Source organism: Mixophyes fleayi, chromosome 1 (genome assembly GCF_038048845.1).
Source record: "Mixophyes fleayi isolate aMixFle1 chromosome 1, aMixFle1.hap1, whole genome shotgun sequence".
In the NCBI taxonomy this organism is placed as follows: Eukaryota; Metazoa; Chordata; class Amphibia; order Anura; family Limnodynastidae; genus Mixophyes; species Mixophyes fleayi.
Window position 1 is genome coordinate 66,424,399 of NC_134402.1, and position 113,403 is coordinate 66,537,801.

Below are 113,403 nucleotides of genomic sequence, written 5' to 3' on the forward strand. Positions count from 1 at the left end.
CCGTTCTCTTACAATGGAGTTTTATTAGGCCATCCACTTCTCCAGCTGGAACCGGATTCTTCTTTGTGAAAAAAAAGATGGTATTCTGCGCCCTTGCATTGACTATAGAGGTCTAAATTCCATCACCATTAAAAACTGCTATCCCATTCCACTAATAACCGAGTTGTTTGATCGTATTAAAGGTGTCCAAATTTTCACCAAATTGGACCTTCGTGGGACCTACAACCTCATCAGAATACAAGACGGGGATGAGTGGAAGACAGCACTCCTCGGCACTCCCACTCATTAGTGGCTATCTAGTGGCTACTTTCTTCTATGTACTCGGTTCTCTATCACTGCTCACTGGGAACTCCCCTATAGGGCCGCGACCTACAGGGTGGAAGCTGCAAAGCCCAAATTTCCTTGCAGAAAACCTGGTGAAAACCTTCCGCTTTGTTAAATTCCGCGCCTCTGGGTGGAGTACCGCCAATCCCAGCTAAGACCAGAAGGATCCCACTTATCCTAGTGAATCCTGACAGCTATGGCACAGTACAATGTGACTGCAGATTTAGAACAAGACTGCCAGCCCTATTATTTCTATTTCAGCAATGACAATTAGCAATGGAGCTCTTCTGTTTCTGTGTGAGCTATAACTCAGTAGAATGTCACTGGAGACTTTGAAGAACACTGCAACCCCTCCTATTTCTTTTCTAGCTATGACACTGTCCAACTGCACTAGATACTGCCAAGAACCGTGCTTCCCCTTCTGTGTCCCTCTGTGAAATGGCGCTGGATCGCCGCGGAGGGCAGTATTTATAGAATCCAAAACTCGCAAGATCCGAAGACGTAACAATGATGTTTTGCCTTGTTTTCAATTCCGAGGGCGCGCGAAAGTACCAAGCCGAGCCGGATCTATGAAGTTCGGGTGGATTCGGTTCTTGAGGAATCGAGCCTGAGCATCTCTATTCAATATCAGTCTGACCTAGCCATTCTCATTTGGTGAAAGCCCCCTTGCAGATGTGGAAGCTCCCTTTTCAAGGCAATGTTGGCCCTCTGCAGTGTTCTGGTCTTGGCTGATTCTCTTTGTTTATCTTGTAACTGATTGGGGCTACTCTTCCTTTTCCTTATTGGTGCTTCTCTAAACTGACAATTTATTTTTAGCTTTGAAGAGCCTGGCTGCGAATGCTTCCATATTGTCTGCTATGCTTGGAAGCCGACAATGGTATAGTGATGAGTCACTTCTGATTAATAAAAACTTTCAAATATATAAAGGCTTTAAACAAGGTACAGGAGGGAAACATTCTTCAAAGATAGAGAAGTACTAGAACACGAGGACAGGCACTGACACTGGAGGGAAGTAGATTCAGAGAAAATTTGAGGAAAAACTACTTCACATAAAGGGTAATGGATAAGTGGAATAGCCTCCCATCAGAGGTGGTAGAGGCTAATACAGTAGAGCAGTTTAAATATGCTTGGGATAAACATAAGAATATCCTTATATGGAATAAGGGATCAAATAAGGTTTAAGGTTATCATAAGTTAATAAAACTATGGGCAGACTAGAAGTGCCAAGCGGTTCTAATCTGCCATCAAATTCTATGTTTCAATGTAACTGCAGTTAGCTAGTTCCCCTTCATATGCAGGCCTTGACCACTAGAGGGCAAAAAGGTCCTTTCAGCGAAGGGGAACTAGCCTGCTTATTCTGGAGTTAGCTAGTACCCCTTTATCTAAAGGACGGCGAAAGAGAACTAGTAATTTCTTTAACACTTGATCACGTGAGCATGCGTACTTCAATTAAGTTAGTTCACTCTAAACGCTAGTGAGATAATCTATACTACTTTTTCTTCCCCCAGTTAGTAAGCCATTTTATAGTAGCCGATGCCATAAATATTAACGTGTCTTTGTCTTCGGCAAAATGGCGATCAGTCAGGAACATTTCCTATGTAATCTGTAGCAGTGAGAACTCCTCTGCATATTCGTCGTTTCCTCTCCAGCCTACTTCTCAGTGTCTCTGACCAATCAGCGGGGCGGAGGTTGATGTCGTCACCTAAGTGAAAGCGGGAGGGGGGTTCTTCCCAGCTGACGATGGCAGAGGGGCGGGCGCTGTAAGCTCAGCGCTGACACTAGAACCGGTAGGACGGGAGTGAGACAGGGAATATCGCCCCCCGCAAGCTGCAGTGTTACCCCTCACTCCCTCCGGCCCCCCACACCAACCGGTTCCATGGAGATCCCACCGGCCCCCCGCCGCCTCACTGTGTCCATCCTGCTGATCCTCCTCTGTGCGCTGCAGCTCCCCGGCCTGGTCCGGGCGGCACAGGAGGATGATGGGACACACCGCAACAGGGAGCCGCCGCTGCCGCAGAGACCAGAGCTGGTGGCCCGGGCAGAGGTAAGACCCCCAATACCCCACTACCACCCACCCCCAATAACCCACTACCACCACCCACCTCCAATACCCCACTACCACCACCCACCTCCAATACCCCACTACCACCACCCACCTCCAATACCCCACTACCACCACCCACCTCCAATACAACACTACCACCCACCCCCAATACCCCACTACTACTACTACCACCCACCCCCAATACCCCACTACTACTACTACCACCCACCCCCAATACCCCACTACTACTACTACCACACCCCCCCAATACCCCACTACTACTACTACCACACCCCCCCCCAATACCCCACTACTACTACTACCACACCCCCCCCCAATACCCCACTACTACTACTACCACACCCCCCCCCAATACCCCACTACTACTACTACCACCCACCCCCAATACCCCACTACTACTACCACCCACCCCCAATACCCCACTACTACTACCACCCACCCCCAATACCCCACTACTACTACCACCCACCCCCAATACCCCACTACTACCACCCACCCCCAATAACCCACTACTACTACCACCACCCACCCCCAATAACCCACTACTACTACTACCACTACCACCCACCCCCAATACCCCACTACTACTACTACCACCCACCCCCAATACCCCACTACTACTACTACCACCCACCCCCAATAACCCACTACTACTACTACTACCACCCACCCCCAATAACCCACTACTACTACTACTACTACCACCCACCCCCAATAACCCACTACTACTACCACCCACCCCCAATAACCCACTACTACTACCACCCACCCCCAATAACCCACTACTACTACCACCCACCCCCAATAACCCACTACTACTACTACTACCACCCACCCCCAATAACCCACTACTACTACTACCACCCACCCCCAATAACCCACTACTACCACCACCCACCCCCAATAACCCACTACTACTACTACTACTACCACCCACCCCCAATACCCCACTACTACTACTACTACTACTACCACCCACCCCCAATACCCCACTACTACTACTACCACCCACCCCCAATACCCCACACTAGTAGACTGCTGGCTATATCCAGCCATACGAGGTGGTCAGATGTGAAACCCTCCATACAACGCACTATCTTGGTGACTATATTTTGGCTTATATGGGAGAGGTAAGATACACCAGTCCCCAAATACACCACATAACATACCCTGTACGCCTGTTATTATATGAGCTAAACAGACAGGCAGAGATAAAGATCCCCCATGACCAAAGTACCCTTTATGACTATATCTGGCAACATTAAAGGGTTAAGATGATCACATTAACTGTTCCAAGATGGACATTAGCTCTAGTATTCTGGTATGAGAGTACAATGATTGACAGACAACAATAATTGTAAAAAGGATAATACAAATGTTTACTATAAAACCTAAATATGAAATCAATCAGTACTTAGCTGCGGCATACAATTTGATTGTTGATGACATGAAACATGACCGTTGGAGCGATAATGCGATATCGGACCTAAAGGTCGTTTATTGTGTGATTGACCCTAAGAGCTAGATGGAAAGACCTCAGGGTCTCTAGTACACTTTAGCATAGTGGAGGCCCCTGGAGTATATTAATGACTATATTTGACCATGCCGAAGGGAAAAAGGTAAGACACAAATCCTTAATATACTCTGGAAAGGTATCCAGTTATTGCAGGGTTTGAATTGTTGTCCTTTGTTCACCTGACAGGTGTCCTATTCACTCTGTCTGGATAGCAGATTGTGAACGAGAGCATCTGGGGCTTCATTCTTAAAGTCATTGACAGTCCTCTGCATTTAAGCTATCATATGACTATCAGCAGTGTTAGGCTGAATCATGTTATAAAGTATGAGACTCTAGTTAGTGGTTTGTGGCACAATCCCAATAAGGTTCTTTCTTTTAAATTACTAGTGGGTTTACTTCCTCATTCTTTTGTTATTTAATTTTCTAGTACTCTGTTGGCACAGCTCTTTGTTCGATGAAATGTTCCTGTAATGCCCGGCACACAACTGTGTGTTGTGTTTTTCATGCTTAACAACTAACTCCTTTATTAGCATTATATGTCCACAAGAGATGCTGATGGTTACCTGAAGGGTTTTCTATTCACCATAATGTCTTCTGTACAATAAGCACTTAAAGGTCCCTATAAACTAAAATGCAAGTTGCTTCATATAAAAGAACTACCAATGATGATCACAAACCATGTAAATATTTCAGGAGCATAAGGAGTTGTTTAGATGCACTGAAATGGAGCAAAGAACTTTTAAAATCCACATAAAATGCAAATGTCTTTGGTTTCATTTGCTACAACGATTTTGATTTTCACCTCCATTTACTTGTTAACTTGTGTTCATTAAAAAATGCATGTTAAACACACAAGTTTAATACTAGCAGGAATGCAGCCTTACCCAGCAGGCTGTTTCAGTAATCTATTGCAGGATGCCATAGGCAGCCACTTAGCCGCACAAAGGCCAACAGTTAAAACAGTCAGTAAATGTAAATAAAATATCCGATTATGTCAAATTGCAGAATGTTACCATACATTAAAGATTTGCAAAAATGATTTGTTTTACATAAGACATCTTGGAGTATATTTACTAAACTGCGGGTTTGAAAAAGTGGAGATGTTGCCTATAGCAACCAATCAGATTCTAGCTGTCATTTGTTTAGTACATTGTACAAAGTGACAGCTAGAATTTGATTGGTTGCTATAGGCAACATCTCCACTTCTTCAAACACACAGTTTAGTAAATCTAGCCTTTTGTGGCTCAGGTTTAGTGGTCTATTAAATAGCAAACACATTCGCTATTGGACTCCAAAGGATTTTTCCACCCACCAAGTCCATTTTTAGTATCAAACCTTCTCCTCCCAACTAGCAGAACGGTGGGATCTTCGTGCTATAGGGACTCCCACAATTTGGTGTAACTTACCCCTAGCAGTGCGGCCCTGGGTTTTTTATCTTTGCATAGACAAACAACATTAGTTTCTAGCACTAAATGCACTCCTATATGAATAATCCTGTTGGGGACATTAGTGAGCACTGAAACCCACCCTAATCCACAGATGTAAAGTATGAAGCCTGCACACCAGGCTTTTTATGCAGATATAGATTATGTTGCATCAATGTTTTGGTGGGGATCTCCCAAAAATATGGTGATGTGAAGCAATAATAAATATTTGCAGAAAAAGAAGACTGATGGCTGTTTCTCTTATTTACTGACTTTGCAGAGAGGCTAACGCAGCTCAGCTTTGTTTGGATTTTAAATCTCTCAAGCTCTTAATGCGGAAAGATCTAGGTGGGGATAAGTACTCTTGAAATGCGAGGGTCTTTGGCATTCGGTATCAGTGTACTAAAAGCATATATGGCTTTGTAAAATCTAAAATTCTGACCCAAGTCAGCCTGTGGTGTCAAGTATATCTGGAAGCGCTTCAATCAGCTGGAGAGAATTGACACAGACCAAGTTCTGTATGCAAGGAATATTCTCTAGTTTATTGATACAAAGATACAGGTTTTTATAGGCTACTGAATAAATGAATCCTACGTCATATGCATACAATAGTTTATACCACTAGTTTATGAGAAGCGCTACTGATTAACTTTCTCACGTATTCTTGAGGTGTTTACTTTTCTCCCCCTTCTAAGGACAGATGAGCCTATTATCTCTTATCTCAAGGGGAGTTGGAGATATGCTATGTGCAACACCATGGATACAGTTCCCATACTACCAGCTGGATATGAAGCTCATTATTGTTTTCATAACTGGTTACATTCTTCAGGTGTTCCCTATTAGTTCAACTTCAAGGCCATAGGCTCACATATTGCAAAACTGCAAGTTAACAGAAAAATGAATAATCTCTTCTAGCAAATAATATTTCTATACAAGTTACAATAAAATGGCTGAACAAAGGCCTTATGAGGCCTTAACAAAAAATCATATTTAACATTTCCCATCTTTTATTCAATTTTCGACCCTTTCTCCTCCTACCTACCTAATCCTATCTATAGAACCACATTCTTAATAAGCAGGTACTTATACACATGTAGGAGGCCACATGCATAGAGTTGGTCCCCTTAGGAATCTGTCAACTCATCCCCCACTAATAAGCCTGTGATCCTCCCTGTCCTAACTTGATTTATGAGGAGATGCATTTTGGCAAATGTCCATGTCTAGAAAAGATGGTTTCTTAGAAGATGGTTTCTTAAAAGATGGTTTCTTAAAAGATAGTTAATGAGTCTATAGTAGTTCTGCAGGCCTTGCATGTCCTTTGTTCAATCTTTAGTAGTTTCTTGTTGCAAACTCTGCAGTTCTTTGGCTTTGCTAGTCCAAATAATTCATGACACTCATAGTCTGGTCAGGTTTCAGAAGTAATTTCTGTGATCATCAGAGGTTCGGGATTTTCAGTGGTTCCCTTTTTGGAGAGACAACAATCAAGTGTCAGTAACTTCTTAATCAGCCATATATTTAGTTTCATTATCACCTATACGATCAACAGGATTGCTAAACCATTTGCTACTAATGCCAATATTTCCAATATCCAACATGAATCATTACTGACAACTTTACCAATGAGGTTATGCATCTGCACAAAGACATTTTCAGAGTTTATTCTACTATGAGTGCAAATTGTTGAGCACTCCTTCCCATATGTTTCTCACAGTGGCATAGGCAATATGTCACTTAACTGTCTGTTTCATACTGGGTTAGGGAGGCCTTAATCCCTACTTCAGTCACAATTATTCTGGCAAGACATATCAATACAATGAGACAGTCATTTCTATTTATCAGAACAAGACTCCCCTGATTTGAAGACTTTGCAGTGTTATGCGTGAATCCAGGTGTCTCTTTCCTGTACTTTCACTGCCATGGGAGTCGTCAACAGGACTTGATAAGGACCCTTGTATCTGGGTTCAAGACTTCTCCTGATGTGCTTTCTCACGACCACCCAGCCCCCCAGGGTGCAGTTTATGGGTACCTGTATCAAAATTAGGGTTTGCAATGGAGGACAATATTTGACCATGTATTTCAGTTAGTTGTTTCTATAATAAGGCAACATAATTCAACAAATCACTATATACATGGTGTAGTTGCTATGGAAAATAACAGCCTGTTCTGTTTGCTGTGCCAAACAATATCTCATATGGTGTTAAACCTGTGTCTTTCCTAGCAGTATTTTTTTACTGAGTGCAGGTAAACATGAGATCCATGGCAGACCTGTTTCAGCCATTATTTTCTGCATTTTCAATTTCAGTGTACCATTAAGGCGCTCCATACATCCTGAACTTTGGGATCTGTAGGGGGTGTGATAGTTTCTGGAATCCTTGCCCCGTAAAGTGTATCCCTCTGTCACTTACAATGACCTCTGGTACACCATATCATCAGATTACCTCATTCGCAATTTTCTTGGCTAATGCTTTAGCATTTGCTTTTCTATACAGCCATGTCTCCAGCCAGTGACTAAAGAAGTTGACACAGACAAGCACATTCTCAAAGCCCGAGCATTTGGGAAGTTATAAAGTCTATCTGTATCCTCTTATAGGGATATTATGTCTGGGGTGTGCTTTTCCATAGGACAGACTTACTCGGGTTACTTTGTGCACAGACTAGGCATTCTGCCACTAACGACTGTGCTGCTTGGGCGAACCCTGGTACTATCCATAAGCTGCTAGTGAGTACAACCATAGCATCTTTTCCCAGATGCACTTTCTCGTGTGCTATATTGGCCATAATGGGATAAACTACTTTTGGCAGACACAAACGCTGACCTTTACACCAGTGCCGTAACTAGACATTTCGGTGCCCTGGGCGAGACAGGGCACCGGCGCCCCCCTTCGAAGTGGGAGTGACATTTGCCAAGTGGGTGTGGCCAACCTAATGTGGGGGTGTGGCTAGAACTTTACTGAAAGAATTCTGTTACACATATTTGCAAATGCATGATATATATATCTATCAGAGCCAGATTTACACCTCATGGGGCCCTAGGCAAGATATTGGTTTGGGCCTCCCCCTTCACACACACAGTGGCCCCTCACATACACATAATACACACACACACAGTGGCCCCTCACATACAGAGCTGGATTAAGGCTTTAGGGGGCCCGGGGCACTTAAGGCAGGGGGGCTCCTATGATGTAGCATGGTCATCATTTTAGACAAATAAACAGGCAATACAGTGTGCACTACTGTTAGGTGCACAGTTCTGCCTTCACGAGCAGTACACGGTGAAGCGGGACATACCTCCCAACTGTTCTAAGCGAGACAGTCATCCAAATTTGGGACTGTCCCACCAGATGCAGGACAGTTGGAAGACTGTCCTGCTCTCTCCTACCTGTTCTTGTCACTGTCACCACTTGTGGCTGCTGGTGTCTTTAGCTCATTTGCTGGTTGTCTGCATTCCAATTACTCCATCTTAAATTCATAGGACCCACTATTAAATTAAATAGCCCCACCATCACCCCACAAATAAAATAGCACCCAATAATTAGCCGCCACGTGCACTCCACAATTAAATTAATAGCCTACCTACATTATATTAAGACCCCCCTCCCTCCCTCACTACATTCATAGAAGTGTTTATACTTTATACAGAGTTAAACAAATCAGTTATGTGAAAGTAGAGATTTTAAAAAAAACTAGCTGTTGCCATTGCTTAATTACTAATTTATGCAGAATGGTCTTAATATTTTGACATTTTATCAACTAGATTAGTCTGTAATTCTAATCTGCTTGTAATTTGGCTGGTGTTTGGGCACAAAATACTGGCCCATAATTGAATCAATTCATCTTTTTTGGTTCAGAAATATAAACATTTACATTTTCTCTATTATCATTTACAAAAGCCCTTTGTAAATGGGAAAAATATATTTTCCTACTGGAATCAGCAAACGGCCCAAAGAAGCATGAAGTACTGCTACGTGTATAATTCTTCATACTTTAAAAAAATTGTAACACTGGCGTATGCAATGAATCATCACAAATGATCTGATCCTATGTGTGAGCTCACTAGTTCTGCAGTACATGTATTTCCATGGGAGGTACACGTTGAAACACACACACTAATAACACTCACCATTCATCCGCGCCGAGCGCTCTCTGCAGCCCATGGGTCATGTGTCATGTGTCAGCCAGCTACCACACTAGCCCCTCCCCCCTCTCGCGGCATCCGACCTCCCCCCCCCCCCCCCGACTCGCGGGGGGGGGGGGGGTGCCGCGAGTCGGGGGAGGGGCCACAAATTATTATTATTTTTTTTAATTTATTTTTTTTTTAATTTATTTTTTACTCTGTGCCAGAAGGTAAGGTAGCGGGCGGCTGCTGCGCCCCCCCTCGGGCTTGCGCCCTGGGCGACGGCACCGCCCGCACCACCCTAGTTACGGCTCTGCTTTACACCACTCCTTGCACTTCTAGTGCTCCATGTATTGCCCAAGTCTTTTTCTTATTTTCTGTTGCTTGTCTTTCCATAAGTTGGAGTGTGCTCTGGTCAAACAGGGGTCAGGGGGTCACCATGTAATAGACTCCCCTTGGGGTACTGGGGCTATGGCGGCTTCTCGTGCGGCCTGGTCTATTTCACTTAGCTTCGGGGGTAGTATCTCTGTGTGTGTCTTCATCTTCATCACTGTTTGGAGGACAGCTGGAATGCAGTGAACAATGCCCTGGTATGTTCATCATATTGACTGGTTTGCTTGCTGAACCCATAAGGTCCCTACTTTTCCATACAGGGCCATAATCATGCGCAATTACAAATGCATAACTTGAATCAGTGTAAATATTTACTCTTTGTCCTTTTGCATATATGCATGCAAGTGTCAGGGCCTTTAGTTCAGCTTCTTGTGCTGACATGTGACTCGGTAGAGTCTGTTGAATCACTATTTCTGTGTGTGTGGTTACAGCACACCCTGTATACGGGACAGGATCTATGTGATAGTGTGAACCATCTACAAAAAGAGTGATGTCTGCATCTGGTAATGGTTTATCTTTAATGTGAGATAAAACCAAAGATTCTTGTTTCATTAGTTCTATGCAATCATGTTCAGAAAAATTTTGTTTGCATTTTTTTTTTTCTTTCTTTCTGTTCAAGCTGGAATGGAATTCCCCCAAATCCCTAGGGTAACCCCAATATATACAGGTACTTCTCCCATCTTTTGAAACTTGCTGCAATAAGGCAGCAGGATTCAACATTGTGCACTGCTTAAGTGTAACGTTACTGGGAGTAAGCAGTGCTACTTCATTAGGATAGGCTTCAGTAAGGAGCATGTGGAATCCAAGGAAAAGGTTCTTGGTTTCTGAGTTCCACAAAGTTTACACTCATTAGATGGAGTGTACAGTACAACGGTTAAGACAGATGTGGTAACTTTAATTCTTCTGGAAGAGAAACACTTAGCTTAAATAACCTGTTAATAAGCCACATCATCAGTTCTATTAGTGTATATAATAATGTGTTGGGCCACAATACTCACAAACGCATTCCTGCATTGGGTGTAAACCCCTGTAGTCATGGGTTGCTCTTTTCTTTATTTGGTTGGGTTAAACTTTCATATTAGAATTTTCTAATTATGTATAATGATCTATACATTACTATGGGCCTGAGTCTGGTTCTTCCAAACTTGGCTTTCCTTTCTAGTCTAGTACACATCTACAGCGCACAGCAAAGGAAAATAACGTGCAATCTATATTCCTCCTGCTAATATCAATGAACTCCCCTCTCTGGTCTCCCTTGGACCTTTAAAAAACTTAAAATACAGTTTACTCAGATTCCCCTTGTCTGAAGGTCTTAACATATATCTGTGAACATGAGAGGCTCTGGGGCCTTTTGTGCTTCCTTTTTTTTTTTTTCTAATTAAAAAAGGAAAGGGAGGAAGAAAATACACAGTGCGCTCGGCAAGTGTTATATGTCACTCATTTCACAATAGGAGGGAATGTCCTTTGTGCTGTATATCTTCATACTTAGTAAATCTGGCCGGTAACAAATGTTTTGCTTGTGCTTGGTTTCTGTCACAACGTACGATACCGTTAAGGTAACTGGGTGTCCTAGCACAATATCTATACTCTTTTCAAGCACTAAAGCAGAGTAGTATGCAAGTGACCTTAGCTTGCGACCATGTATTTGTGTCAGTACTCCTTGTACATGTGCACTGACTTCATAACAAAATAATGTGAAAGGCTTGTCATAATCTGGCAAAGCCAGTGCTGGCGCTGAAGTTATTTCAGCTTAAAATTGGTTAAACATTTGGTTCTGCTCAGAGGAGAGTATAAATGGCTTGCTATGATCCAGAAGTGCTAATGCAGGAGCACATACAATTGCTCTTAAAGTCTTAAATCTTTTTCATTTCTGTAAAAATATAGAATTCCCATCAATGCATTACCATACCCACAATAAAAAGAATTATTTACAGTATATGACAATTATAGCACAGTAAATAAGGGCAGTAAATGTCTTTACAAACACTGATTTACTCAAAACTGTAATGAGGATACAAATAAAAACCTTTTGCTTTCTGCACATACAGAAAAACCACCTAGTTCATGCATTTGCTATGCGAATAGCACATAAACTCTAATATCTCTTTCCAAAACAAGGTAATCATTACTCAGAACAGTTTACGTTATTTAAATCCTTCATTAGTTTATACTTATGTTTGTTGTGGTGCAAAGATGGTGCATTGGAAGTTAAATCAATGCAATCTGGATTGCCTAATGGGTCTTTGCAGCTGGAGACCTGTGAATAAAAAAACTTTTGCATAGAGATTAACATTTATTTACTAGGAATTACTGTAACTGTAACATGCGTGTATACTGTTATCAGGTAACCAGTGAACAGCTGCTAAAAGCTTAACTGTGACGCTATGCGTTCCATGCCTTGATTTCCTCAAAGGGGCAGTCCCTAATTTCACAAATAGAGAATGTCAAAGTGACGAGACCTGGGCGAGTGTTCAAAGCCACTCCTTTCTTATCATCTCTTAGTACAGCCCTTTTAAATGACACTAATTAAATTTCCGGGTTTAGAAACATTCAATCTGGAATCTTGGTTCCAAGTATTCAACCATTTTAAAAGCAGCACTGTCTCATAAATCAGAGTACTCTCGTTAGACACAATACATTGTGTCTGTAAATCATTCAACATTTTCTCAACAAAATCTCTCTCCCGTGACCAAATATTCACACATATTTCTAGATTCTGTGATTTTCGTGTTCAAAGTAAAAATATATTCACTTAAGTCTCGCTCACAGACAACATTTTATCTCGTAACATTTCTTTAAAGGCATAACAAACCCTCCTGATTTCTGAGAACATTCATCAGCGCCATTTTAACACAGATAAAAACAGCATGTAAGCTCACTCCCACAATTCTCAACTTCATTAAAGAGAAAGCTATATTTCTGAACTTCAGAAACAAAATTATTTTGTTCAAATACAGAAACGGCTTGTTGGATCCCAGCCAGCTTTGTTCTGACACTAGTACTTATAGTGATAATGTACATTATTTACAATCTTGTCCGTGCAATCGGACCAAACATTTTAAAACTTCTTTTGTATTTTTTTAAAAGCTTATCATTAAGCAATGAATGTACAACTTTTTCAACCTTGAAACATGTCTCTTGTAAAAAACGGACAAGACAGACAAACATTGTGATTTAAAGTAAATCAAACATCTCCCTTATAGAGCACTAAGACAGAGAACAAACAATGTGAATTATCACGGATCTCTCTCACACGCAGTAAGACGGAGACAAAACTCACATACAGAGAAAGAAAACTTAACTGACATCTTCCAGCCTACTGCTGTGGAACTACAAGTCCCAGCATTACACTAAATACAAGTTAGCTTCAACATGTTATCATCAATCAGCACTCCGGACACATTTTTTCAATTTTACATACATTTATAATATACAACCTACTTGATTCATTATTCAGCTTCCGATGCATTTAGCATATCCACATATATTTCGACTTTTCAGATCTCTTAACTTTCCTGTGCCACCTCAAACAATCTCTTGGGGTTTGATCTCAATACCCCTTTGTTCTTGTCACATTACCACTTGCAACACCTTTGTTTCTCCATCCACACATATCTTTGGCTATCCCCGCTTTCTTGAAAAATTCCCTGCAGACCTTCTACTCCCCCATTTCCTTAAGTCTTTGTGCATCATATCTATGAGGGAGCTGCTGTCATTTGTTTACTATCTATATTACTCATATTGACAGTATTCTGTTGAGTCCAAATCGGGACTCTTATCTAGTTTCTGTGGGTTGTCCTTGCACTGGACGTCCCGTTCTGTGGACTCCTTGTACTGGATGTCCGTGCTAAATAGCTTCTTTGACAGTATCTGGGACGAAGGTCTTTTGGAAATCTCTCTTACACAATTTGGGCAGATTACAGAATCTCCCTTCTTTGATATACCTCTGGGGATGGTGTCTAAAATGTTCACTCAATGTTCAAAACAATAACTCTCTAAATCCCTCTATTCCATTACATGCTTCTTTGATCAATGTCTTATGTGACTTTTATGCTTTATACATCATACATAGGTACAAACACATGCACTCAAAATTCAATCATCTTTCAAAAATCTAATCAACAATACAATTACAGTAAACAAATTGGGTTAATACTGTATTATATTAATCAGATGATACTTGAGACTCACAAATTCGCGTGTCAGGTGCCTCAGACAGACATGAGGTGACCCAGACTAGGAAGACCAACGAGTAGAAATCTACTGACCGCGGATGTTGGGGTTCAATGTGCTGGGAAACCTCCGTTGTCTGTCTTGTAGCCTGCTGGACAGCGAATCTCTGTGGCGACCTCCAAGTTGTAAAATCTAAAATTCTGACCCAAGTCAGCCTGTGGTGTCAAGTATATCTGGAAGCGCTTCAATCAGCTGGAGAGAATTGACACAGACCAAGTTCTGTATGCAAGGAATATTCTCTAGTTTATTGATACAAAGATACAGGTTTTTATAGGCTACTGAATAAATGAATCCTACGTCATATGCATACAATAGTTTATACCACTAGTTTATGAGAAGCGCTACTGATTAACTTTCTCACGTATTCTTGAGGTGTTTACTTTTCTCCCCCTTCTAAGGACAGATGAGCCTATTATCTCTTATCTCAAGGGGAGTTGGAGATATGCTATGTGCAACACCATGGATACAGTTCCCATACTACCAGCTGGATATGAAGCTCATTATTGTTTTCATAACTGGTTACATTCTTCAGGTGTTCCCTATTAGTTCAACTTCAAGGCCATAGGCTCACATATTGCAAAACTGCAAGTTAACAGAAAAATGAATAATCTCTTCTAGCAAATAATATTTCTATACAAGTTACAATAAAATGGCTGAACAAAGGCCTTATGAGGCCTTAACAAAAAATCATATTTAACAGCTTTATATTAGTGTACACTCTCCTCATCATGTAGTATTCTCATTTAAATAATATGATTGCTGTTTGTTTCAAAACTTCTTTTTATACTTTACCCTGCTTCCAGTAAACAGACATTATCACCCAACTTCCCTGTTCTGCAGTGTAGATATCTCTGACCATACATTCTTGCCAGACTGTAGTAGAGGAATGCTGCAGGACTGGGAGGCAGATCAACTCTGCAATCACTGTGCTGCCTGCTTGTGGCCTTTGCCTGTTCTCTACAGTTGTCTGATAATTGCAGGTAGTTCACTTCCTGTAAAAGTATTAGCCATGAGTCTATCTGTAAATAAATGCTCCCTATATTGGACAGGTTCTTGGTATTACTGCTATATTTTATGTTAACAATTGCATATTTTCTTTAGAAGGGTGTAACTGATATATGCACGTTCATAGACTATACTTATTGACTCAAGATGACAAGTAATATTTTTAACATTTTTCACTTGATATCAGTATATTTTGCTTGGCAATAATAGAACTGCTGGTCAGTTGATGGGTACATTAAGAACTAGTAGGTCCACTTTAGACTCTAGAAGGGTCTAACCTTCCCCTATCTAAATGCTATAGTTGATGATTAGATACACTAGACAACATAATGTATCTGTTGTGTATATATTTAAACAGCCTATGCCCGCTGCATTATCTGAATGATTTCTTAAACAAAAGTACAAATATTTTCTCTATGTTGAGCACTAAAGGATACATATTTGTTGCATTACAGCTCTACTTTTATCCCTGTTTGTTTAAAACCTATTAATCTCATATGGCATCAGCCAATTAAAAACTAGCAAAATGAACCTAAAAATCTAGTAGTAAATGATTAATAACTTTCCTCTGTGCACCTCTTTAAATATTTTCTATGAATGTGATTCCTATAGTTTATTCAATACACCACTAATTGTTAGGATCAGGGTAATAGAGTATTGCATTCAGTTATTATAGTCCATTCCTTGCAATGTTTGAATCCATTCATTTAATTTATATCTCGCTTGTGATTGAAACTCTGCTATTCTTTACTCGTAGCCGTTTGCTATTGTAACAAACAGGTTAGCGTGGTTCACTTGTAATCTTAATTTTGAATTTAAATTTTCTCTCAAAGGAGCTGCATAATATGGTGATGCTATATAAATAATTTAAAATCTGTAATAGGTTGAAGTTGCTGCTAATTTATTAGGGATTAGTCAGTATACAATCTTACTATATCTGGCAAATCAATCCAGTCACAGATTCCTTGTGGATTTCTCCCACACCTTGTTATTAATAGGTAGGTTGTTGGCAGTGAAGTAAGTTCCTAAAATAGAGTGATTTGAATACCTGTCTCGCATTAATTGTGCCTTCTCGGTCACACCTAATGACCTCTATCCTTGTTATCGTCATTATGGTTTATATAACATCACTAATTGCTCAGCACTGAACAGAGAATATTTGTCATTCACATCAGTCCCAGCCCAATTCTATTGGTACTTATATTCTAAATTCCCTAACACACAGACACACACACACATTCATTGTGGCATCGGCTAATTAAACAACAAAACATACTGGTAGCTTTCTTTCTCTTTTTTTTTTCTTTTTTTTTTTTTTTCTCTCTTTTTAAAGTTCTTACAATTATCTTAACACTTATTGTTGGCACTACAGCCAGCAGTGTGTGTTAGACCACTGACCACCAGTCTGGCCAGTCCTGGCAGGTGTGTGCAATAACCTCCAAAATGTTTCCAATATTATTGCAAAGTATTACACTGCCCCACACATCTGCTTCACAGTGCCATCTGGCTGGCAAAATTTTCTGGGGAGAACTCGAGTTAACGATTGAGTACATTTTCCCATATATCATATTATGCATCCCGGGTATACAGCAGAAACGCCAATTGATGCCCCTTTTCGCTGTACTATGCTTGGTCAATGCAGAAGCCTGTTTGGAGACCTGGTGTTTTTAAATTTGGTCCTTGACAGACAATACCAGATCAAATAGCTTGTAAACACTTATCTTCTACTTTTTATTACACCATTTCTTCCTTTAAGTTTAATTGGTTTTAAAATGTATCTTGCAGTAATAAATGAATTCTTGTATTTTAAGTGGTAACCACTGTTTTTTCCTCTGTATGCACAAGTATAGCAGCTAGACTGTAACTAAATAGGCTTTGGATGTACTTGAATAAAAGTCTTTCAAATGAAGAAATTATTTCAATACACATTCTAGGAAAGCTGCAGTAGATAAGTGGGATAAGCCAATACGGTGGAGTGTACATTTAAGCAGTAATATCCTTTAATGTAGTAAAGGCTTGTGAGGACTATAAATATGTAGAAGTGCTCTGTGTATGCTGAGATATAAATACTTGTGAGTAGAATAATAGCAATGATGAAAGTAGGATTTGAGGATTTTCTTTGGTCCAGAGGACAAACGTGTCCGTTTCTAGTGTATTCTAGTACGTGTCATGGCCCCTTGCTGAATGACCCAGGTCATCCTAACCGTTTAGCTGACTGATATTACCTAATCGGCAGTAATCATGCCAATCTTGATATTGATTACAGCCTTCTGCTGTTTACTATAGTCTATGTATATATGGCTTCAGTTAAACATAAAAAGACAACTTTTGTTTAGATGCAAAAATGCTTCTCTGCATTTACGCTGTATTTTGACTTGCACATATCTTAATATACATGGAGCTTTAAATCTAGTGTATAAACCGACCCATGCACAAAATGCGGCCTTTATCATCAAATGTGCACCAAACCTGTGCACATAGATACGCTAGTCTCATTTGAACATGGAGCAAATTGACTTGCATTCATCTTCAAATCAGGCTCTTAGTCTTTTTTGTTTTAGGATTTAGTTCTCTGGGTCCAATGTATTTTCTTTTTAGCAAACCCTGTTCCAAGTTTTCATGAAACATCTTGGAGTAATGTCAATTATACGGGCACTACACTTCAAATAACGGACATATATAGAACCATTGGCGCCACCTTCATAGGCAAAAATGTATATAACAAAGAGTCTCACTAAATGGAACAAAATCGGTTCATGAAATCCATTTGTCTAATATTTTCGCACCCTTCTTTATCTTCCAAAATGGTGTGCGCTACACTTCAAATGGATCAGTTGCTCTAACACTAACTCCTCCACCCAACTATTGTAAGGGCATTAAAATATCAGCGTCATAGGTGAGCGAGGAGTGACAGTGGTCTTGGGGGAGGGGGGGATATGGTGAGCAATTGGGGGCACGGGCAAGACTCTGCCCTGCCCATCATTCATGACAATAAAGGCACTTATTTGACAAGTATGGTGCCCATATAATGAGTACCCCGGCTGCATATATTTAAAACAAAAACAACACTGACATGGTAATATTGTGTATATTGTTAGGCCTTGACATATTTTTGTGCCCGTAACAATTTGTGCATGATATAAACATTTTTGGGTTGGGTGGCAAGTATTGCACCTAACAATGGACAGAACATAATTGCCGCAAATATTATACATCACCACACCTACTACTAGCCTATTCTCTAATGTCTGGCTGCAGTGCATGTTCTGTACCAGTAGATTACAGTTTGCAGACACAGCGTTTCATGGGTTTACTAATGGATACACTACTGACTTACAATACTGCCTATCAGATCTAACCTTTGCACTGAAGAGCAGACTGTTAATTGTAAGGGAGGGCATGCTGGAGTCATTTGGACACAATTCTTAGACACCATGGTAAGCAGTGTTTGTCCCGTTTTGGATATTGGAGACATAGGGGGCTATTCAATTGTTCGTCCAGACCGCTGAAAAACTCGCGCTCTATTCAATTGTTGCCGTTAACACTCTCAAACGAGCGCTCTAAAAATATTAGCGTTAATACGGTAATTACTCGCTAAATTTCATCTCGCAGCGGAGCTGCGAGATGAAATTCAGCGAGTAAACTACCGTATTAACGGTATTTACGCGCATATTGCCGTATAAACTAATATTTTTTGAGCGCTCGTTTTTTTTTTGTTTTAGCGCGTTAAAAGCAACAATTGAATACCCTCCTCTAACTATTACCGTTAATACGGTAATCACTCGCTGAATTTCATCTCGCAGCTCCCTGAGCTGCGAGCTGAAATTCAGCGAGTAAATTACCGTATGCATGGTTTTTACGCGCAATATTACCGTATTAGTATATTACCGTAACGGTAATAGTTTTGAACAATTGAATACCCCCCATAGAGTGCTAGAGAAAATAATTAACAAAGTAATAACATAATAAAGGAGTTGGTTATGAAAGGTCCACGTCCAAAGGTTGTATTTGGTAAGAATAGAATAGTCAGACCATCTGTAATCCATTTATAGCCTCTGTGCACCTGGATGATGTTTATAGTTACCACAGGACTGCTGCTGTTGGGACTTTTTGTATAGAAACAGCTTTAAGCCCATCGTGTATTACTTACTGTAAATGCCAGGGATATAATGTAAAGTACTGACCATGTTTGTGTTGTGTACCCAGAGGTGTTAACAGGGCCTTTAAATCTTAATGTGGACTCTCAAAGTAACAGATGTGGTACTGATGGAACACCAGGTTTGGGAAACAAGTATACTTGGCCGAATTAAAAAAAAAAATGTTTTTAAAAAATATATATATGTATGCTATATTATATATTGCCACACACTGATTAGCCACAACATTAAAACCACTGACACGTAAAATGAATAACATTGATTATCTCATTACAATGGCACCTGATATATTGGGCAGAAAGTGAAGTCAGTATTTGAATTTAATATTTTGTTATCGGGAAATATGGGACAGCGTAAACATCTGAGTGACTTTGACAAGGGCCAGATTGGGATGGCTAGATGACTGGGTCATAGCATCTCCAAAACAGCAGGTCTTGTTGGCTGTTCCTAATACACAGTTGTTAGTACCTACCAAAAGTAGTCCAGCGACAGGGCCATGGGTGCCCAAGGCTCATTAATGCACATGGGGAGTGAAGGCTAGCACATCCGGTCCAATCCCACAGAAGAGCTACTGTAGCACAAAGTGCTAAAAATAGTTAATGCTGGTTATGATAGAAAGGTGTTGGTGCACAGTTGTATAACTGCAGACTGATCAGAGTGTCCATGCTGACCCCTGTCCACAGACAGTGTGCACGTGAGTGCCAAAACTGGATTATGTAGCAATGGAAGAAGCATGGTCTGATGGATCATGTTTTCTTTTACATCATGTGGATGGCCGGGTGCATATGCATTGTTTACGTGGGGAAGAGATGGCACCGGCCGGGGTGCACTATGGGAAGAAAGCAAAGTGAGGCAGTGTGATGCTCTGGGCAATGTTCTGCTGGAAAACCCTGGGTCCTGGCCTTCCTGTGAATGTTACTTTCACACTTGCCACCTACCTAAAGATTGTTGCAGACCAATTATACCCCTTCATGGCAGTTGTAGGCAGTGGCCTCTTTCGGTAGGATAATGGGCCTTGCCACACTGCAAAAATTGCTGAACAAGCATATAGTGACTGACAGCATTGCATAAATACACTGCATGGATTGGATGAGGCACAAACAGGGATATAGAGTGATTTCACAGCAACTTGGCCTCAGATTTATGACCTTTATCTGATCCTTTACTCTTTAACAGAGTTGAAGTGGAACATGAGGTTAACACTGAGCATTAAGGTCACGTCCAATGCCCTTGCTGTACTTTTCAGTAATCTACATTTTCCTGCCTGCTATTTTTAGCCGCTGTATCACACTTTGGTTCTTTTGCTGTTTTCTCTTGCTTTAATATGACTGCACTTATCATGTACAATCATGGCCAAAAGTTTTGAGAATGGCACAAGTATTGATTTTCACAAAGTTTGCTGCTGCTTCAGTGTTATTTAGACCTTTTTGTCAGATGTTGCTATGGTATACTGAAGTCAAATTACAAGCATTTCATAAGTGTCAAAGGCTTTTATTCACAATTGCATTTTATTCACAAAGAGTCAATATTTGCAGGGTTGACCCCTCTTTTTGAAGACCTCTGCAATTCTCCCTGGCATGCTGTCAATCAACTTCTGTGCTACGTACTGACAGCCGCCCATTCTTACCTAATCAATGCTTGGAGTTTGTCAGAATTTGTGGGTTTTTGTTTGTCCATCTGTCTCTTGAGGATTGACCACAAGTTCTCAATGGGATGAAGGTCTGGGGAGTTTCCAGGCCATGTATCCAAAATTTTGATGCTTTGATCCCCGGGCCACTTAATGATCACTTTTGCCTTATGGCAAGGTGCTCCATCATACTGGAAAAGGCATTGTTTGTAGCCAAACTGTTCTTGGATGGTTGGGAGAAGTTGCTCTTGGAGGATGTTTTGGTACCATTCTTTATTCATGGTTGTGTTCTTAGGCAAAATTGTGAGTGAGCCCACTCCCTTGGCCGAGAAGCAACCCCACACATGAATTGTCCCTAGGATGCTTTGAAAGGGGATTCATCAGAAAAATGACTTTACCCCAGTCCTCAGCAGTTCAATCACTGTACCTTTTGCAGAATATCAGTCTGTACCTGATGTTTTTCCTGGAGAGAAGCGGCTTCTTGCTGGCCTTCTTGACACCAGGCCATGCTCTGAAAGTCTTCACCTCACTGTACTTGTAGAAGCACTCACACCTGCCTACTGCTATTCCTGAGCAAGCTCTGCACTGGTGGTTGTTCTCACCAGCACCTATTTCCTGGGTACTCCACCTGGCTATATTTACTTGACATCTGGATATTGGAGCCCATCAGAGTCCTATTATAACAGGAGAAACAATGTTTTATTCTATTATAACAGGCACTATGTGAGCACTACAGCCAGCAGTGTGTTACACCACTGACTACCAGTCTGACCAGTCCTGGCAGGTGTGGGCAATAACCTCTAACACTCTTCAGTATTATTGCAAAGTATTACTCTGCCCACACTTCTTAATGCCGCCAGGCTGGCAAAATTATCTGGGGCTAACGATGGTCTATGATAACGTATTGGCTTATATGATTACAAAAATGTCAATGTAAAAGAACATGGAAGGGCAAAAAATGAAATGCACACTTGGAGTCACTAGGCTTGTACTCTACTTGGAGCTATTTAATGGTCCTGATGTTTTATCTCCATGTATTGTTTGTAGAGCTGACCATTTAAACGCTAGACAGGACAACTCCCAGAGAGCATGAGCAGCAGAGTCACTATTAACATCCACTGAGAGAAGCTGAAGCTGCTGCCGTGACCAATAAGACTTTTTCTTCTTCCCTCTACCAATCTGCTCCACCATATTGAGTGCTTCCACAATACAGGGAACATGGTAAAGTGGCTAAGGAGCACAGGGGGGTGGTAGGACAAAAGTCCTGTAACTCCTATCATTCGAGATTAGTGCTGGAATCCATGATGTATCTAAGGTTTGAGTTAGATGTCCTTTTAAAGTTTGAATTTTTTAGTATTTTTTAGTATTGAAAACTGTTCAATTTGCTTAAACTACACTAGCGAGTTCAACATGAACTCCACAAGTTTGAATACATCCTGCTCTAGGGTCTTCCAGCAAAGTTCTTTACAGATAATCTTGTTTTGGTGGAAGAGAAATTTGATGTCAAACAGCTGTTCCCTAGCATCCTCACTGATTAACTTGGAGTGACACCGGTGCCAGGGAATTCAGGCCTAAACATGCTTATCAAACCATTCTTGCGCAAGGCTAGGTACATACTGGAGCATTTTTGTCCAATAATCTAGCAAATCAGATGTCGTGTGAGTGTGTATTACTACACGATGATCTAAAGTTGTCCCAAAGTGACCATCATCGTTTCATTTGGTTAGTTGTACTGTTTAATCACCTTCTGATCCTGCAGTATGTATGCACTTACATGACTGTCTCCCAGTGTGACAGGTCTCACTTCAGTATGTGTCCGCTGTCATCTCCCTGCAACTGTTACATCCTGTCTGCACTGTTCCTACCCGAGAAATACTCTCATTACAAACTGATTTCCTGAGGGACCAGAGTTAGGACTTAACCCCTTCCAGAGCTTCCATCAGTAGCACCTCATAGTCCTTACTGTAAAGAAATACTGATGACAGCACTTAAACCACCTAACAGAGCAGTGTAATTCTTCTGTTTGCAGCGTCTTTTATCATCTAATACACTGACAGCACAGGACCCCCGCCCCTGTACACTGACAGCACAGGACCCCCGCCCCTGTACACTGACAGTACTCCGACAACACAGCTGTCATAGACCCCCTGCTGACAGCACAGATATGGCAGCACTCGGACACACTGACGTACCTCAAACAGCTCAGCTCACTTGCCGACAAGTGTCATCAAAGGACAGATAATGAGCATATATCGTGTACATGGGAATCGGCATGCTGATCGGGACTAATTGGTTTTTTTTTTTGGGGTTTTTTTCTCCGTTGCTAAAATTGGTGAAACTATCTCATTGGGAGAATTTTGTTGCAGTGTGTACCTAGCCTGATTCTGGAGCTTTGACTATAAAATAGTGATGTCTCCCGATTAAAATGTGGGATTCATCTAAGGAGGTTGCTTGCTCAACAACGCTAAAATTAGATCAAATCCGATGTCAGCAGAACATACCGTGTCCCCAGTGTTAACTGAAAAGTAACATGTTTTATGACCTCTTTCAGAAATAAGGTGTGACCGGATGGGCTTATTTCGCCATCCGGTCCGTTGGTTGAAGAGGGATGAAGGGATTTCTTCTTATACAGTTTAGCTGGGATTTTTCTCACTGTTACTGACTACTCCTACTGGTGCCCCCTTGACACTTGCCGACTGCAAATGCCAACTGCAGAATAGTTGTAGGAGAATCTCGCTGCCACCACTAGGCTCCTTCACAGCGCTTAGAACCACTTATTTCTGGCACAGCTGGTATAGCTACTGCAGTGCAGACTTTGCTGTGGGTTGGCTGGAACCTCCTGACTGCTTACTGTGGATCAGGGCTGCTGGGTAGCAAGTCAGAGCGTTCACACACTGGTTCAACGCAGGACAGCTGGGAAAATGATTAGTGTCGGCTCTTATCTGTTGGTCACAGAGGAAATAGGCGTCGGGCAAAATTTTCAAGCGGAACAAAATGAAAAGAGCGCTAAGCTAAACTTTACTTATTTAATCTAAAAAATGTATATTAAAGACATGTAAAAAACAGCAAAATCGCATATAGAAAAATATCTAGGCGTTTGGACCATGGGTGTGACCCAATTAGTGGTAATAGTTCCCAGGAGTAGGCTCTTAGTTTGAAGAGGTAATCAAACCTTATGTTGAATTCCAATCATTACTGGTATTACGCGATAACGAATCCTGTGTGCTCCTTGGGCTAATTTGACAGCTCACCACAGCTATGTGCGGAGAAGTAATCAGATGACAAAACAATGGCAGAAGCAGGTTAAGAAGAAGCTCCAAATTGCAGGTAGTAAATAGCCCGTGTTACAGCCTTTTTCTCCACCAATGTCAAGCAGTGATTTTTATTTGCTTATGGGGTCCTTACAAGGACCATTACACACTAATTGGAGGTACTAGTGATCATCCATAAGTACAGATGGCATGATACAGTTAAAATACAAAATACAGCTTATATACTGTGTCTGACAAACATGTTGGCGCCGGGTAGCCCAGCCCTCTGATCTTAGCTGGCACCAGAGATATTACATCCAGTGTTTACCATCAGGATGTTATATGTTCTCTAACCTTGGATTTAACAAACTTCACATCAATCAGTGATTTTCTAAATTACTTGATGGTTCCATTATTCTGCAGTTCGTCTATCTTTTTAACAACACCGGGTAAAAGGTAACAACCACCTGCTGTGTATTCAGTCTAAAAAAGTGTTTTTTACTCTGAAGAAAGGAAATCCCATGCTAGTTTAGCTCTTTTCATCTGACAGTTGCAGGGACAAATTTCATTTAACACAGCATTAGTACATTTCTAATACAAAACTCAGTTCACTTGCAATGATAAACATTGGTGCACTGCGTCAGTAAGTGAAATACATTTTATATATACGTTATTTCTAAGCGCTCCAGCCGCATTAAAGATTTTCAGAAAAGCCTTTGTTAAGCTAAATGTTTTATGGTTCAAATGTTTCCTTTAGCAAGGCAATATTTGTTGGGTTTGAATGCAGCATGCTCTGTTTCTTGTTAGTACGGTAACTGAGCAGATAAGCTGCCCCGAGGCAGAATGTAAGCCTGTTCTGCTAGTTTTTGTGACGAGAAATGGCCCTGGGTATAGTTTCAAGCCTGAGTGATTTGTTGATCATGCACCATTATTTTTTATTATGAAAAATACACCGTAGAGTGTGTGCTATGTAGTTGAATGTTATGAAATATTTGCCGTGATGTATATTAAGCTTTTCTACTCCCAAACTGAATGACATAAAATATTTGCATAAAAAAAAGGAAACCTTGCTGGTGCCAAAGTTAACAAACATGCTTACTTATCATGCTGACCAATATTACTGCCTTGTTAATGTTATGTAATTGAAGCTCTTGTTCTCATGTGTAATATACTGATTGATTTGTTTAATTCCACAGAAGATGCCCAGTCAACTTCCTGCCGTGCATGCTGAGAACATAGACTTCTCCAATGCTAACCTGGGATTCATCCATGCTTTTGTAGCTGCTATATCTGTGATCATTGTGTCAGAGCTTGGAGATAAGACCTTCTTCATAGCTGCCATAATGGCAATGCGGTATAACCGCCTGACTGTCCTGGCCGGAGCAATGCTTGCCTTAGGGCTGATGACTTGTTTATCAGGTGAGTAGTAATCACTTGCTTCATTTCACAAACAAACTGACATTTTTAAGGATACCTCTTGCCCACAGCCATTGTATTGGGTGGTGTCTGCAGGGCAACCAACCTATTAGTATGTATTGCTTTTAATCTTGGAGCAATAATTCTGCATGATGATCCACTTTAGTGTCGTTTGGTAAGTGTTCTCAGAGAGTTCCATGAAAAGGTGACACAGAAGTAACCTACGGCTGTTAAATGTTTGCTGCGTGGGTTAAAGGTGCCAAAAACTATATTTGTGTAAAATATAATGGCAATTAAAATGAGTGGTTCTAAATAGGTAACAAAGTACTGCTGGTGGCCTGAACCTTTTAGAAAGAAACTTGAATGCAGATGTACTCAAAAGATACTATATTATTAATTCTTATTATTGATGTCCTGTTGTGTGGATGCTATATGTAAGGGGTGGATTGGATGTAACAATTTTGTGGCAGTCCCCAGGTGGATGGCCCCCTCCATCTCAAAATTTACTTGGATGAAACTAATCTTTCCAGCAATAACTGATCTTGGAATCACTGTTAGTCAGTATGTAAATCCTACTCCCAAATCTGCTCTATGGGATTTCATTAAGTATTCAATCTCCTTTCACGTTACATAATAACTTGCTAAACTCACATGTTCTTCTGTAATAAGACAACATACAATTGGTCAATATGTAAAGCTACTGTGCAGACCAAGAAACTTCCATTGATCAAACCGCGTGTCTTGCGCAGCACAGTGGACCGTATTGCCGTTGCATTGATCACCACATTTTGTTGTGTGTACTGTTAATCAGAAGATGTAATTTTATCTATATACAATGACTTTTAAAACCGTTTGCATTGATGATCCTCTCTGTAGGAGCACTGCCCATGAATGTAATAACCTGTTACCCTACTACATGGTGTTTCCTCTTATGTTCCTCAGTGTTGTTTGGCTATGCCACCACAGTCATTCCCAGAGTGTATACCTATTATGTATCTACCGCGCTGTTTGCCATATTCGGCATTAGGATGTTACGGGAGGGGTTAAAGATGAGCGTGGATGAAGGTCAGGAGGAGCTGGAGGAAGTTCAAGCTGAAATCAAAAGAAAAGATGAAGAAGTAGGTTTCGTTATCGTCATTGTTTCCCTTTCAGCTGGACTATGCAATGTGTTCTATTAATGAGAAATAGATGCCTGCTTTCATACTTTATTTGTCCATTGTTGCATATTACCATACTGCCCAAATGATTATAGTCATGGTCTAAGGACAGGGGAGGTCAGACTCTACCGCGGCCCACAGACATACTTGCAGCATTCCACACTTGCATACAGGCCACTGGTTACAGAATGCTGTAACACAACTTTCCCAGAGTAGAATACAAACTTTCAACTTATGCAGATTTTTTTTTTCATGCAGTTGTAAATTTGTATAAAGCATATGTATGTTTACAAAATGTATACATCTAGATACCTTTTTAGTGTTTGTTTTACTGAATCAAACATTGTATTAAGAAGTGAGATATTAAGGATGTATATCTAAATAAAAAGGAAAAAAAACAAAAAAAAAAACAGATCCGAGATTGAATGTTCATTGTGACCAATATTTGTTACAATACATATGCTGGTATTGAAGGTAACTATGCTCTGCTTTCTTTTCCCAGCTTCAGAGAACCAAGCTCATAAATGGATCTGGGGATGTGGAAAGTGGAGCGGGGCCCTCTCTGCCCAAGAAAAGATGGATGCAGTTCATCTCGCCTATATTTGTCCAAGCGTTCACCTTGACGTTCTTAGCCGAGTGGGGGGATCGCTCACAACTAACAACAATTGTGTTGGCAGCCAGAGAGGTTAATATTTTGTTGTTCTTGCAGTTCCTTTGGATGTATATATTTTTAAGCATGGGTTTGTGTATAAAACTTGTATGCATTGATGTTTGAGTATGTGACAGTGACCTAGCAAATGATTAGAGATACATGAGCCCACAACATTATTTAAGCACTAACCCATTTAATAGACCTTTTAAGTACCCAACATATCTGTTAATAAGTGACTTAATAAGCCACTTTTTGTATGTGAAACCTCTTCCAAGGTATGATTACCATCTCGTCCTATAGGTATTGTCTAATGCATCTGTGTGGCCCAGTCAAGGGTAGTGGAAACCTGATTAACGCAAGGATTTAATTGGTGTGTGTTGCCGTTTACAGGATCCTTTTGGTGTTGCTGTTGGTGGTACTATAGGCCATTGTCTGTGCACTGGGTTAGCGGTTATTGGAGGAAGAATGATTGCACAAAAAATTTCAGTTCGAACTGGTAAGTAAATGTCACAGGAAAAATCCTCAAAATAGAAAATAGCTGAAAACTTTTATAATTTTGATAAAATGTATCTCCTACCTGAATGATTGTGGAAACTAATGAGATTTCCACAAACCGCTGGAGTTGTGGGCATGGATAAATGAAGATTAACTGCAGTTCCCCTTTAAAAGGTGTAAAAAAACAAACAAAAAACCATCACTAAAATATTATAATGCAGCTTGGTTAGTGGACTTATTTGGCTAAAGGATGTTGTCCCAGGATTGGATGCGACTGTCAAGTGATTGGCTCACATCCAACCCTGGAATGACCTCTTTGGTCAGGTATGTTGCTATCCAGGCCTCCGGTTGCGTTTAGAGAACTGTGATGCTGACCGTGGTTTCGCACCCTTTCACAGTAAGAGTTGGATATTTGACACATGATAATGGGCTGTTACCAGCTTACTGTGTCTCAGTGACAGTAAGTTATTTTAATTTATGTTTGAGTATTCCACTACATTTTGAGTATATTTGCAAAGCCTAGAGGCAAAACTGTTTCTAGAACTGTCACTCAGTGATGCTAACTTGTCTTTTTTTGTTTTTTGTTTTTCAGTGACAATCATTGGTGGAATTGTTTTTCTGGCCTTCGCTTTCTCTGCGTTATTTATAAGCCCAGACTCTGGTTTTTAGAATTTTTTTTTCTTTTTCCTTTTAAGAACTCATTGTGGAAAGAGACTCCTTTTTTTTGTACTGTAGTTCTGTATATAATGTACAAATTGTAGCTCTGAGGAGATGTCCACTGTATAGAATCATTCAATCCAATTGACTATTTTTATGATCGATATGAAGTATTAAATGTTTTAGGGTCTTTTGTTTTGTTTGCCAACAGCTTTACAGCCTTATGGCTACCTCCACCCTTAATGTTCTTGTGCAAAAAGAGTATTTTAAGCTACAAAGAATGCTGTGTATTAAGGGGGGGGAGTTGGCCTCTTGGATATTAGTTTACATCCATCCCCACCAATCTCCTTATTACTATTGTGCAGTGAATGTGCACAGTACTCAGTAGATGCGTTGTCAATATTTGACATTAGGCCTATTCCAGCTGGGTGATGGTGGGAGCCGATTTGTTTCTGTATGTAAAATAATTTCACTTCAGCTTAGGAATAAATATATCTGAGAAAAGTAGTTTGTTTTGAAATTGTCCAAGCCAGCATGTTTGTGAACCCAACAATGTTTTATTTCACTGTATAGCAGAGCAATCTTTTTATTGTTAGCTTTCTCATTATGGAAGAGGCTACGGCTGAATTTAAACGGTTTTATTTTGACTTCGCTTTCCCCATAAGTTAAACTGTTATGTCAAGTCCACTGCACAGTGTACAGATACACAGAGGCGCTTCTTAGGAGCATGATTTTTGGTTATAGAGCAATACTCAATCTAAAAGCCCTAGTACATTACATAAACCATTGCTATAATATAGTATGTCACATTTATTTACAATATTTTACATGGTCCTATTGCTGCAGAAAAGGAGAACTGCCTTTAACACCCCTGGCCTTCCTGTTGTAGTACTGTGGGCTGTCTAAACAGACCGGTTTGTATTTAAGCTCCTCGAGGCTCTTACAGGATTCATGCTTATTCCCACACTGCAGGGATGGTGGTGTAGATCCTCAAAAATCTTACTGTTCTAATTTAAACACCAAGTAATAGAAAGGTGCAAGAATCAGACTTTATGAATTGAGGTGTAAACATAGAATCCCTTTTTTGTAATTTTATTTTGAAATAAAATATTTGTCACTAAAGTATTAAGTGCAAGTCAACACAGAGAAGTTCGTAGCAGCTCTAATCCTTTATTTGGCAAAGTTGATTTCACATAACATAGAAGTAATACGAAATTCATAACATTTAAATTTGTATCCTTTGTTTATCAGAGGTGCTCTCAAGCAACATCTGAATGAGTTTACAGCAGTCAATTGTTTCAGATGTTCTAGTAGTGATCACTAGATGGTGTATAAATACAGTGCTACAAAAGAATGTTTTCCTTAATTTTCAATGCTTGTAAATAAAGGGTTGAATACACAGTTGTTGAGGCTGTTTCCCAGCATGCACCAGTTGCATGGGAATAGTGTGACCCTCCACTGTAGGAGGTGACAGGTTTTGAAAAGGAAACATTGATTTGCTGTAGACTGTTTTAAAATGTATTGGTGTAACCAATCAGGTGTAATTTAAAGCCTAAGTAACATTTTGTATATGCAGAAAGCTGCTTTGCTTCCCAAGATGATCCATGGGTAACACGATCATACAGTATGATGTGTAGCACTCCACAATCCTGGATGGATATTTTTTTAGTTTAGTAAGCAATTTGTGAAAATAAACCTATGAATAAAAATGTCACAATATTCATGTGAAAGTTTTCAGACTGACACTTATTTCCTTCATTGCTATAATAATCATCCATTCCTTCAATTTTGCCCTGCTCCTTTATACAGTGTGTGGTGGAGCAGATGGCTGCAAGGTTCTCCACCAACCTGTCTATGGCACAAATGAAATGTGGATTGATGAAAATGTTTGCAAGCTGTAAATTATTAAAATATTTTGTGATACTTTGTGTCAAGTTTTAAAATCTTTCATTTGGTGTGAGCAGAACCTCTTCCTAGCGGTGGTGATTTCTTTTTGAACAGCGCTTGTGTGGTATACTCTTGTTGGTGTGTTCCGTACAGAATAACCCCACACATCCCCCTTCACTGATTGATGTAATGTTTTACCTGTCTGTGTTTTTCACACGTGTCATCCATAAAATAAGTCATTCGAAAAAAAAAAAAAAGATTCTTATACTTCTGATAAATCCATTTCTCGGATTCCATCTGGGGGACACTGCTACCATGGGGTTATAGGAGAGTAGCATGGAGTTAGCACTTAGCTAGTTAACTTGTTGCTTACTGACAAACCCCTCCCCTGTAGCTCAAATCTAATTCTAAAGCCCCAAGGAAGGAAAATCAACCAACCAAAGAATAAACAGCAGAAGGGAAGGCAGTGTCCTCCAGCAAAACGGATTTATCGTAAGTATGAAATTCTCTTTTCTCTTTCATCTAATCTGAGGGACACTGCTACCATGGGGACATACAAAAGCAGCTCTCAAGGGAGGGACCACTCTAACAGCCCAGCATGTAAAGACATTAAATTGGACAAATTTGGTAAATGTGTGGACTGAGGAGCAGGTGGCTGGTCCACAGAGGCTGCATTTTGCGCAGCCCAAGAGGCCCCCACCAAGCGGGTGGAATGGGCGGCCATGTGAGATGGCACAGGCTGGTTCACACTTATGTAAGCATGCTCAATTGTAGCAGTAAGCCATCTGGTTATGGACTGCTTAGAGGCAGCCCAGCCCCACTTATGGGAAACAAAAATAAAAAGGGAGTTGGTACGTCGAAAACATGAAGTCCGCTGGACATACATACGTAGAGCCTTGACCACATCAAGGTATTTCGAAGGGGCAGGAGCGGAGGATGAAGATTCCTGCAACACCAGAACCATGATTTCTTGGTTTAAGTGAAAACCCAAAACCATCTTCGGTTGGAAGGAGGGCATCCTGTCATCATGGAAGATTAGGTATGGTTCTCTGCTGGAAAGGGCCCGTAGCTCCAATATGCTACAGGTTGAAGCAATGGCCAGCAGAAACATGACTTTCTGTGTTAGAAACTTTAGGCCTGGCTGTCTGTAAGAGTTCAAGAGGGGAGGGGGGGGGGGGGTTCTGAGGCATGCTGAGAACCAAACTCAGATCCCAGGGTGCTGTGAGCTGGCTATAGGGGGGCTGAATGTGTAGAACCACCTGCAAAAAAAAGTATGTCTGGCATACACATATGAAGTGGATTGAGAGCGCTGAGACTTGATCCTTCAGCGAACATAGGTGAATCCCCACATCCAGACCACGCTGGAGAAAGCCAGCAATTGGGGCAGGTGAAAGGCAGCTGTGTGGCACGCCCAATGTTCACACCACATAATATACATGCACCAGATTCTGTGATGAATATAAGTCAAAACTACTGACTTCTGAACTCGCCTAGGTGAGAAATTCCTAGACCGCCAGTGATTGGCTTCAATAGCCACATTGAGGCAGGTGCTGATGACGAAAGGGGACCTGAAGAAAAAGATTGTCTCGAAGGGGAGCCGCAGCTTCTGACCTACGGCCAAGAACCTACCAGTTGTCCCTCAGCACCATGAGGTCAGGGAGGCCTTATCTCTGGACCAGCATTTGAAAGCCTTCCAGATTGAGTGACCACTCCCCTGGCATTGCATGAATACTTACACTCCCTAGTGTCAAACTCTTCCAAGCCTCCTTGTACCCGCAGGAATATCAACGCTATTGATTTTCAACAGTTTTCTACCTCTCTCCAACACCTTCTCTCCCCAATTTCTACATTCTCCTCCCCTGATCGGGCAGTACCCCATTTTCATTAAACCCTAGCAACTGCCCTGCCTGGATCTAGTGGCTCCAGCGACACTACATACTTTGCGTAGAATTCGTTACCAACCATGGCACACTACAGTAACACAAACTACAAAAACTCTCGTAAAGCAGAACGTCACTGGCGTAAATCTTGTGCCTCTAATGATTTCATCACATATACTGATATCTACCACTCCTACAGAAATGCTCTGGACACTGCTAAACAAGCATACTACCGACCTCTCATCTATGCTCAGGCTGCTAACCCCAAACGCCTCTTTAACACATTTAACTCTCTTCTGTATCCTCCTGCCCCAAATCCTCCAACTAACATCTGTGCACAGGATCTTGCTTCCTATTTCAAGGACAAAATTGATAAGATCAGGCTTGAAATGGTATCTCCCTTGACAAGCAATCTGCTCAATTCCTTTGTAGCACCCTCTGACACTCTCTTCATTTGATCCCACAAATGAAGAGGAAGTTTCTACTCTCTTCTCATCTTCCTACTCTACCTCCTGTCCTCTTGATCCCATTCCCTCACAAATGGGTATGTCCCTGTCTCCTGTGCTCATTCCCCCTCTAGCTAAAATCTGTAATCTATCTCTTTCTACTGGTATTTTTCCATTTATATTCAAGCATGCAGTGATTACTCCCATTTTAAAAAAACAGAATTCTGACCCTAACTCTCTCATAAATTACCGCCCCATCTCCCATGCCCCTCCAAGCTTCTCGAGAGAATTGCCTACACACGCCTCACACACTTTCTTACAGCAAACAACCTATTGGATCCTCTTCAGTCAGGCTTTCGCTCTCAACACTCTACAGAGACCGCTGACCAAAGTTGTCAATGATTTGATCACTGCAAAAAATAACCAATAATCTCTTCTAATTCTCCTGGATCTCTCTGCTGCATTTGACACTATTGACCACTCTCTCCTCATACAAACGCTACAATCCCTAGGTCTTGAAGGCACTGTCCTATCCTGGTTCTCATCCTACCTATCTAATTGCTCTTTCAGTGTTAATTTCTCTGGATCCACCTCTGCTCCGCTTCCTTTATCAGTTGAGTTCCACAAGGCTCAGTCCTAGGTCCTCTGCTATTCTCTATCTACACCACTTCTCTTGGAAAACTAATAAGCTCCTTTGGATTTCAGTATCATCTCTATGCGGATGATACACAAATTTATCTATCCTCCTGATCTTTCACCATCTGTGTTGTCTCGCGTTACAGACGGTTTTTCTGCCATTTCATCTTGGATGTCTTCTTGCCAACTCAAACTCAATCTTTCAAAAACTGAATTAATAATATTCCCACCCAAAAACAGAAGCTTCCTGCCTGACATTTCTATTTCTGTCGATAACATGACCATAAATCCCACCCCGCAAGCTCGTTGCCTAGGTGTAATCCTTGATTCACAACTGTAATTTATTCCCCACATCAACTCTATATCTAAATCATGTTACATACACCTAAAGAACATTTCCAGAATACGCACATATCTGACACAAGACACCGCAAAACATTAATTCATGCACTCATCATCTCCCGCATCGACTATTGCAATTCCCTCCTTACTGGTCTTTCCAAAGTCAGACTTGAACCCCTACAATCTATTTTGCACACAGCGGCTAGACTGATTTTCCTTACAAACCGTTATTCATCTGCTGTGCCACTCTGTCAGTCTCTACATTGGCTGCCTGTATTTCAACTAATCCAATATAAAATTCTTCTACTAACATACAAGGCCATCAACAAAATTGCACCGACATACATTTCCTCACTTGTCTCAAAATATCTCCCTACTCGACACCTCCATTCTGCACAAGATCTACGTCTCTCCTCCACTCTCATCACTTCATCCCATTCTCGGTTACAGGATTTTTTTTCCGGGCTGCACCTACTTTGTGGAATTCCCTCCCACGCACAGTAAGACTTTCCTCTAGTCTTCAAACCTTCAAGCGTTCACTGAAAACCCACCTCTTCAGACAAGGTTATGATATTCCTCAACCACCATCTTAATTTCCCTAGATTACCCTATTACCATCCTCTACACTGCTAACGCAAGGCAACAACCTTCTGACCAACATTGCAACACACACAGCCCACTCAGTACTTTTACCTTTGCAGTCTGGCTGGCCCATTGTGCAATATGATGTAGCACATGCCCTTGCGTTTCTAACTCCCATTGTCCAATAGATTGTAAGCTTTCGAGCAGGGTTCTCTTACCTCTCTCTGTATGTATTACCCAGTATTGTCTTATTAATGTTTGTTCCCAATTGTAAAGCGCTACCGAATTTGCTGGCGCTATATAAATAAATGTTGATGATACTTAGACTCCTGGTTTTGTACGCTGGCGATAAAACACTGCCGCGAGAGGGGCAAACTGTTTGGCCCACCTCAAGATCTGAGTGGCTACTTGAATTGCTCTGGCACTCTTTGTTCCTCCTTGCTTGTTGACATATGCCATGGTCGTGGAGACGGGACAGTTGATCCCTGACAGAGTCGGGGCCCCTTGCAGAGATATTAGCATGGCCTTCAATTCTTGGACCATCCACCACTGAAGGGGAGAGAACCTGATAGATTGGGATTCCAAGTGGAGGGACGAGTCTGACCAGTTATTTTTAGTAAATCCCACTGGAAGCATCGAGAGTGAAACCTGCAATAAGGGATTGTCTTGAAAGTCACTAAACCATTTTCCTCAGGAGCTTCTTGCAAAGTAGCATGAAAGGCCTGTGGATTGTCAGTACCCGGCTCACTGTGTCCTGTACCAATCGAACCTAGTCCTCTGGAAGGAAGATTTTCTGTAAGCTGGTGTCCATGATGAGACCTAGGAAACGTATCCTCTGGCTTGGAAATAACTGATTTCTGCAGATTTACAATCCAGCCATGTAACTTCAAAACCTTGCATGTGAGATGTAGGTGTTGACGGAGGTGTTCTGAGAGGACCGTGATTCAGCAGGTCATCCAGGTAGGGCACTATCCTCACACCCATGAAATGAAGGCAAGCAGCCATGACTACTAATTTTTTGTGAACACCCTCGGTGCCGTTGCCAGGCCCAATGGAGGGCCCTGAATTGATAATGGGCAGCTCCCACTGTGCATCGGAGTAATGCTGATGTCCTTCCCATATGGGGGATGGGAATGTAGGCGTCCTGATTATCAATGCCAGAAACTCTCCTGCTTCCAACCAGTTTATTACTGAGCAAAAGGACCATGCGAAATTTGTTCACCCTCAAGTGCAGATCTAGGGTCTTGAGGTTCAAAATGGGTTGGAAGGAGCCATCCTGCTTGGGAACCAAGAACAGGTTGTATTAAAACCCTAGACGTCTGAATCGCTGGGACCAGGCCAATGACTACTGCCAAAAGAAGAAAATCTACATAGTGAAACATAGCCTGTCGTGTCTGGTCGAGGGGCAGGGATGTTGCGGAAAAACAACTGGAGAGATCTATCCTATAGTCCTTTGGCTTGATCACATGTGTAGTGAACAGGCTCAGGCGTCAACCCCCCCCCCCCCCCCCCCTGCGGAAAGGAGGGTGACAGGTGTCTGCTTCTCTGGAAGCTTGGGTGCGCCTTGTCGAGAGGAGGACCTACCTCTGTGGGAATGTCCTCTGGAACCAAATGACCTGCCCCTGCATGTCTGACCTCTGGAGGACTCCCCGAAAGGTCTGGCCGAAGGAACTGAATCTCAGGGCCCATGGTTTTGGTACATTAGGTGGAAAGAATGTACTCCCAACAGTAGCCTGGCAAATAATGTTGTCCAGTTTCAACCCGAACATTGAAGGACATTCAGGCAACATTTGGATTTAGCATCAGCTTCCCAGGATTTAAGCCAGAAAACATTGGATGCTGCAGAAGACATTGAAGCTGCATTTTGAGCAGCCTCATCCAAGTATCCTGAAGCCTCCTTCAAAGGCAAGGGGAAGCAGATCAGAGTCCTGCAACCCCGTTGCCAACTGGTCAGCCCTTGCTACCCATGCTGAGAGTATTGGTCTAAAAGAGGCTCCCGCCGCCACGTAGATAGATTTTAAGAACCCTTCTACTTTGAAGTCTGTGCCATCCTGTAGGGGGGCCAAACCTGGTACTGAGAGAGTTGTGTGACGTGCCACCAGTGTATTCACCTTTTGGCATCTGTTCCCAACACTTTAGGTCATCCACCTGTAATGGGTATAAAGTAGTGAATCTCCTTGGTACTACAACCTTATGGTCTATTTGCTTCCAGGCAGCATACCACACGCATCTATTGGTCTTAGAAGAGCTCAGAGCGGTAGACCAAGGTTTCTTTACTATGTCCAGGAGGTATCAGGAGAGAAATGGTGAAAGAAATCACCTTAAGAGATTGTTGATTGAGGCACTCCAGTCCCTTGGAAAATATTTATTTAAGAACAAACTTTATTGAAAATTTATTAAAAATTGATGTGCCAGATAACATCATAGTCGGCGAATATTAAAATAGAGAGGTGATGGAAAATAAAGATAAGTGATAGAAATAATTAAAAATACCCTTCCGGGAAGCCGGTGGTCACAAAATTGTGACACTTATGATTTATTGGGAAAGATGCCCATAATTATGGACATTGTATCAGTGAGATTCAAAATAAACCAATTTATTGGGATTCAATTATATTCCCTATGTTCATCGATACATTATATGTCACATTTAGCCAGCAGGTGTGTCCACTCTAAATTAAGTAATTGTAGTGTAAGAATGCACTTGTAGGGTTTATAATTTATCAAAAAAACACTCAAGTTCCTTTGTATGTCTATGTCAGACTACTATACCTAAGTAAAAGTATATAGTTCCAAGGACTCAGGATTGGTACTCTAATCTAGTACCCTCTCATACAATGTGTAAGAGAGGGATTAACTAGGACATGACCACAGAGGATTCCTTTCTAACACATATCTGCTACATAGGAGATTAAGTCAGTTCTACCTATAATGATATTGCTGGTAAAGATCTGACTAGCGATATGAAGGAACCTCAAATCTCCTCTTGTTTGTCAGACAAAATTGCCCTGGTGTTAAAGCCCTAAACAAAGCGCACTGCTAGGTTCAAAATTGTAACATTAATTAGAGTGTGACACGATCCCGGCTAACTCCGCTGACCGGCTTCACACTTCCGGGTGTGTGACGTCCCGCGTCACACGTGACCCGACGTACGTTTCGCCGTAATCGGCTTAGTCATGGGAAATTTCCCATTTTCCCATTGTGACCACCGGCTTCCCGGAAGGGTATTTTTTAATTATTTCTATCACTTATCTTTATTTTCCATCACCTCTCTATTTTAATATTCGCCGACTATGATGTTATCTGGCACATCAATTTTTAATAAATTTTCAATAAAGTTTGTTCTTAAATAAATATTTTCCAAGGGACTGGAGTGCCTCAATCAACAATCTCTTAAGGTGATTTCTTTCACCATTTCTCTCCTGATAGTTACTCTGGTTGTGAGAGCACCCCCTCATTTTGAATTTTATAAATAACTCTTAGATATAAATGATGAGGAAGTCCTAACCTTAGAGCGAGATGGATTTGCTTTTCTCTATGTCCAGGAGGTGTAAGGTGCGCTAACTGCCAGGAAAAGATCTTCAATTCCCTGGTTTCTGGGAGAGTCGTTCAGATCCGTAATCATTGGGGAGTAAGAATCCTCTACGACTTCTCCCTCCCCTTCACATTCAGAGCCTGAAAGAAGAGGATGGGCACTCCTATGCCATTTTTCTTTTAGAGAGGGGTGGGGTAGGTGAGTCTAAAAACCAGTTTAACCTGTCTATGTTCCTGACCAAGTCTATGGATCATGACAGTTCTCCTAGAGGAGGATCTAGGGGGGGGCAAGAGAGGATTAAGAACAAGGCAGTCCCAACTCTGTGCTTACAGTTGCCACCGGTAACAACCGTGGCTGGGAGGCCATTAGCTGGGTAGAGGAGGAATTTGCAGCAAGCGCTGGAATCTCTGCTGGCCTGCAAGAAGTTTTGCTAGTATCACAAGCCACTGTGCTAGGGCCACTGCCCACAGAGATTCCTCCACTAGCAGTGAAGGACCAGCATGGGTCTGCACCTCCCAGTCCACACAAAGTGCGGCTGGGTCCTGCTGTCCAGTAGATAATTTAATTTTACATTTGAAACAAGTAAAGTATTTTGTATGGGGTGCTTTTCCTTTATCAGACATTTTGTGAAAGAAATTGCACTGCTGAATAGTAAGCAAAGAAAAAAAGGTTTATCATTTATTTATATAGCGCCACTAATTCCACAGCGCTGTACAGAAAACTCACGAGTCCCTGCCCCCTTCGAGCTTACAGTCTAAAAGCCCTAACATAAATACCCACAAATTAACCTACTAGTATGTTTTCGGATTGTGGGAGGAAACCCACGCAAAGATGGGGAGATCATACAAACTCCTCACATTTAAGGCCATGGTTGGGAATGGAACTCACAACACCAGTGCTGTGAGGCAGCAGTGCTAACCAATAAGCCACCTTACACTGCATGGGAAATGGCACATTCCCTGTGAGCCAGCTAAATCCCCTTCACTGAATGTGAATTAAGTAGAAGGGGATTTAGGCAGCTCAGAGGGGGACTACTATTTATTTACCTAGACTCACTTTCTACATTTCTACTGTACCAATGTACAGACTGCTGACATAAACACCCCATTAGCCACACATGCGCCCCCTGCTCACCAGCACCCATAGCCACACACGCACTTCTTCTGCTCACCAGCACCCTTGGCCACACACGCACTTCTGCCCACCAGCACCCTTGGCCACACGCCCCTCTGCCCTGCAGCTTCGGCCACACACGCCCCTCCCCTCTGCCCTGCAGCTTCGGCCACACATGCCCTCCTATCCCAGAGCAAATTCAATCACATGCCCCCCCCCCCCCTCTGCACTGCTGCTTCAATCACACGTTTGACTTACAAACACTAGCTCCCCTTTTTCTATATGAGTGACTCCAGGAACAGAAAGAAATGCTGCAGCTCCTGCACTACCATAGAATTCCAGCAGCCCGCCAACACTGTGTACCGGTGTGACCCTGTGATGTCAGTGACGTGTGAAGGTACCTAAACTGGTGGGGATTTAGCCGCTACCCTAGAGGGACCGGTGCTCTATGCCAGGTAATGGTAGCACCGGGCTTCAGGGATCCTATATCGTGACCGCTGCTTAACTAAGCCACCTGTCGGCACTGACTTGCAGGCGCCGTCCGGCTCTCACACAGTGACAGATGAACTGCCTGCCAAGTATCCCTTCTTAGAAAGCGCTGCATGTCTGCACATGAAATAGCGGGCTTTGAGGAAGCAGTTTTACGAATTTCTTTTCCTTTTTAGATAAAGGCAAACAAAAAATCTACACTTTTTCTTCACACCAATGAAAGTAAGCCCAACTCCTTGGGCACTTAAGCTACACTGTGGGGGTTGCAGAGGGGAGGGATCTGTCAGCAAGTTACAATTAACAAGTTAACTAGTTAAATGCCATGCTCCCCTCCTACAATCCCATGGTAGGAGTGGTATTTCCTTCTCTTCCATTTCCATGGCAGCATACACTATGAGGTTAATCCCCCGACTTGCACAGGAATTCACAGGAGTCAGGACAGGCAAGAAGACACACCTGGAGGGAATATAGGGCCATGTCTCCTTCCTTTTTGTGTCTTCTTTCCTGTCCTTGTAGTAGGGTTAGGCAGTGGAGGTTTATTATTTCCTGTGCTTACCTACTTCTATTTTTGCAAGGAGAGAGCTCCTCCTGAAAGTCAGGCAGTTGCATTCATCTGAGTGTTAACAGAGAATAGGTGGTGGGACCAGGCTACTCACGGAGCAGTGCTCTCATTATAGGGGCCTGTATCCTCCAGCAGCTGTGAGAACTTCATAATATGAGGCACCTTGCCTACACGGGTGATACTTATGCCGTTGGTGCATCCTCCCACAGCAATGGTATGCACTTTTCATACCATAGGGGAGTAGTAAGAAAGTCTGCTTGTTAAACACTCTAGAATTTGGCAGGGGTTTGAGAATGACTGGCAAGGGGCCAAGGTAAGAAAGTCTGCAAGCTTTATTGTCCAAAGCAGCGAGATGGGGATGCAGCAGATGAAGTTGCGAATTCCCATTACCTTGTAAACAGATTCACCCTCCCCAGTGTTGACAAGATCTAGTGTGACTTATTTTACTATAGGAGAGCTATGTGAGGAAATTGCAACACTGATCAACATAGGAAATAAGGGCAAGACCCACATGGATATTAGATAGATACTGCAGCCTGATGATATTGGACTGGTGGGACTCGCAGAAGAAATAATGACAAGCCATACATGGTGATAAAGTAAAGTGAAAGGTATTAGAGCTAAATGCAAGGAGACAGTTGAGTTACTGCTCAGCTGTCATGCAACTTCACCCCTGACCAAAGTCTACACAAATGAGCTGGTTGTTATTCTTGTCACTGATTTGTAAGGTGCCCTGTTGCTGTGCACAACAAGACACTGGATATAGCAACATGCAACATATAACACACACACACACACACGTTAGCCAAAATCAATGCAGACGTGAACATAAAGGGTAGGAAGAGCCTTGCTTAAAGATTATAAACTGAACAGCGTTCTATTTCTACTAAACCTGCACAGCAGCAGGTAGATCTTCAGTACCAAAATGGTAAGAAAAGATGTTGGGACTGTTTCTCTTAATCAAAAATAGGCTCATAACATACTTCCATTATCTGCTATATAACTGCTATTTTGGAGCCTGTAACAGTACAAGACAAAATTGGAAATGATCTATTTAAACAAAGACTAGTGACATATGTATGCAGCACTGAAGTATACCTGGCCAGTACTAACCCAAATGAGCTGCATTGTGTCTCCTTTTCCCACATTGTTTAACATAAACCACAATAAAAAAAACCTGAATTGTAAAAACTGTGTTTGTTATAAAATTAAACATTTAATTTTCTAGGAACAAAAATAATACAACAGAGATCTAAAAACAACAAAGTGAAATAAACAAGTTGGACATAGTTGTACGACATTAAGTGAGCTTCCCAAAACACTTCTTTGGTTCCGATTCTTCACCACATGTGCACCCTCCGCAACACGGCCCATGCTAAACTAGCAATAATATTCATAGGAACGGGATTCTTATTACAATTTGGCATGTATATATCCCCTTCTACGTCATACAGCAGTGTTTTCACTATCCGCACACCAGAAAAATACAATTTACAGGCCAAGCATTGCACATAATATATATTACATCAGTCTTTTAACCATGTTCTACAGAAATGTAATAGATGGAGTATGATCTCCCACGAGCAGAAGAAAAGCATCACATATAAAAAGTTATGGTTACTCAGGACATACAAAAAAAAGACAATATAGAGCCCCTCAGGTGAAGGTCTTCTCACATGGTCTTACTGCTCCTGAAGCCCCAATCTTACAAACAATACGTGTTTTACAGTTCAGACGCATGGGTCTAGCAATTACAGATTACACATACAGCAATGAGTCAATGTGATGGATTCTGTTACAAGCACTGTAATCATGTCCTGTTCAAATACAATTACTTTGTGTGGAATAATGTTTCATCTGGGTGTGGATCAGAGAGGAAAGAAAATAAATTGCATTATTTTAGGTCTTGATGGGCCTTTAATGTTACATGCTCTCCTTGACCTGCCCATGGGCAGGTATGGTACCCAACTGGCACAATAGGAAAATGTGCATTGCTTGGGTTTATCTGCTCATGTGTCCGTCTCACCAGCAACAGGCTTTATACAGAGACTGACAGACGTACGGTCTAAATATTAATACTCTGCACTATAGTAAAAATTGGTTTTACCACGCAGTTAGTTTAAATAATTGACTTATGTCCACAATATACTGGCTCTTGATCAATAGAATGTAAATGTACTCTAGTACACAGATTAAATGACACCCCCCTCTGCACTATATGGGGAATTTTCCCCCCGCCCCCTACAATGCTGCACAAGGATTTCTTGTAGAGGGATTTGTTAATAATTTATGTGAGGGGAGTTATTATTGGATTATGTTACTGTTATTTTCCACCTAGATTGGAGATTGGGGTAAATTCAGACCGAGCACCAATGTGAAGTGTGTGTAAGTGCAGCATTAAAAAGATCTATTTTTTTGTTTTAAACAAATGTCTCTACCCTAGCTAGCTGGGACTGAGTTAGAATCTCTTTTAGGGTACCTCATATCTAGCTTCCAGTACTAGCAATCATAATGCTGAGCCCCATGTATTCAGCAGGCCCAAGGTGAAAGTTACTGCCTGGTTCCTCCCACTAGACACAACTTATCTTTACCCAAAAACAAGCACAATTTGTATAAATAATGTGCATGTTTGCTTTATCATCATCTGACAATGATGGGTATTGTGGCTTACCATGCCTGTTCTAAAATATTATGTGTCCTTTGGCATAACACAAACATATACCTCAGTTCAAGAATGATCACAGAGGACAGGACAAAATGGCTGACTGCCAGCAACAATACCAAAAAGACAGTAGTTTTGCACAAAATAATGTAATTCTAAGGGGTTAATTCCACTAGTAAAAGAAACTAGTTTAAGTTTCCTGTTTAGTAAGAATAGGTATCCTGATTCTGCAAACTACAGGTCATGTTTTTAAATAAATGTTATTATTTCCAGTGCAGTGCATTGTAAGTTGTAGGTTTTACATGAAAAATACCATTCCCATTTACAAGACTTAAGGCGTACTTGTCATAGTCAACCTTTCTTCCTACGGTTGACCTGGTCAGCACAAAGGACAGGTCAACAGTACTGCCGAGTATCTAGGTTGCGAGGACTGTATATTTACACCTTCATGAAGTAGACAGCCCTAAAATGGATGCCATTTCCACAAAACAAAAATAAATTTCTGTCAAAACCTTAATCAATTCGTACAAATTACCAGGCATTAAAAGGAAAGAAAGGCCTTATAAATATTTTTACATATTTAAAAATGGCTTTTGGAAGTGTACAAGAGTCAGCCATTTTATGTCAACATTTATGAAACGAAGGCCAATAATTTTCTAGGTATCAGTAAAATCACTGAAGAATGAAATGCCTTCCAAATGATTTGATTGGCTGCATTCTCCTGAGTGATGGTTGAGAACACAAATGGCTGCTTCTGCCACTGTGCCTCACTGATGTCTCTGGTCCTAGTGAACTGCTAGGTATTTCTCAGTACACAGAACGCCTGCCTCCACTGTGTGTATATGTGACAAGTGCACTCTAAGAGGTATATTTACTAAACTGCGGGTTTGAAAAAGTGGAGATGTTGCCTATAGCAACCAACCAGATTCTAGTTAGCATTTTGTAGAATGTACTAAATAAATAACTAGAATCTGAGTGCTTGCTATAGGCAACATCTCCACTTTTTCAAACCAGCAGTTTAGTAAATATACCTCAAAGTCTTTGTATTCTTGTATTCCTAAAATGCCAACAATGGCAAGAAAGGAGAACAGTCAACAAAAACCGATCACAAAATAACAAGCCCATCATGATAGAAGTACTGTTTTTATGAGCTATAGAACCGGAAAACATTAATGTATGATGTTTCAACGGATGTCCTCTATAATGCTTGTGTCCTCAAAATACATTCGTTCTTAAAGTGGCCAGCAAGGATTCTAAGCTCCTTGTGTTATAAGTACAATAATACACACATACAAACTGAACAAATTCTCAGCCATTGTGATAAACAATCAAATCTCCATTGAAAATCATGGTAATTTGGTCATTTACCGGGGTTATCCTACGTTACCTTCTTTCATAAAGGTTTACCATGATACTATTTCTGGGCTTTTAACAATCTGTAAATTAAATTATTAGTAAGATTCAAATCATGGTCCTCAAAGTTGGTACACACATGAACTTAAAACATGATACATGTCCCATCAGTAATTCAGTTTAGAATGGTATGACAGGCAGAAAATAATAATAACTCTAATATAACCTGAATAAAGTATATCAAGGCACTGCGTATAATTACCCTTAGTAATGATTTGGATAATAGCCCTCAATAGTATTTAAATAGTGCAGGGCTGATTTTTACAGAGAAACTGAGAAATATATTTTTTCACCTATCCAAAAATATATTGTACATGTATAGAATTTTGTGCAAATCACTCCTAGAACGGAACTGCCAATAAGAATTCTCTTAAAGTTTTCTGTTTAAAATATTTTTCTTTCCAAATACACAAAAATAGCTTCTAAAGAGGTAAAATTCTTCCCAAAATCAGGAAAAAGTGCAAAATTTTACATATTAAAACAAGAAAAAGCATACAAGGAACAGGGAATACAACTAAAAACTTTGATGGACATGACATATTTCTGTAACTTTGATATAATTATAAATTACCCCCAAAGCAAAAAAAAAATAATAAAAAAAATGAAACAAAAACACTCAGCTAATCTCACTTCACCAACTTGTCAAAGACATTTTTACCACACAATATAATGCACGCACACAAAAAATAAAAATAAACTATTAAAAGTAACTGTAAACAAAAACCAAACAAGAGAGGGCAGAGTGGCACCAGAAAGACATTAAAATCTCTGGCCATGCATCATATAAAATGCACTAGCTTTATATTATCCATATATATATTTATATGTAGGTATTTACAGAATATTTTACACCATCTGTACAACACAAAATCTGATTTCAAAACATCCTCAAAATAGTGTTATGCAGTATACAAAAAATAGTGATAATTGTGATTTCTTATGTTTTCAAATGCAGGATTAACAAACAGACAGATCTGTACTTTCATCCACCTACTTCTTAATATTTAGACTTCCTTTGGTGCCAGAGATGCCTGCAATGCAATGGTCTTTAGCATTATAAAAACAAACTAAAAAACTAAGTGCGCACCTCAAAAACAAGCTATAGAAAGTGTAGAGCAAATGAAGCTCTTGAAAATGTATCTTCTTTTAGAGGAGTTTGGACCTGTTTTAATAATCCTCAGCTTTAAAAACAGGATGAACGGAATTTCAAATACAAACTGCAGAGCCTGGTAATAGGACAGCTGTTCACCCATTTAGCAGATAGTGAAAATAAACTGCATACGGGGGTCCGAACTTTTCGCTTTGCATCTCCTACTCTCTGGAATTCACTGCCTCTCACAATCGGAGAGGCCTTATCTCTTCAAAAGACTGACTCAATGCACCTCTACTTTCATAATACCCAGTGCTTAGATCTCTTTCCAGCATTCTGGTAATCTTTTAAAGGTTTATTTTTATCATGTGTTTTAATTCTACAAATGTAAAGTGCTTTCGAGTCCAATTTGGATAAAAGTGCTATATAAATAAAATGATTATATGCTCCTGTTAAGTTCTCAGTGAAAGCTGCAGTTCGGCTGTGTGAATGAGATCTCTTTGGTTGCATTCTATAAATGAACACAGAGATGTTGCTGTATAGAGATCCATTGAGCTCTGACCTGTCCTGTGTATGTCATTGCTGTACATCACAGTACTCATGGCACAGCAGATGGATCAATGTGTTTATCATTTCTACTATTTACGCTGTGGATTGCTAGCATTGTGTTCTGATGAAATGCAACACAGAACAATTTGTGAACACACCCTATAATTCAGATAACCATATAATTGTATACCAAAATAAGCTTTAACTTTATTGTTATTAACCTAAAATACTAGTTTAAATCAGTATGAAAAAGACGACTTGGGTAATTTTAATGATAAATAGGGCTAATGGCAGGTCCACTACGATCAGGTGTAGACATAGTTGTACCCAGCAACACTGCTCAAGACCAGCAGACAAACCCACAGCTATTTACAGAAAATTATCCTAACAGTAAAACGGTCTTTTGAGGGAAGGGAATCGTCATAACTCAGTACTGAAATGCAACAACCATTTTTGACTAGCGAGTCACTGATCCCATACAGAAGTCAGGACTCTCACTTGTGGAATCAGGGAGCTCAGTGTGAGATGCAAGCTTGGAGAGATGGTGTTATATATAGCGTTCTCCCCAGCACCTGTTTCCTGGGTGCTCCACTCGGCTATTTTTACTAGCTCCCCGGCTCTTGGAGCACTATGTAAGCACTACAGCCAGCAGTGTGTGTGTTAGACCACTGACCACCAGCCTGACCAGTCCTGGCAGCTGTGGGTACCAAACTTCAACATTTTTCATTATTATTGCAAAGTATTACAACTGCCCCCACCCGGCTGCTTCTTAATGCCACCCGGCTTGGCCAACTTTTCTGGGGAGAACCCAGTACACTATAATGAATGTGGACACACATGGATTCAGCTACTAAGCGCACAGCATTAATATGGCATTCAATGCAGAATGAGAATTTTATTGCTAGGCAGATACAAACCAGGTAGGATGTGATGTTATTACCCAGCACTGCAGTGTAGGTGAATGATGTTCTCAACTATGGCCTGATTTGCATAAATACGATATAATTACGGATTCCGTAAGGGTGGACACTGCACTTACTTGAATGCATTTCTGTTTTTATGGGATGCCGCAGGGCTTAGCAGCACAGATTAACCTGAAACTTACCCAATACTTTTACCTAAAGCCATTGCTACTTCTTGGTGCAAATAATGCACAGTGTGCATAGTTAGATGCATGCAAACTGAAGTACTAATATAAATAACTAGTCCTTTGCTTTCAGGAATTCTATGAAACATAAATGATAGTCACATATAAATGAATTAGGTATCAGAGTGGATGCGATAGTAGGAGGGGTTAGAAAACTTTTCACCTGTAAAAACCCTACAATGATGGTGCATATTGATTACGAAAACTTACAGATGTGCTTCGAAGCATAAAATCAGGTTTCATGGGGAAAATGGTCCATGCTAACCAAACGTTATATATTCTGCTAAAACATGGAGAACTTAATGTAATACAGGAGCCAATCTGATTTCCCTTTAAAAATACATCTTGTCTCCTAAAATCTACAACTTTGATAAAAAATTTAAAAATAAAAGGAAATATTTTAGCAGCCACTTGCACACAGCAAAGTATCTATACATAGTGGACGGGAGCTTGCAAGCACCTATAGGACCAAAGGATTCCAATAAATAAAGTTTGCCTTGACACACTGATGTGCAATAGAAAAATAAAACACTGCCGATAAGTGCTGGTTCCACATGATGTGTATGAGCGCTGTCGTCTCGTACCAAACATTCAGTGTGCTGCATTGATAGCGATTATCAATTCTCAATACTGCCAAGTAAGTCCGTTCATGCCCTTTAGAGAAGTCCACCAAAAGTCACTCCTACAGTTGCTGGACTTTAGAAGAATCGCTCATACTGTCAGTCCTATGACGAGCCAACTGTTGCTGGTGTGATGAAGCAAAAGTGCCTTGTTGTACAGGAAATGAGGATAGGATGAGCTGAGCCGACTGATTTCCATGAACTAACCTGGAGGCCTGGGGAAACAGACACAATAGAATAAAGCACTACAAGAAAGTCAAAAACAACCCATATTATATTGGTATGCGAGCCTGTTGCTTTTCCCCATGCGTCTGTGTGTAAGCCAGTCTGAAGCGCACAGGATAAGAGCCAACCTGCAGCCATCAGAGCTAGCTAAATGGTTAGGTGTTCAAAAGAGGAGCAGAGAAGGGAAAAGGGGGTCATGATAGAAACTTTCAACTATATCAAAAGGTACATGGGGGAAAATTCTTCAATGGCAGAGAAGTCTTAGAATACAAGGACATGCACTGACACTGGAGGGAAGTAGGTGCAGAGGAAATCTGAGGAAAAACTACTTCACGATAGACATAAGGATATCCTTACAAAGAAATAAGGATCAAATAAGGTTTAAGGTTACCAAAGGTTAATAAAACAATGGGCAGACTAGATGGGCCAAGCGGTTCTTATCTGCCGTCCAACTCTACGAGGAGCAAGCAGTAGTGTGTTGCTATACACTCTTACGCCCAGTTTCAAATACAGTCCCAGAGCCACCTCAAACATTCCCGTGTAAGTCAGTAGAAGTGCTAATAAAGCCTCTATACCATCCGGTAGTCGTATTACCTGCAAGAACTGCTGTGGCTGCTGGCCCAGATGTGCCTGAGCTTGCTGCTGTTGCTGCACAGAAGGCAGCTGCTGCTGGTCTTGTTGGCTTTGTTGCTGCTGGGTAATGGAAATGGTCTGTGGTTGCTGCTGCTGTGTAGCAAACGTCGGGTATGCAGTTACTACTGGACCCATAAACATTGTACTTGGGACCATAACCGCTCCGCAAGCCACCGGCGTGGTCACCAGTTTAGTCACTATTTGTTGAGCTTGTGAAAATCTGTAAAAATATATCTGATGTTTAAATGCTATATAATTACATTAACATAAAATAGTCAAGATGCCGTACTCATACTAGTGCAAGCACAGTTGTCCTTTACATGCTGTACGGCTTAAGGTGGCTCTACTTTACCATGACTGAAATCTACTACTACTGTTCTTTCTATAACCCAGATACAGCAGCTGTTTTTGTTGTCCATAGTGAATACATCTGTAGTCAATATACAGAGCATAGTTGATCTATGTTGTATCCAAGGGTGAAGAATATAAACAACTCTGCATGCGAGCCATAAAAGGCCTACGAGAAGCAGAAGGGTTTCCTCAGCCAGAACTACACTGTACTGTGGGAGCAAATGGTTTTTACCCTTTCACAGACAATTGGACAATAACACATTAATCTTATACTTTTACTTACCTGATTTGTCTGTCCTGTGAAAAGGTGGTAACAGCAGCTCCCTGGTTACTTTGCTGCATGTTGGATGGCATCTGTACCATGTTAGCAGACGACGGCTGAGAGATCACCATAGTGTTGTAGAGTGGAGCAGTGAGAGTCCCCGATGTCTGGCTGGACACGGATGTCTGCTGCCCGTGCCCTCCGTGCATTTTCTGTTGGCCCTGCTGTAAGACATGTTTGTGTTTAGCGGGAGAGCCATAGTCATTATCACAATAACACTACTCTGTATGGACTGCTTACTATGTACTTCACATTTAAAAATGAAATTCAGGCACTAGGAAAAATAAACCAACTAAATTAGATTAGACAAGTAATGCCAGCTCTCATGACCAGGGCCCTGTCTCCTCCTTGTGCCCGCAGTAATACAGAACTATGAAAAATGACTGGCACATTATTAAGATCTATTAATATCATTGTGATTATATACAAATTTTGAACTTCCTAAATATTAGAAATACAGGACAGCGAACTTTAACCCTTTGGGAAAAATCTATTGTTGAGATGTTTTTTGTGTGAAAATGCAAGATGTACACTACCCCACATACGTACCGGGGTCAGCCCAGTCCCCCCACATACGTACCGGGGTCAGCCCAGTCCCCCCACATACGTACCGGGGTCAGCCCAGTCCCCCCACATAGGTACCGGGGTCAGCCCAGTCCCCCCACATAGGTACAGGGGTCAGCCCAGTCCCCCCACATAGGTACAGGGGTCAGCCCAGTCCCCCCACATAGGTACAGGGGTCAGCCCAGTCCCCCCACATAGGTACAGGGGTCAGCCCAGTCCCCCCACATAGGTACAGGGGTCAGCCCAGTCACCCCACATAGGTACAGGGGTCAGCCCAGTCACCCCACATAGGTATCGGGGTCAGCCCAGTCACCCCACATAGGTATCGGGGTCAGCCCAGTCACCCCACATAGGTATCGGGGTCAGCCCAGTCACCCCACATAGGTATCGGGGTCAGCCCAGTCACCCCACATAGGTACCGGGGTCAGCCCAGTCACCACACATACGTACCGGGGTCAGCCCAGTCACCACACATACGTACCGGGGTCAGCCCAGTCACCACACATACGTACCGGGGTCAGCCCAGTCACCACACATACGTACCGGGGTCAGCCCAGTCACCACACATACGTACCGGGGTCAGCCCAGTCACCACACATACCTATCGGGGTCAGCCCAGTCATCACACATACATATAAGTAGTGTTCGCCCCAGAAAAATTTGCCTGCCGGGTGAGGGCAGTTGTAATACTTTGCAATAAAAATGAAAAATGTTGGAGGTTATTGCCCACACCTGCCAGGACTGGTCAGACTGGTGGTCAGTGGTCTAACACACACTGGGGGCTGTAGTGCTCACATAGTGCCTGTTCTAATAGGAGAAACAATGATTTATTCTATTATAATAGGACTCTGGTGGGCTCCAAGAGTCGGGTGGAAAATAAAAGCAGCCGGGTGGAGCACATGGGAAATAGAGCACTATATAAGGGTCAGCTCAGTCATCACACATACATATAAGGGACAGCTCAATCATCACACATACTACCTGGCTGGTATTTTGTATTGGCTGCTGTTGAAGTATATGCGGAGCCCCCAGGTGGCCAGTGTTCATGCCCCCCTGTAGCTGGTTTGTCTGAACCACTTGGCCCTGCATGGTGAGCTGGGGAAGTTGCTGCATGTTTGAGCCGTTTCCAGAAGAGACCTGCACTGGTCCAAAGTTTAGGCTGGGTGTGGGTTGCTGCAAAAACATCTGAAAGAAAACAAAAAGATACACACTATGTACTGATCGTTATATAAAAAGTAATTAAATAATTAAGGATCTAATAAGTGTAAGGATTACTGCCTGACTGCTCACAGTTCCAACAGTATAATATAGAATAAATTCACCCCATTGAGATGTTTCACAAAATGTATTTTCTTACAAAACAAAAAATCAATGCCTTGAAGAAGCCAAGACTGATCTCAATCCCACTGAATGAAATTAGAAAAGTTTCTGTTCTCCAATAGTCCCAATCCAGCTTTATGGAACTCGAGCAATATTGCAAAGACTCGTACCTGGAAGCCCTGTCCGTGGACCATGTGCAGCTGTTCTTGAATCTTACGCAGCTCTTCCTGCTGGCGGTGAATATTCTCCTCAATGATCCGTGTTCTTTGCTCCAGCTGGTCCTTTAGGTGCTTCATGGCTCCAAACTGTGCCGTAAACTGAAATATGGGCTGGAAATCATTAAGAAAACTGCTAAAAAAATTCCAATATGAACTCACTATCTATATTTCATGAATTTATTTATTTATTTTCAAAAGAAGGTGGCAAGGGCACCAAAAGGACAGAGAAGGCAACTAATCTATGAATAGAAGCATTTGGAAGGACAGGGTTATAGAAACACAAGAGGCACATTTTGATTATTGGCACTTCAAAATAAAGATCCAATGGTACCTCTTGCTTTATTTGACCTGCTAGCACTAGCATAGAAGACCAGCGAGGATAAGAATATGGAAGTACAAACAACAAGCATGCTCACCTGCGTCATTCCAGGCTGTAGGTGGACGGCAGCAGTTGGCTGCTTCTGAACCGGCTGTGACAACGACTGGTTAAGAGACTGGGAGCTCATTGTCTGGAAGGACAAAGCACTTTAGTGAACATACTTGTGATTCACAGGGACAATCAAATACTTCTATGAGAAAACAATACAAGTACATTATTAATTCCACACAGCTTATAAAGTCAAGAAATGTAATATACTTCATAGGTATGTGGCTATTAGCAGAGGGATTGCTGTACCTGGCTGCTGACTGATGATCGTCTCTTGTCCAAACCAGACAGAGTTTGTCGTGGAGGGGTGCTGGTGTCTGTTGGAATCTTGGTAGGGGTAGCTGGAGAAATATAAGTTAATATGACATTAATATAAAGGGTAAGCACTTTGTAGTCCTATGTATTGCCATATACAGCTGTGAAGTCAATTAACTGTTCCCACCCTTTTGGTTACTGCCTCAGTCTAGGTACTGCCTCAGATTACAGTGGGATTATGGTAGTGTAACTGCATCTTTCACCCAGCCCCAATGATATAAATGTACTAAATAATAAATCACTAAGCAGCGACACTGACAATGCAACTGGAAATGCAGACTAATGTAAAGTGCAGAGACTTAATTGGATGCTCTTCATAGATAAACTAAGGTTCTGGAAACATGCTCATTGTAAGCTTATTGTAAAAGGCTTGGTCTTTGAAAGAAACCTCAGTCTCCTCTAAGCAACCATGGTACAGGTACTAAAACATTAAAGGTATTTGACCAATATGCAATCAAACAAAATAATATTATAAAAGGAATTGCCTTTTATTTATAAAACTCCAACATATTACACAGCGCTGTACAATGAGAGGACCATGATACAAATAAATAACATACAATGACATGAACAATAGGTAAAGCGACATCTGCTCAAACAAGCTTACAGTGAAAGGTGTATGGGCAACAACTGATACATAGTGGAATAACGTTTGCATCTGGTGGTGGTGGGGATAGTGTGTGCGGCTACTGTAAGGTAGAAGCATTACCAGCCATGGGTGATTGGGATTTCTGTGCAGCTATCTATGGTGTGGTACAACTAGAATCAGGACAGTGGAAGGTGGAGACATGAGACAAGAACTAGTCATTATAGAAATCCTAAAGACAGTCAGCTGGTGGCAACCATGACTGTCCTTCACTATTTATCTTACCTGAACCTCATTCCTCTTCATTTGGAGAAGGTTATGGCTTTTGTGCTGCTATAGATACTTGCAACCATCCCCAAAAAAACAATGACAACTATTTGTAAAGATGACCCAGATGTTCTTTGGTCAAGATTTTCATCAATTATGACCAAAACCAGACATTTTGTGGTTGAATCATAATCCATGAAAATGAAGACTGTCAAAACACTAGAAAATCAACAACTTCAATGAGATCTGAGGCATAAGTTTATTTTAAATTCACAACATGTTAGGGGTCATGCGATGGAAGGCTAGGAGACTGTCACATACTGCAAGTGCTAGAGGTCTGGTAAAGCTTCTTAGCTCAAGGCTTAGCTCATCAATATTATGATCCTTGACCTACCTGAAACAATAGAGGACAATGACCCCAAGGTGTTTTGAGAGAATTGGGTTCCTAAAGTTCTGGACAATTCCTTGCTATCGGCTCAGATGGCTGTTGAGAATGGCCACCATTTCCCAAATCTCTTGACCTCTCCCAGGAGGTCTCTACTTGCCTAGATCCTCAACAATATTGGGACACAATTCTGAGAGCCGCAAGGAAAGCTGGCAAATTTACAATGAATCAAAATCTCCTATCCAGATTATTGCACGGCCTTACAGAAGGGATGTGATACATATATTCGACAGTCGCACGATCAACATTTATATTCAACATATTATTGTCGACTTTCCAACCCTGTCTACAATATAAATATTGACATTATTATTAGGTCAACAATAATATCCCTAAGCCTAACACTATAAGAGTTTCAAAATGCCAATTGTCAACCTAATGATACGGTCGCCATGCCAATTGTCAACCGCATTCCTACAGAAGCAAAGGAGCATCTTTCTAGACATAAAAATGCAAATGTGAAGTCGCTTATGCAATAAATTACCTTCATGGCACCAGGTACAGTATAAAAGGTAAAACTGTCTCCCCACAAACACACCTACCTATGCAGGCCCAATCCCTACAAGAGCACAATAATCCTTTGGCTATTTCTAATGACGCCATATAAAGGACAACACCACAAAGTTCAATTCCAAGCAAATGTTCTTTTTTGAAAGCTCCGTCATCATTTAGCATCTATCAGCAAATCAAAAACAGTGCTTAAGAGTACTATACACTGGAATCCTTTTGAATCACTGGGACATAGTACATTAGCATTTGTCTTCAACATTTGTGATAATATTGGTCTTGTGCCTCCTTTGGTTTTGGGCATAAAGGCGATTTAAAACCACCTAGTTCAGAGTAGTGGTGGGTAAGGCATTACAAGTTGCAGAACTGTTATGTCCTTTATGATAATTCTATTTCTTTCTAAAAAGCGTTTTCAAATCAAGAGCAAACTTGGCAAAATATATTATAGTCGAAAGGCAGTTAGTCAATGCCAAATGTTATTAATATTAAAATAGAAAAAGAGGGAGTTTGGGCGGAGATTGTGGAAGGGGATGAGGAATTGGGTACGGTGGAGAAAGGAAGATTGAACCAAGGGTGGGATGAGCTCTAGTACTCTCATAGTAACTTAAAAGTAATAAAAAGTAGGATATGGCACGCACCCATGCCATCTAAGCTTTATACGTTTTCTCCATAGGTATATCCACAACGCAATATTCATTTTTTATATTTACATCCCTCCCCAGTATTTTGTGGCAGTAGCTCCTGGTTTTCCACCGATATGTATTGGTGACTTCAAAGCAATGATAGACCCCTCTCACTGGATAAACTCCATTCAGAAACTGACAAGCCACTAACCCCTTTATTCCCTTATGTCAGCGCTACAATTCATAGATATTTAGAGAGCTAAGAAGCCCACTGCATGGGTATACTCCATTTACTCTGCAACTCATCAGTCATTCTCACGTATTGATCTCACTCCCATTTCTTCTGTGGTAAACCCCTACATTTACTATTACCTTATTCATGATATGTCAGACATCTCCCCTCTACATATTAAACTATACTTTCATACCCTTACCCCTCTTAGAAGATGTTGCATAGTTCTAGTACAGCTCAGACACTTATTATTTGGGACACTGAGAAGTCCTGTATGCATGGATCTTACACTGCTGCTACTGGCACTAATAAGAAAGATGACAATGAAATTTAATTCCTGGCAGCAGCAAATACCGCTTTGTACCTCCCCTGTATCAATCAATGACAAAATTCAGAAATTGTATAACCAACTATAAAGCTCCACCGGTGAAGCGGGATCAGACTCCATTAATAAGTATCTTTTAGAAATGGATGTTACGAAGCTATCTGCTGTGGGTAGGTATAGTCCTAATGCCCCAATTTGGTCGGAGAAAATAAAAAATGATTCCCTTTGGCCAATGCCACAGGACAAGATTGCAGTCCAACTGATCAATACAAAAAGGTATGTTGAATTCATCTGACAATTTACTACACATCATTCACAAAAAGATTAAACCCCAGCGTCACAACACCTCAATAAATATCCGTTGTCTCCTTATCCACCGACAACTACACTTTCTCCTGCCCAATTTGCTATCATACTACAGCACTTGAGAATAGTTTTTAAGAATGAGGACTCAATTACCAGACATCACTTTGGCACCACAGTAAAAAACTAAAAAAAATAAACACACACACAAATCGCTCTTTATGCCAATGACACCTTACTTTCCGTAGTGCTTCCCATACTTTAGTGCTAGCAGTCCTTCAGACTTCAGGACATTCTCTGAGCTAAAAATGAATAAGGTTACTCCCCTAGAAATTCTGCCAGAAACCACTCTGCCCCCGCAGTTCCCCATGATTTTGGCATCCAACCTTTAAGTACCTGGGTATCACCATCTCCAAAGACTGGCAGAATTGTGTCAATATAAACCAGTGACGGGCCAGTTCAAAAGCAAGGCTAAGCGCTGGCAGTCTCTTCTGCTAAATGCCCCCAGATAGAATTAGCATAATTATATTCTTGCCCTGGCTACAGTGTGTTATATGCCACTCCCCTCACTGGCTGCCACAACTACCCTTTAGCCAAATACCCCCTTCATTTACATGGTCCACAGCCATCCTAGGCTGGCACGGACTACAATTCAGCGCCTCAAAACAAATGTTGGCCTGGGAGTCCTTAATGTACAACTACTAATTACCTGCCTAACTTCAGCACTTCCTGTCCTGGACAGGGGTTGGTGGGAGGGATCTAGAGGAGGCTCTAGATTTAGCCTACTGGGGATGAACAGTAAACAGTTCCTGGCTAATTTTTAGGTGTAGTCAAAGGGGGGTATCAATTGCAGCATGCCATTCCAGTATTACCATTTCATAAAGCCTGTTTCCTCCAACTTTACTTATGCACTCATGTTTTAAGCACTAATTCCAGCTCTATAAATCTAAACAGGATGGGCAACATTTTTCAATAGATTCTGCACATGCCACCATGCCTACTCCCTTTTGGGCACAAAGTTAAGACATATTGGACACCATGCTGGAAATGCCCAGTCCTCTTCCCCTTTATTATGTTTCGTGGTGAAGTAGATGACCCAACAACACATTTTCTAACAGACAATGCATCCAGGGAGCCTAGATGTCGCCCAATCCAGTGTTCTCCCAAGGACCCATTTTCCGGCTGTTTGTACTTGCCACCCGGCTATTGGAGCCAACAGAGTCCTATTGTAATAAAATAAACCATTGTTTCTCCTATTAGAACGGGCACTATGTGAGCACTACAGCCAGCAGTGTGTGTTAGATCACTGACCACCAGTCTGACCAGTCCTGGCAGGTGTGGCCAATAACCTTTAACATTGTTTTCGCAATATTATTGCCAAGTATTACAACTGCCCCCACCCTGCTACTTCTTAATGCCATGCGGCTGGCAAAATTTTCTCAGGACAACACTGCAATCATTCCACATTGCAAACGTTGATCGAAAACATTCTCCATCACCGTAAGTATGTGCATACTCGGAGGCACTACATTTATATTTGAGGTGACATGGGGATGACTGGATTACCTTTTGCTGGTCTACACACATTTTGATTATCGTAACTATCCACTGTACCTGTAGTGTAAACCATGATATTGTATTACATTGTTCTGTGATTTGCTATATAAGGCACTAACCCTTCCCTCCCCGTGTCCCCTTCTGTCTTCCTCTACTAGTACGTTTTAAGGCTTGTTTGTACCTTGACATCATGTGAAAAAACCTCAAACACAATTTATTATAAAATGTTGAAAAATATATATTTAAAAAAAACACTTATTGTGCAAAAAACTCCAAATGCACTTGCACCTCTCTCACAGGGAAGATGGTCGGGGAAGGATAATGGTTAGAGTGTAGGGACTAAAGCTCAGTGCATTAGTTGTCAGTAGGGGATATTGGCGCAACACTACACCTGAGATGAAGATCTTTTCAAAGGTTCCTGCCTTATAAAATATACTAAATAATTTCTTTATATATGATTTATACGTAGGCTATCACATGAAAAAAAATCAATATAATTTATGTACTTAATGAACCAAAGTTCATGCGCTCATACTCACATGATGGATCAGACACGGCCGTATGAGAAGACGACTTGATGGAACTCTTGGACGATGGTGAAGGTGTTCTGCTGTCATCAAACCTTTCCAAAGCATCTTTCAGGCTCTCTTTACTTATATGATTGTCCGAAACAGAGTCTTGATTCTGAAAGTACATCATTTACAGATTACCGGACTTATATGTATCACAGACCGCAGAGAATCCAGATACAGAAACAAAAACAACAAAACACAGCATAAAATGATGGTTAAATTTGATCTTTTTACAAGACTTGGAAGTCAAACGCTTATTAGACAATGTTCTTTTGTGACATGGACATCAATACTAAAATTGTACATTTCTTGTGTAAGAATGATTAATTATTCTCTGTAAACCACTGTATATGATAGTGGCACAAAAACAGGCTCCTCTTCCCTACGACCCTCTACTTATCCTCAGTTTACCACTAGTCAAGTAAAGACACAAAAGGAGAACAGAACCTCAGGTGCATGGGTGCGCACATAGAGCCCATAACCCCAAAGAAGAGGAAGGTGGGAAAAACGGACCATAGATTGAGCAAGGAATCGGGGGTGCGGCTTGGGATTGCAGGTAGGAAAGGGGTCACCAGTTTGTCCAGCAGGCAATTTGGTCTTGCATTTTGCTCAGATGTAGACTACTTATATGGCAAAGGGGAGTTCACTCTAGGGATGGGTTCAGCACATAGAAAATTCAAAAAAAAATTCAGGTTATTTTACACTACAGTCTGAGCCACAACTTGACACCCGCTGCTACTGCAGGAGCAACATGTTGCAGCTGAGAACTCCTATCGGCCTGCTAATGTCAGCAAGAGTCTCCAAGTGTATTCTCCTTGGGAGCCCGCAAAGCAGCACAATCCATAGAGGGAAGGGGTACACGTGCACACATCCTGTGCAGTGAATTGGAATAAAGAAGATTTTTATACTTACAATAAATTTGTTTCTCTGATTCCATCTGGGGGACACTGCTATGGGTTGTATGAGGGGAGCGAGGAGTTGGCACTTAACTAGTTAACTTGTTAAATTAATCACTGATGACAGGCCCCAAGGAAGAAAGGCCAAAGAAACCAAAATCATACAGCAGAAGAGCAGAAGGAATGGAGGGAACGCAGTGTTCCCCACATGGAATCAGAGAAACAAACTGGCGTCCGTGGACACAAAGACATTGAATACATCAAATTTGGTGAAAGTATGGACCGAGGACCTTGTGGCTGCTCTGCAAAGCTGGTCTGCTGAGGCTCCATTCCGCGCTGCCCAACGCGCCCCTACCAAGCGAGTGGAATAGCCAGCTATTCGGTCTGGCACAGGTCGATTTACACTGACATAAACCTGCTTAATGGTTGATTTAATCCATCTGTCAATGGCCTGCATTGAGGCTGACCAAACTCGTTTATGGGAATCAAACAAAATAAATAGAGAATCTGTACGTCGAATGTCGGCGGTCCTCCATACATAATTCCGGAAAGCCCTGACCATATGCAGGTAATTCCATAGAATTCGGTCCGGATGATGTCCCTTCTTTGAATACTGAAAAAAATACAGAAAGGGCAGAGACTTGTACTTTAACGAGCCAAGACGAAGACCTGCATCCAGGCCATCCTGGAGAAATGTCAGGAAACGAGGAAGCTGAATAGAAGCCGTATGGCAGGAACTATTTTCGCACTATCTAATGAATGGTTCTTGGAGAAGGAGGTCATCTCGGAGTGGTAGACGAATCCCTTGACCCACCGCAATCAAGAGAATGTCCGCATACGAAATCCGAGGCGGCCAGGTGGGGGCCACCAGAATCACTGGTAGTCCCCCTTGCCAGACTCATCTGAGAACGCGATGAATCATGGTAATTGGAGGGGAACAGATACTCCAACCTGAAGTCCCAGGGCATTGTCATGACGTCGACGGCCGGCGCCAGGGGGTCCCTTGCGCAGAATCTGGGAACCGTCTAGGTGTGTCTCGACGCCATTAGGTCCAAGTCCGTAAGACCCCATCTTAGGACCAGCGACTGGAAGACCTCTGGATTGAGCGACCATTCCCTCGACATTACAGCATGTCGGCTCAGACAGTCTGCCTCCCAGTTCTGGATGCCTGGGATGAACACTGCAGATTGAGGGAACGTGGAGGTCTGTCCAGGTCAATATCTGCATTGCTACTGCAATTGCTCCTGCACTTCTGGGTTCACTTTGTCTGTTTACATATGTCACTGCCGTGGTATTGCTGGACTGTAATCCAACTGGGGATCCCTGAAGGATGGTCTGGACGCCCTGAAGGGCCATTAGCATGGGCTTCAATTCCAGAATGTTGATTGATATAGAAGACTCCTGAATCGATCAAAGACCCTTAAGTCGTAAGTGAAAGGCTACGGCCCCCACAATTGCAGGCGTCTGTGGTAACTATGATCCAGGACCACGGGGAAAAGGACCTGCCTACCACCAGGTGTTCCTGGACCAACTACCACTGAAAGGGACACCCTTGCTTCGGATAACAAGCGATCAGTTGGCGTTCCAAATGTAGATGGGATCCTGACCTCTTTGTTAGAAGGTCCAACTGGAAGCAGTGGGGATGGAATCGACCGTAAGAAATTGTTTCGAAGGTCGACACCACTTTCCCTAAGAGTTGCATGCATAGGTAGATGGATGGTCTGCGACAGGCTTGATGGTACGGGTCGGGTGCTGTTGTAACAGATGAGCTGATGTGGCCTTGATAAGGAGGTCGTCCAGGTATGGTATTATTTTTACCCCTCTGGATCAAAGACAAGCAGCCATTACCGACATGATTTTTGTGAACACCCTTGGTGCTGTGGAGAGGCCGAAGGGTAGGGCTTGGAATTGGTAGTGCGCCAATCCCACCGTATATCTGAGAAGGGACTGATGTCCCTCCAAAACAGGGATGTGAAGGTAGGCGTCTTCGATATCTATCGACTCTAAAAAAAATTGTCTGCTTCCAATCCATTTATTACTCTAAGGCGGCGGTTCCCAAAGTGTGCGCCGCGGCTCCCAGGGGTGCCGCGGCGCTGTCACTGGGGTGCCGCCAGCCAGAAACTTACCAATCAGCGCGGCGCCGGGACCCAGCAGCTTCCTCTCTCCCGCAGCAGCTTGTCACTGACGTCTATATTCAGTGACAGCTGCGGGAGAGAGGAGGCTGCTGGGTCCCGGCGCCGCACTGATTGGTAAGTTACTGTCTTCTCTTTTTTTTATGTCTGGCATGGGGCAGAGTGAAAAGGATGGTGGCAGCGGAGGGGGGCAGCGTGACAGAGGGCGGCAGAGGAGGGGGACAGCGTGACAGAGGGCGGCAGAGGAGGGGGACAGCGTGACAGAGGGCTGCAGAGGAGGGGGACAGCGTGCCAGAGGGCTGCAGAGGAGGGGGACAGCGTGCCAGAGGGCTGCAGAGGAGGGGGACAGCGTGCCAGAGGGCTGCAGAGGAGGGGGACAGCGTGCCAGAGGGCTGCAGAGGAGGGGGACAGCGTGCCAGAGGGCTGCAGAGGAGGGGGACAGCATGCCAGAGGGCTGCAGAGGAGGGGGACAGCGTGCCAGAGGGCTGCAGAGGAGGGGGGCAGCGTGCCAGAGGGCTGCAGAGGAGGGGGGCAGCGTGCCAGAGGGCTGCAGAGGAGGGGGGCAGCGTGCCAGAGGGCTGCAGAGGAGGGGGGCAGCGTGCCAGAGGGATGCAGAGGGGGCAGAGTGCCTCTGGATGCAGAGGGGGCAGAGTGCCTCTGGATGCAGAGGGGGCAGAGTGCCTCTGGATGCAGAGGGGGCAGAGTGCCTCTGGATGCAGAGGGGGCAGAGTGCCTCTGGATGCAGAGGGGGCAGAGTGCCTCTGGATGCAGAGGGGGCAGAGTGCCTCTGGATGCAGAGGGGGCAGTGTCTCTGGATGCAGAGGGGCATTTTAGCATACAACTAAATAAGTATTTTTGTCGTGACCTAAATACTTATTACAATTTTTGGACCCAACTACTTCTAAAACAGGACTGCTCAGTAATTATTTTGGAGGGGTGCCTTGAAAAAATTTGGAGACTAAGGGTGCCGTGAACTGCAAAAGTTTGGGAACCACTGCCCTAAGGGATTCCCTTCACAACTTGTCCACCCGCAGGTGTAGGTTCAACATTTTTAAATTTAGAATGGGTCGGAATGAACCATCCTACTTCGGGTGGGGTACGTCATAACGGTGCTGACTACACCAACAACACTTACCCAGACATCTTCAGTCCAGACGAGGATCCACGACGACTGTCACTGACGTCAAGTCACGCCGGCGTCTTCCCTCATCGATTGGTTGAAGTTGGTTTACAGAACAGTTGTCATGGATCCTCGTAGGGAAACAGCCATCCGGACTGAAGATGTCGGGGGAGGTGTTGTCAGCATCGATATGCTGACTACCACTGCTGGCTTCGGGACCCGGAAGAGGTTTGAGTAAAAACCCTGTCCTTTCTGGATGGCTGAAACCAGGCAGGTGACTCCAGCAGAAAGAAGAAAGACGACACAGAGCCGCATCGTCTGTCTCCTTTCTGGGTCGCTGGGCAGGGCGGTTACAAAGAACCAATGTGGGGTTGGACCTGACCGGTATATCCTGTACCCCTTCGTCATGAACCGTGAATCCAGAGGTCTTCTGAGGATGCTGTCCATTGTTCCTTAAACAGACACAATCTTCCCCCCACTCCAGCTGAAGAGAGGAGGGGTGGATGACAGTCAGGCTGACGTTTTTTCTGTAAGCTTAGGTGAAGGGCACCTCATGGAGTAGGAGGACCTACCACTGTCAGAGTATCCCCTAATACCTGCTGGTCTACTTCTATTCGCCTGGCCTTTGGCGGAGAAGCCACCCCGAAAGGGCTGCCTAAATGAACCAAATCTAGTTGTTTTTGGATTTGGTGCAATTACTGGAAAAAAAGAACTTTTGCTGCCAGTGGCCTGGCAAATAATATTGTCCAATTCAGGACAAAATAACACTGCGCCTGCATAAGACAATGTTTCTAGAGATTTCTTAGATTTTGTATCTGCGTCCCAGGACCTCAGCCATAGGGTCCTTCTGGCTGCCACAGCCGATGCAGATATAAAGGAAGAAATGGAGGCTGTGTTATGGGCAGCTTCGTATAGGTATCCTGATGCCTCCTTTAGGTGCAGGGCAAGGGAGAGCAAGTCTGAGTCTTGCAATCCTTCCACCAACTGGTCAGCCCATGCTTCCATAGCTTTTGCAACCCACGCAGAAGAAAACATGGGCCTGAAGGAGGTGCCTGACGCTACGTAAATGGATTTTAAGAATCCCTCTACTTTTTGGTCAGTAGCGTCCTGCAGGGCAGATGTTCCTGGCACCAAAAGTGTAGTGTGGCGCCCTAAGTGGGCAACCGGAGTATCGACTTTGAGATCTGTTCACAATGGGCCATATCCTCTTCCTGTATTGGGTACAGGGCCAGGAATCTTCGTGGAATAGTAAACTTTCGATCCGGTTGTTTCCAGGCCAATTGCGCAATTTCCGTTCGCTCCATAGACGGTGGAAAACAGCGCATCTTCTAATTTTATTTTTTTTAAAAAAAAAGAAAGACCCTGATCGAAGATTTTGGTTTGTTCAAATCGATGAGGTCCAGGGCTTGATGCACTGCCAAAACCAGGTTGTCAATGCCCCAATAGCTAGGGGATTGTTCCAAGTCAGCGACCTGCGCAGAGTCAGGGAAGGGCTCCCGCTCTTCTTCTGATGATCTCTCAGAATCCGAAAGGGATAGGAGAGGATTAGCGGATCGAAGATGTTTATTTCTAGACAGTATAGGTCCTGGTGAGTCCAAGAAATGGTTTAACCGATCTAGGCCTCTGACCAGGGATGAGGACCGAGCCGGTTCTCCCAAGGGTGGTGCCAATTCTGCTGTCTTGGTGGTCACTGGTACCGTGAAAGTCCTGGGAGGGACAATTTCTCCTGAAGTGGAGAGGAGAATAGCCGTAGCTGCTGATAACTTTGCAGGCTTAGTAAGCAGATGTACCAGTGTGGCAACCGATTACGCCAGAGAAGATGCCCACTCCGGTTGCTCCGGTATCCGGTGGTGGTAGTACATTAATCTGGGCCTGTGCCTCCACGTCACAGTCAATATAAAGCGCTCCCGGGTAATATTGTCCAATTGGTAACTTAACTTTACACTTTGAACAAGTGAAATATTTTGCACGTGGTGCCTTTCCCCTTCTTAGACATATTCAGAATGGGGGAAGTGTCACAATAATAGCCAATATAGACAGTCACACAAGATACAAGCTTGATATAAGTACAAGAATACTAACTAAACTATGACAGCCAAAAGCAATATCTTGTAATAAACCTATGTGAAAAAAGGGTTTCAGGTAGAATACTATAATTATGCTACTTGCATCCCAGCTACTAATATACCCCTATCTGCTAGCAATGAGTATAGAAGTAAAGTAATATTTTTGGTACTTCTAGCTGAAGACAAGTATGCAGGAGAGGAGTTTGTTAGCAGCATCTCCAGTTTTAGGCTGAAGAGAGAGAGTCTGCTGTCTTCCTGGGCAATCTTTTGGCGCGCATCTGGGAGAATCCAAAAATCCAAGCTCAGATGGGGGAGCTCTAAAACCATTAGTTCTGCACCCCGAGCTTTCCTGCTCCTGCAGATAGCAGAAGCCACTGCTGTCGATTCTTTTAGACAACCCACAGCGATTTCCTGAATTTACGTTCATCTCCTGATGACTTTATGCACCTATTTCAAGATTCCCCCCCCTCCTTTCTCTGAGGGGAGAACTTGGTATCTCCCAACAAGATGGCCCCATCTCTCTGATTACCGGCTCTCTCTACCAGTGATGGCAGCGCTAACAGCGGGAAGCTGTTAGTGTGACAGCGGCTTCTCAAGCCCCTGTCAGCACTAAAACACTGCTGATGCGGTCAGTGAGAACCTTCTGTTCTATTAATGTAGCCGCACTACAGCGGTCTTTTTGTGAGGAGTGCACACTCTCTCTCTAGAGCACACACCTGCAATAAGAGAAGAAAAAAACTATTTTAAAAAGAAATAAAAGTATAAAATAAAGAAAAAACTAACCTAGTAAAAAAGGTAAGCTCAACTCACTTGGGCACTTACTCTAAACCGAGGAGCTACAGGGAGTTGTAGAGGGGAGAGGTCTGTCAGCAGTGAAACATTTAACAAAGTTAACTAGTTAAGTGCCAACTCCACGCTCCCCTCATACAACCCATGGTAGCAGTGTCCCCCAGATAGAATGAAAGAGAAAAAGGGGGAAAGGCGCAAGGGAGCAGAGTGATAGACGGGAGGAGAAGTCTGTTTTTGTCCAGTGTCCTACCTTCAAGCGATGGACTCATTGTCTGTGATCCCAACTGCAGAGGTGTAAACGATAGAATTACACTCTAGCATAAGAATATGTTAAAAGTGTAACACGTTTATGAGTAACCCTTGCAGTTTGATGGTCTCCACCTCAGCAGACAGGTCCTTTTGCAAATAGCAGAGAATGAGACAACGGGGGGCATCCAACTTCCGTGTCACGTGACCTCTGCACACTGCAAGGAGGTCACGCGCACACGCAGAGAAGGAAGTGCAGTGTGCTCTCCATCCTAACTATGTGCGACCCTTTTGAAGGCTGGAGGCACATAATTGTTACTGAGCTTTGCAAGCTAATTCCCTGTGTTAAGTCAGATTGCTACAAGGCTTCTGAATACAAAACAAGAGAAATGTTTCCTGTGCAATATAAATTATAGGTTATTATACAATTACTATTTTCAGTAAACAATTTAACATCCAGCTATGCAGAACAGGAAATACGAAATGCACAGGCACGTTACATCCCACAGAAAACACACCATTTTAAATACATTTCATTAGGACAATATTTAGAAGTTTACATATACATGGGCAGGAATGGAGGTAATTGGAAAATGATTGGCAATAGTTTTTGTAAGACATTATTTGCATTCCTTTAAGAATTCATAATTAGAAAGTCAAAATAATTCCAGTTTTCTGACCACTCCTGTATTGTTTAAGGAATATTCAAATAAATATGTTAAAGTGACAGAGCAATATCCTGCGGAACCCTAGAGAAGTTAGTAAACTAATAAACTGCAAGTTAGTAACATAGTATTTCTTCTACAAAGATTACAGGTTAATAATAGGGATGTGCACCAGCCACTTTTGGTGTCTCGTGTTTTGTATTTGGATTTGCTTGAGGTTTTGGGTTCAGATTTGTTTCGCAAAACACCTGACGAAAGGTTTTGGATTCGGATTTATTTTGAAAAAAACATAAAAAGTGCTAAAAACCAGTTTTGTGGGGGTTTTTTTCATGCCTACGCTATTATTAACCTCAATAACATTCAATAACAATCATTTCCACTAATTTCCAGTCTATTCTGAACACCTCACAATATTGTTTTTAGGTCAAAAAGTTGCACCGAGGTAGCTTGAGCACATAATGCCAAAAAAAGAGGTACAAGATGGAATTGTTCTGGGCACTCCCTCCAACCCCTCGCGAGATTCGACGCGAGACTTGGACGACAGAGCCTCGTTTTCATTTTTTTGCCCGCCGGAAATATCTGAACAGTGCTCGGATCCCGTTCGGATCCGCACTGTTCGGGTGGGCTCGGATTAGCGGAATCCGAGCCCGCTCATCTCTAGTTAATAATCTTCAGTTAAAAAAAAAGTAATGTACTGGCACATCTTTATGCAACTATATGATGTTAACAGCTTTACCAGCATATACTTTAATGAGAGTTTGACTTTAAAGAAAAGTACACTTATATAGGACTTCACAGTACCGACCCTATGTACCTGTTGGTTAGGTACGATATAAAGAACATGTACCTTTTTTGTCACTATTACCACATGCAGGAAACCAGGTGCATGCAGTCCTCTGTCTTCACCTAGCTCCCACAGATGCACCATACACCTAAAGTCATCAGATTTAAATAGAATAATGCAGACAGCTTTCTGTGCAACTCTGCACAAACCGCGGCAAGATGGCGCTGTGATGGAGGATGGGCGATGACTAAGAACTGCATACACTCAGCCCCCTGCAAGCCTAAATTGTGCGGGAGAAGGTGCAAGTAAGAGGCACTCTACTAGAGAGTGTATCTAACCTACAGTCCATTAAGGCAGATTCTTTCAGTTTATTTTATTGTAAATAAAGGCACCCCAATATTTTTCATATTTACATATTTAGCAAGACCTCAATCAAATTGTATTATGAATCAGGACCAGACGTTATTTTAAACATCAAACAAGGTCAGTGGCAAGGACTCACTTTATCGGAGATGATTGCTGGTGAGGAATCTTCAATACCAAGTTCTCGCCTTCTCTCTGCACCGACCTCAGCATAGCTGCAAAATAAAGAAAACGTTTAACCAGAACACATTACTCTGAGTCCGTGTTAACGGTAAACCACAGATCCAAACCCAAACACAATTGTGTTGTAATACACAAGTGATATTAAAATATGTATAAACTTCTGTAAGTAATATTTGCATAAAAAGAGTTCTGATGTCATCACTTAAGTGTTCATAAGGACAACTTGTGTCTCACAACAAATAATGAAACTTCTGTGAATTATATTTACACTAGAAGTCACCTTGAATTTCTGTGATCTGTATAAAACAAGCCTACAGCCTTGTGTGATTATATTGTCACAGAACTCCTTAGTGACATTACATTCATACAATTTATATATTACACTCCCAGTTGAGCCAAACTAAAGATAAGGTATAGGACATAGGCTGGTATATACACTATATAGTGTAAAATGTATTCTCTTGATCCCTTTCACGAACATTACATTTTTCGTTTTTCCACATATCGCTGCATGACCACCAATGTGTATTTGATCTACTTATCAATGTAAGAAAACAAACTTGCTAAAGGCAGTTCGAATCTTTAAAATTTTTATGATTGCGTAAAAGATAAATAAATGTAATGGCATTTTAGGGGGCATATTCAATTAGCTTTTGGATTCGCGGCAACGCGCCGGAACAGCCGCGAAACGTAATACACGGTGGGCTGCAAACGAAAATCCACGTTAATGCGGTACCGTAATACCCGCAAGAACGCGCACTTTTCGCGGTAATGCGCGTTACCGCGAATCCAAAAGCTAATTGAATATGCCCCTAAGAATGGATAAAATGCAACCGAAAAGCCTGTAATAGCTCATGGGCCATAGGAAAGCAGCAAGGAAGAGGCAGTAAAAAGCCCCAATTAAAACAACAGCCATAAGACATAATGATTCGTTCCTGGCCTGTAAAGCTCATGTACATGTTTTCCTGTGAGGAGAAGATGGAGGGTGAAAGTGTCCTAAAGTAGTTAAGTGATTGATTTCTGTGGGTTGGTAAATAGTGCATCAGATAAGATGCACTGAGTTTGATCATAATGTAACAAGTAACATAAAACTTGCGCGTGGACAGACACCACAGCCAAACTTCACACACAAGTGCACAAAGCAAAAACCACCAACATTCCGTCTGTGTGTCAGCATTCCTCATGCAGACCATAAGGAGGTCCTCCTAACCCTCTTCACCAATACTACGTGACGGACAAACACAACCAATATAAACAGTTTTTGTACTAAAATGATTTCTGACATCATCATCAATTTATATAGCGCCAGCAGATTCCGTAGCGCTTTACAATTGGGAACAAACAGTAATAAAACAACACTGGGTAATACATACAGAGAGAGAGGTAAGAGAACACTGCTCACAAGCTTACAATCTATGAACATGTACAACAAAAGTATTTTTAGTGTAGGTCTTCTTTAGCCACAGAACACATTTAAGACGGTACGGCTCACGTTTCTCCTACACCAATAGTACGGCAATATAATCTATCAATATAACGGACGCCTTCTCTACGTCTGTAGAAAGTCACGTGTGCCTATACCAGGATATGGCTTAGGTGTACTACTAAACAGCAAACATGCTGGCTTTGTGATATGTGGCAGGCTCATCTCTTTTAATACAATATAATAGATGGATAACTGCAGACAATGGCAACAGATCTGTTTCATTTTGATGCTATGGGTGAGTGGACACACGGCATATGCTCCAAACAGCCAATCATCATGTGCTGGGTGATTTATACGTCTTAATTCATAAGGAGTCAGAAGCAAAACTCATGCTGCTCTCACTTGTGCAACAAAACGGACACTAGCAACCCCATGTGAACTTCCTGTAGTGGTGCTACAATGACAGAATGAAAACATTTTATCCATCTAGCAATACATTCTGATGCACTATAGCAATATTCTACGTATGAGCAATATATAAATCAAATATGCTTCTTAACTACACACATAGATCTAGACACGGACAGTGAAATTCATTACTGACGTTACCTTACTACAGTGTGTGTACAGACAATGAACTCTGGCCTGGAATTCCACTGATGATAGGTAATATAGTAGCGAGTCTGCAACCATATCCACTGCTGGCCCTTGGTTAGGAACCTATAGTAACAGGACTTGCCTTTTCCATACTGCATTACTAAAACGAAAAGAAACATTGCAATAAAAGGTCAGTGTTCTGACAGCTTAACGCTGCTTCACAATCAGCTTGATATAGAGTAGTCTTTACTCACAAAATTCACAATTGTATTTATATATTTGGTTTAGACATTTATTGGACTTTTGTAAACTATAACTCCAGCTAAAAGCTTTTTCTTTATTTTTTTAAAGAATCTATTTTTCAATTTTTAATACATTCAATAAAAAAAGAAAACAAACCTCAACGCTCTTACCTCTCAGGGCATTGAAGTAATTATTGTGTACATAAAAGCATTGTCAGAATTCTAACTCCAACACCCTCCACTAAACCTACAGGGACAAGTGAGTTATACATAGACCCCACACTCAGAATTAATAATGTCTTTCCAGAAGGACAATGAAGGTGATTTACTAGATTTCCAATTAACTATGTCCCATCTAGCATAGAACAGAAGCAAACTATTAAATAACTTCAGATGACCAAGGCGACATTTAGTCCCAACAAACATAATCATGGAGCAAACTCAGGAATGATACTTGGGAAATTGAGAATTTCTGTCAAACCTGTCTTTTTTTGTTGAGAATAACAAAAACATATGCAAGTAGAATCACACCTTAATCAGACACCTAAACAAAGGAACTGATGGAAGTCATAATCTACATAGACGTAAAAGCTGTATATGAGGGTCTGAATGCATCAGAGCATTCTCTGATAGTTACAGCATTCTATCCCTTCTGCTCCAGGGGAGGATTCTGTCCTCCCTGAGCTCGCACACATGAAATAATCAAACTACTCAGATAGGGCAGGACACTCACTTGTCACATGGGCGTGTAAGGCAGTTTTTGGAGATACACCTAAATATATACTCATCCCCTGGCACTCCTAAGCATCTTCTCTTCTGCTGAGGAAGAGAAGATGGAGGTGCTAGGAGAGCTTCTAATCACATATTGCTGATCAAAAAAACAAATTTAAACAGTTAATTGTTGAAATCCCAGCACCAATGGGAGAGTGCTGTCCCAAATGGCGGGGGTCTCTGGCATGGGGCCGATACAGCTTTGTTAGTTGGTGGTGGGCGCAGGATGGAGATTTGTCAGATAAATCAGTTTTAGGTGAAGTATATTTTAACACAAAAAAATAAAAAATGGTCTTACTTATTACATGAGGCAGCTGTGTAAGATTTGAATAAGTATAATTGAAATTATTCAGTATAGAATCTACTACTGCTGTAAGAAACCACCTACAATGTTCATGGCATTTTGCCAGATTCTCCAGGTCGTCCACATGATAATAATCATAGCCGGAAGTCCCCAGCACTTCAAAAGGTAAATATCCTATAATTGGAGGAGCCCTAAACAGAGAGTAAAAATAAGATATCAGCACAAGTTATTTAGTGTATCATATCTAGGAGTGTTTTTCCTTATATGTTACAACTGAAGACGTAATAAACAATCAAAATGAATATTGAATAAAGTCACCAGTGTTCTCCCCAGCACCCATTCCCCAGGTGCTGCACCCGGCTGGTTTTACTTCCCACCGGCTCTTGGAGCCCATCAGAGTCCTATTATATTAGGAGAAACACTGTTTTATTCTATTATAACAGGCACTAAGTGAGCACTACAGCCAGCAGTGTGTGTTACACCACTGACCACCAGTCTGACCAGTCCAGGCAGGTGTGGGCAATAACCTCCAACATTTCTCATTATTATTGCAAAGTATTACACTGCCCCCACCAGGTTACTTCTTAATGCCACCTGGCTGGCAAATTTTTCTGGGGTGAACACTGGTCACACTTGTAGATGGAGCCTGTGAAGACACATTTAAAATGAGTATTTCCTGACCAGTTTGTACTTCCCACAATCTGTGTTGTGCTTATCAGAACCTTAATAGCTATTTTTTGCAACAATACAACAATTAAATGTGCACACAGAGAACCTTATTTATGATGTGCTGTGACCCGCTGTAGGAACCAATCAGCTTTTAGCAGTCTTTTGTAATCAGATATATAAAAAATTATATTGCATAAGGTGTTACTGATTACAGCATGAGTACTATATGCACCATTTCATTGAATAAGCCCCCAAGTGTAGATTACATTTACCATTCACAATGAATGGTTTGGCCATACACCCCCATCACAAGGATAATAATGCATAATAAAGACTTACATACACAGACGCCTAAACAGAACAAAATAAGAAAGGCCAATTTAACAGGGAACAAAATTGGCAGCGTACACCCAGTTCTTGCAAATGGCACCAAATATAGAGATCATGAGATGAATAGCCAGGACCACCACTACATAAACATAGTCACACTGATGGCAGTAACAAGCTTATTAATATATAAAACAACCTGTGGTCTAAGAAGAGGAACTTCCATTCCAAGCTGTGTCTTGATGTAAACTCCTCATTAGGTTCCTCTACAGTGCACATTTCCTGGTGGGAAAATTAAACTTCGTAACTGTATTCATATTAAAAAAACAAAAAAAAAAAAACAAGAGACACGTGGGTACAGCAAGTATTGGGCAATAGGATGGTAGCAGGAAAACTTTGCACAAATAAAGCTACTGAATTACAATTAATCAACAAGATACTATTGCTAAAACAAAGTAGTTACTGCTGTATGAGACATTTGCAAATGTAACATATATACATTTTAAAGAACTTAAAACTTAGTGTTGAGTGGAGATCACCAAGCTATGGTATGCAGAGTTCTACCTAAGAGAGCAGCGTTGCCACAATTTCATTACCCTCCCCACCAGGGAAAGTCCAGCCCTGCTCTGCTCTCAGCAACCAAGATCATCTTCGTTCAAACTTACAGCAGTGGTGTTAATGGACCTTCTCATAAACTTCCCATTCTGCTGGGCCATCAACACCACATCTGCTGGCTTAAAACGTGCACAGCAGCAGAGAGAAAAGAAGTCATGATACTATCTGAAGCCAACAATTCATGGAAAGTTTTGGAGGGTTCAGTATTCCAAACTGGAGATTCAAATAGTAAACGAGCCATACCTTAATGAACTGAGGCGTAGCTAATCTTACAGTAGCTACAAAGCAGACTCTCTCTTCATATGTTGGCCGGAGAGACCTCTGTAACGCACCATCAAAGCCATTGTGTGTAGAACTGGACACTGAAATATAAGAATAAAGAATTATAGGAGAACATGGTTCTATCACAGAAGCCTGGGCAGGTTTCCATTTGAATATTTGGTGATCGCTCTGCAGACTCTACCATACATTTATTGACTAGGGTTTGACAACATGGATGGAGTGAAAATACATACACCAGGAGAGGAAACTATATTCAATATAAGAACACAGCGCCAACAAAAGCAACACACAACTTGTGAGTGACTGGCACACCAACACATATACGGTGTATAGACAGTGCTGACCACAATCCATCCACTGTATAACTTACCATTATTTAAGGACTTGAAATTTCCAATGCATTTTACAAATTCATATGTAGCAGATTCTTTCGTGTCTACAATACCCCGCAACATGTGGCAACAGAATTCAAGTTCATTTTTTGCTGAAACAAACATTTAAAATACATAATTATCACACCATAAACTCATATAATATTTTATGATCTTTCTAATCCGTGACAGGTGTACAGAACATGTGTAAAGTCACTAGAGAACAGATGGAGAGGTTCCCTAATAACACTACATGTGTTTTATACCAGCAAGTGAAAGACAATGTACATTACACAACGTGTGACGGTTTTATGGGATATAGAAATTGGGGAAAATGTCCAATGGAGAATGGACAGGTTTGGTAACAATTACATTTTTAAAGGGTCATTAAACCCCCCCAAAAAAACAAGTTACCTTATATAACTAGAGCTACTGACAACATCCACAAATATTTATGTAAAGGTTCCCAACCTGGTCAGAACTGGAAGTGCAAGATCCGGTTCTTTTATCAGTCAGTTAAGAACAAAAAGTGTAACCATAGCACCCCCAGCGGTGCAGGAAATCTTCCATATATACAAAAATATTTTTCCCAATGATTAAAATAAAAACGGACTCTATAATACTATTAAGATCTTATAATATCCCGATACCTTTACATATAGATTAACGAATGTTGCTGACTACAATACAATATAATGTGCATTTTAGGGTTAATGGTCCTTTAACCAATTGATGGCTAAAGGGTTTCTGCCTCTTCATAACCAGGACAAAGGTCAACAATAACGTTTCAGTTTCATAGAGTACCTAAGTGGAATAAACATTCTGTAAAGCTGCTAGCAATAATATATTTGTATATTAAGGGCATTACATAAGGGATCTTTATGTATTTTTGTAAGAGTGGGTGACCCTCAAGCAGAATGCACAAGTGTCGTAACAAAAATCATAATTTACTGTATTGTCATGGGTGCACTAGTGGGGGAGAGTTGTTACCTTTATTCATTTTACTTTTAAAACCTTAAATAAAACTGCAAGTTGCCAAGAGCTCGATCTCCACACTAATTAAGGAAACTGCCTATAAAGTGTACTATAGGTGGTACTATACTCCTGATAAGTTGTCTCGAATGTTTCCTACGGCCACTCCGAGCTGCTGGCGGGAATGTGGCCAGAGAGGTACGATGCTACATATATGGTGGACCTGCCCTCGCATAGTTCCTTTCTGGAACATGGTTCTTACACTCATAAACTCTGTATCAGAACAACAGATAAGTAAGGATCCCTGGTCATTCCTTCTCTCTCGCCCTATACCTGACGAGAGCGCGCCCTCTAACAAGCTAATCTCCCATATTATGGCAGCCGCTAAATCCCTAATAGCAAAGCACTGGAAAGACCCTAGAGCTCCCACTATGCAGGAGTTACGGTCATACATAAGACATGTCGCAAGCATGGAGAGTATAACGTGCTACCTCCATGACAAATCATATAACTTCGATAAGGTGTGGGCCCCGTGGTACTTTATAGAAAGCCGTAGCTGCTTATCCAATGCGGCTTCTCCTCCTGCAGATGGAACATAGCTTTTGGGCCGCCTCTGGATCCCCCCAGGCTGGATATAGTGCGCGGCTGGTGAGTAATGCCTGTATGTTTCTGGTTTTTTGGGCAGTCATTGTAACTATGTGTCTAAGCCTTTCCTAGCAATGTTCCAATTTTGCGTGCCTATTTACTCATTAGCAATATTGTTGATAATATTTGTGCCTTTCTACCCCCCCTCCCTCTCCTCCCTTCCCTTCTCACCCTACCCTCCGATATAAAAGTATAAAACTTAGAGGATGCACCTTGAATATTAAGTTCTTTCTTGTCAAAATTGTTGTCTGTACGGTTCCTGTTGTCTCCTCTTTAAATAAAAAGTTTTAAAAAAAAACAAAAAACTGCAAGTTGCTATTAGATCCAGGTTACACTGGACCCGATAATATTATTGGAGGGCAAGGTCCTCATCCATGCGGTAATTCCCAGAGATGTATTTGTGCTTCGTGCTTTCACATTCACTTTATATGTTGGTGATTGGAAGGACAGGAAGCAAATTAATTTGCTCCCAGTACCTCCCAGACCATGCATGCGTGTGTGTGCGCATATAGTGTGTGTATATATATATAATATATAAATATATATATATATATATATATATATATATATATATATATATATATATATATATATACACATATACACATATATATATATATACACATATATACACACACACACACACAGTTTAGTATACAATAAATGGAAGAGAATACATTTGAAGTATATTAAACATTATTAGTTTAATACACATAAAATAGCCATTAAACTCAGAATATACATAGAACTATGTATGTTAAAGTCTCCATTACTTATGATATTTGGCACTAAATGAACATTGCACATATTTTAAAAGTAGAGTTGTACATGTTGAAAGAAACAATGACTGAGATACTGTGTTTCATAACTTATTGCTCCATAATAAGAATTATTGTATCATTTTAATTTGGCCACTGGGGGCAGTGTTGAATTGAAATCTGTAGCATCCACTTATCTATATATTATAATCTTAGCTGTGCACAACTAGAACATTGCATTTACAAGACAACCACTTACTTTTCAGATAATCCGAACCCAAAGAGCCACTTTCCAACATGCGCGTAGACAAAATTTTATATATCTCTGAATGTTCCCCCTCGGGGACAAAATTAAATATACTCTGATCAACAAGATCAGACTGCAAGAGAAAATATAGAAAGAGTTAACACACACACACACATTATATATTTATACACAAATAGATATATACACATCTTTGCAATGAAATCCTGGACTTGCCTCCAATATTCTTCATGTGCCTTGCTTGTTTTCTGAGGTGGGACTTTAATCCCTAAAAGGTTACTAAAGGAACGCTTAGTTTGAGAAGAACAAAGAATACCCCCTGATGTACTAGGACTCTAGAATAGTTCATATAAATGCGAGACTCAGGCACAAAAGAAATCTATAAAGTAAAGTGAAAAAGAAAGAAATGTTTCTAAGGGGCACTCAGGATCTATAGAACAATAAACTTATTATATATAAAACATACATTTTATTAGTATATTTAAAATAATCCAAATAAGTCTCTATTGTATCTAGATACAATCTTGAGGGGATTACTTATAATCTAGAAAATATAGAGACAATTAGTCCTATAACCCTACATATATATGACAATGGCATTAAACCAGTACTATTTAAATTTGGACAGGATCACCGAGACATTGCAGTAGAACTGCGATTTTTAATTCACTGTATATGTTGTTTGGTTTTAATATTTCGCTAAGCTTTTTCATATGTTGAGCAGGAGTACTCATTTGGATTATTTTAAACATACTAATAAAATTTATGTTTTATATATAGTAAGTTTATTGATCTATAGATCCTGAGTGCCCCTTAGAAACATCTTTCTTTTTCTCTTTACATATTCCTTTAAGTGTTGGGGAGCACCACTCAGTAGTCCCTCTAAATGTATGTACTCTGAGATGTGGACTGCATATCAGTGCATCCACACAGGGATCATAGTGATATTTTTCCTAGTGCGGATATGACCTCTTTTTTCTGCGTTTCCATGAAAGAAATCTAATCTGCGACGTTAGAATCTAAACATGGTATATAATGTACAAAACTGTCCTTTCCAGACAAAGAAAAGCCAGGAGAACCATAGCAACTTTCTTATGGAAATTACAGCTACATGTTATATAATGTCGCCATATAGTTTGAACCTGCACTAGCCCCAGAATGCCCTCTATAACAATACTCTCTCTATTTTGCGCAATGTAATTTAAAGTTCCATGAAAAGTTTTAACAATAACATTGGAATGAATTTAATGTACTTATTTAACTGAGATCAAGGATTTGTTACCAAAAGTTTTTTCAGTGTATTTATAAATGGATAGATTTAATTTCCCACCTCTTTCTTGAATAAGCAATTATATAAATAGGCAGAAATGTAAAAAATATAATTAAATTAATGGTCAGCTTTTACTTACAGGTAAGTGTTCAAGTAAAGGTGTAACACTCTCTGACACATAGATTATGTTTCCATCTGTCATAACTGCCAGGAAAAATCCATCCAAGGCCTGAAATCAGAGACATGACTATTGTAGATCACTTTTCCAACTTCATTTGACGCTTGAACTCAATAGAGAAGCGTGTGGCTCTATTACCACTTCAATTATTTGATCAAACAGAAATACTTAAACATTGATATTGTCTCCATTTGAGTTTGACCTCGTCATATTTATTAATTCTACTTTTCAGTCAATTATTTGTTCATGTGAGCTGCTATGACACCTATAGAGGGCACTGCATAGAGATTATCTTTGATGCTTTCCCTCCGTGACACAGTAGATTTATTACAATCGACAGGGATCTGCAGTGATCACATTATACCTATAGAGGGCTCTACTCAATACAATCATTTATGGCAATATGACAGGTTAAATAAAATGCTACACTTTTTGTTTATGAGTGTAGGAGAAGCTGAAGAATTCATTGACATATGGTTATCCTGTGGAATTGAATGCTTCGATTGTAGCTGAACAAATAAATAACTGAACAGTAGAATAAATATGATAAGCCATTGCGGTTATTCTGCAATTTTTAATCACTTCATTTCTTCACTTATAGATACAATCCCATCACTAAAGCACTATACTTTTTAATTCAACTTCACCAGTTTTTGCCTATATTTTAAGGTCATTCATAAAGTATTGAGTGTTAAACAGCTTAGCATCCCAGGGTCCCCCCAATACACACAATTCCCTTTTCTTTCCCACCCTTTTATACCCGACTGTATCATATGTGCAGACAATGATAAAGCAGCCATGCATAACGTCTGTACATGGAACCATCAACAAGATAAATCGAGCCTCTGAACTGAACATGATGGTTGGTGTCAGAAACACTGTTAGATGGCCATGTCAGAACACCACACAAATAGCATCCAGTCCAATAGCAGTCCTGAGGTCAGATACATAGAGCCAGCGAAAGGGGATGAAGTAGGAGGACACAAAGTGTAGAGCAAGATGGGCTACAGTTAGTGGGCAAAGGAAAACAAACTCTGGACAGAGAAGTAGAAAAACTATGTCTGATCTAATGAATCCTGGTTTCTGCAGAATAAGAAGTCCAGGATACAGTGGCAACCATAGGAGTACATACAGGCGGTCACTGGCCTTCTCCTCAGCTGAAGGAGGCATGATACAAAGCCCTCTTGTTTGCACAGGGAGGATTTTAATACATTTAGGGAGTAATTCAATTCCCCGCGTTGTTCGCATTATTACCGTTGCGGTATTTTCAACAAAGATTTCTGCTCACGGCTCAGGGAGCCACGAGCAAAATTCAGCGTTGAAATTACCGTTCTAATGATATTAAAGCGCAGCAACTATTGTGCTCTTTAGAACAACACGGGGACATGAATTCCCCCCTTAAAATATAGTTTGAAAACAGTTACTTTGTTTGCTAGCCAGGTTGAGTCTATGCAACCTGGTTTTTAAAGAGGAATTCACAGTCTAGTTACTTGCAGGATCATTAAAGGGGTTATGCACCTTGTACTACCATAACTAATTAGGCACTAGGCACTGCTCCCCTCATATACCAGCCCACCCCTATCTTGCATCCTTAAATATCTTGACCACTGTCCTTATGGAACAAAGTGGACGTCATCTACACACAGTGGAAGCGGACGTTTTGTTGGGATTGAGAATACAGTGGTGCTTCATGCCTCAGTGGTGTCACTAACTCCTAGTGATTCAATACACCGAATATCGGTCCAGCTCATAATGGTCCCTCCATCTATACATACATTAACTATATAGTACACTTAATGCCATCTAAAGGTCTAAGATTATCTAATGATAGGTATATTATTCTGTTCCTGTTTTGCACAGCTTAACATTGCTGAATACAATCATACATTTAGTTATGTTTTATGATTTCTATTTCAGTCATATATAAAAGTATTTGTTATCAGAGATGTCAATAGCGCGTGCTGCTCTCATATCTTACACTACGCTATAAATGGATGTGTTACTACAGCATTACAAAGGCATTGTCAGGAGCACTTGTGTAAGCAGGTAAAGCTACAAGTCACAGGTTGGCACTTACCTCCAGCATGAGCTGTGTAAACTCCTCGTTACTGAGGAACGCAGGCTTCCAGTCTTGTTGAATTTCGCTAGCGTCAGACTGCGCGCTAATTTCTGCAAGCAAGATATTGGGAATAAATCTGAAATCCTGAAGATATTTTGGCTCTTGTATAGGTTAAAGGGTTTGTCAAAGATTGATTACCATTTTATACATTTAGTTTATATAAATGAAAGCCACAATTAGGTGTATTTTGTGATCCACTAGTTTAACGTTAATGACATTTTCAAGACAGTTATCACACATATAGGAGAAGCCAGACGACTGGCTGCATAGGGACAAACAGACCAGCAGAAATCAAGGTTTTGTTTTGGGTTTTTTTGCAAAAACAAAAAAGGTAAAATCACATATGTATCCGCTATTTACCAAGCGGCTCCGCTTAGTTATCATATAGAGGGATCTGTGTATGGGTGACTTACAGAGCAGCAGAATATGGAAACTGCAGACCCCACAGTGCTTGGTAACAGTCATGCCCCTACTTCCCCAGACCAGTAAGATGTAACCTCAATGCAAAATGACATTTAAAAATATCTCATCTGCTGACGCCATGCCAGAGAAAGCGGTTTTTTATGTCATAATGGAGATGACAGTCGCCAGGTGCGAGGAACAACAGGGCCAGGAACGGTTTTGTTCAGTTCTTGGCCGCAACATCTATACAAGATGCGATATCATAGTGTATAACAGGGAATCCCAGTGATGTCACCACGTGAAATCATTAGAGGTTTCCTCCAGGGCGGCAGGCCTGTGTCATTGCTTGGACAGCTATCCCATGCAAGGCAAAAGTAATAAATCCATGCGGAGATGGATCCAATAGTAACTGCAACACTAGTTACTAACAGATTAATTTTGCATTAGATCTATAAGTAATAAAAGAAGGGAAGACCTATGGGAGACTAGTTACTCCTATAAAAAAAATAAAAAAACAGTGAAAAAGAAAATAAATAAAACATCTCACTGTTTCTGTCCCTATAACTCCACCACCACCTTCATTAAAAGAACACATTCTGCATCTCTGTACTGTGGAGAACTAGACAAATCCATTTCTGAATTATTTCCTTGCACTAAATATGTAGAAGAAACTATTGGAAAAAAAGGTTTGATTTTTGCCTGGAATTATGGTTTTCATTATTTAATGGTTAGAAAATAAAAAGCATCTATTTCAATATATTTCCAAAACCCCTATATGTCTCCAAGAAACAATATACAATTGGTCATAAAGGTATAAACCACCTCTGGTCTCAAAGAGGTTAAGCACCTTAAACATCCATCTGTTATGTGAATGTGAGTGAACTAAAGGAGTTATATTTTTACTATACATATTTCCAATAAGCAATAAATAAAATAAAAGGGTATACAGCAGGGGGTCTTCCCATTACTTTGGTGCTTAATGTTTAACACGAGCATCCAGTATGACCGGTAAAGCCAATAAGGGGTTTTCGGTGCGAGATACATTACACACATTAACAATGATAGGAGTGGAGGATGATTATTCACACACCTTTGTGTTTCCGCAGGAAATCGATGCTCTTTTGCAACACTGTGGATTTATCCATCTTCCGGGCATTCCCTGGCAGCATAGAGCCAAGCTCCTTAATGAGCACGTTAAACTGGTCTCTACGCTTCTTCTCAGACTTGTTCCGAGACACCCTACAAGATGAATGCAATCACGTTATAGCGCTCATACAGTCCAGAACTCCACATATCCTACAGATGTATTTAATAACACATTTTACAAATGAAACCTAAGAATAAGGGAACAAGGTACAATATGCAGCAGTGTTGAAGCACAATCTTCTTAAACATTGCCACACAGGTCCAGCATGTGGAGGCTAAGATCAGTGTGCGAGTGGTCAGTGATACAGGCATTATATTGTGCCCTATAGTATGTTTGCCCAGCTCCATTTCCAGAGACTGGTCACACAACTCTTTGTATAGTCATCTATTTGGGTGCTAATCATTTGATTGCATATTAATGAATGGGATCATAAATCTCATGAAAGGAATTCATGTATTAAGGTCAGGGAAAATCCTGATCTAGAGAGTCAGAAATATAACTAGATAAATCATAGAACATATGTGATGGCTGAACTATTATTCCCTGAGCCACCTACAAAGTGATTCCCAATGGCAGTTGTTTTCCAGCCCAAAACAACTCACAACTGTAATTGCAGATAAAGGTGCCTCTAACAAGTATTGCAGTTTTGCATATCTAATTAATTGTTATCGTATAATCTAAGATTTAGAGTTGAATTTTTGACAATACAAAGAATTTTGTATTGAATAGTGTTAAGGATCCCCCAAATCTATTTAGATGCCATGATGTAAGATAATAAAATGTGAACTATACCAAAGTGGATAAAAACTTTTATAGCCACTGTATGTCAACTCCTAAAGATATATACATATTAATAGAATTCTTCAGTCATTACAAGGACAAACACTTAACAAAATACAACATATACCAATATTAAATTGATATTATGATTCACAAAGTTCCTTATCTTTATAAAAGTGCTCAAACAAAAGCTTTAATGTGGTTCTAATTTTATTAATCTTATTATACATTACTTCACATACAAGACATATGGACAAATATAGAAAACAGTAATTTATACAGTATAAGGCACAGGCAAGCTAGGAAGTGTGGATGAAGCCACATTAATGGATATAGCATAAAGTGATTTACAAGCTTAGAACATACAGACATGGTAGAAAAAGTGAAGATAAAACCAGACAAATGCTATAATGAGGGTGCTTCATAGATGTGAAATCACTGTATAACAATGAGAAACTTGCGTGAGACCAGGCTAAAATCCCAGCACTGATATCTTATGTTCCACGCTCCAAAATTATATTGTAAGTTCAAGTTGAGAGTAAAACTGAAACATTAGGTGTAAAATACCGTGCACATCATATTTTACATAACAAATACTTATATACTGCATAAGCACATCTAATACCCTGACCTGGTAAGTGGAAGCACAGCATCTGGCAAGCATATATGGATACATTATCCCAAAAAAACAGAACAAATAAAACTAAAAGTCGTCCCATGTATAATGAGCATTGTTTTAAAGGATGTTATGGAAATGAAGTGTCAGATTTTACTCAGCCAGCAATGATATCGTCTAGAGCCGTCCAAATTGCTGCCGCCTAGCCTCTCCCTGAAAGCTTTTAACTCCACAATCACAAACATTTAAAAAAAAAATATCTATAAATAAAATGAAAAAAAAAAAAAACAAAAAAAAAAACAGCAGTCCACATCGGGCATGATCCACTGGAACATCCTCCTCAAAGACCCTGTTCTACACTGTGTACTGCCACCAAAACCCAAGGTCATTTTCAGAAAGGCACCTAGCCTCAACAGGGCTTTGGTACGTAACCACATCCCCCCGCCGCAATTAAGACAAACATGCATGGTTTCATCTAAACCTAGTGGATTCTACCACTGTGGCACATGTGTAGGCTGCAAAAACTTGAACGTCAGAACTACCAAACCCATAATCATCTTCCATTCTCAAACCACCAACAAAAAATACCACATAGACCAATTCCTATCCTGCAACAGCACCAACATTATCTATTTATTAGAATGCACGTGTAAATTACAATATATTGGACGCACAATTAGAACATTGAAAGTAAGAATCTCTGAACACATCCGCAATATCAAAAAAGGATACTCACTTCACAGCGTATCCGACCACTTTCTCAAAACACACCAGTGCAATCCTGAAGGCCTGAAATTTATGGCCATCAAGCAAATTCAAAAGAACTGGAGAGGGGGAGATTACACCAGACAAATTAACAGAGAAGAGACAAGATGGATCTATGATCTGAAAACACTCACTCCCCATGGCCTAAATATAGATTTTGACATGAAGTCCATACTGGACCCATGACTACACCCAGCTGTATAGCTCGCTAACCTCCGTAGCCTGCCAACCACCGTACACCCCATATACCAGCTTACCCAAAATCCCCCCATAGGTCACTTCCATCCAGTCCACTAGCAATACACCCCAAATCCCCATAACTTCAAATACAGGATAGACTTTCATTTCTAACTCTCATATTCAAGCTCCAACACCACCAGCACATAATACCTTAGTTACTTTCAAATATACGTTTATGATTATTTTATTTGCATCCATTGGCTCTTTATTGTTGTTCTTCATGTCCCATTATTATTGTTGTCCTTCATGTCCCAGAAGGACAATTTTGCACCAGTTCTGAGTTGGCGTAGGTTAGACTAGGTCGGGACTCATTGGGCCCGATTCATTTAGGAAAGGAAAGTAACTTTTCACCTTGGCAAAATCATGTTGCATTGGAGGGGGAGGCAAAGCTAAAATGTGATGGCAGATTTATAGTTGGGGTAGGGTATGTCCTAGATCAACTTTGAATTTCAGCGTACAAATAAGCCATCAAGTATTTGTGTGCTACATGAAAAATCAGACAGTATTTTATGTAACTTATGTGCAAAATAGAAAACTAATTTGCACCCCTTGCATTGTAACATGGTTTTGCCCAGGAGAAAACTTACTAATTTTTTTGCCTTACTTTCCTTAGTGAATCAGGACCATTAAGCACATTCCCATAGCAATATGGAAGCAAAGTGCCTTTCCATGCGCATCTTTCCCAATGTAAAACAAAAACTTCCAACCACACAAATATGCTACACACACTATAAAGGCAGTCCCTCGGTCCTCTTGCAACTAATTTAAACCACAAATGATATGATGTTTATGCTGTTACATGGAGCGCAGTAAGGTTTCTCCAGCTAGGTGCACTTCTAGGTTGTAACATGACTCCTGAGAACAGATGTGCACTTCTGACCATCTAGGAGATATAGTGCAGAACCAAGGGGGGTTGTTCTATGCATGTAGTGAGCTTGGTAAAAGAGGTCCATTGTTAGGACAGGTGCACTGAAGTAGAAAGTTTAAATTGCATGGCAAAAAAAATAAAGATAAAACAAAATTCAAATGCAATTCCTAGCTGTCACGTAGACTAAATATTGTCCGGTATGAGGATGAAAGATTTCAGAGCAACATTAGAAAGCAAAAAAAGCACTGGCGGAGAGGAAGATTTGTTTTTAGAGCTTAAATTGTTTGGTGTAGTTAGATATTACAGCAAAAATTCTTAGAAGCCAGTGTTTGCTTAGTGGTGAATGTTTCGGCCGCTGTTATGTAAAATGTTGCAATTCAATCAGTTATATAACACCAGGTCAATGAACAGGCACTTGCAACAGAAATGTGTTGGCATTAGTGCCACCAGGGACATATTTAAAGGTCACCCTAATTGTGACCGTTTCACTACTGAAGTACTGATTAAGAGGAAGATTCAATGTCCTACATTGTTATTTATTACAGTGCAGACCGCACATTACCGTTAGTACAGTAATTTTAATGTGGATTTCTGCTTGTGGCTCATATTGCGGCAAGCAAAAACTAGCGTTGAAATTACTGTACTAACGGTAATGATGCGCATCTATTACCGTTGTAATGATGCGCATGTATTACCGTTGTAACGGTAATAGATGCGCATCCTGCGTTGTTCTGAACAACGACGTGGGGAATTGAATCTACCCTAAGTGTTATAACACCTGGCTGAACCCAGATGACATACAGAGCAACTAAAGCCACTTTTGGTCATTAACGACACAAATCCAATGTGTTAATGTCATTATTAGGAGATGAAGATGTGATAATATTCATGTTAGCGGACTTAACACTCGTTCTATAAAGATATTACAAAATATCTTCGCAATACATGCCATGCATGGAAATGTTGATGCTAGCTTACCTGTCATACATAAAACATGTGTATTACTAACTAAATAACATTTCTGAACTAACTGGCATTTATAGTTAACTACATATGTTCCTCTTGCTCTTTGTTCTATCCTTTCAAAGAAAATAATACTGCTTTGGGAGCCTTTGCTTTGCATCGCTCTGAGGTAGTGGAGAGCTAGGATTTGTGATTGTGGAATCCTATTGTAAATAGTGGCAGTGATGTAACAGAAACAATTAGTGAAATGCTATGCAATTTGATACTTTTGCCCTCGATCAGGTGTACTTTGTATAATGACTATGCTGTGTGCTTAATACAGATTGTGATGAAGGATGAGGATATACAGGGCTGAACCTTTTTTTTTTTTTACTAAGATATAGTGGACAACTTAATTTATTTAGGTTTTGTTATCCTATAATACTTAGATTGCTTGTGGAGAAAAAAAAAATTCTGACAGTTGAATCGCTATTTAAAAATAATTTGTGAAATTTGAAGACTGAATACATGGAAACAATGTAACGTAACATACCTTTTTGCTTTATCTTTGTCATCTTCTTCAACAAGCCCATCAAAAATACTCCCGTCATCTCTATGAAAACACAAATGTTGTTACAGACTAAATAAATGATAATGGGGCTGCTACACAACTTTGCAGTAAAGACAGAAGCCTCACACTTCATGTATATAGAACTACTGGCTCCACTCTTCATCTCATTCCAATACATAAGACGTGAATATAAATAGGATATTCCTGGGGTATAGGTGACGGCAACAACTACATCCCCCATCCACAGTCATACCTTAGATACAGACTACTACAGGTGAAGTTTAGCTGGAAAGTCAGCTGCTGTTGCCAGCTCTGGAAATTCAACATTTTTGGTACAGTAGTATTATTTTCCAAATATTAACCTGCTCCCTAAGAGCTCATTCAACATGGGCAGTACAAAATAAAGCTTCCTAAAAGCAAAGACAAAACGTTGTCATTGCTTTGAACAGATCATTGTCAACACTCCTTGCAGCATGATTTGCTCCGTACTTAATGAGCGGAAACGCTCTTGAACACTGCAACAAAGGGAGGCTTACAATTGTCATTAAAGCCTATATATGCATGGCCATTCTGTTTCGGACAGTCAGCGTTAAATTTCATTAAACAGGTTCTAAGAATCTGGTTTGAACGCCTAATTTTAACACGAGCCCCAAGTCACAAAACATACCAAAACCACAGGTGAGAAACTAAAGATGGGCTTAGAGGCACACTTACCTGTCTGTAATGGAGCTCATCTTATGGCTGCTTATGGAAAAAAGCAGAAAATGCCACACTTTAGCCTTGTAGGAGACATTTGTATGCTAGTCTGTGAAAAGGTTGTAAAAGAAACATTCAAAGATTAGGACTGACATGTCTAAAATGTCTCTCAAACTACTTTAATTAACGGTACTGGACAAACTGGGCTGCGTGGCCAAGTAGGTAGTGTCTACAAAATAAATACAGAATTAACTGTTCCTAACTTTGACATAAAATAAAATAGGATTCCTAATAATTAACCTGATCTTGGAGTAAAACAAAAACAAAAGTAGCGTTTTGCTCCCAGACTCCTTTGCAGCAGGACATTCGACAGGTTTACTTTCTGTTGGTGTAATCATGACCAGGGTAGCTGCCAAGTTAAGCAAACAACATTCAGGAGCAAATAAAGTTCACTAGTGCAGAGAAAAACAAAAACACGAGACGGCTCTTAACAAAGGAAACTGTAGTATCAGAAATTCCAATGCTCTGGTTACCAAAATCCATGCAGTTCTACTCGAGAGAAGAACACAAATATTTAAAAAAAAGGTATATTTTTATGTGAACGTACCTAATGGGTGGATACATATAATTAAATAAAGGGCCAATAAGGTACAAATGTTCACTGCAAGTGTCATACTTATTAATGCCAAACACTTTCTGATAGGGTTACCCTTTTCATATTATATATCCTGAAGACCAGATAAAGTCTACTTTCCCTTTATGGGATAAACTAAGTGCTAATAAATTACAGGTCCTATAGAATTATGCGCTGAATAACATGGTATCGATGATGTAACGCTTGGACAATTCTCCTTCGTTTCAATTAAATGGCTTGACGATTTAGGGGCAGAATCAATTCCAAAAAAATCCGCGCAAGGTGCCTCTGGAACGGCCACGAGACACCTCACGCAGATTTATTTATTTTTTTCAAAGAAATAACGCTTACTTTTTCTCACACCCCATCTGTAATAAGAGTCAATTCATTAGTATAATGTAATAGCAGGCCAACTGGTACGTAGAATATTGGACTCCTATTGATATAATGCCCCTTGATGGCAAGTGTGAAAAATGAGCGGACTGTTCAAGTACTTGTATATCAAAAATAAGCCATATCCTCGGGACAGATCGCCAATTAGAACGGGTAAATTGCTGGGGTACCCTGATCAGTTCTGCTTATGAAAGATCTCATACACTTGAATAGCTGCTAATTGAATGCAGTCAGAGTGACCCTCTACCAATCTGTTGAGAAACTAGAATAGGTGAATTTCTGCCTCCCAGTCCTGTATAATACTCGGGCACCTTAACCGGCAGATAGTGAGCTTAAGATCACATAACAGACATACGTCACAGTAACATAGCCAAAATCCACAATCAAGCTGAGGGACCGAAACGTGCGTCAGCTGCATTACTAACAGCGGTTACTGTGATATAAGTCTGTTATGTGCTAACCGCTGCTGTCAGAAATGATTTTACTCATCTTTTGTTCTTTTTTTTCACCTTCTAAATTTTAAATATTTTGTATAGTACTGGAGTTGTAACAAGTGTACATTATAATACATTTTAATAAAAATTGATATTTTAAATTGTTTTCAATGATGCCATGTGTGCACCAACAATAGCATTATTTTTTTTCGGTCCTACACGTGTATACTTAGATCATTTATATATAACAGTAGTATGGGCATTATACTATACGGAAGAAAAGGATAGCGTCTGTTCGGCTGTGAACCCATTTGTTCCTCTCGTGTGACCTAAATGTTCGTATTCATGTGCACTGAAATATATGGGTATATGTCACTATGTATAGATGATTATCATATTCATTGACAACTCCAGATTATCACAACAGTAGCAGCCCTTATAGGATGGATCTGTTACAGTCTGATGATTCACACTATAGATAAAGGGCACTTATGCCACTACCCTGATATAAAAGGTGTACATTGCATTTTTTTTTTCCCCATTACAAAACTATGCATATGAGCTGAGCCGAGCCGAGCCATACCATTACATATTACCGCGCTGTGTGTGGTCAATGTGAATGATCTCCTCTACAGGGTGGATGGTTGGTAGGAGAGTTAAGTCTCCAAAACCACCACTGACCGCAGCATCTCTATATTCAAGTCTGAAAGAATGTGGAGAAGACGGAAATAATCACATATCTCTAAACCTTAAGGAAACACCTTATACTCATCATAAAATATAGTCTTGAAGAGCCATACATGGGTTATATTAAATAACTCAATATCATCTTCAGGTCACAGGATGAGATCCTAGTGTTCTGCGAGCCATGGGAAAGGCTTTCTTAAAAAATAGATAGCAAGGCAGCCTTAAAGTCCATGATTAACTTCACCATTAGCAGCAGTGGCACCAGTAGGAAGGCCCTAACCTTGTGTAGTTATTTTACATATCCGGCACCAGTATATACACTGCAGCACATTACATAGTGAAGTGGTGGTTAATACACTAAAACAAATGGTAGTCAATGAGGAGAGTGAGTTTCACACATAAACCAGCACACGCTGGGCTCATGCCAAAAAATAAAACAGGCACTGGGCTTAACCAAAAGGGGGTCATAACTCATCCGTGGCACAGCATTGTGATATATACCTGGCACAGAACAAGGGCATGGTGCCATCTATAAACATAAATAGTACAGTTACTTTTCAGCAGCAGTGCCCCAATCAGTAAGCCTGTCAACGTGAACAACGTAAAAACAAAACGTGCCGATTTCACGGTCACAAAATCGTTCATCTCTGCAGGGAACACTTTAGAAATATATGTTTATTTTTTGTTTCATTTTTATATGTACAAAGTAGTTTATACTTTAGGACACTGGTACATGAACTATTAATGCTTACACCTAATCACACAAAACCCCTTAGCCCAGACTGTCAGGATGCACTAAAAAGAATTACAACACAATTTAGTCAAACAGTATGGACCGCTGTAACTGGACAGCTGAGTAGCAGGAAAAATAAAACCCCTGTAAAAGCCAAGTATAATGCAATCTATCTAGTTCACCAAGAGAGGACTGATCCCAACAGTTGGGTGGAGACCTACACAGCATTTTTGAACCACACTGATATAAGATCTATATCTTGTAAGTTCAAACCCAAATGGGACGGAACTCTATCACATGATGTTGTTGTTGTAAGGCTAAATACACACTGGTTTAACAGGGTCTTTCGATATCACTCCAGTCAGCAAATACAGGTTACACTATGATGTGATTTTCTGGTTTATTTCTATATATGAACATCTGTGGAGGAGATCATCAGGATTCCATAGGAACTTCGGTTGCATAGACTTCCTGGACTCTCGGACTTGTTATGAATCATTTTACATATTGTTGCATTGGGACTTATTTATTTGTTATTTCTTTTGTTTATTATATCAAGTTGTAAGCTTCAGTCCTAGTTTCCATATTATTTCTTATATACGAGTTTTATCACATTTTGGTGGATTGTGTGTTGGATAATAGTGGGCTGCTTCAACTGGTCCGCACAGGTATACCAAATGTTTGTTTGTTCGTTTACATGTGTCATCAACACCCTTTTGTGCTTGCAGACATATAAAGTCTTCACGCCTTTGAATATATATATATATATATATATATATATATATATATATATATATATATACATACCTCTGTAATCCTTTTAGGTGGAAACTCCAACTCTCTCATGTAGGGATTATATCAACTCATATAAAAAGAGAGGGAATAGGATCCATTGAGTGTATAACCATTTATCGATGGATATAAACTTGATTAAAAACACTTGCATAAACAAAATCAAATAAAAGCATCACATAGCAAGTATTTTAGGTGTAAAATCATAGGAATTTATTTGATAGTTTAGGCAGAATATCTGAGCCAATATGCAAAAAGATATTTAATGCATGATTAAAGTTACACATGTGAATATGATTGCCCAGTAAAAATAGAAGGTGAGGTTGGTACCACCCTCAACCTTGAGAAAGGTTATATTAGGATCGAAACACGTTCGTTTGCAAAATGCAAAAAAGTGCACTATTATGCTATTCAGTAAACAGTGATTATATACAGGGTAGTTCAAGTAGCTTCAAAATTTTAAAGGATAACTAATGATAATCATTTCAGGGAGGTCATACAAGTAACACCTAGGGGCCACGCTTGCAGCATAGAGCTTCCGAAGGGAGGGGGGGGGGGTGATCTGCTCCACCCAAGGGGCGTGTCTAGCTCTACCTATGGGCATATCTAGTGCTGCCATTGTGTGTGTCCAGCACTACTAGGTAGAACCTATAGTACTGCGCTTAGCATGCCACCATAGGTTGTATTGTGCAGCAGGGCTAAAGGAAATATCTTTAATTTACTGTAAAAGGTTTGCTTGTGGCGTGAAATTACTGCTGCGCTGCTTTATAAATAACAAGATTTCCCAAGCAGAAGGGGCCCAAATGCGTGTGTTAACAAGGTGAATAAATAGAGCAAAGCAGAAAAAAAAAAGGTCTATCGCTGTGACAATTGATAGGGCTTGATAAATAGGAGAACACTGAAAATATAATTATGCACATACTGGCTAGTGTTCCAGTGCTGGCTCGCGTCAATATGTGCGCAAGCCAGTCGTTCAAGAGGCAGGGATCCGGGAGGTTAGCCTACTTTCCTGGGAGGTCTCACAAGGTTTCAGGAAGTAGACAACAATGACATATACAGACAGTCACACAGGACAGCGGTAGCCATTTTCTTGCAGCGTACCTCTTCCTTATAAATACTGTGTAAACAATATATATGTATAGCCTGTATACAGTATAGATCTAGAACTGTATCTTGCCTATTATAATCTGTGTACAGGACAATCTCCCTAGCATGTTGAAAACACTGGGGAGAAGAATGATAAATGACTTCAATGATATGCTGGGGAGTGGAGGACATTTTCCTGTAGTATAGTTCTTCATCTTGCTAAATACATGACTGAATCTCATTGTTCTATTCTACATGTAGGGTAATATGAGAGCTCAGTTATCTAGTGGAATGACTAGAGGGAAACACAATATAATAAATGTACAATATAACCTGTCCCCATTTAGAAGAGGGGCTGCCATTTTCAAGCAGTATGGTAGTCACAGGGGCATATTCAATTGTCCGGATTCCCCGTCGCGTTAAAACGATTACCGTTATTACGGTAATAGTTAGCTGGATTTCAGCTCGTGGCTCAGGGAGCTGCGAACTGAAATCCAGCGTGAAAACTACCGTAATAACGTTTTTTCTGCGCACTATTACCGTAATAGCGCAAGATTTTCTGCGTTTCCGTCGACAATTGAATATGCCCCACAGTGACAATCAAGGAGATTAGCCTACCTTCCTGGGAGTTCAGGTCATCTCCAGGACAATACGGGAGAGCAGGTAGCTATGAGTTGTGTGCGCGTATAACAGACACCAAGGGTTTATCTCCTAAGAATAACCCTCATCTATATTTAGCCATTTTCTATAGACACTCTTTAGTGACCTACTCCAGTTTGCCTTTAGATCTAGGAACAGGCTACAACCTGCACAGCTTAGCCAATCTTGGTATTTTCTATGATTTATTTTCTGTGTAACAGTACTGTGCTCTGTATTTGCTAATTACACATAAGCAAACTATTGAGGTGAAAAAATACAGCAACTAATAATGAATCCGTTTTCCTTATATGCTGAACAAATGCTGCATGTGTTATATTAACCACGTCTGGTCCTATGTGAAGAAAGGCTTTGGGAAGATCACTGCATTGGTGTGCTGTGTAAACAGACCAGAAGGGATTTATCTAGCACACTGTAAAAGACGGTAGAGTAAGTCAATGAACTCACTTATTCTCTATTGTCCTAATAACCTGCTGGCCCAGTTACCTACTTTCCCCGCAAGGGTTCAGCCGAGAACACATTGTTTCTGTACACAAGCAAAGAATAAATTATTTTTTTTTTTAGCACTTAAGCCTAGAATAAATGGTAGAAGAAGAACAAGAACAAAAATACTGCATGAAAAGTTGCTTTTCTAAACATAGAAACATGTTTTTATCCATTAGAATACAATGTGGTTTTTTTAAGCCTAATAACTGCTATATATAAATTGATCTCTTCTCACCCCTTTGCCGCAACAAAAGCAAATGAGAGAAAAGACAGTTCCCGCAGAGATCTCTCTGAGACAAACCATTGGACAAGCCAATTTCTAATGTATTAAAACATTTGTGGACGCGACAGGTTTGATGACCTCATTCACACAGTTCTAATATTTAAAGAGCCCTACATCTAATATACAATGTAAAACAAGCCCTAAATCCTCAGTAAAAAAAATGACAACACATATAAAACACTATGATAATAATCATACAAACAAAAGTGAAACAAAAACACAATGCTGCAAATAGTACATACTTTAGAAGTGAAGATAAGAGAGCACATGATACAAAAGTGACATGAAAAAATTGATTAGTTGTACTCAAAATAATAATTTAAACCCAGTGTTGCTTTATACATGCTAAATAAGATCACTGGCATGTTTTTGTGGAGATTTTAAAGGATAATTTACTTTTTCATGGCATACAATGGTGTTAATTGATATTAATTTTATATATATATATATATATATATATATATATATATATATATATATATATATATATATATATATATATATATATATATATATATATATATATATATATATATATATATATGTGGTGAATTCAGTTAATCAGATGGGCATGAAGAAGTCTGGATTTGACAAAACGCTAAAGTATAAGATGCGCACACACACCCGGCCCACTTGCGTGGCTCCCAACCACGTTTAGCGTTTGTAGAGACCATTTTGTACTTCACAGGACTTCAAAGGGAAAAAAGAGTATGTTTGAGAGCTCCTGGCTGGATGAGGTGGAAGGGAATGGTTTTAATTTAAAGGCTTTAATTTTTAGCATAACAAATACAATGTGATTATACAAAGCTTCATACTTTGCCATTGTCTCCTACGCATGGTTAAAATATTCCCATAATCGGACTTCTTATGTTTGACACTGCATTTAATCTTATAATAGATATAATTGAAAGATAGCATAATAAAATGAAATCTATAAAAACAATTTCTACTACTCAAGACAAACTAACATAATATATATATATATATATATATATATATATATAAAAACCTTATTATCATTTTCATTTAAATGTATAAACACTTTAAAAATAAAGTCATTAAAAACACTTGGGCTACCCTGATGTGCACGACTGACTGGATAAGTACATGCCTATTAATGAGAAAACTGATATGCAACAGACGCGTGCAGGGCATAGTCTGTCCTGATTGACAATGGTAACAACTGGGACATGAATAGAAAACATAATGCTAGTAGGCTGTCAGGTAGTCCACACATCCCAAAATTCAGCATTGATAAGAGAAATTGTGAACAGCACAAATGTTTGTCAGAAGACACCTGACCTGAAACCATAAACTATATCTTCAGCCTGTGACAGTCTCCCTGCCATTAATTTCTCCATCCCCACTAACACATTATCTGGTAAAGTATTTTTTACTTAGTGAACACTTTGCTTCCCTCCTACCCAACAGCAACAGGCAGTTTCATTGGTTGAACCACCATTGGGAGCCATCATTTCTAAACTAAACCACCAATTACTAAATTGAAAGGAATCCTCTCCATGACCATAGAGTGTTCTCATTCCTGATAAAGTAAAACCACTAACAACCATTGGGAAGAAAAAAAGGATGAGGTTGTAGTGTTTATTATACTGAGGCAGTGAACTACAAGTGGTGGGAATAGGTCTGTATACCAAGTATTGTTTTTTTTAGAAATTGCTTGCAGTTTATCATGCCTGCACGGTTTGATATACTACACACTGTCACTAGGTATATCCACTGTCACTGTACCACACACACTATTTACTCTTTGTGCTGTGACATCTGGCACACTTCCATTTGGGTCCACAAAACACCTGCCAAGCATATTGCACTGAAGAGATCAGGCTGCAGCGCTATATACAAGCTTGGTGGTGCAATAAAAACATTCAGAGCAGCGTTCCTACAAAATCATTAATATCCAATTAAACCGGAAAACTAGCCCATTAAAACAAAAATATATATATATGTCCCAAGATGTCTTCATGGTCATAATAGAGGATTCCCTTTTGCTAGGATGGACAATATATGTGTTCTAAGCCAAAAAACTTATTTCCTTCATAGTTCCTTGTACAGAGCATTGCATAAGCTGTGGTAAATGGCTGCAAAAAGATAATTAATTATTATATATTCACCAAGTTCAGGGGAGAATAAGAAACAGTGTTAGTGGACCTTTAAGGAGGAGTGATACAAGATATAAACAAGTCACTCTTGTTTTACTATAATTGCATCTGCCTCCCATGTTTCAGAACACATTGTGCCTGGGTGTCTCCTATGCAGGTAATGTTCTACCCCTGGAAGGGTCTTGTCCTACGTCACAGGGACTTTTCACCAGGATGATTACGTTTCTCAATGACAAGTTGGGAAATTGCATTTACCTTAAACCCCAAAGATCTGTCTCCTTTACATCCTTAACATTTTTCCCTAACACATAAAATACTTGCACAATTCATGGCCCACAAGGCTGTAGCAACCTGCTAGTGACCTGACATAACTCCTACTTAACAAAGCAACAAGAATGTAATTTACTTCCCTGTCGCATGTTACTTTATATGACACATCTGTGCCGTCGGCTGTACTTGTGCCTCATACCTCAGTGAGGTCACCAATAGACTACATTCTCCTGGATATTGGGAAGCCCACCGCCTCCGCTGTCTCTAGGCAACAGATGCACTTTATAATCTGCACACGGCTTTATAATACTGTAGGCATATAGCAGGCGTGGCCAACCTGTGGCTCTCCAGATGTTGTCAGACTACAAGCCCCAGCATGCTTTGCTAGTAGATAGCCAGCCAATACCTGGCAAGGTATGCTGGGACTTGTGGTTTCACTACACCTGGAGAGAAACAGGTTGGCCAGTACTGGCATATGGGAACTTCTCCATATGTAATAATTGTGAGCGCCGTATGATAATCTGTCATATTGAATCAGTTTCTAGTTTAGCTGCAGATTTTCTCAAATATTTTACATTTTTAAATGGATTTTGCAATAAACCCTCAACCTGTCCTGTACTGAAGACACGCCAGCTTCTATATAACCAGTAACTTCTAAGCTGATTTTGTGACCTTTGGTCCTGTCCTTGATCAAACTATATGAACTCTATGACATGCAAACTGAACAAGATGAGAATGTGTTTCCGTTACTACTGCAAAATACGGAGAGATTATTTATTACATGTATACCCCTCAGAAGTACATTCAAATGTATCAATTCTACCATAGTTCACTTTTTTGCATGACGCCTCCTGAGCTTTTACACCAGTTTTGACCCATAGTTTAAAATTTGCATTATAAAATTTTATAATGAAAACGTTAAAAGATCGACCACAATGGCTCTTTTAAACGTTGGAAAGGAGAAGTCCATATTGGTAGATAATCTGGGGGCTTTAAATGTGCAAGTGTCTATTTTTCAATTATAACCCCCTATCCTACATCTATATTGGGTTTAAACAGAGTACCACAAACGGCTTTTTTCACGTTACTTAGTTCATACCGCTAACATTGGTAAGGTGACATGGCGTTGGGCATGGACAGAGGATTGCATATGACCTCTCAATGGATGACGAATTTGAAGGAAAGGCAAGTGCAAGATACACTCAGCTAGAGTGTATCTAACAAATAATTAGATGTAGAATAGGGGTTATAGCTATTCTTCTATTGGGCATAGACAGAACCATTAACGTTTACATATACCACACAGTGTATCCTAAAAACGATAACTCAGGGCGCAGGAATAAACAGTGGTAGATGTGCCAGCAATGAGAGGTATTTAGTTTGTTTTCATCTCTGTAAACACCAGATACCAGCAAAATACGGAGAGATTATTTATTACATGTGAGCTCGGACAACTTTTACCCTAAAGGACAAGAACTGCAATACGCTTTACTAAAGCCTCACCGTTCAATGGCGGCAACCTATCAATTCACTAGGTATGAGGATCTCACGGATATATGGCCTTTTGGCCCACATAATGCCTGCCCCCACTGTGTAGGTGGCTTACTCTACGGTGTATAATGGCAGGTATACATTAAAGGGAGCCCTGACCTTTTTACACATAGCACAGAAAAACGAAGCTTCATGAAAAAGCAGGGGGTGGGGGGTTGGGTTCATTATACAATTTTTTTGTAATACCTTCAAATAACTAGTTTACCAAACACAAAGCATATTGCTCTTTTCTAAAAAAAAAAAAAAAAAGGGGTGGGGGGGGGGGGGGGGGGTTGGGGGGGAATGATACTGTACAACATAACTAGTCTGACTATTTTTTAAGAACCAAGATCAGAGATGCCTACTTGGCTTAATTTTTGGAAGCAGATTCATTAAATCTGACATAACTGCAGCCTTTGAAGGACATTCTGTACAAATTAACTGTAACAATGGAAAAAAAAACAGCTTACAAGTTGCTTGTATTTATTTTTCCCATGAAAGTTCAGAACAAATCCAAATGGGAGCTGTACTCAACATGTAACAGCACATAAACACTTGAGATTGTGGATACTTCAAACCTATTGATTGGATGTATTAAGCAACAGGATCAACTGTACACCTCTCCCCCTCTAAAGCAATGTACCTAGTAAAATGAATAGAACCAATTTGTTTCTGGAGTGTGCCATCTCACCAAGTAGGTGGGGTGAAATGCTCTCCTAGCAACTACTGCTAAAATTAACCTGCACGGCTCTGATAAAAACAATTGGCTCCCTGTCATACACAGTACACCACAGTCATCAGATTAGATGCCTGCTGAGCAATAACAACTGCTTTATAACCAATATATGCTCAACCTGGGCACAAGCTGAATTATACAAGAACAAAAACATCTCAATAAAAAAAAAAAAAAAAAACATAAGACACTAATGAAACTTCAATAGCCAGGGTTAGAACAGTGTAGTGGAAAACAGTACAAAGGAAAACAAATGCCCAATAAGAGGTGAAGGGGACGGGAGGTTCCACTGGACTATTTCTCTACAGGGACATACAAAACGATACTGCAAGAACAAATCACAGAAGTAGATTTATCAAAACCTTCTAAAAAGCAAGTGGAGGTGTTGCCAATAGCAATCAGCTTCTAACCACCAATTTCTGGATCAGTGAGGGCAGCGGGTGGCCCTATTGGGATAGATTTCATTTAGGGCTTAATCCAGCTCATCTGTCATTTAAGATATACCTCTTTATATGTCCCACATTCATAACACAACCTTTGTATACCTCTCAGATGTATTCTCTACACAGAAGTACATTCAAATGCATCAATTCTACCATAGTTCATTTTTCTGCATGACGCCTCCTGAGCTTTTACATCAGTTTTGACCCATAGTTTAAAATTTGCATTATAAAATTTTATAATGAAAACTTTAAAAGATCGTCCAAAATGGCACTTTTAAACCTTGAAAAGGAGAAGTCCATATTGGTAGATATTCTGGGGGCTTTAAATGTGCAAGTGTCTATTTTTCAATTATAACCTCCTATCCTACATCTATATTGGGTATAAACAGAGTACCACAAACGGCTTTTTTCACGTTACTTAGTTCATACCGCTAACATTGGTAAGGTGACGTGGCGTTGGGCATGGACAGAGGATTGCATATGACCTCTCAGTGGATGACGAATTTGAAGGAAAGGCAAGTGCAAGATACACTCAGCTAGAGTGTATCTAACAAATAATTTGATGTAGGATAGGAGTTATAGCTATTCTTCTATTGGGCATGGACATAACCATTAACGTTCACATATACCACACAATGTATCCTAAAAACGATAACTCAGGGCGCAAGAACAAACAGTGGTAGATGTGCCAGCAATGAAAGTTATTTAGTTTGTTTTCATCTCTGTAAACACCCGACATACACTATTCAGAAGCCATTATCACTATCACAGAGGTCCCAGGTGGGAAAATAAAAGTGTATAGAGGAGCAAGTGGCGATGTTAACATGTTGGAGCCACAAGCCTGTATTGTTCCAGTGCAAGAGGAGTGCACACCAGTTTACAGATGAGTCATCTTGGCAACCCAGAGCAGCCCTTGTTTATTTGTAATGATGGTCACGTACAGGAATCATTTTCTACAAACAACTAACAAGAGAAAGCTGCCAGATGTGCAGCTTGCTGTCCCTTGTTTCTGATTGGCTATCTAGCCAATTGGAGCAGGTGGCGCCATTGACAAAAATGATCTGGGCAAACATTTATTAAATATGGGGCGAAATTAATTTATTATTAACTTAAAGTGGCAAATTGTATTTTTCATTATATTAAGGAGACAATATTATTGTATTATATTATGGGTGCACAATGTAGTGGCCACATGTGCAACATAAATAATGATTGCCCCCGTTACCAATCAAATAGTATTTCCCCTATAATATAATACAATTGACGGATTCATCAAATCTAGCCTTTATGGTCTGACGCACATAAGTGCATTTGGGACTATATTTCATGGGGCACAATTAATGCACTCTGCGTACAATTTAGAGTTAAGTGTATCTTGAATTTGCAGGTCCTTGCGGTTGGAGAAATGAACATGCGTTAACATGTAAGTTCAGTGCAGCAAGGCCATGCAGACACGAGGATGTGCGCTATTTTGAAGATCATGTTGGATGTTACCCATGATAAATAATTATTTTTTTTTTCATCAACATACACCATGTTTAAGATTTGGAATTGCACAGGAAATTAATTGTAACATCTTTGCTCTGAAAGCATCTATACAATGGATTTAAGGTTTCCAGTACCTTATGATGCAACTCAAAATAACAGATGTGGAAACAGAAGAGACTCACACAGGACGTTTTCCCGTTCAACTCTAAATCAGGCCCTTAGGGTAATTTTTTTTGCAAATTCAACTCTTAAGATTCTTAAGAATGGAAATGTCTATAAAACATAGAGGAGACAACTTGAATATTAATATATTAATGTCAAACGTGATGATTGTGTCTTTCCTGTTTCCTCTTTAAATAAAGAGTTTAAAAAAAAAAATGGAAATGTCTTTAAAGTTGCAAATTAGTCAATATAAATCTTTTATCAGTACAAAAACACAATAGCCGGTACTTGTAACCTAGATAGCAAAGACTTTAAACTTTTTACAGCGACAAACTTCAGAAACCGTAATTCAAATAAATGTAGAAATATTCCACCTGTTCCAAGAATAAAGGTCTTCTCAGGCAGTTAAAAAAGAAATCGGAGCTTTGATCTGTCCAAAAGGTAAGGAACTTCTAACTAACTGTGCAGTAACCCATGAAAATGTATAAACGGTATTGGATAAACAAAAAAAAATTGTACAAACAGGAGGTTAAAGTGAAGCACTGAAACACATTTAATGCACATTTAAAGCCAGTAAACACTCTGACCTGGGACTCCAAAATATAATGAAAGCAAATGGACCTGCACACACATGCTTTCTGACCAGTGCTCACAAGCATTAATGGGAAAGTATAACGGAATTCCAAGTGAATACTTATTCCAGACCTGTGAAAACACTAACATACTATGCTACAACAGATTAGTGACCGCATCTCAAAACTCCCCCTGTACTGTGGTCAAGTGGCCTATGCTTCAATGAGTGCTGTCTGTCACTGTCAAACACTACAATGCTCAAAAATAAATATTTCCAGAATTATATTCCCACCTTAAAATCAATGCATAAGCTGCAAAAAAAATAAAAAATAAAATCATTTAATAAAAATAAGTTCAATACATCTAATATCAGAATGATTATTGCACAAATTTCACCTTCAAGTCATAATAAACAATAAGATCATTAATCACAAATAAACATCTTGCTTCAAGACATGCTTGAAAACATCTTCAATATTGCTGTATTCCTGTTATCTGCAGATTTGACCAAAACTCGAATCCGTTCTCCAGCTGTCTCTGAGGTTTGGACCCAAGCGTTTCCAGTACCACCGCTCTGCCTGCTACCCATGCAGCCCTGGTCAGTGAGCCCAGATGGTTCCCAGCAACAACAGACAGGGTGGCATAGGCGGTCCATCAGGCCACATGGTACTTTTTTTTTTCTTTGTCCTAAGCCCTGTCCCATCCACCCTCTTTAGCTCCTACAAACAGGTGACTCAGGGAAGGAACAATCTCTATGCAGTTTGCAATCACAAACTCCCTGCATATAAGAGTGTTATGCCTGCAATGATTTATTCACAGGCCATCTATATAAATGCCTTCCAAGCTATGCTGTACCAGATTTACTTCCTTGTTTATTAAGGTTAACAAAAACAGAGAACAAAGTACCTCTGCTATCATACAACTTTCCTTACTCTCACTAAAGACAGCTGCCAGTCAAGTGAGGCTGCGGCTATATAGCTTTCAGTCAGTACAAAATGCTATGTTTTTGTCACACGTGAACAATTACATCATACAGGGGACTTTTCATGTATTTTTTTTAAACCTGCCATTCCACTTTAAGGCTGCCACTAGCATTTGATTTGCATAAAAAAAAAATCTAATCCAAGTTCAGACACCAGGGAAACAGCGTGTTGTCGCTCCGAACGCACAAAACATCGCCGATGGGTATGAGGTTATTGGAAACAATAGATTGCATTTTCATACCAGTTGTGGTTAAAAACACCAGTAGCACAAACAAAACCGACACCGGTGGCTATAAGGATCTAAATAAGAGCCCTATTAAAACAAATATTCATTTAAGAGACCATTGTAGGCTTCCTACTGCATTTACAATGCCAATGGGCATGGCCACACTAGAGACAATGGGCTAGATTTACTAAGATGCGGGTTTGAAAAAGTGGGGATGTTGCCTATAGCAACCAATCAGATTCTAGCTTTAATTTATTTAGTGCATTCTACAAAATGACAGCTAGAATCTGATTGGTTGCTATAGGCAACATCCCCACTTTTTCAAACCTGCAGCTTAGTAAATCTAGTCCAATGGCTTCTAGAGTCAAACTCGTTTACATGAGTTTTACAAATGTGTAAAATTAAACTGTAACGCTTAGCTGAGCATGGGCTTACTTTATGCTGTACACATTTTCAACTTAGCCAGATAGTTAAAAAATAAATAAATATCAAGATTTGTAATTCACAAACTGAACTACTAATTAAGAACGCCTGGAGGATGGGATTTGTCTGGTCTTGCCGAGCATCATGTGATTAAAAGACACACATTATTGGGACACTGGCTGCAATTCAACTGGCCTGATTTTAACAGCAAGGAGGGCAGACAGATGCAGACTGCAGCATGAGAACTTCTGACACAGACAGGCACAATCACAGTTAAGAGGGTTAGAATTGAAAAAGAATTAGAGGTCCAAGACAGACAGAACGTGTATAAACAAGCACAGCAGCGGTATACAGTCAACACGGGTCTACAAACTGCTAGGTCACAAAGCACACTGCGGTGTCAATAGATCGCTAACACAAGCCTCAGACTTACAGGGGTTCTCCGTTTATTTTTTCTTACTGTAAACACAATATCTAGCTCTGACATCTACCTCCAGCATGGAGAAGGGGTAGCAGGGAGAAAACGGGGCAAATGCAGTGGCCGAAATATCAGAAAGACACCCATTAATTGCCTTTAATGTTTCCATAGCTCCTGTCTCCAATCACCATCCAACTTCAGTCCCTACCACATTTCCTGACTGAAAGGTGTTCAGGCCCCTGCCCTACATAGAACTACACTGTAGGGTTCGCTGCATTAACTGCTTGACTCAAGAGAGACAAAAACAAGGGTCTGTAGGCCATCAGCTATAGTTCTGCATAAGACACTCGTCACCAGATATAGCTCTGAATATCAGACTGATCAATAGATATAAATTTCGATTTCAATGCAGTAACACTCCTGCACTGGAAGAGGAAACAGATTAAACAAAAACGCAAGTCAGGGTCTATGCAATGGGGTCTGCACAGTCCACATTATACAATTTAGTCCAGCTTTCACCATGAAGGAAACCACACAATGACTTCTGGCTGGGGCCACATTTTGTCGGCTACCACTAACCACTCTTCACAGATCCTGGCTGTAAGTTCTTATATTTACACCCTTTGATGGAATTTCCAGTTCTGGATTCCTTTTAATTTCCTACCAACTATACCCAATTATAATGTGTTATTACATGATAGCACACTACATTACATCACATAATCAGAAATAGCAAGAAGAACAGCACATGAATCCCAAGGACCAGTCAACGCCTTGAAATGCTGCAAGTACAACATCTGTTAGCCAGGACCTGTGTGCAGAGTGCCCAGCAGTAGTGGTCAGCGCTGGACATGGTAACAAGGATAGTATGATTAAAGTCAGAGACATCTCCTGTGCAGGCGGATTTAGTCATTGTATTGTATTGTATTTTGTATTGTATTCCAAGTTAGCAATGCTACAACAGTTAAACAACATACCACAGGGCATTTATGTAAATAAATAAAAGCAACCAGATGTTTGCTTTCATTTGCTGCATTAGAAGAATTACAACTATAATCTGACTGCTTGCACTAAGAATCTCCTTTTTCCTTTGCACCAGTTTTCATAAATGTCCCCACCCAATGTTCTCAGACAAAATACATGGACTAGGCCCCACAATGTCATCAACTCTACTGCCCTTTATATGACACCATTCTGTAAATTGGTCACAAACTTCACCATTTCTCATGTACCATCTATTTTATCTATAATTATAATAACTTCCAGCAGGAGCAACTGGATTGCAATAAAAATAGGAGCAGATAAAACAGGGGATCAGACAACCTGTTTTTGTTTTGTCCAGCAGAATAAATAAAATCTGTTCAAGCAGGAAATTGATCATTTAACAGCATACAGCCTCTTACCTTTTTAAGGTCACAAAGCTCTTTGGTCATTTATATATTATATAAACTGCCGTATAAGATATCTGTATAAATGGTGCTTAGTGATATCATCATATGCATGAAAATAGATATTCTACGTGGCCAAAACTATGTGAACACCCCATTTAATTAGTGTTTTTGTGCTAAAGGGTACATAACATCTAACATACAACCATGCAATCTCCATATTCAAAAAACAGCAGTAGAATGGGTCGTACTGAAGAGATGGGTGACTTGGCACAGACATAGGATGGCTCCTTTCCAACAAGTCAGTGGGGGAGATTCGATTGCCTGAAATGTGGCGCGTGGACATAATGCCATGCACATTGCCCGGCAATTACGGTAGAAATCTTCACTCATTTTCTCCCGTGAAAAATTAGCAGAGATTTCTGTCAAATATCCGCTGCAAGGTGTCTCACAGATGTTCTGGAGACACCTCGCGGCTATCTGAATTCACCCCAGTTAGTCAAATTTCTGCCATACTAGAGCTGCCCTATCAATTGTAAGTGCTGTTACAGAATAATGGAGATGTCAGTCATGAAGGGGTAGGCCACACAAGCTCACATGACAAAACCCTCGAGTACGGCAGTGCGTAGGGCATATTAATAGTCTGTCCTTGGTTGCATCACTCACTAGAGTTCAAAACCTGTGGGAAAAAGTCATGTTCCAAAATCTAGTAAAAAGCCTTCCCAGAGGAAAGGAGGCTGAGGAGGGTCCAATGTACATTTGCAGAATTGCTCACATTGCATCTCTTTGCACCAATATACTAATTGTACTTGAATATGAATAAAGAGATTAAAAAAGTAGTCTTCATTTTTTTCCATGTTTTAAGTTTAGTCCCACTTTAGCGGTAAGTTAGAGCAATAAAGCCATACAGAATGGATGTGTTCCAGAGATCTTGGAATTTGGTAAATGTACAGAAACCATGTTTGAAATAACACTTCTCTGCTCGCCAAGACTCCTAGTCATACGATCCCACAACCCTCTAAAGTGCTACCAAGAAACTGACATAAGGATTTCCATAATCGTGGATAGGTGATCTAAACTAGTTGACTTAACCTGGTTACTATTCCATATGCTCTTAAAAGGGAAAACCCTTGAAATGTGACCTGTTACAGACACTTGAGGAGAGGTGTAGCAGCTTCATCAAGCCATGATTCCTTAATTAACTTAAGCGAACCACCATACTCAATAACAGCAGAATGGAGAAAGTCTCTTCACAACCATTAGTAAAGAGGATAATGAGGAATTAGGTACATTTTGTATAAGGTGTATTTGACTAGTGTCAGGGCCTGTCACCCCTCTTCATCCCGTGCATGTCTATGTGTATTCATTTAAAATTAGCCAGGGGTAGAAAAGGCTGTAGCCAATCAGATGCTCACAGCAGCACATAATATTTCAGAAGAGTAATTCATCTTATGGTAGGCCTATCCACTGATATGAATATGGAGTGGAGCATACCTGCATATGATAAGTCATGATGTTGGGAGGTAAATGGAAAGCCACTGACATAATTTAATGTGGGGACCTTCAACTAAAAGTATAACATTTTATAATATGAGTATATTGTGATGTCAACACAATCTCTACATGAAATGTAATGAATTGCATACATCCAACTTGTTAATGTAAATATTAACCTTAAACGATTCTAGAAGACAATCATTTCAAAATGTTAAGGGAAGGCTTACTCACTGCAATATTACAGATATAGCCTGCAAAATTCTACTATTACTTATTATTAAAACAGTTATTTATATAGTGCCTACATATTATGACGCACTTTACAGAGAATATTTAATCATTCACATTAACCCCTGCTGTAGTGGAGCACACAATCTATATTACTACCAACCACAGACTAGTGTTAATTTGAGTGGGCATGTGTGATTATATATATATATATATAGTAACACAGGAGTACTGGCCAGGGCCGTAACTAGGGCTGTGCGATAGGGGCGACCGCCCAGGGCGCAGCGCTCAAGGAGGGCGCAATTTAGGAATATTTTAGGTTAATTTGGTTAAAATTGAGGGCTAGGGGGGCGGCATTTGTCTTTCTCGCCCCAGGCGCTAGAATTTTAAGTTACGGCTCTGAGTACTGCCACAATGTCTGTTCTGTTAACAACATCTCTCGATGGAGTGAACTAAAGATAAGCAGTAAAAAAAAAAAAGTATTAATTAAATAATTTTCTTTAGTGACAGTCTTTTCTAAAATACATAGGGCTACCGCCCTACACCCCACCACCACAATAAATATTATTTTTCAGGAGAACAGAGCGTCGGCTCTTCAAAACATTTATCATTCTGCGTCCGCAAAATGATTTTATTTTTATTTTATTTCACCACTTCAATTGGAGATGATAAAAAATACCTTTTTGCCTCAATAAGTAATGGCAAGTGTGATCTATGCTACATTTTATTTAGTTAGTTTAATAATAATGAAATGAGCAATAAACTGGCTCTTCAGACAAGTAGTTAAAAAGGTTGTGTTTTTAGTTTTATATACGTTTACCAATAAGATATAAAGGAGGGATAGGGAAAGCTATTGGTCATTGTGAGATTCTCCTTCAGCATGTTGTGCATTAGTATTAATTATACAACCAAAAATCCCATCTTTATAGTATTATTTTAAAGTTAGTTGTCAGCAGAGGAATAATGACTATGTTTTAGTTGCATGCAACCCTTATTGCATGGCAATTCCTCATGGACACTTTTAAAATTTCTTATCTAGCAGTCTCATTAACAGTTGTCAAACTAAGCAAAAATAAAAGTGTGTGACTATAATAAAAATGAAAACAGTAATATTTTGGCAAACCACCCTATAATATATAAAATATTCATATATACACATTTTGGCAAAATTGCGCATATTTCCTTGGCAGAATGTGCCAGTGTCTGGTGTGCCGAATTCCTCCTAATAATTCTTTTACCACTGGGACTCCCCTACTGTACCCCAACCACACCATATTGCAGAATGAACTGACACTGTCATTATTTCAGCTCTATTTAAAGACTATCGATTATGCTAAATGCATCATATCTCCAGAATTTGCAAAGCTGTCTATTCTGTAGCAAAATAGCATGCACTCAAAATTGCAACTTAATTTCACTCATCTCAACTTTTCAGTTACCCATTTGATCACACTAAAGGCCTAACGTACAGCTACAGGTAAATGAATACAGTAGGAGGAATATATGGAGCTATTCTGTATACATGGAATTGAACAACAGTTTTATCAAATATAGGTAAGTTGCTGTCTTTACATATATGTCATGTGCTGCAAATACGATGCATAAAACAGCAACCTATATAAAATAGATCACAGGACAGACCTGTCAAACGCTCAGTTACTCCCCCTGTGTTTCCCTGCACACACTACCTGGCAATGTGGAGAACATGAAGAAGTCATTGGAGCCCAGGGGCACTGTATATATTGCTAACATATAAGGACAGGGTCTATAGGGGCAGAGTGGGTGCCTGATGGTCCTCTCCTGGAGGAGCAGTAAAGTTGTATCACATCCAGGGGGTGGGGAAGTGTTACACAAGGATAACACACCTCCCACACATGCTAGCAGCAATGCATGCACACAGCGTGACAACCATACCCAATAATACAGCAGCAACGGGGATACCTAAGACGATCACGACCCAAGGCCTGCGTCCTCGTCCCGTGTGGTGATGCGCTGACAGTCGCTGCCTGCGTACTGCGAGAACCAAGCTCCTCACTTCACCACCATCACTAATGCGGCCGCTCTGCGCATGCGCAGCCCAACCCAGGAAGCAGCCACAGGGAGATCCTGGGACACGGCGGGAATAGCTGCTACTGCGCATGCGTCAGAGGTTCCCCCTACGTCACGCGCTCCCTCCTCCCACAGAGCTCTACTAGGTAAATCCAAAACTGTCCTCTGCTGATATGCTGCCATTATGCAGCCCGATAGTCGTGTTTACAAAAAGCTGTTTGTATTTAAATGTTTGAAAAAAAAGAAGAAACACAAAAATAAAAAAAATATATATAATAAATATAAAAATAATTATAAAACTATGTTTGTGAAGCATCAAATATCAATAAAATGCATTGTAAATATATACAAAATTAAACTTAATCATTGCATAATAATGCAGTGTCACAAACAATATTGGGGGGGCACAAAAATTTCAATAACCAAACACTAAAAATTCATACAACTTTACATTTATAGTTCGATATAGATTAACTTTTGCAATTATTTTGAAGCAAATCACTTCTTATAATTAATGTGCTTAAATCCAAAATTGGAATGTAGATATGATGTAGAGCACAGAGATCCAGCAGGGGGTTCAAACCAATCCCCCATATTCCAAAACTATATTCCAGGCATGAATACAATGTCTCAACAAACCAGCAAGTGTGTCAATGAAATACAATATCCATGCACGTATGGACATAGGCATGTCATTCACGGATCCTCAACATATCCAATTAGGGGTGTGACAACGCCTAGCAATTCATACATAGTCAATCACAGGAGACTGCACCTGCACCAATCACAGGAGACTGCACCTGCATTCCCTATATAAGAGCTGGTGAGGACTTTCATTCAGTCCTGATATTTTGTGAGTTACAAATGCATGCTTTACGCAGTGGCGGATCCAGGGGGGCGATCGGGGCGATCTCCCCCCCTACCAGGGGCTTGCTGCCGACAGCTGCACACTGTGCAGGTCCGTTCAGCAGTGACAGTATGCTGCCCGGCTGCTCTGATTGTGTTTAAAGCACAATCAGAGCAGCGGGACAGCACACTTTCACTGCAGAACGGACCTGCACATACTGTGCAGCCGCCGGCAGCCTTAGAACACAGAAAGGGGGCAGGGACTAAATAGCCCCCCCTAAAATCGCCCCGGGTAGGGCAAATGTCTGGGTCCGCCCCTGGCTTTACGTTGACAAATTTTATTCCCTACAATTTTCTTTTTGAAGTCATTGGTGAGTACCTGGTCTTATGAACCATTTCACAGAGCAGTTGAGCAGTGGTACTAATGACTGTCTTTTTATAATCCTCTTTAGATCCAAACACAATGTCCTAAAAACAACTTTGAGCACTCTCAACAACATTTCTTGGTGCCTACCTGGCCCTATGTGAGCTATTTCACAGGGCATTGCAGTATGATTAATAATGTATTTTGTTTCACTCCTCTTTAGAATCATTTGTGAGTCTGACCAGGAACAACTTTGGATAAGTCAGGGCTCGGCCTCTTCTGCATAAGGCTCAAAGCGGAGGCAGCCCCACGTCATGCCCCCATAAGTGATGGTGCAACTGGTGCTGAAGAAGCTGAACTCAATCACCTGGCAGTTCTCTGCCCCCGCCAAAGCTCGAGACCGGTCAATGACACAGCCCCACTTAGTCGCACTGTGACTGAGGTTTAAAAAAAGGTAAGTTATTAACTTGGACCACATAATTGAATGCCGTGTTATTTTTAAATATTCTGGGAGATGTCTTGATTATTTTGTAATATTTTCTTACATTTGGTGATACAATTTGTTAATGCTGGCTACCTATGTGTGTTTTTGCCTTCAACACAATGGCAAAACTATTTTTTTATTTAATCTGTTTATTTTCATCAACAACATGCATTCTAATATGTGCATATACAGGATAATAAGCCAGTGTAAAACAAACAGGAACACTACATTGATAATGTGACATTCTTAAAGGCGGTATCCATTGCAATGTGCTTAGGAGGATAGAAAAGTTTTGACCAGAATGCATCATTTCCCCTTAGTGGAAATACATGTGTTTTTTTTGTGTATGTTTGTTTTTATTTGGGAAAGAAAGAGGGAGGAACAAGGAAGGGGAATGGGGGAGTGGAGGGGGAAGAAAAAGAGAAGTTAAGAAGGGGTAAAGAAAGAGGAGGAGTTCAGTGTGGCCTCAAGAGGTGGCATGTCCTGCGCATCCACCATTCAAGAGCACAAAGAAGCAAGGAATGTAAATAAGCGGGACCCCCCATGGGGGGAGGGGTCTCGCCTTCATTTCTGTGGGACTCTCAGTGTGCAGATATACAGGGGGAAGAAAGCGACTCGTGTTGTAGACATGTGAGATATTTTACTGGGTACCGGGCATTGAAGAGTGGTAAAAGGTGTACCAGGGATCCCACACTTTGTGGTAGTGTGATGTTTTGTCTCTGAGGGGACTGGTAATATATTCCATTGAGGCCACGTACCAGACCCGAGAAACAATACTTTGGAGGCCTGGGGGATGGGGGGGGACTTCCAATCTTTGTGTATCTGCATACACGTTGCAGCACAAACATGTTGTGCCAGTTGGTCACTATGTTTAGTAAAGGATTTCACTGAGAACACAACATAACCATAGGGTCTGGGTCACCTCCACTTCTAAAATTCTGGTGAGAAGATCAGAAATCTGTACCCATAGATTGGAAATGCTGGGGCGTAGCCACCAATTATGAAAGAGACCCCACAGGACCTCTAGCAAAGATCTGATGTGCCAGGATAACATTTGTGTAGTCTCGTAGGCACTGTATACCAACGGCAAAATAACTTTTAGGCAGATTAATATATCTATAGACATGCACCGTCTGCCAGTATTTTCAAATTGAGTATAATTTTTTCTTTGAATATTTTACACAGGTGGCAAGATTATAAACGGCATCTAAAGGATAAGTTGTGGGACCACCGGGTTCATGCTCGAGCCACAGGCAGTGGTCACCCTGCCCAACTCAACCTCAGTCCCCTTGAGTCCACGGCATTGGCCTGCATTAACGAGGAGATTTTGCCAGGGTGCATACGGGTGGGCTGCATCCTGTGTCTTAGAACTTTTCTCCCGTATAGGTAAATTTTAATGATATATTGATCCCAACATCTACATGTTTTTGGTTTAGAGAACTACACGCAGGTCACCCAACATTAATGTGCTTATTTGCGTTTCCCAAGTCCTTTTAGACTTGGTTATTGGCAATTGGAATATCCAAAAAACAATCCTTGACGCTCATCCTGTAACAGTCATTCTAGTGTACAGTCATACAACGTTGTATAAGATGAAACATTATGTTCTAAATCATAAATATCATCTTGATCACATTGATGAATGTCATGCAAATAGTTGTATGTTCTTAGAAAAACTTACTGGTGTGTTTTGATCTTTTGTCTGGTTATTGATGAGGACCTAGCAGAGGAGGCCCGTGATGTGGAAGAGCTACAGCTGAAAAAGGAAGCAGAAGGCATTCAGCAGAAGGCACTCCTTGAATTTTATCACAACCTTACACCAATCCAACACCCAACTTCAACAAACTACCCAGGAGATAAACACTACCCTTGTTCGTATGGAGCATATGTTGGACACCTCCCTCACAACACTGAATCACACTTTCCACGGCATCAAAAATGTCTTCCCGTGTCACTCTCCGGGTTTCCAAATATGTGCATTCCACCATTCCTGGCCAAATGTCACCAGTTGTATCACCTTTCCCATTATCACAATACCTTATTCCTGTCCATTGACCTAACTTTCCCACAGAACACCCTTAGCAACATACACAAGCATCATTTGTCCCTAGTTATAATCCTCAATTTGACAGTACAGTCCCAGTAGCCTCTCCCACCCAAATGCATTCTTTTGCCCAAAACTTTTCCATCACATCATTTTTTCCTACCAGCCACTTTCCTCCCAAGCCCCCTCTGCCTACCCCACTCCAGCTGCTTCTTTCTCCCAAGCAACTTCTACACACATCAGGGGCAGCCAGAAGACAGACCTAAAAACTTAAAAACACAGCCAAGGGGAAAGAGAACTTGACAATGACTGACTAGTGTGTGATGTGTTTTGACAAATTTTTTGTGATCACATGTTCTGTTTGCTTAATACACTGATTTGAAAATGCAACAAACCAAGTGTCTTTTATCTAATAGACTTTAAACGTGGAAAAATTACTGATATTAAAAGTAGGTGGATAACACATAATGCTTATAGCAGGAAGCCTCCACCATTACAGGAAAAAAAAAATTGCTCATTTGCACCTTGGCTTAACCATGTGGCATTGGAGAGGTAACTAACTTTAAAATGTGTGTATATATTTCTATTTGGGTTTGGGCATGTCTGAGATTTATTAGTGAAAAGCTGCCATTTCTGCCACTCACAACAAAAGGTTAATGATACAAAATGAATACCCTTTTTTTTTTTTTTTGGACTAATAGCCATGCATCACAATATGGCCTTGCCTCAGTTGTAATCTACATTCCCACCAGACTGGACCAAGGCTACATTTGTCCCTTCTACTGCCACTATAACTTGCAGATGTTAGGAACTACCAAGCCAGTACAGTGAAACTCGGGAACTACTCAGAAGACCAGGTGTTCGCTGGAGCCCCTAGTGGTGGGGACAGACTGGGCTGTGGGCCGACCGAGGGTCGAGTGACGTATACTGACTTAAAGGAGTTCCCAGAAGTGGAGTGATTGGCGGGCTGTAGTTAAGTAGAATCCTAGGTCAAAGGGTCACAGGCACAGATGCAATATCCAAAGACAAGCGAAGGGTCAAACACACAGGCAGAGAAGCAAAATCCGAAGTCCAGGCAAAAGGTCGAGGTCAGAAGAGAAGGGTCACAGGTCCAATAACACGCAGGGGTCAAAACACGGGTAGTCAAATCCAAGGTTTCAGGAACCAAAACAGATAGCACAAGCAGGCAGCAGGACTGAGGACAGAACACTATAACCGGCAGTGAGGCTGCAGACCTCACTGCCTTAAATACCAGTAGTGGCCAATCAGAGTCTAGCTCTGAAATCACATGGGCAGGCTCAATCCTGCCACATTAATCAGCCCACAGGCTTGTGGGCACTTCTGCGCATGCGCCCGGCTGTTCCCAGCTGCCGGGACGCAGCTCCCCTGTAATTAGCGTCCGACCGTTGCCCTGGCCGGGTAAAGGCAGGAAGTGACGTCCCGGTTGCCATAACGACGACCGGGACGCCTACAGGAACTAGGTGAGAGTTGCGGCGGTGCCCGCGGCCGCCGCGACTGCTATCAGCAGAAAGCTGGCTGTGGTGACACACTGTTTTTTTTCTATGGGCACAAGGGACTCAACATTGAGTGGCAGATGGATGAATTGGCTGAGCTGGGACAGGAACACCCTCTGCACAACCTTCAGCACACAACTGAAGGTGACTTGAGACATCACTGCCACGACTCCCACTGTGGTCTGGAAGGACCCAGTGGTGCTATAGTGCAATACCGCCAACAGTTTGGTTAATGGCTGTATTGTCGGGATTTGCGCATTGGCTCTGTGCAGAGTGACCTAATGCTCAGGGTATCCATGAGGATGGACCACCTCCGCATCGGACATCCCAAAGAGGCTGACACGTGGCCTGAAAATACACTCCCAGGGCTGGTGACGGTGGACTTGTGGAGGGGTTGACACCTTTTGTCCTCCTCTTCCAGCACTTCCTCCATGTCCCTGAGTGGCTATATGTGAGAAAGAGGGTTGAAAGGAGTGCATAAATAAGTTACCTCATGCCTTGCAACATCTGTAGTCTGTGTGTACATTAAAGAGTTAAAATATACTTACACCTACAAGTGGCATAGCCAGGCTCATATATTTGGTGGGAGGGGGGCGGTTGAGGCGGGGCAGTACCTCAAATATTTACATAAACTTTTGTTTTTTTGTTTCTTTTTAACAAATTAAAAATGTGTATGTTAGTACATTAGTATTTATTAGTATAATACATAGGCAAACCCTGGATAAGTATACACCAAAAAGCAGATGATAAACTATTCAGCTAACACATAACCTTTTACAACTGAGAAGCATTGATAATGTGGCACACTGCTATAGTAAAAATGTATAAATATACATTTTGCTACAATTACATGTTAAACCATTCACATTAGTGTGCAGTGTATGACATATATAGTAAAAGAATACCTTTTCAGAACAAGTTGATCTGAAGTAGAACTCTCACAACAGTCTTTTCAAAATGCATCATAGTAAACTCCCTCCAAGGGCCTTCTTTAATAATGTCTGAGATGAGTGTATGTAGGTGTATGCTGAAGGATGGGACAAACTTCCATTAGATGGCCCGGGTGTTTGTTCGGAGCTGTCAGTGAGGTCTTAGACTAGGCTCCAAGGTGGCGCACGCTTTTCATCTGAAGATATGTGACTTTCTGCTTACAGTATAAATTGCATGTATGTGCAGGTAACGCCTTCATTGTGCATTCCTTGCAGGTGTTCACCCCTTTCACTGCCAAAGTCATACTCTGCTGTAAGTTTCCTTTGTGCTCGCAGGCGCATGGAACAGTATTGCATTCACGGACGTTTCTGCCGATTCTGGGCACGTGCAGAATGATTTTGCATACGATATGCTCATAATCGGCATATATGTACCTTGATGAATCAAGCACTATACGAGAGAGCGCATTTTCACCAATTTAAAATAAAAACATTCAAGTACACAAGTGGCACATGAAATAAAGACAGTTTTCATCTAACCTCACTCTTATTATTAATGTAAGGCTGGAAACTAAACTGAGTTTTTTTTTATAGAAGAAAAATGGTAAAGCCAAAATTAATGAAGGACTTTAAAGTGACAAAAAGAGCTCATCTTGTCCCAGTTTTGCTCTTTTGTTGATGACCTTTTCCGTGTTGTTAAAAAGAATTTATAGCTCATTTCATCATTGTTTGTTTTATTTTTTACGTCTATATAATTGTGTTGGGTTGGGTACGTTATAGCGGTGATCTAAACACCGACATGACATACCCCGACATGATGACAATGAAGATCATGAAGAATGCTTGAAATGGATACTTAACCAATTGTGACTGATGAAGTTTCCGACACACTATAACGATGTCACTTTGATGTCACACTAACATTCGTGCTGTTTAGGTACTAATTTAAGGAGGCGCCGGCTGTAGAATGTACTAGGCTTTCTAAAAGAACATTGTATAGGCGGCGCCTCCTTAAATTATCACCTTAACAGCATGCATGATAGTGCGTCCCTTCAAAGTGACGTCATTGTAGTATGTCGGCATCTTCATCGGTTGCAATTGCTTTAAGTCCATAGATTGTAAGCTTGCGAACAGGGCCTTCTCACCTCTTTGTCTGTTTTACCCAGTTTGTTTATTAGTTTACTATGTTTGTC

The 113,403-nt window shown here is 40.7% G+C and overlaps 2 protein-coding genes and 2 long non-coding RNA genes across 11 annotated transcripts; 2 read left to right on the forward strand and 2 right to left on the reverse strand.

The window, feature by feature from the left end:
• Positions 1–2,020: 2,020 nt before the first annotated feature.
• TMEM165 (transmembrane protein 165) lies at positions 2,021–30,409 on the forward strand. The gene is made up of 6 exons (XM_075195789.1): positions 2,021–2,368; positions 25,306–25,528; positions 26,468–26,643; positions 27,185–27,367; positions 27,725–27,830; positions 28,422–30,409. Exons 1-6 carry the CDS (start codon positions 2,201–2,203, stop codon positions 28,496–28,498), a joined length of 933 nt encoding a protein of 310 aa, XP_075051890.1. The 5' UTR covers positions 2,021–2,200; the 3' UTR covers positions 28,499–30,409.
• Positions 10,347–14,020, reverse strand: LOC142138813 (uncharacterized). The gene is made up of 2 exons (XR_012688117.1): positions 11,462–14,020; positions 10,347–10,753 (listed from the first exon to the last, which is right to left on the reverse strand). It is a non-coding gene; the product is annotated as an uncharacterized LOC142138813 (long non-coding RNA).
• A 13,338-nt stretch (positions 30,410–43,747) lies between the features above and the next one.
• Positions 43,748–106,061, reverse strand: CLOCK (clock circadian regulator). Of its 8 annotated transcripts, XM_075195821.1 has the most exons (23): positions 105,922–106,061; positions 87,371–87,477; positions 85,614–85,722; positions 85,332–85,422; positions 84,600–84,659; positions 79,779–79,927; positions 78,245–78,336; positions 76,129–76,218; positions 74,714–74,834; positions 72,079–72,192; positions 71,670–71,788; positions 71,011–71,093; positions 69,900–70,006; positions 68,511–68,658; positions 66,432–66,507; positions 57,199–57,343; positions 51,749–51,840; positions 51,489–51,581; positions 51,025–51,183; positions 50,516–50,719; positions 48,932–49,134; positions 48,259–48,517; positions 43,748–47,654 (listed from the first exon to the last, which is right to left on the reverse strand). In XM_075195821.1, the coding sequence occupies exons 4-23, from the start codon at positions 85,349–85,351 to the stop codon at positions 47,502–47,504; spliced, it is 2,487 nt and encodes an 828-aa protein (XP_075051922.1). In that variant the 5' UTR covers positions 85,352–85,422; positions 85,614–85,722; positions 87,371–87,477; positions 105,922–106,061; the 3' UTR covers positions 43,748–47,501. The 8 variants fall into 8 exon arrangements, with proteins under 8 accessions (XP_075051922.1, XP_075051972.1, XP_075051962.1 ...); XM_075195871.1 differs by lacking the exon at positions 85,614–85,722 and having other exon boundaries at positions 51,025–51,171; XM_075195861.1 differs by lacking the exon at positions 85,614–85,722 and having other exon boundaries at positions 48,932–49,131.
• A 1,134-nt stretch (positions 106,062–107,195) lies between these two features.
• Positions 107,196–109,256, forward strand: LOC142138846 (uncharacterized). Its single transcript, XR_012688118.1, has 3 exons — positions 107,196–107,246; positions 107,463–107,693; positions 108,909–109,256. It is a non-coding gene; the product is annotated as an uncharacterized LOC142138846 (long non-coding RNA).
• Positions 109,257–113,403: the final 4,147 nt, after the last annotated feature.

Excerpts from the sequence above, each read along its gene's own strand:
- TMEM165 (XM_075195789.1), top strand. The coding sequence starts at position 2,201 with ATGGAGATCCCACCGGCCCCCCGCCGCCTCACTGTGTCCATCCTGCTG. Across the intron at positions 27,368-27,724 it reads TTGTGTTGGCAGCCAGAGAG|GATCCTTTTGGTGTTGCTGT; the intron begins GTTAATATTTTG and ends TGCCGTTTACAG. Across the intron at positions 27,831-28,421 it reads AAAAATTTCAGTTCGAACTG|TGACAATCATTGGTGGAATT; the intron begins GTAAGTAAATGT and ends TTTGTTTTTCAG.
- CLOCK (XM_075195850.1), bottom strand. The coding sequence starts at position 85,351 with ATGAGCTCCATTACAGACAG. Across the intron at positions 51,841-57,198 it reads GGCCGTGTCTGATCCATCAT|CTACCCCTACCAAGATTCCA; the intron begins GTGAGTATGAGC and ends ATATTTCTCCAG. Across the intron at positions 49,135-50,515 it reads CAATACAAAATACCAGCCAG|CAGGGCCAACAGAAAATGCA; the intron begins GTAGTATGTGTG and ends CATGTCTTACAG.